This window comes from Dermacentor andersoni, chromosome 1 (assembly GCF_023375885.2).
Source record: "Dermacentor andersoni chromosome 1, qqDerAnde1_hic_scaffold, whole genome shotgun sequence".
Taxonomy (NCBI): domain Eukaryota; kingdom Metazoa; phylum Arthropoda; class Arachnida; order Ixodida; family Ixodidae; genus Dermacentor; species Dermacentor andersoni.
In genome coordinates this window covers 66,528,660-66,672,838 of record NC_092814.1, presented here as the reverse complement: position 1 = coordinate 66,672,838, position 144,179 = coordinate 66,528,660, and the positions used below count along the sequence as shown (strand labels likewise).

The window sequence follows — 144,179 nt, the reverse complement described above, 5'->3', positions numbered from 1 at the left end:
TCAAGTGAGAGAACGCTATTCGCTCACACGCGGCGCCACAGCGGAAGTAAGCCTGCCTACCCGAGAACAACACATCCTGCTGAGTCGCGAAGAACACAAACACAGGAAGCGTTGGCGATCGAGGCAGGCAAGAACGCTATCGCTTTCTCTATTGTGGCCAACACCAGGCTCAGTTCTCGCAAGTGAACCGATTAGCCTATCTGTGGGTGGGGCAGCGCGGCTGCTGCATTTTGCGAGCCACTTTCAACCGCAGTTCCACAGAGCCATTAGTTCCACGTATTTCGGGCCTCAACCGCATAATTTATGGCGACCATCCATAGTCAATCTCAAAGGAGTTGGAATGAGCTGCTCACAGTAACACCGGCGCCACGTTTAAAGGCGTTTCCGCATGGCATCTGGGCCGCGATAATAGGATAACTAGTCTATTAAAGCGAACTCTCCCGGAACTCGTTGACTGTGGTGGCTGCTACTGCTGTGTGGTCGAATAGCTCAAAACGGGATAGCACACCTTATACAAACGGCCATCTGTACTATACCCCTACAGATGTACCGGTGGCCGGCTCTGTTCTCTACGGAATAGGGCTGTGAAACAAACGCAACTTAACTGTCCTTTATAACATATATATCCCTTATACGCCTTCAAGGGACAACAGAGTAAATATCACATGGGACGGCCGGAAATGCACAGAACTATGGGAAATTGACAAGCGAGGTTTCCCTCTGTGTCCATGGTTGTTCACGCTTTATGCTAAGGACATAAAAATGCGACTGGAAAACGGTGAATTATGTTTTGATTTAGCGTACATCCCTAATGGGCAAAGGGTGCAACAGAGAGCCCCTGGGCTGATGTATGCAGACGACACAGTGCTGTTAATGGACAATGCTGGAGATTGCAATGGCAGAGTTAGCCAATACGTGTAGCAATGAAGCGACATATCCAGGCCTTCATTTTTGCAAATATAAATCGGGAATAATTCATATTTTATGAAAAGACGAGTAACAACGTTGTATCCCTCCAACAGTAAATTATCCTAACAGTCAAGCAATACAAATACCTCGGTGTATACATATACGACGGAAATACGTATACTCAAACAAAAACAAAGATAATCTGGGCCGCTATAATGCAGCAACAATGGAACGTAGAGGCCGTTGTGGCTACAGTAAATATGAGGGGGTGCTAAGAATTTGACAAGTAATGGTGCGAGCGCTAACGTTCGCGAATGCAATTCTGTGCTTAAAATCGGAAATCTTGCCGGGAGTAGAAGCTCGAGTAGAAGCTCGGGAGTAGAGCACGATTGGCATTGGAGTCCCACGGTAAAACCACAAATGAGGCAGTGCAGGGTGACATGGGTTGAGCCTCTTTTGAAGACAGAGAATCGCAGAGCAAAATTAGTTTTCAAGAAAGGCTCAGGAACACGGAGTAGAAGAAATGGGCGGCTAAAGTGCACAAATGTGTGTATCTCAAGAGCGTGGACATCGAATGGAGGTAGAGGCCAAGAAAGTTGGCAACCAAGTAGAGGGTAATTGAAAGTGTAACTAGACAACCAGGAGTCATCAAATGATGATTATTATTTTTTTGAAACCATATATAAGCTTGACAGGAAAGGGAAAGGGAGGAGCAGGCTGGCAACTGCCACTGGAAGGGGCACAACGCCGGCCTATCCTTCAGAAAGGAGGAGAAAGAAACATAGAAATGGAATATAGGAAGAAGGGAAGGAAAGAGGAAAGAAAGAGCAAGATTGCAAATCTAAATGAATAATACTATTTTTAGCTCGACGAAACGCAAGACACGAGAGAAGGCACACAGGACACAGTGCTGTGTTCTGTGTGCCTTCTCTCGTGTCGTGCGTTTCTTTGCGCTAAAAATAATAACATGCAATACCAACTAGCGCCCAGTCTGTTTTCTAAAAGAATAAAACAGACACAGTACACGCCGCGCACAGTAGGGCCGGTCACGCTACTAAAGAATGTTATGATAGAAGCACTAGTGTCTGAGGTCTTGTCGCTTGAAAAATAGAAATAAGCTACAAGCGTGAACCTGGATTAGTTACGTCTAGGAAAGTAAGGAGAGTGCGATGGAGCCTGATCGCGTCAAGACGCACAACCACTGGCAACCACTGGGATACGAAAATTCGTCGAGCGTCGTAGACTGCAGGTCAAGGAGATGATAGCCCCTCACCAGCGACGTGCGCCAAAAGTAAGTGCAAAAACTTGCAGGGAGGTAAATTGCATGCAATGGATGGAAACAACAAAAGATCATGGAGATTCGCAAATACGACAAGAAAGGAATCAGGAGAAAAAATTGGTACGATAAGACAACGGGCAATGCCTCGCTATTTGAGGCCTGAACTGGCTCCCTGAGGACATAAACATACCGGAGCAAATATTCGCAGCAGGATGAGGCATGCGCCTGCTGCAGCAAAAGTCTGGGGACGACTAAGCACATAGGAGTGTAATTACAATGTATTCACCCGGCAATCGTTGTGAGCGCCTACCTTCCAGAAGCGCTCAGATTTAAAGCGGATGGAAATATTAACTGTGCAACGCTTGAGATAGGCAATAGAGGTTTAGAATAATGGCAAAAAAAAAGAAAAAGAGAACAGTAAAGAGATCGATAGAGTCGGGATCGTTACAGGCAAATGAAACTGTACAATATACAGGTAGAGGTTTTAATGAAGAGAGAGAAGACCAAGGAGAAATATAGGTAATGTGCTAGACTGCGATAGTTGTAGTGAAACGTGACTAGCTCAAGCAGCCTAGGTGGTTATTTGTCTCCACCTCGTTTCGAAGGATATGACATCATTGTCGCCGCCACCACCTTGGCTGACGGTTTGCGAGGGGCGTCCGTCGCTGAGCCGAAGTCCGCAGCGTGTCATTTAAATATTGAGATGCGCCATTTCGTCTTGCCGGTTCGCCGCAGTTTCGCACAGACCGATTCTCACAGTGTGTGAGATCTGCATGATGTTTTCATGCAGTCAGCGCGGCGGCCTGCCTACATTATCACCGGGATCGGTCGTGAACGGCGGATAATAAGAAAGGAATAGAATCGAGCTAAAGTTATCCGTGCATTACAGACCGGCCCTCTTGGTGGCCAGAGCGTAGCAGATTGTGGATATGATTATTTCGGTCGTTTGTGCTTACAATGTGATTTCACAATGTGGGCATATTGTCTACCGTAAAATGAACTCATCGCATGCGCGACACCAAGAGGTACGATGCCAGGATGACGCGGTAGAAAATGTGGTTACACCTTGCTATTTTCTGCAACACCGCTGCTGGCGGCACGGCTGAGTTCACCCGCGAAGCCAGACGCTGACGAGTTTCCATCACAACAAAGAAAACGGCGAGAAGTGCAGTTTACTAGTCGACCCACTGTCAGGAACACACATATGTTGCCTCGAAGACTTTTGTTACCACACAAATGGAGCAACCTGCATGTTGCTTGCGCTTGAAAACAAAAGCTGCCGCTGGATGGTCTCTGAAGACCCATATTGGATAATCTTGCTGGTGTCTTGATTTATTTAGCGTCCGGTGCACATGGCTGGTCATGCCAGTTAGGAATCTAGCATGCTTGTGGATTAAGGTATCCAGTACGTGTTTGGTGTTTAGAGCGTAGGGTTGCCACCTGGCCGGTTTTCCACAGGCACAGTTGGTTTTTCTCTCAAGGTCCCGGCTACCGGTTCGACCCCCACAGCGGCACGTCATGTGCCGGTTTTAAAGTTCTCGCTAAATCGGCACATGTATAACAAGCGTTCTGTAGGGCGTTAATACATAGTAAACGGCTTAATTATCGCGAGCGGGTTCATTTGAATACAGATTAATCAAGCAGAAAGTATCGTACGGAATTGTAGGGTGGTACCGGCATCTTCTCGTAACCGTTTCGTATTTATTCTTCGGTTTGTTTAATCTACCCGAGGTACGGTTGGACGTAGCAGTGTATTGTGTGTAAACGCAAGGGAAGGTGTTCCGCGCATATGTGCAAAATATACGATGACTGGATAGATTCTATGAACGTCGCTTTTGAAACGGGGCAGTGGGTTGTGCCGCCAACTTGTCATTACTTTCCCTAATGCCCTACCTATCTTTAGAAGAAGAAAAAAAACAACAACAACAATGAATTCACCTCTGTGAAGATTACCACCACCTGACCACTCGCTTGGCTTCAACTTTCCGAGCTTTCTTCGTGTCCCCTTGAGACCACACATGTGCGCATACCGAACAACGAACGAAAAGCCAGCAAGGAAGGGCAGCTGGCTCGCAGGGGAAACGGCAGGATTTTTCTCTTGGGCTCAGAAGGGGGGGGGGGGGGGGAGGGGGGAGGCGTGGGAGTGGTTGCACAGCATGATTCTCCATTGTCGTAGGGGGTACAACCCTCCTACCGTCGTGGTAGGAAGGGGACAATGCTGCGGGCAGGAGGAAATATTGAGGGTTCGACCGCACCCCCTCCCCTTCCACCGTCCTCGCCAACCGTTATGGCCACCCCTGCTGTCACGGCCACTAGGCAGAAAACAATCTTCACTTTTAAGCCCACCGTATGACGGGTTTCTCTCGTTGCTTGAAAACGTGCACGCGTTGCAGGCAGCGAGCAGGTAACGCTTACTCTGCATGCAGCGCGTAAATTAGCCCACCCGAGCGAGTGCCGAGCCGTCCTACTCATCACCGGGCCACACCGTTTGTTAGCGAATTTCACTAGGCGAGCGCTTTCCGTGGCATATGGGCTCCCGGCGGATGTTTTGTGCCAGCTGAGAGTTGAGGAGTGCGACGGCGGCGACGGCGCAAGAGCGGCTGGGTGCCGGACGTACAACTCACTCTCAGAGGCAGCAAGGTGTGTCGCCTGCGCGCGTTTGCGGCGCCCCCGGGCCACCAAAGCGCTGGCGTCACACTTACGCGCCCACACAAAGCGGTCTGGTATATGCGGCGCGAATTTTGAAGCCTGAGACCGAGGCCTTGGCTGAGAGCGCGCATATAACGAGAAGCCATTGCGAAGCGGCAGGAGCACAACTAGCGGCGTTAGCAGCGCTGTTGGTCCGAGAGCATCAGTAGAGCTGAGGGAAGACGAGGATCAAGCATTCGATAAAACAAGCAGCGCAGCTTACGAAGATCCAGAATGCAAGCTGCATTCTTGATCTTCTGGATGCTGCGCTGCAGACTGCATGTTGGTGCAGAGGCAACAGCATATCTCAAAAAGCTATTAGAAACATTTGGTTCATGTGAGCACTTTCTATTTAAGGAGTGATTAAGCTTCCTCTTTGATATATTGTCAGGATGTTAATTTGGCACTGCGGCTTTACAGTGATGCTGTATGCACACAGTAACAAACGTGGAGAACGGGCATGCGTACGTTCTGGAGGTCTGGGAAACGCCGAGACGTCAGTCCGAGATCTCCGTACACACCATGCTTCTACGCTATCACCTAGCCCCTACATATTATCATGTAATAGCACATGTCGAGCTACAAAGGAATAGCGAACAGATAAATTTAATGTTTTTTTTTTGCGCATTAGAATGGCTGCGATGCAAATGCTACCGTTTTGAGAGCGATGCTGAGGTGATAAATTCAATACCTTGCTGAGGCGGAAGCGCCCGTACGTAGTGAATCGACAAGTACCGTGAAGCTGACATTTCAAGGCTCAGTTTTTTTCAGTACAAGGTTGTCTAAACGGTGCCGCAACGTCACGTCTCCCAGTTTCACCCTTTTTCCCTTCGCCTTTCCCCATTGTCTTTGATGCATCTATATCATATATAGTAGTAGCTATGTGTAGACGCAGCTGATGCTTTATTATTATGCAATAAAATTTGCACCGTGCAAATGTTCTACATCAGGTGCAAGAGCTATGACGAAGCATTTTGCCAAGACCACATATATGAATGATAATAGTTTCAAAGAACTTGCTCGTTGAACAAAGAAATAGCTACACAGTAGATGTCACACGAAATTGCAATATATCTCTCAGGTCTACGTATACAGAGCTGTGTATTCATGCTACTTCGATGGTTAGCAAAGAACACGCGCGGCTACACGGTGAACCTGGCTTGAGGATGAGTAGTGGGCGGCTACTTATAATACGTATGTGATCCAGTGCAAATGCTTAACATGCCACACCATAGCAACAGAGCCCACACGTTCACCAATACCTTATAGTGGTACGGAAGTGCTTGCATCAACGCTCACTTGCACTGGCGCGGTATTTCTATGTGCTCCGTACTCGACACTGCCCTGTGCAGGACGAGTGCAACCGCATGCGCTGTCGAACGGCCTTTCCAGTGCACGCACCGCAGCAGCCGAAGGCGCCTCACCTGGGTGCATGGTGGTGGCTGAGTCCTGCGCCGGGGCGGCCACTCGGAGACCAGGCGTGCGGCGCGGCGCGCATGCTGCGTGTGCGACCGCGCCAAGCCGGGCTGCACTGCGTCCACGGTATCCCCGGCGTGACGCGTGCACTAGCCTAGGCGTGACGTCAGCGGATACGGGGGCGGCAACGATCCATGCCTGGTTTGCTTTCGGCAGCTCCGTTGTCAAAATTCCCGCACGCAGCGTGATGGCTTCCTCAGTCCTTCACCCGCTTTCGCTTCCGGCTCGTCCGCCGCGGCGCCGCTGCTGCGGCGCGCGCACCTCCCTGGCGGCGGACAGACGACGGCGAGTAATGCGACGCTTGTCATTGAACGGGCCCACCTCGAAGTTCGCGGCCGCGCAGTCGGTGATGGTGCGCAGCAGCGCCGCTTCTAATGACAGCCCTGGGCCAGACGGTTCGGGGAAACCGCGGGCACTGACGTGGCCGGCCGTGGCCCCACTCGGGGCCAGCCGGCGCCGCCGCGGGACCCTCCGTGCCCTGGCGTCATTAGCGGGGCGCATTCTCCGCATTCTCGGCCGCAATCGGCACGGAAGGGTGCATCGACAGCTGGGCTGGTTTCGGCCACTCCTTGGTCAACCTCCGCCCCGGGGGGGACCACTGTCCGGTTACGCCCCGAAGGTCACTGAGACCCTTGCAAGAGCGCATCACTCTGCCCAGAACAGAAGTGTCCAGAGACGACAGTGCGCAAAAGATAGCGGTCTCGACAGTATTACTTGTCACCTGATAGTCGATCCTCCTGCAATATTTAATCCTATTTTATCGTTGTTGCTATGACCAGGTAGCTCTTAAGCAGGTTGCTCGCGCATAAATTGATGGCTTCCTAGAGCCGCATATATACTCTTGAAACTTTGGGCTGTAGTGGAACTCATGTCTGCCACGTTATCACCTCTGGGACCATCTTTCAAGTGGAAACTTCATGCATGTTTTTAATCGCTTCTCATCGGTACAAATAATCCTGAGCGCAAACATACTAGGCGACCTCCGTGGAGTGAGCTGAGAATTGCGGAGAACAGCGCATATGGCGTGGAGTGGAAACAGTACATATAGAGGCATTTTTTCTAACTCTCTCTTTTAACATTTATGTCTAATAATGAACTAAATTCAAAGTTCTGTCATGACGTTCTTGCTTCAAAACCTAAGTTGTAATTGGAGCAATGCGATTCTGCTGTTTCTTTCTCTGTGTACTTCGTTGTATCGTTTATTCACAGCTCTTTTTAAGACGTTTCAAGGAAAGACGACACGATCAAACACTGGCTGTCTCAGTGCGAAACTTTGTACAACGAGTGTCCTTTGATAAACCCTTTGCACAACCAGTGTTCTTTAATAACGGGCACTTCCGCATGCGGGACATAAGCTTTGCACTGACTGTAATTATTTAGAAAAAGCACTTATGCTTCTAAGGTTATCGCTGATGGCTAATGAAAGTTTGTGAAAAATTAAATTCCGAAAGTACGGTCGTTACTTAGTGCTCACATAAGTAAACAAGAGCCAAATTAATAAACTAAGGAACTTGTGCGCACTTCAGCTCACCACATGGGATATGCTCTCGTGCCTAGCCTAAAGCACACGATGTTAACTGTTAGTGCTAGAATGCTCTGGTTGGCAAGCTTAATTGAAAAATCGAATTTTAAATTTGGCAGAAGAATACAACGTACTAAATCATTGCGATGAACTCTGTGCGAAGTTCTTAGATGCCGAGTTAACATTTCTGTGACAGATAACAATTATGTTGCCCTTTCTCTCTAGTATGGCGAACTGTTTCAGCAAGCTATAAATTTACAGAAAGAAAATGAGAATAGTGAGACGGCCCATGATTGCGACGTTGTGGCTATTGTAATTGTAGTAGCAGCTTCTTTCGGCAATTTTCAGGAAAATGAGCAAATCAAGAAGTGACTCCCATCGAGAACGTCTTCGTAATTACCGAAGACGTCCTCGGGTGCAGCGACAGGCGCAGTCCCCTGCGCGAATCCCCACCCTTCCTCATCTCTCTACTCAATAACAATAATCACGCCACCACCGGCATCGTTTTTCTGCCCTTCCTCGCGGCGAGTCCTTTAAAGTACCGTTAACCACTGGCATTGACGATTTGCGAGGAGTCAGAATGTTCAAACCCAACCAGCCCATCATCTAGAGAAGCTATAGCGTTGTGGGGAGGTCGCAAACTAAACGGTTGTCCCCGTCGGCTGGCTCATTGATGAAAAAAAGACTCTCGTACAACAAGGCCGGAATAGTTTCCCGGAATCTGCCCGCGGGGTGCCATTTTGCCGGCAGTGCATTCTTGAGCTCGTTCTACCGGTCTGCATTGTCTTGAAGCCTGGAGGGAGCAGACGCACAAAATGGTTCGCCTGTGCGGGGAAAGCCCTGATAATGGTTCCTCGACGGTGTGTCAGACACTTGGGCCCGCGTTTTCGGGGACGACAAAATGCTTGTTATGACCACAGGACGCGCACATTTCGATAAACGGTGGCTGGCTAGATCGTTCGGAAACGCCAGGCCTAACTGATGCCGTTACAAGAATGAGTGTGGATAAAGGAACATTCCACATTCCAAGGCTGACTCTAATTGCGCAGTCCACTCCATGAAGCCGCATTGTTTTGTTTTTGTCTTTTGGGTATTACAATGCGAAATTTAGCTCTTTCTGAGTTTAATATCATGATGCGGAAAGTTTCTGAGCTCACTCACAAGCAGTTCATTGCTTTCAAGTTCACTGTGGTTGTCTACAGACAACGACAGGGAAGGGTTCTTTTTAAACGACTTGATAATAGAGCTGGCAAACATTTCTTTGTATTCGTTTATTTTACAATACTGCCTGCAGCTACGCTTCCCAAGCCAGATAGACTACACAGCACATTTGTAAGCCCTCATCAAACATTTAAACAATAATGCACTATATAACACACGAAAGCATAAACTTTTGCTCAACGTTGTTAGCAAAATTTATTAGGTTTCTCCTAGCTAGGTATGGGAGGGTGCCCAACAGGGCTACAGTTTAGCAGTGAGGACCACTTTGGTAGAGCAAACAAAAGTTCATCACATTCGAGACCTATGTTACAGTGACAGATCTGACAAAAGTACTAACTTCCTATTCTGCCATCGTGCAGCTACTATGACTGAAGCTGAAGCAACTGCAACATATCGAAAACAGGCAAGGCAGTTTTGTGAATCTAATAACATACATCTTGCTGCTAGGCGTTAGATACACACAACTCTTGCGATAATTTTAAATGATAAGGATACCCCACAATAGCCGCGTCCTCGTGAACTGTGCGAACCAGGGTACGATATCGCTTAAGCTTAACACTTGAGGGAGAACGCTTTACCTACCATCGCAGTTTGTTAAAAGCTTTCGCGCATACTTTATTTATGTGCAAATTCTAGTTAAATTTATGGCTGATTATCAAGCCCAAATAGGTGTCATAAGAAACTGACCGATTATGCTGACTTCTAATGCAGTAGGCATAAAGAAGGGGGGCTTTGTTGATATTGCCATAATACGGTTTTAATAAAATTTTGCTACATTGCCTTAAGAGCTCAATAGTGCGCAAGAGTTTACAGAGCTTTTGGTTTAATGGCAATCGAGATTATAGTTATCAACGGAGTAAACTATGCCGTCATTAGCGAACAATGCACCGTTACGCAGTCATTGACGGTACTGACAATGCCGTTTGCTAGTATATAATCAAAAAGCAGTTATCCTCCAAAACACGTAGCCTTGTGGGGCAGAAAACACTTGTATACAATTTGACCTTATACCTACCATTTGAACGAACCGCGTGTGATTATTCAGGTAAGCTTGAATGCAGTCGATGAGTGAGTCAGAAAAACTATTTTGTTTGTTGTTGTTTATTAACGGTGACAATATGGGAAGTTTGACTACTGATGAGCCCGCTATCCCAAAATCATAACTAACATACACGCATATCGAAAACTACACCAGGGAAGAAATACACAGAAAAATAAAATAAATAGTCAAAACCTTTCACAAACGCACAGAGTGAAACTCACTAGGCTCACTCTGTAAGTATACAAAGGTCATGAGCAAAAACTGTAAATCTCTACATGCATAACACAAAGTCACCGTGTGACCTGTGACTATTAAGCACAATCACTCTGCTTATGATTAAATACATCAGTTAATAGCAGAGCGTACAAGAAGCCTGTGGCGTGATGAAAGCCCACCAAAGCACGCGAAATACCAAATGGTGCGACAAAGCCATCATGGCGTTATTGCGAGGCATAACTTATGTCATTATTTGCACTATCCACAAGAATCCAATGAGGTCACTGTACGCAAGAAAATGACGCAGGGCTTTTACAGACTCTTATTGTTTAGAGGGACCGGACCATGGGGACAGAGCAATTTTTTTACAGAAAAGGAACGTCTATCTAAGGCATCCAGACAATGTCGAAAGCGTCTCCTGATGTTGGTCGAATTGTAGACCTTCAATGAGGATATGTTCTACAGAGGCTTCTGAGGTGTCACAATGTTGATAGTCTGAAACAGGCCTTTTCCGTATGCGACATAAAATATGAGCTACATACGCGAAACCGAGTCGTAAATGATGCAAGGGCGTGTCTAAAGCCCGCGTTATCTTGCTGTTTGGTGAAAAGCGTAATAAAGGCTCAATAGTGTGCAAGTATGATGATTTTCTCCACTCATCGAGCCACAGGGTTCTTGATAATCGGTGTTTCAGTTCCCGAATCGCTGTTTTGGCGTCAGGTACAGCGAATGGTAAAGGTGCGAGTTCAGTCAAATTATGCTATGCAGCAGCCATTTTGTCTGCTACTTCATTTCCCGTTATTCCAATCTGGCTTGGGATACATTATAAACGGATCTGATGACCAGAATAAGAAGCAAGTGTCATTACTTAAATTCGTAGCAAAGGGAGGAGTGGTCACCATGTAAATAGCATTGTAACAGTGTCTCCAGGGTTGCTTTGGAGGTGGAGCAGATTACCCAATTTAAACTGCGTGTATTTCTGGCCACAAATGCTGCAGCTTATGAAACTCCAAATAGTTCTGCTGATGTAGATGACGTTTTGTGAAAGAGATATGATAACTTTGCTTACTTCACAAGTAAAATGCAGCAATCGAACTCACATCTGTTGTTGATGCTTCTGCGAAGACAAACATGCCGTTTTCCTGATGTCGACTCATAAGTAGCAGAGAAAAAACTTTGGCCGCCAATGGATCAGTCGAACATTTCTTATCTATTATGGGAACGCTCAGTATTACTGAAGGCACCGTCGGCCTTCAGGGAGAATGGTTAATGTCGGGCCGTATGGTGTGGCATTCTTGGGGAAATGAACTCTGTAGCACTTGCACCACATCACAGATACTGCCACTCCTTTGCATAAGCTTGCTCCTTAGTTGATGATTTTCGTGCCGCAATGAAAGACGGAGCAAATGACGCCACGTTTCTTGTGCACGAAGAGCCTGGATGGTGGCTCCCTTGCTATGACAAGATTGCTCAGCATCGAACCACGCACGCCCAGGCTTATTCTTAGACTTCTCGCTGTTATGTTTTTAATGTGCGCTTAATTTACTGGGATACTGCATGAGAGACAAGGAGTAGGCAAAAGCTCAGCCAATAAGTGAAACGTGTAGTTTCATCAGAGATTCGCCTCCCCTCCTAATGCCGCTTACCCATCTAAGCACGTTAAAAGTGCATCTAACACGCTCCTCAAAAGACGGTACGTGAAAATTCCACGAAAGTGATCTATCAAGTATTGCTCCTAGAAAACGATTGTTCCAAACAACCGGAACAGAGATCTGATCGATGGTGAGGGGGACATTATCAACCCATTTTCTTGTGAAGGACAAAACAGCAAACTTCTCATCCGGAAGATCCATGCCATTCTCTCTTGGGAATCGTGTCGTAATGTCGATACGTTCGAGTATTCCTTGTACTTCAGCACAGGTCACGTCCGATGCTGCGAGACAAATGTCTGCACAAGTAGAAATGTTAACGCTTGAAGGCAGTGGTAGGTTGGTAGGTTAGAACACAACTACGTTGAAAAGTATCGGGCTTAAGAACACTTCCTTGCGGTACGCCATATTTTAGTTCATAATGCATCCTGAGTACATTGTTTGTCTTCATAAATAATTTGCCTCTTCAAATTTAAATGGGACAAAACTAGTAGTTGTCATTAATTTAATTGCAGAAATAATGAGGGAAAGGGAAGAAATGCTCGAAAAGGACAGCTTGTCGCAGGTAAGAGCCGAACCAACATCTTCTGCGTTATCCGTGCGATGCTCTGCCATTGAGCTACCGTGGCTCCCGCCCTCCCGTACACATTCAGGGATATTATTGTATGTATCCAGTACATAGTCCTCAAAGCGCTAGCCAGCGCCGCCCTCGTCCATGGCATCGGATCCGGAACATGTTTTCAACCACAGGCGTCACGTAGCAGCTACAGAGACTAATCAAATGGCTAGCACATGTACAAAATGGAATTGTTATTCGTCTATATGCGCGACGTTATAAAAACGTTTTACTTGTTGCTCCGAACCGCTGTCACTGCAGGACGCGGCGTCGAAGCGAAAGATCTGCGATCCCGCTGCTATATCGTTGCAACCAATGTTCGACTAGCATAGCGCGCAGGCGCCCGCGAATTCAAAGTTGCAAACGATGTTAATGCATAAAAGAAAGAAAAAAAAAAGACGGAAAGAAAGTAATAATAAACAATACGGCTGTCAACGCAACCTGCCATCTCTCGCCTCACACGACTACACGACCAAGCCGCCGTTGCTACGGCAACACGGCTGGGTCCAGCGCGGAATGTCATGAGGAAGTTCGCGATCGGATATCTGATTCCGAACATACGCGGGACGTCCATCAAACATTGTTGTTTGTATTCGGACATTCTGACTTTAAGCGGATGTCTATCGGACACTTCGGGCTATCTGGTAAATTATGCAGATCTCACACACTGTGGGATTTGATGTTATGTGAAGCATTTTGCAGATAAATCTCTATTAGGCATTGTTTGAGGTTCTTCAAAGCGTTACCAGATAGACCAATATGTCCAAGGCGAGCATATGTCACTCAAGCCTGTGTTACGACGGCAGCAAGGCGGCGACGACGACTACAACAGTATATGACGACTAACACCCCTCGATAATTTGAAAGTAACGACACTCTCCTCCTCGCCGCTCTTTCTTCCTCGATTCTCCTCGCCCGCCGGCAACGCACGGCACGCTTTTTCTTCAAGGCTCCCGCGGGCGCACCACAGCATTCTATGGAGGCGCGTTGTTTTGGGCCAGTTGCGCGCCCCAGTGGTGTTTAAAATTTTGAGAAATGCTCATAACAGCATCGGTAATGCTGAAGGCAACGTTTATGAAGAGGGTGGTTTTTTTCTTCAAGCCGTATGAACGGGGCATACCGATGTAAAAGGAGCTTTGAGGGGACTTCTATACTCCAGATAATTTTTCTGCCACATGATGAGATGTTTTACTTTGTGCGTCTGATCTAGTATTGCTTGTGGCATATCCCTTTGTGTGGGGCTTATTAGGCTAATGCCTTAGATCTCTGTTTCAAGGTCGCGTTTTGAGCTGCAGAAAACGTCACGTGACCGAACGAAGGCCGAAAGCAAACTAAAGCATGTGCAGCCGTGTATAAGAGATGATTACTTATCAGAAAAGTTAAATATTGATTGATTGGTGATTGGATTAAGATGAGGCAAGGCATATTAACGAGAATTAAGGTGTATTAGTTAGAATTAAGGGGGATTAAAGCCGCTGAGAGTGGATTAGGGTGAATGAAGGTGGATTAAGGTGCATTAGGTAGGAATATGTTATATTAGGGTGGATTGAAGTGAATGAAGAAGGATTAGGGTAGATTAAGGAGGACAAAGGTGCATAAAGAAGGATTAGGGTGGATTAATGTCGATGAAGGTGGATTAGGGTGGATGAAGGTTGATTAAGGTGCATTAAGGAGTATTGTGGTCGCCTAGGGTGGATAAAAGTGAATGAAGGAGGATTAGGGTGGATTAAAGTCGATAAAGGTGGATTAGGGTGGAAGAAAGTGAATGAAGGACGATTAGGGTGGATTAAGGAGAATTAAGGTGCATTAAGGAGGATTAGGGTGGATAGGTGTTGATGAAGGTGGAATATGGTGATTTAAGATGGATTAAGGTACATTAAGAAGGATTAAGACCGATTAGGGTGAACTATGGATTAGTGGGGATTAAGGTTTATTACAGTAGGCTGTATAACCTTCTTCCACCTTAATCCACCCTAATCGGTATTAATACTCCTTCATCAACCCCAATTCACCTTAATCCACCCTAATACTTCTTAATGGTCCTTCAACCACCTTAATCGCCTTTATACACCTTAATCCACCTTCATTCTGCTTAATACACTCTAATACACTTCCATCAACCCTAATCCACCCTAATCGGTCTTAATCCTATTTTATCAACGTCAATTCACCTTAATCTACCCTAACTGACCTTAATCCTCATTCAGCCACCTTAAGCCTCCCTAATCCTTGTTCATGCACCCTAATCCATCATAATCAGTTTTAATACTCCTTCATCAACCCTAATTCACCTTAATCCACCCTAATCCGCCTTAATACCCTCTAATCCTCCTTAATCCTCCCTAATGCACCTTAATTAAATCACTAATGAATCAATAATTAACTTGGCTAGTAATTTGCGTATACAGGGGTGGACATGCCTTAGGTCGCCTCTGGCCTTCCTTGGGTCACGTCATGCTTTCTGTTCCACGTTCGCTACGCCGAGCTAAAGCGCCCAGCTCAGAAAAATGGCGCGAACGAAAAAGAAAAACACAAGCAAAACGCAAGATCCGCGCGTTTCCAAGGGCAACGCTAGGGAGACCAATCGTCGCGAAGAAAAACGGGGGCAAAGGTGGTTGTCGCGGAGGGGGGACGCGCAAGGCGCGAGGAGGAGGCGAGGAGGTCGAGCGGCGGCGACAGAGTTCAATGAGTGGCGGTACTTCCAAATTATCAAGGGACTTTAAAGGGACACTAAAGCGAAACAATAAGTCAGTTTAGACTAATGAAGCATTGTTTGAGAAACCTGCTGGCAATCATTTCAAAAGAATAGTTTGATTATTACATGAGTTAATGAAGGTCCATGTATCAGTATTTGAATTTCGCGCCGAAACCCCAGCGCCGGTACGTCAGCGTGACGTCAGGGATTCCAAAGCATTTTTTCGCATTTGGGCCGCGTTGGCGGAATAAAGGTTCCCGAAACTTGCCATGTTCAATATTTGGTTCCTTTAGAACACAATGTAGTCACTCTGTACCGCTATATATAATTAGTAGGCCCTAGAAGATGCCATCAAAATCCAAGACGTCACAGCCCCCAGGTGCGGGAACTTAAGTAGGTGTCGCCACCCGTATTTCGTTCTTGTGCTTTTTCTGGCTTACCAAACGTCTTATCGTTGTAAGAGTGGTGTTTTTGGTGTTGCAGAACGGTAATTTACTGATGCAGAAGAAATCATATTTCACTTTAGTGTCCCTTTAATGACGACTATCTCCAGCGAGGCAACGATACATGGACCGTTGCGTCTTGGGCGCACCTTGAAGGCGGTATAATGTCACATAGTGTGTGAAATCGCTCGCTGCGATGGGGGAAGCATAGGAGGAGCTGGCACGCTCCCACTTTCATCGCTCTTTGCAGAGTCCTTACCTTGTTCTCGAGTTTCATTGTCAATCTCCAAGTTTCTGCCCCATATGTTAGCACCGGTAGACTGCATTAATTGTACGCCTTTTTTTCGATGATAGTGGTAAGCTTCCAGTCAGGGTCTTATTATGCAACCAGAGCATTGAGGTAAGCTTCCAGTCGTTCACATATAGTGCGGATATTGTCTCCAGATTCAAAGCACGCAATATCATCTGCATAAGGACAAGTAGTTATTTCTTGATGACGAGGAATTGTGCTAACTAACACCAACACCGGAGAAAGAACTTATCCTTGCGGTACTCCTCTCGTTTGTTTGTATAAGAAGAAAAGCCGCTTTTGTAGCAACAAAACTTTCTTTTCCCGAGAAATGTGTAAACCCTATATATTCAGCAAAACCATAGCAGTTCAAGCGGTCTATCCAAACAGCATGTTCCACGGTATCATATGCTTTAGCAATACGGGATATTCAGAATGCATAGTGGTCTGGCAACACTAGCCGCGTCCGTCTTCTTCTCTGGGGAATAATCAGGGGTAGCACACTCTCAATATCTCCCGATAAGAGGCACCGTAATAAGCGCAATTTCAGCCTACAAACTTTCTTCCGCACTTATCGAAGCGTTTTTATTACATGGTAAAGAGTGCAATATTATTATTCCTAATTATACATTGTACTTTTTAGTACTAACTCTATTTTTCAGCCATCGTAAACGCAAGATAATTTAAAGCATCATCTACCTCCCACGTGATCTTGGGTCTGGATTCAAAATTTTTACCGTTATGTTCAGGTGCACGGCAGATACAGATTCATTGGTTCGTTCACTTAAGCTGGTTGCTTATTTTGGGCTAAAACCAATTTATTGCACTTAGATATCTCGCGTTATTTAACTTGGGGTAAAGTGACGTGTTTGCGAGCGGAGATGTAAGTCCGAAAGCTAGCTTTTGGACGTGAGCCATGCGGAACACATCTGCATCGAAACGGGTCTGCATCGAACACGTCTGCATCGAACACGTCTGCATCGAAACATAGCTGCCTGAATCGTTATGTAATATTCACCTAGTTAACTTACTGGCAGAGACGAGCTAACGAACTAGAACCTGCATTACATATCAGCAGTCATGACCCTCCGTTGCTGTTTCCGAAATAAATCTTCAGTTCCGAGTCAGCGTCAGCATTCGTCGTCTTGTAATTCTTGACCCTTTTTTTGCGCTGTTTGTTCACATTACGGACACTCCTTACGACGACAGTGGGTCTGAGAAACGCTGCACACTCGCAGAAGGCCGTCATTATGCACACACAATCAAGGAAACAAAAAAAAGGAGAGAGCGAGAGAGGGGGGGGGGGGGATAGGAACGAGCGTCAGATTTTTCATCTTGTAGCCGTGGCCATGGGCGACTGAGTAGCTTTGTTTTTTGTTCGTGTCCGCCGGCAGCTTCTTTGGTCCCCAAAATCAAAGGACCCTTTGGTGAACTGAAGTGAAATTGCTGAATTTGACGCACTAAACAGTATACCACGCATGGTGCGCGACTAATTGCTGACCTCCTTGTCTGTGTTCTTGTGCCTTGTATGTTACTGTCCTACCCCAACAGAGCTTGTACCAAGCACATCTCACGGGGTCGCTCTGCAGCCAGCTGTGGCTCAAGAAGTGTTCAGAGCTGGTATGCGGCGAATTGCTCCCCCTCGGTGTGTTTGCATGCTTTGGATTAAGTCCTGGGAATTCAACTGCCCTCGCGAGTCGTTCAACGACTCGCGGTTTTCGATTTGCTTTCCTTAATCCGCTTCCTGGCCTTGTCAAATTGTTCAAGTGATGGCTTCAAGTATAACATTTTTTTCCCTTTGAATGCAAGATTTTTCAATCCCTATTCTTATTCAAGATCCTTCTTCTTCCTCATCCAAACATAAAGGTGAACCGATTCTTTGCTCATCCTTAATAGCAGTCACTGCCTAGTGGCATAGTAACATATCTGTAGCAGTATTTTCTAGTGTGCGCGGCCACGTGCAGTTTCTCTTCTGAAATAGCTGATGCAGAATCGGATGTGTCTTGCATTATCCTTTGCACCGTGTGCTATGTGGCATTTAACTTTTTTTAAGGTTTGTGGCGCTCAGTGGTTGCAGAACAGTGGACAGTGGATTTTTTGCTTTGAAATGCAAGCTTTCTCATTCCATATTTGATTCCTGATTCCTGTGGTATCGTTTAGGATCGCTCTTCTTGGTCGATAGCCTGGGTTTTTACGCGAGCTACGCTGAAGCAAATGATTGAAGAGTCTGGTTTCGCTGCTGTTGCCCTTTGTCATCGTCGTCGCGTTATGTTTCTCGGATTTGGCGGCCGGGTCAGTAGCACTGGGAAACAGTCTTTCGAGACAAGCATCTGCTCCTGCAGTCCCTACAGCGACACAGATTCTGTTTATACGCATGGTAACTGGTGCTACCTGTTCGTCCTTTCCTGTTGCAGACGTGGGCAAACTGTGCTTGTCGATCACTGTCGGTGCAAACAGGTCGGACACGCCGCCCAATCTGTTTGCGCCGCTGGTTTTCGCTCATGACCTGACCGCCATGTGCAACGACGAAGGTGAACCGTTTACGAGCTCGTGTTAAGGCTTTCAGCGCATCTCGACATACAAATTTTATTTCTGCCCTTGTAAGAGGAGGTGCACGGCCTGCCTTCTGCCAATAAAGTCGCACGTCCTGTCCGCTCAATTGTGGCTTGTTTGTATGGGTGTCAAGAGGCTGTTTGGTGTCCTGGCGATTAAAACGCACCAGCTACGCGGTGCGTTCCAAGCCAGCAGGGTGAGCGCGGCAAGTACCAGCGTACGTTACCGGTAAAAAGCGGCCATATTGTGTTTTGCTTTGAAGAAACGAACTAATTCCGCTTTTTGTTTTATCAGCGCCATCTGTCGTAGTACTGCTACTTATTTTCGTACCACTGCTAAAGGTGCAGTATTATAGGTGTTCTGTGGTGCAGCTTACCTTCGCTAAGCTTGTTCTTTATTCTATGACGTAGTTGCCAAACGCCTGCATGTGCGGATTGGCGAGCGCTGCCGTGTGGATACTCAAGCCTCTAAAATGCAGCAGTCGCCTTGGTCGTCCAACCTTTAATGAAGAATCAACTTCACTGTACCTCCACGTATCAGCGAAACTTCCCCCCTGGTTTTTGCACCCTTGGATATCCGTCCGGACGGCATTACCAAGAGGCGTACTGCTTTGAATCCAAAACCTTCGCCGGGCCTCTTTTCGCGGCGATGTGCGTTTAGTATCTGAGCTAAGTACCTTATAAACAATTGCTCATACGCTCTCTAATTTGCCACTGGAGCCTCTAAATCAACCTTACAATGCATTACCATCCCCCAGATTCGTTGCGTCCGCAAAACATCGCCTTTTATATGAAAAGTTTTTGCTGCAAATCGAAGCTCCTTGGTACTGTGTACTGTTCGTCAAACCTTATAAAGCTTCATACACGCAATTAATAAGCACTGTGGTTTCTCCGTTCGCGTTGAGTTTTCGCTTCGAGCGTGTGAACTGAAATGGTGCGAGTCAGGTCGATCATGCACGTCCGGTGAAAGTGAAGGACAAACGTGACCTGCGAGTTGACGGTCGCACTTAACTTGTTCAGTGCGCTGTTTTCTGCCATTCGCCGCTGCCAGTATCAAATTTTCGCACTGTTACGGTTCACTGTGTGCGGCTATGAATGGAACGAATGCCAAGCGCCTGAGACTCGACGTGCCTCATCGTCACGCTCGTCAACGTGGAAATACTTGTCCGTCGTGCGTGTGCGACGGGATCATGCACTAGTGCAACTCCTACACTCATTTGTCCTACGTTCAACCCCTCTACGCCAGGGAGTGATTTCTCTCCGAATTCCTGCGTGTAGGTTGGCCAGCGTGTTGACCCGACGTAACCTACGCTCCGCGACTCTACACCAATGAGTGGTTTTTCTCCGTATTCCTCTGTGTGGGCTGACCAATGCGCTGACAAGGCCCTCTACCAGGGAGCAAGAGAGAATGAGCTTGCCTGGGTGGTGTAGCGTATAAGAAGGCCAGCGAGACGCCACAAACACATCTTCTTTGCCCTTACGTGCAGGAGCCCGCACGCCAAACGTTTCTGTATATTTATGTCCTGGAGCGCACTGCTCACCCATAACAATGTATTAAACTTCGGGTATTTGTTTTTACATCACCTCGTTTTCTCTGCCGAACCCTCTCCGACGGTCAATCTGGTTCTAGCTCCAAGCAGACGCTGTTGAAGGCCGCCGAAACCCCGTCCCTGTAACAACTGCTGCCAGCTCGTAACAACTGGTGGCAGCCATAACAACACAAAGGCGTTGCGCGTGTTCTCTCTCACTCGCGTTCCGCACTGCCTTTGTGCTGTAGGCGGTCGTAATTATTCAGCTATTTACACGCACTCCGGCTTCAAGAACATCACAATAACATGAGAAACCCGGCATATGCGCGGTAGGGCGCACTATATAGGGTGTCCCAGGTAACGCTATAGCCAAGCTGTTCGGGGTAAATAAAAGAAAAGATTAGAAAAGCACGGTCCTGACGACCATGCTCTGATGACCGAACACTTTGCTAACATTAGCTGGGACACACGGTATAGCACGGCGTCTCACTACCAATTTAAACGAAACTGATAAAGCACGTCGCAGTAAACAGACAGACAAGGGGGAACGAGATGGAAAATGTCGTCTGCATCGGCCACTGTTTCACATGCTTAATTTAGTTTATTCGCTGATTTTTTGTTTATCGCCGAAGAAAACAAATCTAGCCCCGAACCCTTTGCTTCGCATATAACAGTGAACAGCAGTGGTCGAACAACACAAAATTTCGGTGAAAGCAGCAGCTATGTGTGTAGCTATGCTGTCGAGCGAGCACTTTCGTTTTGCTGTGCCCTAGATGAGATGGCGGATGTCACTTTGCCAATAACTCCAGCGAAGCCGTTACCGCCGTTCCAGTGGCAGCTCAGAGAAAGTGACATGTCGTTTTTAGAAATGACAAGACACGCTCCAGAGGCACATATTCGAATGCATTTCTTAGAACTGCAATAGAAATACTTGTGCCCGGAATCTTACACCGAAATATCTAAGTCTCATACCGCCACCTCTTATGCAGTAGTGGGTCCATTATTCTGGGAATCTGAAGTACCGCATCCAGAAACAAGTATCTTTATGGCTAAGGCCTATTCACTATTGTCGGCAATGAAACATATCAAGAAATTAAGACTTCAAAAAATAATTATATTGACAGACTCACTAAGCGTCGTGAAAGCCTGGATGTCACTGTGTAAAGGCAAAAATTCTGAACTCAATGTGTTTATTCAGTTATACGTCTAACCAGCAAGATATAGGTCTAACCAGCATGTCATACTGGGTGCCTGGAGACAGAAGCATCGAGGGTAATATGCTAGCAGACCAAATTGTCACATCCATAGACACGAAAGCTATCGACTCCTCCTTAGCTGTCCCTGCCTTAGACGCGAAGCCATACTTGCGCAAAAAAAAAGAAAAAAAAAAACTCAGAATCTACTGGCTTAGACGCTTAGACCCTTAGACGCTTAGACGCTTAGACGCTTAGACGCTTAGAGCTTAGACGCTTAGACCCTTAGTAAGCTCCGCATAATTGAGCCGCACTTAGGGAATTGGTATCCCTAGCAAAGTCACGATGAAGCGCTGTCCTATTCTGTCGTCTCTGGATACGGCACATGTATGTGTTGTGTGTTAAGTGATCGGGGAGTGATAGTCCGCGAAACCAGTGGTGTACATGAAGGAAGCGGTGCGGCGAAGACAACTTAGCATGGAGAACGAATGGACGAGCGCAAGAAGACAACGACGAAGAAGCCACGTGTGCAAAATCTAACGCGCCATCGGAACAAAATACAAAGAGGAAAGCGACCATTAAGGACCACACACGATGGTTGATGTAGGGGAAAAGGAAAGAAGAAGAGGAGAGAGGTTTCTCCGCTCTCGCAAGGCCGTTCCAGTTCCCATAAATATTGACTCAGTTGTTCTGTCACCAAAATAATTGTTAGAATCTTTAGATAAAATTCCTAAAGGTTCAGAGCAGCGCTTTACAACTCAGCTGCAGGTAAACTTCGTACGGCCTCTGTCAGGGGATGGTTTCTTGGAGGTCACAATGGAAGAGCTTCAGCCCATTGTTCAACTGCTCCCTGGCACAGCTCTGGGTCCAGGTGGCATTACATCAGGCATGTTGAAAATATTGTTTGACCTCTCCCCGCAAGATCTCTCAAATATAGTTAATTACTCTCTCATCATCATGATCATTATCACCTCTATGTCCATTGTAGGGGCCCTATAACGTAAAACTATTCCAGGCTGTTTTTATTCCACTCTCCTGGCGTCAAACGTCCACGACCGCCCGTGCAAGCATCAGGTGGCGACCCGCAGCGTTGTTGGACCGCCCAATTAAACACTCTCCTCGTTCATAGGAGGTCACTTTTGTTTGTTTTCAGAGCGAATAGCATCCGCTACCTTGAGAAGTATTTCTTATCTAATTGGCTGACAAGAGGCTAGGAGCACACAGAAGTGGAGAAAGGTTTGGTGGGGCCAAGCTAGCGCTGCGAAAGTAGATAACTGGATGAGAAGGGTTGTTGGTGCCAGCGTCTGCGATTGGTCCGCTTTCCTGTGATTAGCTTGCAGTGGCTGGTCGAAAATCAGGACGGCGTACAACAGGAACGTTAAGAATGCCGCTAAAGCAAATCCTCAGCGAAGAAATGTTGGAAGAGCAATGTCATAAACGTGCCTAAATGCCTCGACCAAGTTACACGGCCACGAAAAAGTTATTATAAACAAATAAGTCCATTCTCCCCGGCAGCTCCGAGTAGCCGGTGCCAGAACGATCGGTGGGCAGACATCCTCTATTCCTTTCGGAACGGGACAGCCTCCTGCTATTCAGGAAACAAAAATCAATTTGTTCCGGCCTATTAATGCATCTTTAGTACGTACACGCCACTTTGACGTGCTCAGTTTCCGTGATTTTGTGATGTCGCGTTAGGCTGGCGTAGTGGGCACAACCCGAAAATTTTTACCAGTAGTGGAGGATTATGGCGAAAAAGGTGTAGAATAGGCAAAAATTATTACAGCGGAGCTGTATACGGCTAGGTTCTGCTCAAAAATGTGTCCGCGGGAAAGAGCCGGGGAGAATGGAAATAAAATGTATAGTCGTCCAACTGTTTCCGCGTGATGTTATCAGTCGCGGCGGTCGCTCTAAAGGTTATCATCTTATCGACCATGTTATGATGCATGACTTTAAGGGACATATATAAAACGTGGGATGGCGGCGCTCCTTCGCTCCCGTTGGATGGTCGAAAAGTATGATGTAAAACGAAAAGTAACATTAACGAAAAGTACTTAAAGTCAACCTAGCGCGCCCCTACGGCAAGTGGATTGTATCATTCCGGCTGCAACGGTTTGCTATTGAGTGCTACACGAACGTCAATGTGCCGACCGCGCGTCACCGGTCGTGTATAAATTGACCTTTTGGCAATAACGTGTCTAACGTAGCAGTACAACCGATCGCGGTGTACCACAGCGACCACAAAGCTATGATTACTGTGGTAATGAATGAGACAAAATACAGACAATAACAACCACGAAGTTACGTGTATGTGTCTTTATTCAATCAATACAGCAATAACCATACAAATCAATATAGTTATCACAATACAGCTTCGCTGGTTATCCTTCTTCACAGAGTGGAAGGGGGCTAAATTTGTTTTCTTTTGTTTCGTCGAATCATGCATAATCAGTGTGTACACGTCATATCAGATGGGAAGTTTAGGCGGTTTTCGGGACGTCGCGTGACAGAGAGAGAGAGAGGGGGGGGGGGTGAAGTGGAGGTGGCCCGAAACATTTTTGACCAATCGGGGATGGCGGATTGCAGAAATGGAAAAGAAACAGTTGGGAATAGCTTTGTTATACTGCCCAGGACGGATGCCTATCCCAGCAACCTCTAATTATGCTTGGCTTGCGTCAGTCAACAGATACGCCTGCAAATTTTGTAATTTTGGAATCTGATCATTCCATCTAATCATGCCGTGCCAGCTGCCCATTTTGATATTTTAACCTACCACTGCTTATATTGTCTACGCTTCATATTGTCACGTTGTAGGGACGGTGACGAACACAGTAGCAATAGCTGTGAATCACGAAGCTAACCTATTATTGGGCGAACCTGTGCCCACAAAAGCAAGTGACACTCAAGGCACAATAATAGCAGCGAGCACAGTCGTCGATCGTCGACACCTGATCTGCAGGTCAAGCGCGTCGGCTTTTATAACCGACTCGTCGAAAGTTCCAGCGCAATCACTGGTGCTCGCATACCTTCCAGAAAGTGTAACGCTACTTCGTCGCGCATACAATCTGATCACTCAAGCTTCGGCGAGAACGTAGACAACAGATAGAATCAACGATTACATTTGAGTAAGTTCCAAATCATGCAGGCGCGTCTTGCGCTGAACGATAAATTTCTTAGCGGGTGAGATATTGTCCCTGGAAAAAGGACAAACAAGTATACGTGTGAATATGATCTGCTCAGCTCAAATTCTTCACAGTAATGGAACATTTTACGGTGTGTTGACAAACATTCTGGGCAGTTTCGCCCAAGGTGCGATGCTTTATCCGGGGCCCGTATCAAGCGCAAGTCCGCAAAACTGCTGTTTGTGACCGTTTCTGTTTTCCCCGGTTTCTTTTCGTGCTTCGAGAGGGGTACTTAAAACATTGCACCGCCACAGTTTATCAAACCCCCCACCTTCCTGTTTAGGTTTTGCCCTACTGTAGTCTCCTTCCTCTCATTTATCTTTACCGCCTGCGAAAAGCTTTCTACGTGACCCGATGATAATGCAATCGATTATTTATTTTAAGGCGAAAGCCTTTCTAGGCTCATGGGGAAGTTTGTGTCAGCAAACCTGACCGTCGAAGGGTTCGGCGAAGCATCATTACGCCATATGAAGACAAATTAAAGACAAATTAAAGAATGAAAAATGATTGATAGTGACAGTTACTGAATGATAACGTTATGATGGAGATTAGTAGATGTTAATAATAACTAGTAATGACTAATAATGACTACTAATGACTCTGAAATGACCAATATGTCTAACGGCGGCTTGTAATGACCACAATTGATTATAAATGACTAGAAATGTCTAGTAATTAGTCATGACTAAAATGTCTACTAATGACTACGAAATGACCAATTTGTTTAACGACGACTTTTAATGACCGCAATTGAATAGAAATGACTAAAATGCTTACTAGTGAGCAGCAATGACTAATAATGACTGAAATGACAACTGATGACTATGATATGACCAACATGTCTAACGACGGCTTATAATCACCACAATTGAATACAAATAACTAAAAATGCTTACTAGTGAGCAGTAATGACTAATAATGACTGGAATGACTTGTAATGACGATTGATGACTATGATACGACCAAGATGTCCAACGACCGCTTGTAATGACCACAATTGATTACAAATGACCAAAAATGCTTAGTAGTGAGCAGTAATGGCTAGTAATGACTGAAATGACTTGTAATGACTAGTAATGACTACGAAATGACCAATATGTCTAACGACAACTTGTAACGACTACAATTCATTAGGAATTACTAAAATTCCTTAGTAATGAGCAGTAATAACTAATAATGACTGAAATGACTTGTAATGACTACTAATAACTATAATCTGACCGACATGTCTAACTACGGCTTCGAAAGACCACAATTGATTACAAATGACTAAGAATGCTTATTAGTGAGCAGTAATAACTAAAAGAAAGAAGAGAAAGAGGAGGCGCAATGAGAAAGAGGCGAATGATAAGAGGAGGAAGATTAGGCTTTCGCCGTTCCCCTCTTAAGAGAGATCTTAAGCGACCCTGTAAGGCTTTCGCCGTTCACCTCTTAAGAGAGATCTTAAGCGACCCTGTAACTTTTTAATTGTGAGGTTAGATGGATCGATCTTTATATTAATCCTGCAGCTCTCGTCGGTTGTATTCAACACCGTACATCACTCTGAGGCACACAGATACCCGTAATAACTGTTGTTGCAGAAGTAGACGCCCCCTTCTGTAAACAAAACTTGCTCGCTGTTCAACAGAGTCGCTGCCCCTATCTGCTGCGAAGTCACGTCAGTAACGTTCGTGAGAAGCGCTCAGGCGGCCGGCCAGCCGAGGCTCCGCGGTGTACCGGCACGCGCCGGAAACTGGCGCGGCGTTCGGTGTCAGTGTTGCAGTTGCCGACGGCAGCTGCCTGTGCACGAACTCTCCGCCCAGCGCACACAGCGTCGGAAAAGAAAACGGGACGAAGCTCGAAAGATAGTGCGTCGGTACGTGCTATCGATTGTAACATGCGCGGCAGAATTCGAACCCACACATCAAAATATGCCTTGGCAGCGGCCATGGTCAAGGCGTATCGCGGATGCTTTAAACTGTCGCAGTGGCGCGACTACTATTCGGAATTGCAGTTAACCACGCTACTAGACAGTTTTAGTTTGGCGTAAAATGCATGCGTTATCGTTAGCCTGCGGGACACGCTAACGCTAACGCGAGCATTCCACGCTATACTAAAACTGCCTACTATTTCGCTACTCCCCCCCGTGCCGCTTGTCGCCAACTCTTGAAATATCGCTTGCATAATTGGAAATTTGGACCACGCGCTTCAGCGTTCATGCTAATTTTTTCACCGGCAAATTGAAGGTTATTTGCGGCAAAATATCATTAGCATATAGAATATTTCTGGATGTTTCTAATGGTTTCTACAAAGTGTGTCACAAATTTCTACTCTATAAACTTGAACTGCGTTAAAAGCGATGCTTTGTTTGCTAGCCCTACTGGACTTTATTGACCGCTGCTGCTGCTGGCGGCTCCTTTTGTCTTGCCGAATAGCTCACCCACAAGACTACTAGTATAACTAATTGGCTTGTATAGGATAGTATATGATAGGATGGGATAGAATAGGATAGTTTATTTTGATAGATTAAAAAGGTACAATGTACCATACATTGCATGGTCATTGAAATCTGCTAATATGCTTCTGTCAAGGAATGAAGTTAAAAGCGACTAAATGACGCCTGACTGGACTTCATCCCACCAATTTGGATACAGCAGCCAACAGCACGCGGGTATTCTACATATATACATATTATACATAAGCATATATTCATACACGTATACATATACATAAACACACACACACACACACACACATACATATATATATATATATATATACACGCATGCACAAACATACACATATGATATATAGACAATAAATATACAGAAATTGCTAAAAATAGCACACGCCGAAATTTCCTGAGTTTCAAATAACTTTCAATATATAAACATTTCATCGAACTGTTTGATATGTACTATGAAAGACATACAACGGACGTTTGCTGTTAGAGAATAAGCAAGTGCGACAAGTACAGGATGAGTTGTAGTGTTTAAATAAGGAAAATATTTTTGGTGCGTTTATTTTTGTATGAATGAATGGATTTATGACTCTATGCTGTTTCAGTTATCTCTGGGAGTAAGTTCAAGAGTTCTACTGCTTGATAGTGATAAACAGCATTCCATGTGTAGTTATAGTTCTTGTCTGTATGTATAACGTGAGTGCCTAAATTTGTAACCACACTCTAGACGTCTCTATATACCTATAGCAATATGTGTTATTTCCATACATATGTGCCGGTGCCTGTTTCTGAGGCTGAATTCACAGATTTTCTTGCGTAAATGCCCTTTTCTATTGGCCGGCCACCTTCTTTAAGGATATGTCCCGCAAGAGTAGGGCCTGGCATTGGCCCTTACGAACAATTCAGTCGTAAGCGTACCCGCACTCCCATGGCCATCGCACGGTGGTGGTCTCCTCGTCTTGGCGGGCAGACACGTAGTCGCCTCCAAACACGATGCAGAATGTGAACAGCTTGATAGCGCTGCAGTTAATCAGTTTGTTTTGTGCGAAAAACTCGCCTGTTATGGATTCCGTGGTTCTTTCTTGCCACTTGTCCGGAATTATCTTTCTGACCGTTCTAAGTCGTATCGCTCGGATCTGTAAAGAATGGCACTGCCTTACAGAGCGAAGTACCGAAAGGCTCGGTATTATCACCGTTGCTGTTCAATCTCTTCGTCAATCACCTTGCAGCATCCTCAACACATTCAGAAGTTTATCACTACACTGACGACACGCTGCTAGTCTCGATTCGTACTGACTGATTCCTTGCATTTTCTCGACTAGTGAATTGTTTTAATGGTTCGGAGATCATCTATCACAATTTTATCCAGCGAAGTCTTCGCAAGCTGGTACCACCAGAAGGTTTTATTATTTTTCACACTTCAGCGTGTTCTCCTTGTGCTTTCACGCCTCCGTTTATATATATATATATATATATATATATATATATATATATATATATATATATATATTATTTAACAGACGTAGACCCCCCCCCCCCTCCCACCGCTTCTCAGGGTACGAAGGCGTGAAAGCTCACGGGGAAAACGCTGAAGTGTGAAAAATAACATATATATATATATATATATATATATATATATATATATATATATATATATATATAGGGGCAGCAATTTACCTTGGCATTCCAACATAATGTGTTTCAATGCAACTCGGAGGTGTTTCTTGCATCTTGCATAACCTGAAAACATTTTTACCGTATTTTATTACAAAGCAGCTCACGCATGCTTTGGGTTACTGCATTCTTGGATGCAGTATGTGCTGTTCTTTAACTGCTCTTCTACATGGAAAAGGCGTATCAATATTATTCTAAATATGTATTCCAAAGTGTTAATTACGATACAAGCATAGATCAAGTGGAAGGCCTGTTTAAAGTATCTGGCTTGCCTTCGTTTGATGTGCTAGCTGTTTATACAAATTGCCGTGCTAAATACTTTTGCAAACAGAATACGAAACAGTAACTATAACAGGCATACCGCTAAGACGGATGCTCCTATCGTTGATGCTATGTGGTAAGAAGAGCGCGCACCCACTAAAGCTATTCCATACCTTTCTATTCCAATTATGCAACCAGCCCTCCACGATTGCTGAAAAAATTTTCAGGCCACCCCACTTCGCCTATCACGCGGCGTCACGAAATCCGCGAAAACACCCTGCCTGATATCAAGTGCACACTGATAATGCACGATTAGACTGCACGAGAGAAAAATAATTATTTCTGATTCGACGCCTTTTTCGCTGTTAGCCCTCTTCTATATATCAAACATTTTTGGGCGGCGCCCACTTCGCCTGCCTGTCACGCGACGTCACAAAGCCGCCAAAGCTCACGCGGCAAAATGACGTATACGCTTTAAAGACGCATTAATATGCCGAACAAACCTTCTTTTTCCTGAATAGCCGAAGAATGCCCCGTTTTGAAAGAAATAGCGGATGGCTGCCCGCCGATCGCTCTGGCATTGGTTAATCGGAGGTGCCAGGGCGAATGGATTTAGTTACGTATAATAAAAGCTTTTGCGGCCCAGATAACGTTATCGATTCCTTTCCGCATGTATACAACATCGCTCTGCCAACTCTTCTTTGCTGAGCATCCGTTTTAGCGGCATTTTTAAGCTTCCATTGCACGCTGCCACGGTTTTCGACCAGCCAACGCAAGCTGAGGGGAAACGGACGAATAGCAGGCGTTGGCACCGCCCTCCTCATCCGGTTATCTACTTTCACTGTGCTAGCTCAGTCCGATCGAAACCTTCCCCAGTTGAGCGTGCTCTTTGCCTTTTAACGCGACAGCGTTAAGGAGCTCGTGTCGCAGAAAAGCCGGTGTCGTCGGTGTCGGCGTCAGCGGCGTTGGCCGTGAGCGATAAATCCCAGAAGGCGCTTCATAAATAAAAAACGGCTTGCAAGATGGGCTGGTGGGAATCGAACCAGGGTCTCCGGAGTGTGAGACGGAGACGCTACCACTCATCCACGAGTTTTTTTTTTTTTTGTCTTTATACTCAGCCACGAGTTCGTTCCTTCAAAGCGGGACAAAATCGCCTCTAGTGAATGCGGTGTTGCCTTAGAAACGTGCCGTAGAAAGTTATACTGCGGTGTATATCGGTAATTATGACCATGTAACTTACAGAAGTCGCAGTTTCACGAGTAGCGAAGTACGTTTCCGCTGCATTTCTTCTGCGCTCTGCGCACACGCAGAGCCATCTTGCGGCAAACACAGAAGACCCCTTCCTCGCAATGTACGGCGCTGCCCCGACACGTGCGCGCCACTCGCCCCATGATCGCGTCCGCCTTCATGGCGCGTCGGGGCCCGGCTATCTGTGCCGATCGCGACGTTTGGCTGGCGTAGCGCGTTTGAGTAGGCGGTGCGAACGGGGTGCGATAACGCTATCGCGTTACACTCTTGAAGGCGAAGCTTAAGCGTCCTCCAATTTTTGTCAGCCAAATAGATAAGAAAAGCTGCTCACTGTAGGCATTGCTATTCGCTTTGAAAGGCAAAAAAATAGCGCACTCCTATAAATAAGGAGCGCGTTTGATTGGGCTTTTGAAACAATGCTGCGGATTACCGCACGATGTTTGCGTTGGTGGTTACGTAAATTTGACGTCAGGAGATTGGAATAAAAACATATTGGAACAGTTTTACGTCATAGGGCCCTTGTTTACTTAAAACATGTTACTTAGTGCCGACACATCGCTGCTGGGGTCTGTGACCATGTATAAAAGCCTCCTTGTGGCGTTGGTGATCCCGTGCTGCTTTATATACGTTGTGTTGAAGTAAAAGGTTGCTGTAATTAATGATGATGATTATTAGTATTAGTACTTGTGGCATAAAACAACAAATTCATCATCATTATTATTATTAATAGTGGTAGTATTTTTTTATTTACCTCTGAACGAGACTTCACGAAACCTTCACGTTACACATATTCCAACATGTGCGTTGTTTCTCCATAACTGCTCTTATTCAGATAGCAATTATATGGACACTCTAGGCGCATTTCCGCCGTCGTCGTGATGTTCTGTATAAAGTCCAAGTGCAATAACCCTGTGGCCGCGCGCCGTATGCTGTGGGTGCCAGTGAAAGCGTGCAAGCGTGAGCCCAGAAGGAAGGATGGTGGCTCGATCTCGCGCGGGCAAGGCAGTAGAGGGGGCGGGGAAAGGGGGGGGCGTTTTACTCCTACGGCGGCTCTGTATGAGGCGGCTGATCGCGGCCGCGCGGGCCCTATCTTGAAAGCGATCTGATGTCGGCACAAAGTCTATATAGGCAGGCGCGCCGAGGGGTGATGGCGTCGTGCGCGCTGCGTTCTCGCCGCTTAGTTCGCGTTGAGCGAGAGGCAGCACGAAGGGCAATTCTCTCGCCGCTGTTGCCGTTCTTCCCCACGTCAACACTTTCCCAGCGAGTGTCCGCGGTCATCGCGGGAGATGTGCTCATATTTGCCTCTGTGCGCGTGACGCCATGCTCGTTAATTTAGTTAGTAAATGAATGTTTACAAGTTTACACGGCCTGTAAAACTAGTATCCTTACTTCGTATAGCTGTCTAATAATTTTCTATCGCAATCAATGTTTCGCCTTTCCGGCGATACTGTGACATTTTACGCGATAGTGTTAAGTGCCCCGTGACGCAGACAATCCGGTGTCAGCGTCAGGCGCCGGCGTTCCTGTGAGCTAAAATTCCCGTATATATTTACGTATACGTATATGCCACTACTTGCTACATGACATATATGACACCATTCTATCACTAGCATTTGCTGGACATAGTTACTAGCGCGAACAAGACTGCGGAAAAAAAGGTGGGACAGGACAGAGCGCTAGACTTCAACTGGCAAGCTTCATTCAGATGCTCAAATAAATGCGCCGACAGACGCATAAGCGAATGTGCCATGTAGGAGACAACCAAATGCACAACGAAGCCAATAAGCGCCACGGCGATAGAGTAACATAGTAAACGACAAGAGTGAACACTCGAGCCGTTTCGCGGCCGAGCTATGGATATTCGCCAATCCCGCTAGGTGGCAGAGCACATCAAGAAAAATGTGGCTGTGGCTGCGGCGTGGCTAGCAGCTTGACAAGCGGCACGACCCAACATGTGCGAAGTCCAGTTACAGTGTACTAGTCCAGTCAGGCTCTGTCGCCGGGCTCGCGGCGTCGTTATTCTGTAAAATGCGCCCGAAGATCGTTGTTGGGCTCTTATGCCAGCGTCTGACACTACTGCTTCTCTTCGCTGTTTCATGGCAAGGCCACGGGAAGTTTTTTTGCAGGTTGTTAAAGACTTGGGGCCCTATAACGTAAAACTATTCCAATGTGTTTCTATTCCAATCTCCTGACGTCAAATTTGCGTAACCACCGACGCAAGCACCGGGCGGTGACCCACAGGGTTGTCTGTACAGACCAATCAAACACTCTCCTCGTCCATAGGAGGTCACTTTTGTTTGCTTGAAAAACTAATAACATTGCCTACACTGAGCGGCTTGTCGTATCTAATTAACTGACAAGAGGCTAGGAGAACGCTCAAGTGGAGAGGGATCCACTGGGGCAGAGCCAGTGCACTGAAAATCGATAACCGGATGAAGAGGGTGGTGCCGGCGTCTGCGATTGGTCGGCTTTCCCTTACTTAGCTTGCGGTGGCTGGTCGAAAATTGCGGCGGCATGCAACGGAAGCTTAAGAATGACGCTAAAACTGACCCTCAGCAAAGAAGAGTTGGCAGAATGAGGTGGTAAACGTGCCGAAAGTGCTCGAAAACGTTACACGGCCACGCAAGAAGCTTTATTATACGCAAATACACCCATGCTCTCCGGCAGGTGCGAGTAGCCAGCGTCTCAGCGATCGGCGGCAGCCATCTTTTATTCCTTTCGGAACGGGGCAGCCTGCGGCTATTCCGAAGAAAATTCAGTTTTGTTCGGCATATTAATGCATCTTTATCGCGTTACGTCACTTTGACGCGTTGGGTTTGGGCGGTTTTGTGACGTCGCGTGACAGGCAGGTGAAGCGGGTGCAGCCCGAAAAATTTTTACCAATAGCCGAGGGCTAATGGCGAAAAGGGGTCGAATCAGAAATCAGAAATTCTTTTTTCAGTCAAATCATGCATAATCAGTGTGTACACATCATATCAGATGGGGAGCTATCGCGGTTTTCGTGACGTCGCCTGACAGACAGGTGAAGTGGGGGGGGGGGGGGGGGTCGAAAAAAGTTTTTGACCAATCGTGGAGGGCTGATAGCAGAATTGGAATAGAAATGTTTGGAATAGTTTTACGTTATAGCGCCCTTGTTCTCGTGATATTTCGTTATCTCACTGTCAGCCGCATGAACGAGTGACGGAGCAGGACATGGCGGCCTTGACGCCATAAGCAACTGCTACCCATTTGCAACGTTGAATTTCATTTTGCATCCTTTTTTTATCATGCGCAGCAATGAGTGGTGATGCCAGCGATAACAGCGATGCGGCAGCGTCGAAGCTGCAAGGCACGTTCGAAACGATGACGAAGTTAGAAAATAAAATAAAATGGTTCACTAAGAAATGCGGCTTATGAACACATGTCGTTCGGTACAGAGAGCTTTATGTTGATTTGTTCAAGAAGGTTATGCGCAGCGGCTTCTGAAAAGGCATGGGGTGCCAGTTTTGCAAAAGAAATGCGGCTATTTCCAAAGCTGTACACGTGCAATATTTGCAATATGGCAATAATGCGCGTTCTCTGAACCTCTATTGAGAGAACCTCTCGCTCAAGCGTTGTGAGCTGTTTTACGTTGGGCTGAACATACGTGTTTTCATGTTCTAATTTTGCATGGAGTCCTTACCGTAGCAAGTTTCTTGTGTCTTAGCATTTATAACTGTGGTTCCTTGACCTATGATCAGAAAAATATGTATTACACGAAGGAACATAGCATCACCATTCAAAAACTTTGAAGGCTCCAGTATTGTTTGCCTTCTGTCTGTCATTCTACGTATTGCAGGAATCTCGACTATTCATTCCTCAAGATGCACTCTATAACCAAAGGACATCATGCATATTCAAGGACAAATTTCCAAGTATCAGAAGACGATTGCTAGGCTTAGAATACAGCAGGTGAAGACCCCCAACTCAGTCGAAGTGCTTAATTGACTGAGATGCCAGTATCTTGCAGCTGCTTAATGAGCGACTCACTGAATTACACATTCGAGATGCGGTTGTTTGTGCGTGCCCAATCATTTTTGTAGCCATGTTATTTTGTTACAAATCCATTCACATAATTCTGCTACTTTAAGTCACCCTCCTTCGTAGAAGTACAAGAAGAATCGTGATATTTATTCCTTCTAAAACAATCCCATTCTGAGTAAATTTAGTGCTGGCTTGTCCGTGTAGATTTTTTTTTTCATTCTATGTATAGTTGCAACACGTCTTCAGTCTGTTGTTACGCTTGTGTAAAGTTTATTGCGATCGCGCCATTAATTTCCGGCAATTCTACATTACTTGCATTTCGCACTGACTTCCCGTTTTCATGATCCCCCCCCCCCCCCCCCCCCCCCCCCAATCCCGCTCCCATGTGTAGGGCAGCAAACCGGTTACGCTAAACTGGTTAACCACCCTGTCTTTTCTTCTCCACTTTTTCCTTCCTTCCTTCCTTCCTTCCCGTTTTCATGTGTCTGCCACTTTTCTCACACTCTTGCTGGAATGAATCGTTGTCTGCTATTTCCGTGTTCTTGGCTGTCCAGCAAGCTGATTGAAGGAACATGGCACATTTATTTACGATACTCCTTTTGGTGTGAGTTATTAGAACTGCAATATCGCAAACAATGAAGTTCTACCTTGTCATTAAGAGTTGGCATGATTGTTGCGCTAAGTTACAGCTTCAAACATAACGAATATGAATTTGAATAAAACTAACAAAGTGATACACCTTTGTGCGCTCGTCGTCGCAACATATAAACAGCGGCACAAGCGCCTGCATCAAATCACTCGATTTATGCAACGTAATTGTTTTCGCCGATTCCGCTAGGTGCGCTGAGAGCCAGAGTCGGCCGCCTACGGACGCGTCCACTCTACGTTGTCTATATTACTCTATGCCACGGCTTCGTAGCGCATTTGGTTGTCTCCTACGTGACGAATACAGGTTCTGTACGTTATTTAAGGAGTGGCTGAAAGGGTTTCACGTTGTATTCGTTTTAGGTAACCAAGTTTGCTAGATGCTTTTGCTGTAACATGTCTTATATGCGCTTTCCAGGACAAGTTTGTTGGAACATTGATACCGAGATATTTGTACAAGAGGGTGACAGGGAGAGCACTATTATTAAGCGAGTAACTCTAAGCAGGGTTTGTTTGCTTTCGCTGGATGGTCATTAATTTGAATTTTTCTGTATTTAGTGACGTTTGCCATAGCGTGCACCAGTTTGTAATTTCATATAGACCTTTTTGAAACGCAAAGTGATCGTCGGGTGCCTTAATTTTGCGATAAATTACACAATCGTCGGCAAGTAATCTGATTGTTGATGTAATTTTGGACGGGATATCATTGATGTAGATGAGAAACGATAGTGGACCCAGCACGCTACTTTGAGGTACATCAGATGTCGCATCGGCTATGGAAAGTTAATGATTGTCAGTAAACGTAAACTGTTTGCAGGATATGAGAAAGTTCCTTATACACGATATTGTAAGGCTGTCTAAATATAATGACGATAGTTGGGCTCTCAATCTAGAGTGGGGACGCTATCAGACGCGTTGAAAAAGTCAATGAAGATGCTATCGCTCTGGAATCCATTGTCTACGTATGTGAATAGCTCATTAGTGCATTCGATGAGTTGAGTCTCACAAGAAAGTTCTTTCCTAAAACCATGTTGCTCTGGATAGAAAAAAATTGTTAGACTCTAAGTGCTGCCCAAAATTACATGCTATGACATGCTCTAGTAGTTTACATGGAATGTTTGTTAATGATATGGATCGGTAATTACTTTTCTCGCCAGATTTAAAGATCAGAATAATTTTCCCGACTTTCCGATCACATGGTAGATCCCCTGTTGATAAGGACTGCCCAAAAATGCGTGAAAGGATGGGGGCTGAATATGTGGCTGTATGCTTAAAATTTTTATTGTTATTACCGTCAACGCTGGCTGAAGTTCCTTTAGGTTCTTTATTAGAAATGAGATGCCGAAGGCGTCAATCTTTTTCGGTGCCATATGCCCGTAGTTTACGTCTGCAATTGCAGGAATAATACGTGAGCATTACTACATAAGCAATAATTACGTGAGCCATGCTTCAAAATTCTCAGTTCCGTTAGCTTATCATGCCTACGAACAACCGAGCCCCACGAGGAAGTGACCAACCATGACATGGCATTCAGAATTATACCTCCACGTATGCATAGGTGAAGGGAATGTTTTATTTGAATACGAAACACAGAATAACAATACAAAAGAGTATAGTTTTCTTACATGAAGTCATTTTTTATTGTGATAAACAAGCTGTAGCAGTGACATTGCTCCCAATACAGATAATTCTGGCAAGTGGTAGCAGATATATGTCACATGTCTTTGTTGCAAACATTCCAGCCCTATTAGTGGGTGCATTATGTAAGCTTTAGATCGCTGTATGTCGGTCTGGCTGCGCAAGCACCAGACCAGCTTAAAAATGTTTCTAAGCAAATATAAATGAATGTAGTATGAGCTTATTAATGTTAAAAAAAACTCGTTCTGGAACAAAAAAAATCATAAACGAAGGCATTTAGTACAAAAAATAAACTAAACGAAATGAATACAGTACCTAAGCTAGTTTTGAACATCGCGTGTGAACATCTAGGTAAAAAAATATAATAAAAGCAATTGAGTATTCTCCAGAAATAGGCGCTCCGGTATCGTCTTGTAATAATTTTCGGTCTGAGTGTTTTCGAGGGGAAATCACTGTCCAGAATTTCTATGGGTTATTTTTTATCACGGGCTGGAGGTCATGTGAAACGAATGTGTGCTTAGTGCTACGAATGTTACTGCAAGATTCTTTTTCGGATTCTTTATGTTTTAACCATGCCACTGGGGTTGCCGCTTAGCAGTTTTGAACAGGCGTTTCTTTTTATGTTTAATGACCGTAGCGTCCTGTGATACTATGGTTTTGAACAATTTACCCGGAAGTAAATTAGCAGAGTTTTCAATGAGGCTGGTTGATTCATCTTTAGAATAAAAACAGGAACAGCGCAACACAGGCCGAGCGAGTAAACAGGACAGAGCGCTCTGTCCTGTTTACTCGCTCGTCCTGTGTTGCGCTGTTCCTGTTTTTATTCTAAATTAGCAGAATATGAGCGTATGTAAGCTGCATGAGTGTTTGCTTAAAGACCTTCCAGTTTTCCTCAACAGGTCTGGAAGAAAGTAGCGTATGTGCGAGCTGTAGAAGTTCCCTAAACCTATGCTGATTGCAGTGAAATCAGCCTTCTTATAATTAAATATGCGCTTAGGTGTTGGAGTGCGTTTGTATAAGGGTAGTTCCAATGTAAGGTTAACGAGTAGACGAACACTAAAGCCAGACATCAAAGAAACTGATGGAATTGTTTCTCGAATGGATGTGAAAACGAGGTCTAGAATATTATTACTACGGGTGGGTTTACGAATCATTTGCACTAGAGAAAAGTCTTAAGTAAGCTCGACGAAATCGTTGGCGTGTTGGCAGGGTGACGTTAGGTTAGCCCAGTCAATTTCGGGGTAATTAATATAGCCAAATTAGCTTTCGGAAATTTCGAAGTAATTTCGCTAGCATTCGCATACAGATAAGACGTGAACGTATCTGTGCTGTCTGGTGGTGGATAACGTTTTCCAAATACGTTGTTAGAATGCGAGGATGGTACGCAGACCCAAGCTATTTCAAGTGAGCTTGAAATTTCGATTGGCAGTAATGTTCTTCTTGAGGGCTATAAGTCCCCCCCTCCCCCCCGGCCCTTTTTTTCCCCATCTCCATCTTTACGATGGATGCTGTAGTCAACTGATGGTCGTACGACTTCGTCATCACTGATCTCGGAATGAAGCCACGTTTCTGTGAGTTTTAGAATATCACAATTGCTGTTTTCCAGATGCGAGCGAACTTCGATAGGATTTGGGTGTATACAGTCCATATTCGTAAAAGATTTCGAAAACTGCGCTATAACATTATGGACACTTGAAACTGAGGTGGATGACAATCTGGGGCGCTATAACGTAAAACTATTCCAAGCTTTTCTATTCCAATTTTGCAATCAGCCCTCCGCGATTGGTCAAAAGCCTTTTGGACCACCCCCCTTTCACCTGTCTGTCACACGACGTCACGAAAACCGCGATAGCTCCCCATCTGATACAACGTGTACACGCGGATTATGCATGATTTGACCGAACGAAAGAAAAATAGTTATTTCTGATTCGACGCATCTTCGCCATTAGCCCTCGCCCATTGGTCGAAAGTTTTCAGGCTGCGTCCACTTCACCTGCCTCTCACGCGACGTCACAAAACCGCAAAAACTCACCGCGTCAAAGTGACGTTAACGCGATAAAGATGCATTAATATGCCGAACAAAACTGAATTTTCTTCTGAATAGCCGCAGGCTTCCCCGTTCCGAAAGGAATAAAAGATGGCTGCCGCCGATCACTCAGGCACTGGCTACTCGCACCTGTCGAAGAGCATGGGTTTATTTGCGTGTAATAAAACTTTCTGCGTGGCCATGTAACATTTTCGAGCACTTTCGGTCCGTTTACGACCTCGTTCTACCAACTCTTCTTTGCTGAGGATCTGTTTCAGTGTCATTCTTATGCTTCCGTTGCATGTCGCCGCGATTGTCGACGAGCCGCCGCAAGCTAAGTAAGGGAAAGCGGACCAATCGCACACGCCGGCACCACCCTCTTCATCCGGTTATCGATTTTCAGTGCAGTGGCTCGGCCCTATCGAATCCCCCTCCACTTGAGCGTGCTCCTCGCCTCTTGTTAGCCAATTAGATAAGACAAGCCGCTCAGTGTAGGCAATGTTATTTGTTTTTCCAGCAAACAAAAGTGACCTCCTATGAACGAGGAGAGCGTTTGATTGGTCTGTTCAGAGAACCCGGTGGGTGACCGCCCGATGCTTGCGTCGGCGGTTACGCAGATTTGACGTCAGGAGATTGGAATAAAAACATATTGGAATAGTTTTACGTTATAGGGCCCCTGGTCAGACTGCCGGCCTTTGAAACTGTTATCTAGATGATTGAATCCGCAGTTTATCGATGGCACAGTTTTGGACTTCGCAAATTCGATTAACTTCTTTCTGGCTATACATGTTTGCAATGAAAAGTCATGAACAACGAAATTTGTATTTTTTAACTTATAACCTTTTTCAATTACTCCTTGCCTGTCCTTGCAGAAGGTGAATATTGTAATAACCGGTCTGCATTTCCCCACTTAATATTTGCCAAGGCGATCCGCACGCTCAACTTGCAAAGGTTCATTTGTAACGCCAAGCTCTTCTGAACATAAATCAATGTCTTCGACTTCTGATGCTGCCCATGTTTCATTGCAATCGTCGGTGATGCCAAAAAAAAAAGTGCAGATTAGATCGCCTTAGTCGATTTTCGGTATCAGCACATCTAAATTCAATACTCTTAAGTTGCTGAGATACCGAATTAATAGCTTCAGGCGGGCGGACTGTTAATGCATCTTGTTTCTTTTTTCCAAAGGTGACATGCCAACCTCAAGAACACGTATTCTTGAAGATAACTGTTGCAGTTCCACAATGACAGATCCGTGCAAGTGCTTTGCGTGCAAATCGCTACGCATATCTGCCTGTCCACATTCAATTCTTGTTCCAGTTTCGAAAACAGCAGTTAGCATTTATTCGGTAGAAGGTGCTAGATTTGTCTCAACATCGCCAGATAGAAGAAAAGCCATCATCTTAACGCACGTTGCTAAAAAAACTGCTACAACAGTTAGAGAGCTCAGTGGGCAAGAAACATTTGACGTAACACCCACTAAGCTTAAGCTTCTTCAGTATAAGCTATTTAGTCGAATGCCCAGTATATCAGCTTCAGACTCGTGTCAAGGAAATCTAACACATTTACTCAAAATTATCTAGAATAATTAATATTAACACTAAGGGTGTCTTGTGGTTTGTTCGTTAAGCGTGGATTTTTTTATAGTTTTCTATGTTCACCAATGTAGCGGGTGTTTGAGTGACAAATGTCTCTAATGATTAAAAATAGGGGCTTCAAGACACGGTGATAGTTTTCTCTGGCCGATAACCACAGCAGGGTTGGACAAAAAATATATGAAAGATTATTTAATAACCTTACTAACTGAGAATTGCTAATGAACCATTTATTTATTAGTGTTAAGCCAGCGGAGGCAAGTGGCCGTTTGTTAGGAATGGCGAGGTCATTCAAAGTCAGCTTATGAAATGGATACAAAGCCACCATTTAGAACACGCTGGCAGATTAATCATTTTGTTACAGTCCATTCATTAGAACTGGTGCATCTACAGCGTTTATAGGCATGTAGTCGATCTTAATTTTTTTTCTGAATTTTTTTTAATCTTTATTGTCATGCCCCAATTAACTAGCTATGGGTCTAACCAGGGTGCGAGAATTTTGCGACTCGTTCTGAAGGAATAAGTACGTGTGTGAACAAATTAATTAGTCAGTTATTAATTATTGTTAGCGAGGGAACACGGCCTTCCAGATATACCACGCGTCGTCTAGAAGTGATGCACAAGAGCGGTGCGTTGTACTCAGCTTTCGCAAAATAATTCATAAGAATCTGCATGCGTACTTACATTTAAGCTGAGGAATATAGGCCATTGTACGTTCTCTCTTATTGCTTTATCTCGCGAGCTGTTATTTGAACACGTGGTAAGGAAGATACCATGTTGGCACAGTATGCACTACACCAATATTTATTAGATAAGCTGCATTTTAAAGAAAATCATAGTATCTATACAGACCGTTGCGAACGTATTTCCTATATAATGAAGCATTTTTTTTTAATCCGGATGGCTAAAAATCAGGCATTTAAAAAAGAAAATCGAGTTTTCAATTTACAATCTCAGAAATAAAAAACCGTCATCACATTTTTGACATCTAAACTGGACAAATTTGAGGTAGTATACCCAGCCACTTTTTATATACCACGAATTTGTGTAAGACTTTGGTGGAACTCGTATGAACAATGTAATAATTTCACATGGACTGTAAAATTATGACCCATATTTTCCCGGTTTTGGCGATCTCAGAGCTATAGTTTACAGAATCATGGTATCTGTTTTTGCAGCATACTTACGGAGCCGTAAACATTATTCCTTTCCCTTCCCCTAGTGCAGGGTAGCAAACCGGAGGTTGTAGCTCTGGTTAACCTCCCTGCCTTTCCCTCATTTGCGTCTCTCCCTCTGAAGTCTGTGGACATTCTGCTTCAGAAGGCGGTATAATTTAGCTTTCTCTTGTGATTGGAAGAAATTCAAATTAGTTCAACACACGTCTAACAAGAGCATTCTTAAGTTTCGGGTGTATTTCGAGGGAGATCGAGGTTTGCCCCGAGCTAGGACTTCCTCTCAACGTTCGTGTAGTGCACGGGGCAGCTGTCCTGCGTTCATCGTTGAATCCCTTCGTATACTCAGTCCTGCTACGTGCTTCGTTGTGCGCTACGGTCGGCGCTGCTGTATTCGTGAAGGCGGAGCCGGTTGGACAAAAGGCATACGGGGCGTAAAGAGCGTTCTGCAGTGGCGGCTCGTGTATGCCTGTTCGACGTCACTACAGATTGTGAAGGGCGCGTTACGGAGCAGCAGAAAGGAGAAACTTCCCGGAATTCGGGCAGCCGCGCAAGACCGGCACAACACCTGCAATGCCACGTAAACAAATAATGATGCGCATCAGCTGTGATTTGAGCAACGACATGTGACGACATTCACCGTCCTATGCTTGGAGTGGAGTGGGCCTTCGTGGGACGAGGTGTTCTTGGTTCACGCTTTATGCGAAGCAAATATTTCGATTCCTCGTTGCTGCAAGATTTCTTGGATATTACAGTGCGTCACGCTATCATTCATTGCCATCTTTGGTATGCAGTCGGCAGGGTTCTTGACTGCGAGCAGTAATGTTCTGACTTTCAGGTTAACGTCCAGTACTTTAACCTCTGGTCAAACACATCACTGATCGATAGTACTGATCGGTAGTCATTATAAACCTTAAGAAGCGTCCACCATCATTGGGCACTGCGTGAATGAAGATTACCTGTTCATTACATGACATTTTATTCCCACGTTGTGCAAGCTGTCTTCATCATACGTGTGCTCGTACGGAGGTTCTTTGGCTCTTAGCATGCGTTGCATAGCCTCTGTAAAACAAACATTAGATCTGCTTGTGTCCGTGCGCGATGGCACGATTTCTTTTCTGAAAAGTAAAAATCAAGCAGACGGAAACATGTCGCTTCCAACCTGTCCATCTCTCTCCCCCACTTGGACCGAGCCACCTTCTCTCGACATTGACAGTCCGAAAAATACAGCGCTACTTGTAGACCACCCTCAGGTAATGAGTATCGCACAAATATTGTTTTATGCGGTTTATTTGTTTCATAAAGAACAAAACATGGCGATGGAACCATGGCAACTGGCTGAATACATACAGGTACAAAGAGTACAAATACAACACCGACGGCTTCGATGTACTAGTAGCTTTCGGACTACTGGTAGGCGCCACGTCAAATGGTTTTTTTTTTTAATGATGGGGCTTTACATATGAGAGCAACACGTAGCCTCTGAGCGGGCAAAATGGAAGGGCTCCTTCCATTCTTTGATGAGTGCACGATAACCTGGTGTTGCACGACAAAAAATGACCACTAGTTTTCCTCTCTCTCAATATGTTTGCAAAGGTACAGGCTAAGGGGCTCAATACATTTTACAGCACAGAAAGGACGCGCAGCACTTTTACTGTGACGTGGCTTTCGGATACATGGTGCATATTTCCACAAGGATACATGGGTTCGTCGAGGCTTCTCTAAGCGAAATAATATACAGCACATGAAACTAAAGAACGTTCAAACACACAGGACATTGATCACTCATCAAGTTGCCGAAAGACATCACGCATTACACCAGCTTCCACACTACGCAGGATGCGACTCCTTAGTGCGTAGCCGTTCGCCAGTCTCAGACGCGAGGCTGGGATGCGTAATAAAATTTCACGCACAGTCATTCTTTTTTATTGTAGCACAAAGTCAAGCCAGCTCGCGAATGCGCAAACTCCATCATGCTTGCGCTAAGCCTGTGCGAAAAACACGGTGCATACTGGTGAAACGATGACAGAGTAATACTACGAAAAGATGAAAAATAAAACACAACAAACAACGACAAAATGTGAAACGTAAAACAATACAGATGCCCCCGTACTGAAGTATACATACGTATCTCCAATAAAGACGAACTCTGTCCTGAGCCCCGCTAGGAATTGCTGTAGAGCATGCAATGTGTACAGTACAGTGTGAAGCATCCATAAATGCTATAGCTGCACCAGGTGAAACGCATAAGAAGTTCTCCTTGCACGCGTGTTCTGGGCACTGAAGAAAATAGAAGATCTCAAATGGCACCCTGAGTAAAACATTTTCGTAGGTCTCCTACGTTCGATCAAAAGAGCAGTGTATGGCATAGCTACTCGCAACTTTCAATAATGCAATTTTTCAGCAATAAAGCGCGCACAAAACTTTTGTTTAAAAAAAGAAACGCATGACGTAAGTATTTGCAACGGGATATATTATGCTTATTTGTACTTAAACGCTGGCTGCATCCACTTTCGTTTAATATTTATTTTGCGTCTGTGTTCGTCATATAAAAGCAGAATTGCTGTGCAGCATGTTCTGTTTATGCAAAACATCAACTATCACTGCAGTTGTGTATGTGCGAGAGGTATTCTTGAGAAGTCTGCAACAGTGCCATGAAAAAAAAAATGAGAAAGCAGAAATTCAAGGCATCGCCGTGCAGCGACATTCTCTATGCGAAGTAAAAATAAAATTACGCCTCTAGCGCAACTATTGCCGGCTAAATTGACCATTTTGCTTCACCGTGTCGACTTCCTTTCTTGCTGTTTGTACTACACATCACGTCGTAAGTTTGGTCTCTTTTCAATACGTCGTTACTACAGTGTCGATGAGCACTGTGTTCAGAACTAGAAGTGCTCATCTTCATTTGACGATTAAATAATAGGCCGTTTTGCGTTTAAATGTCAGAGTTCCCAGACTAACGTAGGGAACAGCCGGAATGAGGGAAGTCGACTGGTCCCCAAAGCGATACAACTTTCGGAAGTCGCTTTGCGTGAACTGCAACCGATAGGGTTTAAACGCGCGTATCATATAAAATATTCATTACCAAAGGTTGATTGTGCCCAAATATTTGAAAACGAGCGATCAAACTTTTTTTTTTTTGTTTTTTCCCAAATCGTATCTTAATGTTATACACACGGGACACTCTCTACATCAGTAGCTTCCATAATGTCTAATGATGAAGCACCTAGCGCGCTGAGAAGAGCTCCTTACCGCAATTACGGGTTCAGATACATAGGGGTTTCTTTACATAAGTGAAGTTTGTTGTTGTCTTGCGTCAAAGTTAGCACCCAAGACGGCGCAGTCGGTCGTCAACCGCTCTCACGCTCGAAATTACTTTTTGAACTCGACTCTTATGTAGTGCCGCCGACACGCGACGTGTTCCTCACTATCAAGTCGACGAGAGCAGTTATACGGACTCGTTGGTAGGCGATTTTCTCATTTGTTGTAGCGCGATCACAACGAAAAGCACATGAAACAACACAGAGCACACTATGCAGCCTGCATGGCCACTACCCCTAAAGAGGCTCTCAGTTGGCAAACTGCGGCGATAGCCTGTCGACGAACTGCATTTACACCGGCCAGTCCAAGCTTTCAGCGGTACTGAATGCACACCAAAGGGAAATTCGGCATTGATCTAGATAAAAGTGCCTAGTTGCGCGGCCTTCCAAAATTTGGCGGGCGTAATATGCCGAAGCATGAGCATACCAGTGCCACGGTGTTGTGCACGAATACGTTGCGCTTCTCCATTCCCATACAGTATCACGTCTCTCCGGGCGGATTACAGAACCCTGTTTCCTTTACGTTTAGTGTGCAAAGTGCAGAAAATAAAACTAAGCCCGTGTTCACGACACACTTGCTCTCCGGCCGGCGTTCGGGCACCTGCCACTATAGTACGTAATAATAACCATCGGCGAGATAACTCGACGACGGCCGCGTCAATGGGCAGTCGCTGACGGCGTTAACGAAATAAGTTTTGTGAATACGAGCCCTGGGCTGGTATAACGTAAGAATTCATCTCGCTCGATCGTATTCCCTTGTTGTCATCTACCCTTCATAGCCGGCCGATCCTGGCAATAAGGTGGGCGGAGCACCGCTCGCACCAATGACGAAATGCGAAAAGGAATAGCGTTTTAATGGCATCCTTACATTAACCCAGCCCTTTCCTGAACGGAACCACTGAGTGGATCCTGCCCTAACGACTCGTGTAATTGTAGGGCACCGAACTTGCAACTCTGTCTCGTGCCACAGGGACTGCCCGTGGAAACGTGGCCCTGCCTCGGCCATTCCGTCGTGGCCACTGTGCCTTTTGCTAGACGACCTGCACGCTGCCCAGCTGCTGCTGCTTCCCGTTGCCAGGTTCTGTGAGCACGTCACCCCAGTAAAAGTTAGCGGGTCCCTTTCCGCAATGTATGCGGTACCGCCAGCGTCCAGCCTCGCCGTCGTAGTACCAGTAAACGTTGCTCACGAGGCACGTAGCGCTGAGCACCAGCGTGGACAGCGGAATGCATATCCACAGCGCCACCTCGAAGTGCTTGCTGTACGGGTTCTCGAACGAGTAGGAAAACAACACCAATGGCACAATCAGTATCCAGGCGATGAGCACGGGTATGAAGATGAAGATGGTCGCCAGCTCCGTGTTGCGCTGCCTTCGGCGCCGCTCCATCTCCACTTGGGCCGAGCCGGCGGCGCTCTCGTCGGACGGCACTTCGGCCGCCACCGTTGCGCTGCAAATGTTGGGGCGAACGACATCAGAATACCTCGGTGCGCGCAAGATGACTGCAAACGCTGTGTAAGGCCGCGCCTGTGTGCTCTATTGGGGCAGACAGGCGCGGCCAACTGCTAACTAGGGAGATGACCCAACAATAAGAGACAGGGTCGGTGCATGCGCCTAAACATTGCCAAGGAACGTCGGAACCTGAGAGAGCCGTGGTTAGAGAGGGGGAATGTGAATTAGGCAATTCAACCAACGCTAGCAAAGAGAGTACGCCCAACTCCACCAGTGCCGCGCTACTTTGCTCATTACCTTTATGTAAGAACGGTACGGAGCACTTGCGAACAGTCTGAGCTGCAGTCACATAACGATAGGACAATGAGGCTTCGTAATATATACGCATAACATCGTCCTGGGCTCTAACTCATGATAACATGGCGTAGGAGAGTGAGAACATGTGAGGTCCTTGCGCAGTGTCTGTGGGTATTTCTTCTGTAAATACAGTTTAATCAGTTCGCCGAAGTTCCCTCAACGTCTCCTGTCATGTACTTAGAGCCAAATCAGTCATCACTGAGTGGTTTAGAGTCAATCGCGTTAATATATTGAGATTACAGTTGGTATGTCTCCGGACTGTGGAATAATGCAGTACGGGAAACTGGGGAAACTGTTAAGAGGAAGCTTAACAGAGGAGGAGCAGCTTAAGCAGAGGAGGAGGCCCAACTCCGACACGGCCTATTCAAGTACATGTAAAACGCAAAAACGTTTTTCTGAGATAACCCCTGGACCGATTTTAATGAAATGTGTTTCATTTGAGAGAGAAAGTCAAATTCTAGCGACTGTTGGAAGCTGAATTGCGATTTTGGGCCGGAATATTGTTGCAAAAATATTCAAAAATTCGAAAGTTTGACAAATATAGAAGCACGAGGTTTACCAATTCATAGCTCTGCATCAAGAACAGATATCGCGGTTCTGTGAACGGCATTCATTAGATCAATGAAAGCGGACAAATTCTATATGTCATTTTACATCTTACGGGAATTTCTTACGTTGGTTACAAGGGTTCTGCAAGAGCTGTATTTTCATGTTACTAAATTTTTTGAGATTCTAGTGTAACATATCAATTTTGTCAGCTTTAGATATACTATTAGATACAATTCCCAGAATTGTATTATCGTTTTTCGTTGCTGAGTTAGGTAGTTGTAAACTTGATAGTATCGTTTTTTGAACATTTTCAATTTTTGCCAATTTTTTCGAAAAAATTGACGGCCTAAATCGAAAATTCTAAACCAACAGTCACTAGATCTTAAATGTTTCTTTCAAATGCAACAAATCTCGTAAAATTTGGTGCTGTGGTTGCCGATAAAAATGAATTCTCCTTTTACATGTATTTAGATAGGAGCACCCGAGCTAAAGCTTCCTCTTAACTCCAACAGCAATGCATGTCACGGTACACTCTTAGGCAAAGTTACACCCTTTAGGGTGTATCTCTGCCACACAACAATAATCGTCATCTACCTTGCTTGCATTTCCTTTCTTGAAAACGCCGCGCCCGCTACTTTCTTTTCGGGAATGCTATGTCATGCTGATAACGCGCATGCCGTTCGTTAGTGGAAAGTACCGGGCTCGCCGCGTTAAAATATCCAATGTGACGCAGCTGACTGCGTTGAAAAGAGGGACACCAGTCTTATTATTTGCCAGCCAAGAGCAAGGACGCCGCTGTTATCAGCTACGCCCTGCTTACAGGTTGCTTCTCCCAAACCTCGGTGCACTTTTTCGGTTTTATTGCGATAGTAACTATATGGACACTTCAGGCGCATTTCTGCCGTCGGCGTCGCCGTAAGGTTTCGTATAAAGTCCAATATCGTCGCCGCGCGCAGTAAGCTGTAAGCGCGAGTGAAAGCGTGCGAGGGTGAGCCGGCGATCGCGCCGAATCTCGCGCACGCTACGGAGGAAAGCTGGGAGGAAGCGCGCCGCCTTCCGTTGTGCGCAAGGCTTCATGGGAAGGGGGGGGAGGGCGCGTTCTCCTCCGGGTGGACCGGGCGGTCACGCGCGCCCGGCCTGGCCGCTGTGTCTTGAAAGCCATCTGCGACGGGTAGTGAGCCCATGCTGCGCTGTGCTTTTTGGCGACTTGGTTCGCGTTGATGCGAGCGACAGCACGAAGGTCAGTTCGTGCTGCCGCGTTTCGTCACTGCAGCGTTTTGACCGCGAGTTTCCGCTGTCATCGAGTGAGCTGTGTTCATGTTTGCTTGAGCACACGTGACACCATGCTTGTTAATTTAGTTATTCTGTCTATGTTTACAAGTTTATACGGACGATTATACTTCGTATAGCTGTCCACTAATTTGCTATCGCATTCGATGCTTCGCTTTTCGGGCGAAATTTGCGACTTTTTTTACTTCCAAGCGGTTTTTTTACTCCAGAAATTTCGGTTATTTTCGGTCGATACATTATTGCAGATGAATTTAGACCGACTTGTCTTGGTAAATAATTTTTCGCGTTAAGCTTACCGCTTCGTTTCTTTTTTTTTATTTTTGGTGAAAATTGTTCACTTACTGCGACACTGCGCTTCCATACAACACACAATATAACAGACATTTCGAAAAGCAGTGTGGCAAGGGCACAACGTCATACGGCGATAAGACTACGCAGGAATTAAGGAGAATGTATTTTATCGAACGCGAATAGACTGACACCTTGTAGAATTATGTGGGTGCAAAGCTCCAAGTTACTAGGTAGGTGCTATTCTGCATTACCATCGGTGACACAGGCACATAAGTCGGAAATGAGAAGTAAGTGATGATTGCTGAGACGGCAGGCTCACGCGGGACACCTAGACATCCCCAGGCTGCTTGTATCTGTGCGCAAGTAGGCTCACAGCGACACGCTCATCGCCTTCTTGTAAAGACGCTTTCACTGACCCTTTATTAAAATCTAGTTTTGGAAAAAACTTCGTCGTACTTTTTGTTATTTCTTTTCTTTAGCTTAAACCGACAGTGCTTAACTCTAGCTATACGGAATCAGCTACGTCATCTGGGGTATTCATCCTTGTGTCGAGACTCTCGCCTGGGAATGAAAAATTGGTGTACTAAGTGCCAAATTTAATTATGAATATCTCGGAATGCAAGCGTTCTTGAAGTATCCAACAAAATGGAGCAAGCAGCCAGCAGCTTATTCTTATCTTTTTTTCGGGGGGGGGAGGGGAGGGGGGTGAGGAGGCTTCGTTTCAGTCGTATTTTCCGTCACCGCCCTAAACCGGTGCTCAATATTTCAGGAAAGAGCGTGACGACGTGGCGTCTCGCTCGTAACAGCCGCCAATAACTGCGGCGTCACCTTCGCACTTTTTCGCGGACACAAAGTCAGTCATAGAGCAGCGTTGATTCTTTGAGATCCCTTTTGTGGAGAGAGCTGCTTGACCAGCGTGTTTCGCGTTCTGTTTCGCGTTTTGTGCCGCAACGTTGAAACCTGGACGAAGTAACTGCGGAAAATGTAGCGAGTTGTAAGTTGTTGAATATGATGTTATCGAGTTCAAGGCATACTTTCGCACTCGCGCGTACGAAATTACGAAAGTAATAAAAAATTAGGCAAAATTGTTTGACTAATTAGCTAATTAATGATTAAAAAATTCACCAGCGTGCGCAAGGCGACTTCTAAAAAAAAAACACGGTTGTTCCCATCGTCGTATCTCGTAGCCCTCTGTTTTAAATAGCTTTGTCCGCGTTAGCTGGGACGCATGGTATATGGTCCCGCCGGCAAAGTTCCGAGTTATAACTCAGAACTTTATATCAAATGAGAGCTCACAATACGTGTGTACGGCAGTAACTCGATTGTACGCGAATGATTCAATTTTCGAGATCTCTCGTACTCGCCAATCCAGTATGATGACCCGGCATGTGCAAAGAGAAAATTTATTTTTGTGCGTGAGCTCACGAAAATGAAGTCTAATACAGAACGATCAGTTATTCCCGCAAAATGAGTTTTGAGCACTACCCTTGTTTGCAGAGTCAAACAATTCTACGTAATTTCAGCGATAACAATCCCACCGCGATGGTTGGAGCAATACAAGTTTTTGAATAATAATAATAATAATAATAATAATAATAATAATAATTAATGCGACCTAACTATCTGTTAAAATTTCACGAATAAATCTCAATCTACCGATGAATCGCAACAACATCTCAGCTGAGAGATGGAAACCAGCAGCGAAAAATGATTTCACAGTTTTGCCGCGTGAAATTTAGCTATTTATGTAATATCAATAATGAAAAAGATGGCCCCATGCGGACAATACCTCTAAAGCATGCAACCTAAAATCAAACGTGACAGTTGTGGAAAGCGTGAATAGTCTTCATAATATTATTTTTTATTATTATCTTTTTCATAATGGCTTGAACAAGGAACGTCTCAACCAAGCAACCGTCACGCACATACAGGCCGAAATTGAAGACATGGAGTTAAAGGCTGTTGCGCTTCGTGATCGTTTATATGAGCACGGCACTGGAGAAATGTGAAGGAAAGCAAAAGACAAGTGATCGATGGGAACCGAACCCACAACCTCTACGCGTCTCGTGTGAAGGTTATGGATTTCAGAATTACAGATAGTCGGACTTGTTGGTTTGGCATTATGATATCGTAGCGTCGAGGCACACAAACAGGCAGCAACGTGAACGACGCCTGGAGCGCTATAATGCGTCGTCTTTATTTATTTCTGTCCGTGTGTCTCTGCGCTGAGACTTATCTTTATCATCACTTAAAAAAAAAAGTGTTCACGTAACAGCACCAGGTGGTTAAATGAGGATGCACTCCCCTGAGTGAAAGTATGACGTACCAAGGATCCCGCCAGAATACCGATCTTTTTCTCCGCCTGTGAATGTAACTCGAGATGGACTGCAGTTAAAACTTGGCTTTGCCAATTTACGAGTGCGCCCGCCAATTTCAGTTTGTTTATCATAATTAAGAATACCTTACGTTTCTTCGGCAAGTCTGTGGTCCGTACACTTGTTTCCCAGGGATGTACATAGTGTGTGGCTTTTTTGTTCTGTGTAAGTACTGGCTTTCAGGTGCTATATTGACAGCCTGGATTGCAAAGGGTGACAGCAGAGGAGAAGAAAACGCGTGACCAGCGGCGTGCTTTTTTTTAAACACCGCTGGTCACGCAGTGTCTAAAACAATTTTTTTTTTACAACTTTTCTTACACTTCGATTGTTGCCCGAACTCTCGTGGGCAAGAAGAGGGCAGAGCACGTTGATGCCACCGCGTGGAGGGATCAAGACAGCCCGAACACAAGATATCCAGCGAACTACACATGCACACACGACACAAGGTCACGGCTGTGGGGCAAACATTTCCGCGGCAGAAAGGCCCGAGCGACAGGGTTTACTCACGGAGCGGTAACCGTGGCCAGCGAGCTCTCCGCCACCTGGGACTCCGGGGACGGCATGTTGCGGCCGGCAGGAGCCGCGGCGGCGTCCTCCTGCGGCAGACCGTAGCTGCGGATCTCCTTGCCGAAGCTCGTGTAGATGCCCGAGTCGGCCGAGTCCGAGGGCACCCGGCGCACCTCGAACACCTCGGCGCCCTTCTTGCGGCCGGCCTTCTTGGGTCCCGAGAGCACCAGGCGGCCCTTGCGGCTCCGGGGCACCCGAAGGAAATCCCTCGGCAGCGACGCGTACGGTGAGCCACGGCCGACGGCGCAGCGGCTGCCGTTCTGCGTACGAACGAAGGATGCGCAGGGATCAGCTGGAAGAAGGAAAGCTTCCCGACCCGACGATTAGGCCGGCCGCATCACAGAGTGACGGCCGGCACCCGTTCCTCCTGCGGACACTGGCGAGGAACTGTGCGAGCGGCAGCCGGCCGCCGCGGCTTCAAACGAAGCGCGCAGCGCCTGCAGGGGCATGCGTAACCGTGCCTTCGCCTCCTCCTCGGGCTCCGCACTCTCCGCGAAAGCCCAGCCAAGGCCGGCGGAAGGGTCAGACGAGGAAAAAAAAAAAAAGAGAACCGTAGCTGAACATTCGAATTATTAGTGGCCGCCTTTTTTCCTCGATTTCGTCTTTTTTTTTTTTTTTTTCCTCTTGTCGTGTTGTCATCTACTTGCTACAAGCGTTGACCAAATCGAAAGCGCCTGACACGAGAAAGGCGTTGCTTCGAAAAGGAAGCGGGCGTGGAATGATCGGCTTCGCTACGACTTTTATTACTGGGCGACGCTGACATTCAGGCCTTTTAGTGGTCCGCGACAAGATCAGCTGCCGCTGTATGATCCTCTTAGTTTAAGGGGTGGTTGACGTGCACTGTATAGAAAATGTTGCCGCCAACATTTTCGTAGTAAAAGAGAGCTACAGAAAGAAAGAGAGAGAGAGACAAGAATAAACAGAAAAAGAAGCTGTGTGTATAAGGAAGCCATCAGCGCGCATGCATTTCTCAAGACAAGGTTGTCATTATCTTCATTGCTTTCTTTGTATGCCAGAATTTGTGGAGCCATGCATAATAAACGACACAGATCTTGCAACATGCGGCAATCCAGGACGTGCAGCGAGCACCGGGAAAAAATATATTCCCAGAAGAACTCATATTACAGGCGGATGCTTTCTTTCACCGTTTTTTTTAACAAGACACGACTGCAGTGTAGGAGAACGAGACGTGTAAAAGCAATTTAAAGAGGTAACTGCCCCACTCAGAAAAGAAGACAGCTGATATATGAAGTAGAAAAATCTGCTCTAATATGAGCTTGTGACTATCCTTGAGACAATGTGCGTGGGTCTCTTAAATATTGTCTTAAGGGTATATTCCGAGAAATAATTATTATGAATTATTAAACGACCGTACTGCTAAAGCCAGAGTGCATAATAGTCGTGACATGCGATGTTTTCGACCCCCGATATGCGGGCTGCGAAAGGCACGTTTCCAAGCCCCCGCTCCCCCTGCCCCGTACCCGCCACCTTCCCTTCCTCCGAACGCACTCTAAATTCATTTCTACCGCATGGTTGTGTTCGACACGCATAACAGAAGCTTTATGCCGAGCATCTTAGGTATGCACGTTGAAGTGTGGCCTCCATAACTGCGATTAAAACTAAGCTCCGTGTACAGTGCCAAAAGAAAGCGCATACTTCATTCTATGCTGCAGCCCCTGCGAAAGCATTTTCTCGCCATACGCGGGCAATTTTTTTGTACGCCAAAAAGAATCCGCCACAACTGCTCCCATAGTGGCACCAGTGGGATGCAGTGGCTGCACGGGGTAGTGTGGCAGCGAAATCTGAGCGAAACGCAAAGGCAAGACTTCGTACAAACGGGCCCGCCTAATCGCCGATGAACGGAGCGTTCTCTCACCGCACACCGCGATTGCAGGCGCGGCCACCAAGAGCGCGGCGGCTCTCACCTCGTCGTCCGAGCAGCGGCTGGCGTCCGCGGTGACGAGGATTTCGGGCGGCTCGTCGTCGCCAGCGTCGGCCACCGTCGGCACGAAGCCCGTGGAGCGGACCGAGGCGTCCCGGTTCATGCACAGGCGCGTGATCTGGCAGCCCCCGTCTGTGTGATCGTCGGCCCTGGACTTGAACGAGTAGCGGCCCGCGAAGGCGTCCTTGGAGCGCGCTTCCTTGCCGCTGCCCGCGCCGCCCTCAGAGCCGTTGTCGAAGCTCGAGAGACTCGTCGAGTCGCAAGACTCGTAGCAGGATGGCACGGCTGACTTGTCTTCCGCGACGGCAGCGGCGGCTGCCGCCTTCAGGACGTCCCTGACAGCGCCTAGCTGACCGCACGGAATCACGTCCAGCCACTCGGGCGCGCCGCCGGCTAGCGCCGCCAGCGGACCCTCGGCCGGCCGCTTCTTCTCGCGGCGCGACGGCGGCAGCGACCGGTGACCCACGTCCATGCTCGCTGGTCGGCGCAAACCTGCCCGCTCACCGTGTGCGAATGCTGGACACATTGAAAGCAAAACGGAAACGTCAACAAAGCTGCCACCGTCGTCGACGAAAAGCGGATGTTTAATTACCGATGCGCGCTTCCCTCTAATTCAACTTGCCTTTCACCAAGAATTGATACCGCCGTCGAAAAGTTTCGGTTGTTAAATCGGACAATGAGTAGTAAAGGACACTCACGGCAGTCCAAGATCGCTGTTCGGCCACACTCTGTGGTTCAAGGCGCATAGCTTCTCAGCGTAGCACATTCCTCCACAGAGATGCGATTCAATGCTCGGCCTTTCGCAAGGTGCAGTGTTTTTGTGTGCCTAACAGACGCCTGGAGCCAAAAAGTGGCTGGCTGTAGTTTCCCACGCGACGAAATAGGCATGTGTGAGCGAATGTCGCGCTACACAGGTTGCGAGAAACAACGCGGAAGAAGGTCGGAACGAGGCACGAAAACGATGTACGCGTCTCGTTCCACGTTCATTCCGTGTTGTTACCTGTGTGACGAGAACTAGCCGTTTTACAAGCCTTATTAAATGCGTATAGTTATCTAAACTATACCGGTGATCTGCGAATTGATTCATAACACGCAGCTGCAGATATTTTCCCAGTTGTACGTGGTCGCATGCAGGGACATGTTTACTGTAAGTGGTGCACAGCTCCAAATGAAACATGCACCATTAGGTCAGGAATGGTCAGGATTTGTAATGCAAGCGACATGCAAGACCCCGCATAAATCTACTCCACCGGATGTCATTTCGTCGTCAACTGAGTCTGCTGAAATTCTTTCTAAGCAATAGGTCAATTTTTTTTTTCATTTTCAGAACTTGAACTCTGCAGTTTGTCCTGATCCCTTAAGATACTACAAAGACGCGCGTAAAACGTCTCAGTCATCACTTTACTATACGGCTGGCTTCCAGCATAGACTAGCACAACTGAACGCATGCCTAACCCCGTAAACACGGATTTCTTTGTATGTAAACAACATGTGAGCTTAACAAGTCAGAAAGAAAAAAGGAAAAGAAAACATGGAAACCGAAGAAGAATAGAACAAGCAGCTGACACGCGGCCGACTGTAGGCATCTGCACTCGAAGGAAATGTGCACGTAGCTTTAGCACCTCTGTTTTCGTCAGCACTTGCGTACTTGCGCATATTTGGGGTGAACGGCGTTTCCGTTACTGACATCTGTCACCATGGCAGGATGACAAAGACTACTACATCGACGTGACGTCTTGTTAAACGAAAGTGACATCGCGTTTAGGAATGACAAGCAACGTACGGATCAACGCTAACGTGCAGCGCCTCCCTCCAACCCCCTCCCCCATTTCCCCGCTCCCATAGTTATCGGAATTTCACATATTAAGAGCGCCAAGAAAGATGGGAACCGAGGGATTTGATAAATAAGATTATATTACTTTTAAGTCTCATGTGTATTTAATTATGCAGTTTAAGTACAACGCAGTTTCCCCTACGTTTTTCTTGGCTCCAGTGTATGTTGACTTTATATAGTTTTCTCTATAAACAGGGGCTTCAAAAATCCATCACAAAATATCAAAAGGCAGCAACTGGATGAGTAAATAGGCTGGTCTCGTTGAAACGATAAGAAAAGCTTAGCGCGCTCTGAAAATACATCGAATTTACAAGCGCACAGACTTGAGGAATTACGTTTCTGTGCACGTAACGAAAACATTTCACCTGCCGCTTATTAGTCATCAAGCAGTGGGGCATTCAAGTCACGAATACAGCACTATTGGTCTTATTTTTCAATTTTTTATTTTCTTTCTTTTGATCTCTTTTCTTTCCTTATTCTAACTTTGACTAGCACAAAATCATTCGCACTCAATCATGGCAGTGGTTCCTATCCGCGCAGCCGGTTTTGAAAAGGGCACTTAATCTCAGCTGAATCTTATTATGGGTATGGGGCATACGAATATGCAGCGTTCGTATTCTTAGAATAACGCATCGAATGCTAGGGTAATCTTCGAATCACTATTCGAGAAAAACAGGCAGCGTTTTTGCTTTTCCAGGGTATCTGGATTGTCTCGCAGACGTTATTAGAATTCATATTAACTAGGAGTTCGGCTTTCCTTTTGAGCAACAGTGCAAGGCGTCCGTGACCGACGTTGAGCAGTAAGTATTCCAAGTAATCCGACTGGAACACCTTCAACCACTTGGCGTCACTCAAGGTTATGAGGAAGCCTCCGAAGCCTATGCAAAGCGCATCGGAAGGAAGCCTATCCAAAGCAAGGAATCCCAGACTGCTTAGATGGTAAGTAATTTGAGATCCAAAATAATTGTCTTTGACAATAACTCGATTTGAACAAATAGTCATGGTGCCGATTCGAATACCTTTTAGCCAAATATTTCCCGAATAATCGTTGGCAGAGCAATAGGTTATGATATGTCTGCTACTTGGCTGTGAATACGCAATAGTGGAAGGTTCGCGAATTCTTTCGTGCACCCGAAGTTTGGCACACGAGTATTTCCGTGCGCCACTGCTATCGCTATCCCCTCAACAGAAAGTCGCTACCACAGAGCAGCTGCGAATAGCTTTTTGAACCAAAATTATTATTCCGTTGAAGCTGCAAACAAGGTGACGAAAGAGCTTTTTTTGCTTAGCTTCTTTTTTTCACGGCGAACATGCAGTCAGGCAGGTATAAAACGACATTATTACAATTGCCTTCGATACGCAAAAACGTGGGCCAATTTTTCCCCCGCTTGTTGATCAGAGGCCAAGTTGCTGTTATAGCTGACAGGACAGAGAAAAATGTATAATTCCACAAGAAAAAGATTGCCGGACTACTTCGCTCATGATCATTCACTTGCGGCGAATGAAAACACGAGTGACGCATGGATTGTTGTGTGAACAATTCAAAGAAGTGTAAGAAATGTATTGTACTAGGCAAAATGACTAGCATGCAATTTACAACCGTGTTTGTACCATTTGTGTTCGATTTGGTTTAATAAAATCATTCTGCGCATAGCCCTTTAATATCGCGGAACATTACGCGAGAGAGCGTAGCGCAAATACAACTGAATACGGGACGGGATCTTACACACGACGAAAGTACGCGCATGTCCTGCCTATTTTTTTGTCTTTTGTCATGTGGAGCGCTTCCCACATACAAATGAATCTCCAGCGGAATAGTGCTCCCATCAGGGTAATTTCAGTGTCTCTACTGCTGTCTTTCGTGGTGCTTTACTTTATATACCGAATTGTACATCGGTGGGTGTGGCCGCGGTCCTAGCACTTTTTTGTTTAACAATTGCGGACGAAATGGGAGTGTAGGTTACAATAAAGCCGGCTATTCCAATTGCTTTCGGAAAATGTTTCATAGTCCCTTCATTTTAACGTGGCCCAGAGAGCAGCGAACTGGAGACCCGTCTGCTTGACCGAACGAATTTCCCTGATTTGCTTTCCCACTTCTGCGGCTGAGCGAAAAACAACGAAATGCAGCAGATCCAACGCGTTGGAATCTATATATAGCGAAGGTTCGTGTGAGTGCATAAACAGCCGAAACACGAGTACACGCACACACGCACGGCCACGCACGCACAAGCGCGGGCGCACACAAATTACAGCGAGCCTTTTGTTAAGCGGAGTAGCTGACTACTAGCGTGTATGACGAAAGGCTTGAACGCATCATGCATGGTTTCAGAGGCAGCATGCGCATACGTACGCAGGTTGCACAATTCGAATCTATTCTATCCACAAGAAGCGGTCACTTCCTCATTACCGTGCAGCCGCGGATGCGCGAAGGCGAGCTTTCTGGTTCTTTTTTTTTTCTTTCCCCCCGCAAGGCCGGCGCCGCCGCGGTAGCGCGGAGGCGAGCGCCATCTGGTGGTTGTGTAAGGAACGCAACGGTGCGCGAGGTGCGCGTACTCCGCTGTGATTGGTTGGTCTATTCGGCAAGAGAACAGCTAGGCGCCACAGCACCCACCATTACGAAACCCAGCGAGGTTCGCGAAGGAAAGCTTCGCTTTGAAAAAACTATGCCGGTGGAATATAACCATCGTTTTGGATCGACTCTATTCAGCCTCACCATCCATTGTTACGCACTGGACCATCGTGGTTATGACGTAACCGGTGCGCCGATCGGGGCACTGACAAAGCGCGGGAAGGAATAGAATTGCCATAGGAGTCATTACGTGATCCTGACTGTGCTCCAGAGGGTTGTGCCGTTTGCGTTCAACATATGGAACAGCGCAGACAAAGGAGCAAGACAGGAAAACGAGACGCATGCGCTGTATCCCGTTTGTGTATCTTTTGTCGCATTCTGCGCTGTTGGCCGTGTCGGACATAAGGGAAGACCAACTGAGCCCGTAATCACAAAGCAGTTCTTCCCCTATAGCTGTTCCACGAGCCAGCGCCGGCCTTATTCAAAGCGCCGGCCTTATCATTCAGTTACAAAGGCACGCCTTATTGCAGACAGTTCTTACTAACGCAAAGTTTACTGAGCTGGTCCCCTAATTAGCCTACAAGCCGGAGATATAGGCTGCAGCCATTGTCGCTTGCTGAAAAACAACCTCGGAACGGTTGCCAATGTCATGGCCGCTTGGTTACAATCACACGAGCGATGAAAGGAGAGACGGGTGGTACGAGAACTATCAACATGCGCCCACTCCCAGGAAACGATGTCCCACAATATCCGTAGTGTCATACGAAACGTTTAACGCAAGATGAGGAGGAGGAAAGCGAAAAGTAGAAGGCAGGGAGGTTAACCACAATAACGTCCGGTTGGCTACCCTACACCGGGGGAATGGGAAAGAGGAAAACGCAAGATGAATAGACTGTGATAAGCAGATAGGTAGAGAACAGCTTCATGTGTACCAAATAACTGAAATAGAAGAAAAAAGAAACTGCAGAGCAAGACAACACCGAGGAAGCATATAAGTCCCGTGCAACTTTGTATTGCATTTCTCTCTCTCTCTCCGTCCCCTCCCCCCCCCTCAAGATTATTGTAGTACAAATAACCCGGGGCGAAAGAAGAAACGCCGAGACCATAGTCTCGCCCCGCCCCCTCCTTCCCTACCTCGCATGGTACAATTACTGAGTGCATTAATAACAGTGCTGTCTTGGCCTCCAAAGAGGCACAAACTTATCCATTGGAATCTACAACGCTCTATAACGTATTCCCCCGCCACAGCAACCGCCAAGCGGCGCGTGTAGTGCGTATACGCACACTCTGCGCGCCTGTTCACGATCGCTTGCAGCGTCAAGCCGAGTTCGAGAACGCAAGGTTGCTCCAAACCATTCAGCTGTCAGGCATCAGAGACAAAGCGGTCTCTCCAAAAGGATATCCTCCGTGTGACGGTCGGCAGGACCTTGGAATAGCTTGCTCGCCTCGTTTTGTGCTCTTTTTCGAGCTCACTGTCCACGTGGGCCTCATGACCATTGACAGGCGTTGAAAGGGAAAGATCACGCTGAGCGTCGGCTTTGTACGAGGAAGCGTCCAACAGTGCGAGCCGTTCGCTTTCTCGGTCACTACTGGATGTGAAAAAAAAAAAGAATAAGAAAAACTAAAGAAAACGGTCGATACCTTTAGATCCCTTAAAACAATAATTGCTGGCATTCTTGAAATTAAAAAAAAATGTAAAAAAGTTAAGCGAATGTAGGACGATTTGCGGCTGTGCACTTCGAGGGTAAAATAAAAAAAGAATACGAAGTATGCTGCGTGTAGCGTTCTATATGTATATAATAAGTAGTGGATATCTACCAATCATTATTCAACTTTATGACCAGAATGGCAATGCGAGGTTTGTAGTTTAGAAAAACGCCGCCGCAGCCCGCCGCTGGCATGCCACAGAGGCGGCTTGCTTTTAACTCAGGGAAAAAAAGCTACGCGAATTTCAACGCGCCGCAGGCAACTGAAAGTGGTATTTTTGAATGTGCTCTGCAATCTTTGTTTAACATTGAGGCCATCAAGTTAATAATTCGGAAGTTAATTAATTATGACTAATAAATACCTTACTAATAAAAAACAAATATACCAGAGGCTTTTTCAGGAGGCCGCTAACAACATACACTTGGTTCCAGCCGCGTAGAAGTCTTCGCTTTCATATAAAACTTGCTCCGCGTCAGCTACGACAGCCACTATATTGGAACATTTGTAAACCCCCCTCCCCCTGGCTAAACATATAAAATAAATTTCGAAAACGATGCTCATTTGCAATTTATAAGCACGGTTCTAGTTCACTATAAATGCGTCCTTGGAATTTTTCCATCGCGTCATTAATAGCGTCGCACCTTGCGACATTGGCTTAGCTGAATGTTTATAAAAACCCGTTTACAAAAAATGCTAACAGCCGCGCTAGTGCTATTTGCTGGGTCGGAGAGGAATTACAGAAAACACGAAAAAAAGAAATGTAGCCTTGATACGCACGGCTTCTATTGGCCGCCCTCTGAAAGTCTACGCTCGCACTCCGCTTGCACCCGCAGCAGAGATCGCGCGGCGCGCCTGAAGCGTTCCCAGCTGCAAACATACATATGTGGCCTTCGGTGGCAGTGTGCTCTTCGCCGCAACAGTTCCTTTAATCGGTAGAAAGCCTCCACGAGCAACGCCACCTAAATTCCCCTCCCTCATGCTTTGACGAGGACTGAACAACAATCCTTGTTGGAAAAGTACTCCGTTTTCCTCCTAGTATGTCGCAGCTTGCTTCCCCTGCACTAAAACAGCAGCAATCGTTCCACCGGTTATGCTGCAGAAGTTGCAAGAAAAGTATCCGCGACGGGAAAATAATGTCTGCGCATTGGGAGTGTAGCGCATGTTTACGTTAGGAGCAGGCTCTGTCCACACGTTTCGTAAGAGAGACGACGTTAAGCTGTCTTATGATTAACACACCTACCGGGCACATAGTGAATGCCTCGAGAAAACGCGCCGTTTTTTTTTCTTTCTTACGCATCTCACTGTATTTGCAATATATGTATTTCATAGACCCTTTCACTGCTTCCGGTTTTGCTCATTGACATAGCACGCTAAATTTAGCGAGAAAGAGAGGCATTGGCTGCGATATTGACTAGCAAGAGTGCGTTAAAATCTAATCCCGCAGATTTTCAGCACTTTTCCTCTGTACATAGGAACAATTTTACAAGTGAATGTTGCCCTAAGTGACACGAAAATTTTTTATGTATTTGTCTTGAGGCATAATGCGCATGTCATTTATCTGAAAACTTAGAAATAGCCTTTCCACCAGTAAAACAACTTAAAAACGCGCTTTGTTTTCCGGCGCAGTCGACTGATAAGGCCCGTGGCCGGAAGTTTCTTGACGGCGCACTCTCGCTGCAGTTATCGCGCGAGTGAAACCGTCTATAGTGAAGCCCTGGATTGCCTCAAACATTTTGTCGCTGGTCCCTTTTGATATTAAAAAGAGCGAGAAAGATGTTGCCATCGTTGTGGACGTTGTACACACTTATTCTCACAGGAGTCGCGTCGCTCTGCTCGCCACCTCCCACCGCACTGTGTTGCATAAACATCTCGTGATGCAACACACCAATGTTCGAAGCGAGTGCCCGTTGCTGCATGGGGAGGCTGAACGATACTGACCAATCGCGAAAGGAGTACAAAGTAGTGGTGCCCCACTCCGCCAAAAGCCCACAGTGCTAGGACCAGTATATATCCTATACATGCATTCATATCCTACTTCAATAGGTGTGGGCTTGCCAGCCGGGACAACGCGTCCGCGTTTGCATTAAGTTTGCTCCTTGTGTGTATAAGCGTAACATTAAACTTACGCCCTACCAGTGCCCAACGCATCAGTCTAGCACTCTGAGGGGATGTCAAAATAAGGAAATTTAGTGGGGTTATGGTCCGTGACCACCGTGACATTTGCACAAAAGATCCACTTCTCGAGACACTGTGATCCCCATATAACAGCATAAGCTTCTTGTTCAACTGTTGCTGAGTTGGTCTGGGCTGGTGTTGGGCTCTTGCTGGGAAAACCCACCGGCATTTCCCGGCCATTCTCATCGATTTGGGCGAGGCATGCTCCTAAAGCTACATCGAATGTATCTGTTACCAGAATGCAGTCCTTGCTTATGTCAGGCGCGCTAAGTGTCGTCGCCCTTGGCAGCTGTTCCTAGCTGCCTAGCTGTTCGAAGGTTTTCTCCGCGACGACGCTCCACGGTGTATATGTGCGGCGGAACACGGCGTCCTGTCAAATCGGTTAGTGGTAGCACTAACGTAGTGTACCCGAGCACGCAGTCGCGGTAACAATTACACATCCCAAGGAAGCTCCGTATTTACCGTTTGTCCTGAGGCCGCGAAATATTTTGAACCGTAGCAACCCTTCCAAGGTCGGGCGCGTTTAAGCCGGACCCTATAACATTACCAAGGTACTTGACATCTTGCTGTTCAAACTTGAATTTTTCAGCATTTACGGTTAGTCTGGCCTGAGCTATAGTCTGTAGCACCTGCCTTAAATGGCCCATGTGAACTTCCCAAGCGCTTGAGTACACTACCACATCATCAATATACGAGCATGCATATTCTCGATGCTGCTCCAGAACTTTATTCATGAGGCACTGAAAAGTGGCAGCCAAGTTTTGCAGACCGCAAGGCATCACCTGCCGCGCGTACTGCCCCTCATGTATGACGAAGGCTTTGCACTTCTTTGCATCCTCGTCTAGAGGTACCTGTCAAGGCCCACGTAACCTATCGATTACCGTGACGTAATTGGCTGCCGCTACCTAGTAAGGCGGCTCGTTTGCTTGGCCCATGGGAACGCATCGGGCTCAGTGATCGCGCTCAAGTGTCTGTAATCAACGCACAGTCGTATGCCTCCATCCTTTTTCGCCATGCATACCGCAGGGTGCGCGAAGTTACTCCCTGTGGAGTATATGAGCCCCAAGTGCAAGAGCTCCTGAACCTGGCGTTTACCCCCTCCCCTTAAGGTGAGAGGCACAAAATACTTATATGCTGGTTTGGGCTCACTCCCTGCCTTTAGGCGCATACTGGGGACGCCTGCGTTACACCTGCCTGGTGTATTTCGAAACACTTGCGATTACCTACTTACTTGCTCTCTTAGCTCTTGTCTCTGTGCGTATGTTAAGTGATCTCTTCCAGCTTATAAGTTGTTGCTTCGCGGCGTGCTCCTCGACATCGCTGGAACATACCCAAACGGTTTCATCGGTTTCAATTATGAATACCCCAGAACTTACCCTAGTACGTACTCACGCAACTTATTCCCATGACTGCTTCGCCGGCTGCCATCATTTAGCTCGATTAGATATGTGGGTGGCCTCTTGCGGCCGACCACATTATCTTTATGGTACAGTAGCCCTTCAATTACATTCGTTCAATGGGTATGTGCATGTGCCTGTCCCCACGCTTCTTCTAGTATGGGGCCAGCTACCTGGCTAAGCCTAAAACGCTCACGTTCGCCGAAATTTTCGTCCCACTCCGGCTCATTCGTTTGGTGTACCTCATAATCGATGCACACTGCCTCAACTTTCGTGTTAACCTGTATTGGTCCATCCTGCCTTTTAGCCTTCGGTAGTACCTCCTCCACGATGGGGCGTTCATGAACAACGGGCGCATCTACCCCATTTGCAAGTTTATCAGTAACAGCGCACAATGTCCCCAGTTCGTTTTCTTCACAGCCAATATATCCGGGTTTCCCTAACATTCTGAGCGGAACGTAGGCTAAATCGGCCACTGCCTGCTCACCAAATGATCCCGTCAGTTTTCTATTAGTTCCCGTCGGTTCATACCCCGGAACAAGACTTTCTGATGATACTAACCGCTGCCCTAGAATCAATGCTGCCTTGAAACTCTGATTTGCCGCACACGAGGTTTATTGTCTCGACAGCGTGGAATATAGGCGCTCTCACCGCGTGTTTCTGGGCCACCATCCCCACACCGAGCACACCGTCATTGTCCCAGTTATCCGTCCACACAAGATTTGCTCTACCTGCTGGTGCCGTTGGGCAGTCTCGCGCAAAATGCACCACGAAACTACAAACAAAGCACTGCCGGATATTTGTATTGACTGTCTTGGTTACCACTAGTAAAGTCTTGCGTGCATCAGGAAATGGTTTCGGCTTTTCTCCTTCTCTACCTCGCCCGAGTTGGCCATTCCTCTCGGGCTTCCTTCGACGCTTTTCGTCAGTTTGGCGGAAGCATCGGTTTACTCGGTGTCTCGTTCTAGATGACTAATGAGCGGGCTTCCGAACCTAGAGCGTCGCGAAGCTTGTCTGTTACCATCGAGTTTCTTAATTGCTCAACGCTGCAAGCCTTGTAGCCATTAAGGTAATGAATCAGGTGATTTTCAAGTCCTACTGTAAAATGTTACCGTGTCTCACTGCTGCGTTTCTTCGATTGAGTAAACAGGTGGCGATACTCAGCAGAAGATAATCGAAGCCCTTTAAGCACGGTTACTTTCACAGCATTATAATCCTTTTTTTCGTCTGCACTCAGACGGATGAAAAAAACCCTGGCTCTCTACTCAATCGAGGCAACACCAGCAGTGCCCTCCACTCGCGCGGCACTTCGTAACAATCAAGTGTCGCCGAAACATCATCAAACCATGATGGAACGAGCGACTCCTGAGTAGGCATGAGCAACAACAGTCTTTCAGAAGGCTCGTGTACTTTAACCTACTGTCCTCACTCCCGCCTGCCTCTATGCTCTGGGCATTTTCGGCGGCCCTAACACTGTTCTCATTTCTAAGCCCATTCCATGGCTAGTTCCATTTTTGTAATTCGAAGCTGCATTTGCAACATTGCCATATGGTTAGAGCCTGACCCTCCCGCGAACTCTTCTGCGACCCTAGTCGTCTCGACGTTCAAACCCACATCCATCTGCCCACCACTCTGGTCAGGTTCCATTCCGCTAACCCCGCCACTACGCAAGTTATACCCACTGGTCATAACAAGCTGCGGACCAATAGCCGAAATAGCCGAATGAGACATCCACCTGCACTCCTCGTGGTTTCAGCGGTAGTGGATTTAGCGTCTTGGATTCACGCCCCAGCTGAGCTCGTCACCAGTCAGTCATTGTCTACTCTTCCACCAAGGTGGCTGTTTCCTCCTAACTTCTCAGCAGGACATCCTGTCGACTGCGCCAGTGATGTTGGCAAGCCCCTTTCTCCGGTGCTGACCGTTACTGAGAATGTCGTTGATGAGAGGAGACACCGACTGGAATACATGTGGTTCGTTTATTGGACGAGGCGCACACAGCGCGTTCCGAAATCCGTCTGCCCAGACCCTCCCCTTAAGCCTGCTTAAAACCCCCGCTGCATGGGCTCCTCTTCAGTTCATTCACGGCTGGCTCGACCAAGAGTCACGGTCCCACGGTCAAGGCACGGTACATGAACGCCTCGATGTAGGATCACCATAGTCGTCGGGTCATGACGCTCAGCAAAGTCGCAGTCCGCGGCGCCCACTCTTAAGTCCTAAATCGGGGCCCCGCCGCTGGTCGAGTGAACGATAGCTACCACCGCTGCCCGTGTCGCCCGCGGTGATTCGCGCCCGCCGCACAGATGTACGAGGCGCTGACGGAGACGTTCTGGCCAACACTGCTGCGTGAGTTCGAGAGTGTGCTTCCAGGAACACCACGCCGGAGCAAGCTGCGACTTGTGCGGCATTCCGCCTGCAGCTTAGTTTCGTTTATAGGAGTCACCAACGTCTATGTCTGTGCCGCTGTATTAGCGTATTCTCACAGGCATCGCGTCACTCTGCCTGACACCATCTCAGCCGGCCGAGTGGTTGTATTAACTAATGTACAATAATACGTCAGTTGTGTAGGATTGCGGCGGGTAACATCATTGAATAATGGCAGTCTTTTCATTTCCTTTACTATGAAGAGGATGTAAATAGGCCTAAGATAAGGAAGTTTCTCACACCAAGTTCCACGTGCGTAAATGATGCACTTTCTTAGAACGCGCAAAGGTTTAAAACGTGAAATTTTCATGCATTCGAGAACGGCACTAGTATTACAATGTGCAGCATTCACAGTGCTGAACATGACACACACGACACCGTCATCTTTTATCGTATCGTACTATCGGGTGATGCGAGCAGCCACACCAAGCTACAAAGCACTTTTGGTAGCTTGAACGGGGTTCGGGCTGTTGACGCAATTGAATATGCTGGGAAATTGTTCACGTACCGGAGAGGGCCGCACTGCGCACTTCGTTCTTTCTGTACTAAGCACTGTTTTGCTCGTGCTTCTTGTTTCATTGAAATGAAAGTAAAAGAAAGATTTAGTTATCCAATACTAGGGACGGCTGCTCCTTTTCACATAATAGCAACAATAATAAAATATGTCGTAAGGCAAGTACAAACAGCGTCATATGTTCGAAAAATCTAGAGCAGAGTTTGCTGAAAAGACTAAATGAAGTTTGCATACGTCGTAGACACACACACATGAACATACAGAGAAAGAAAGCCTAGTTGAAGTTGCAGTAAAAGACGTTGTGGGGCTAGTTGGTGCATAGCCTTCAAAAGGTGAAGCGCCAACAGTGATGGCACACTAAGAAGGAGCAAAGACAGGAGAAGTCGCTCCTGTCTTTGTTCCACTAAGAAGGAACAAAGACAGCGCCTTGTCCTGTCTTTGTGCCTTAGTGTGCCGTCACTGTCGGCGCTTCATCTTTTGAAAGTCAAGTTGCACTACGTACTTATAAATTTAATAGTTTCTGTTTCTGTAGGATCTTATAAAGTACTGTGCATGTTATTGCTGTCAGGTGACCCTGTTTTTGTGCCACCATGACGGCACTAAGTCTGCTACTCGTGTTCGCGGCCCGAGGAGCCAAGTAAGACTTTATGTGCACCCGTCTTAAAGCATCGTAATTCTTGTCACTTCCTCTCGTTTCCTTCCCCAGTCCTTTCCCCTTACCCTTTGTTGCAGACCAGAGCTCGTGGCATTAAGCTGACCTTTGTTGACTTTATTCTGAATGTACCCCCTCTTTCTCTCTCTCTCTCGATCTCTCTCTCTGCGTGGCAGTCTGACTCAATAATGGCATTGGCTTTCATGTAAGCTCTGTCGCTACTGCTTCACCGATGAGATAGGCCGGCCCGCTTTCGGCCATTTGCCGGTTGGCCGATTTCTGCTGACTTTCCGCAAAGGCGCGATTTACTCCGTTGTCGACAAAAACACGCCGTTTGTTTGAGGGTAGCCAAGGTCTTCCTACAAGGAAAGCATGCAGTTCCCGTTTCGACGCACATCTTAAATGGAAACGAACGCATGACTACGCGTCGGCAGCCCCCGCACACAGTACAAAAAGCACAAACGTGGACGTTAGTGTCCTATCTCTTTGCAGTTAAATTACGAGGGATAAGCTGCATTTACACATGTACCAATGCAAGATCAGGGTTCTGAATCGCTACTATCACCAAAGACTCGAAGGCCACGCGAGGCGCCACAGCCGAGGACGCCAACGTTGTTAAGATTGCCACGATGTTCTCCAGTACGCAAGTACGTGTGAGCCGATGACAGTTTGATGCTTATAATTGTGCGCATACGCGAAATAAGGAATGCATTATAAACTTTGAATGCTAGAATAATCAAGACGATGACATATCAGAAGAGTAAAGAAGATTTTATGGTTTGGGGACGCAGCAGTGCGTGTGATTGACACTGTTGTTCCTAGAGTGAGGATACCGTACTGCGCTTAAAGTTCCTTGCTGTGTCCTTGTCCCCTCCAACTGAGACAGCGCTGGCATACTTTCGAGTATTTGCTGGTTCTAGCTGCTCACAAATAGATGTTATGTAGTCGTCCAAGTTATCAGGCTGAAATGCAACAACAGAACTGAGGATTCGGCTCCATCATCTATGCCAGCTCGTAAGCACACACTGCTATCTGCCCTCAGCGTCGCCATGACTGATCAGTTTGGTCCTATTTGCAAGAAAAAGAAAACACAGACACACACACAACAGAATCTCCTCCGTGTATAGATTATTAAAAGACACATCACATCCAGGGCTCTTGCATTTTATCTTCTCCGAAGTGGCGAATATATCAGCGTACACCCGTCTTGGTGACTCCACAGTTCATCTACTAGCACAAGGTCCCGGGCTCTATTCCCAGCCGCTAGAATTGCTTTTCGATTGAGGCGGAAGGCAATTTTCGCGTATTTAGATTTTGGTGCACGTTTCATGATTCCAAATGACAAAATAGATCCCTAGTTCCACATTACAATGTATCTCATTCAAGGTGTGACATCAGGAAGTAAAAATCCCGTCAATTGATACATTTGTAATTCGGGTCACGTAAAATCTTTCCGGATAACTCATTGTTATTGCCTGCACTTCTCTGCAGGGTGCTATATATGCAACCAAGTGTTGGTGTCTTTTTACACTGCATCGTAGGTTATCTCAAATTTTTATTTCCTACACACAACTATGCCACAGGAATAATCTCGCCGGAAGCTCTAAGAATTTGAACCAACTTTCGTGAAGATCGACATGTTTACATTATATGGGCACCCGCACACTCTTTCCTTCCCGGGAAGGAAACAGCGCACAACCTGGATCGAGAACTGACGGACCGAGCAGGTGACTCGCAAATACTGGGAACGGAGAGAGACCGGATAACCAGCTTTAACGAGATCACCAAACACTATAAATTTGGAAGGACCCGCTTCTCCCCGGCACACTCCTAGCTAAGCAGGCGGCATGCGACGGCATGGTGCCTCTTACAAACAGATGCATAGCCGAACCCGGTGGCCTACCACCGCTACTAGCCGGCACTTTACACGGATAGATGTACTTTCTGTCAAGGAAGGGCGGACCTACAGCATATGGTTTGGGCTTCTCCTCGGGTACCTACACAGAATAAAACACATGAGACCAAAGAGCAGTGGGAGACCGCGTTGCTCAGCTCTGCACCGGAAGACCAACTAAGGCAATACAGCAGGCCGAAGATGCCGCCAGGGCCCAAGGGCGCGAGGCAGTCACCTACGTAGAAAGGCCTATGTCTCATTAATCTGCTGTACTAAAATAAAGTTTATTCCTCCTCCACCTACACACACTGTACGAGGCGCGATATCGACATTCACATACGACATCTGGCTAGAACATTTGCCCTGAGATCTAAGCGCTGAGTGAAGCGCGCCTACAGTACTCTCCGCAGGTCGCTTTAACTTCGGAGCTCGGAGCCAAGTACTATAGCAGCAGAGGAGAAGCAAGGGCAATGCGACGACAAAGCTTTATTCTTTTCGTATTTTTTTTATTTAGAGATAATAATGCTTTCAGAAGTCCTGCTACGAACCTGGTTGGTCGATATCTACACAACTGTTGCATTAGAACTGTTATGCTTGTCAATTGTATTGTTTTTGTTGTCGCTGCTTTTGTATTGCATTTATTACATTGTAGCCACTTCCCTCTCTAATGTCCTGGGGCATTGAGGGTAAATGAATGAATGAATGAATGATATCGCGTTATTCGCTCACATTTAGTGCACATGAGAGCGCGCGATACTGGCGTCGTCGTCTTTTTCTCAGAAGCAGTGCGATTTTCGGCAATGAAGCTGAGCTATGCGACTTCTTTCAGCGCATTTGAAGCAAACGGCCTGTCTCGTACGGTAGCGCGTTCAGTCGAAACTGCTGGACCTACGGTCGGTTCCTAGAGCGCAAAGTTATTCTTTTTTTTTTTCCATCTAGACTTCGGCTAATGTTGGTTTCCTTCAACACGGTGCACCCATTCGATCCAAGATTAAACAGCATTGCAGCTATCGCTGTGACAATAATAAAAAAATACCGACCCCTTCAGCACAGGTTCCCCTTTCTGAGCAAAAACTACAATTCATTAACCCAAAACTGCTGCATGAGTAATGTTCTGGACACACGCCACGACTTCTTGCACACGTGCACCCCCCCCCCCCCCCCCCCCCCGTCAGTCCCCGCACTTCTGCCGACCTAAGATTATATACCACTTGATGTCTTGATGAAAATAAATGATCACGTAAATAAATGGTCTGTTGTGATACCTAAGAAAGAAAAAAAGCGCATTGCCTCCGAAGCCTCCGAAGACTCCGATGTCCTGCCCCGTTTATATACAGATAATTCTATGACTTTCAGCATGCGCATGCATGGATGCTTCTGCATAGCAGAGTGCAGGCCTGAATGCTTGGACGCCTTTGCGGCCCTCTAGGCGCTTCCTGCGTGTCAAGTTACGTCACTCTTTCCATCGGTATTTTCGCTTGACGACGCAGTTTGCCAACAACGAGCCTTGCGGAGCTAACAGGCAGAAACATTTCTAGAAACGTTTGCTTAGTCACGCATCCCATATACACTGAGGCGCGCCTTCGAAATTATGAACGATTGCACTAAATAAATAAAAAAAAACAAGGATGATAATTGCGCGTTCTGCCATCATTTACATGCGAGTTATTATATATCCATAACCGTATTTATCAGGGGTGGGGGAGGCAAGAAGGGCAACTTTGTCATTTGTTCCCCACACTTCTCTCCCTCCTTTCTTTTTTTTTCTGAAAGTGGGCACTGTCGACTGCACACTGTCAAATCCAACAAAACAACAGCTGAGGCCAAGTTTTCCATGAGACCAGCGTCCACGTAAGCGATGCTTTTTTTTTTATTACGCATCCCCTCCTCGCTCAGCGAGGATTGTTAATTCTGTGGCCTTGCAACGACGCGCCGTAGCAGATGCGTCGGCGTGTGGTCAGTCGCACTAATTACGGGCTACGGTTCTCCGCTGCACGATTCGCCTGCGCCTTGCACGCCTGCATTGCAGAGGAGGCAGCCGCTGGACAGTCGAACAGTTTTCCCTTTCGCCGCTTAATCCCATTCAAGTTCCTTGAGGCCCGTCTAACCATCCTTGAATAAAAATAAAAAAAAGAACAGCCTTGCTTTTTATACTACACCGGCTCCTACTGGTTCGTCATATGCGATTGATAATCAGGGGCCGTATAACGTAAAACTATTCCAATATGTTTTTATTCCAATCTTCTGACGTCAAATTTGCGTAAGCACCGACGCAAGCACCGGGCTGTTACCCGCAGGGCTGTCTTAAAGGACCAATCAAATGGTCTCCTCGTTTACAGGAGGTCACTTTTGTTTGCTTTGCAAACGAATAACATTGCCTCCACTGAGCGGCTTGTCTTATCTCATTGGCTGACAAGAGGCGAAGAGCACGCTCGAGTGGAGGTGGATTCGATGGGGCCGAGCCACTGCACTGAAAATCGATAACCCGATGAAGAGGGTGGTACCGGCGTCTGCGATTGGTCCACTTTCCCTTACTAGCTTGCGGTGGCTCGTCGAAAATCGCGGCGGCACGCAACGGAAGGTTAAGATTGCAGCTAATACGGATCCTCGTCAAAGAAGAATTGGCAAAGCGAGGTCGTAAACGTGCCGACAGTGCTTGAAAACGTTACAGGGCCACGCAAAAAGTTTTATCGTACGCAAATAAACCCATGCTCTCCGGCAGGTGCGAGATAGCCGGTGCCTGAGCGATCGGCGGCAGCCATCTTTTATTCCTTTCGGAATGGGGCAGCCTGCGGCTATTCAGAAGAAAATTCAGTTTTGTTCGGCATATTAATGCATCTTTCACGCGTACACGTCACTTTGAAGGGTCGAGTTTTCGCGGTTTTGTGACGTCGCGCAACAGGCAGGTGAAGTGGGTGCAGCCCGGAAATTTTGACCAATTGCAGAGGGCTAACAGTGAAAAGGCGTCGAATCAGAAATAACTATTTTTCTTTTGTTCGGTCAATTCATGCATAATCAGTGTGTACACGTCATATGAGATGGGGAGCTATCGCGGTTTTCGTGACGTCGCGTGACAGACAGGGGAAGTAGGGGTGGTCTAAAACGTGCTTGACCAATAGCGGAGGGCTGATTGCAGAAATGGAATAGAAAAGTTTTGAATAGTTTTACGTTATAGCGCCCCAGATCTGTTAATGATGAAGGTAGCTATCGCTGACGCATTTTTCACTCGCTTTTATTGCAATGGCGATCGGTAAATATATATATATATATATATATATATATATATATATATATATATATATATATATATATATATATATATGTGTGTGTGTGTGTGTGTGTGTGTGTGTGTGTGTGTGTGTGTGTGTGTGTGTGTGTAAAGAGAGCGAGAGAGAGGAAAATAAAGAAATGGGGGGGCAGTCAGAGGGTTTGGAGAAACACACTTGTAACTTGAAAACTTGAAAACCAGTTGGTACGCTGCTATATGATCATAAAGAGGTACGTACAATGCTGTCGAGTGTTCGTCCTCCGAAGGTAAGATATATCCAACTGTTGCGTATTTCATGAAAGGGTCGCTATATATATATATATATATATATATATATATATATATATATATATATATATATATATATAAATGCCGTAGAACAATCGAGCATATATTATGCTTACTATGCGTAATCAATTGTGACTTCCGGACTGCTGACCACAGTTCACGAAATCGTGGGTGTCGAGAGAGCGAACAGAATCATCTTGTGTGCGGAGGAGGCGGATGTTGTGGCGCGTGCACCCTGCCGAGGCGGCGTCTCTGCACCTCAGCCGCAGTTTGGTGCGGCACAATAGCAGAAAGGCTGCTCGCAGCGCTGCACGTCTACGGAGCAGCCGATCATCATGAAGCGGGAGCTGCGAGCCAGAAGCCCTTCCGCGTTTATTCTTCTTTCTTGACATTCTACTGCGTTTAATCGCATCTCCCCTCCACGTTTTCCTTATGTTGACTGCACAACAGCCTCGCAGTCTTTGGTGCATCCATTTGCTTACACTCAACTGAGATCAGTTGACATAATGAGCTTCCCGTTGCGACGCGACGAGCTCTGTCCCCGCCAAGTGAGCGAGCGTAGGTGGCTCTCATTTAGACACGCGCCTTCTCGCGGCTGTCCCTACGACTCAAGGTCCAGCGAAACGCCGGCCGCGATCGTTGCTGGCGTCGCACAAGTAGCTTGTTGCGTGGTGCGACGCACACGGCGTCTTCCTCTTTCCTGGTACACGATTTGGCGTGATTTCTCTTTATTTGTTCCATCAGCACGCGGCGCGGAAGGGGGAGCCTCCTGCGGAGGATTCCATTTTCCTGGGCGGCAGCGGCGCGGCATCGGCGTTTTGTCGCGCACGATCGGCGTCCGAGGGGAGAGGGAAGACGTTCTGTACAGCGTGCCGGCGTGCGTGACCCGCAAGCCACAGGCGCTCAGTGTTCCGCCGGAGCCCTGGAGCTCCGCTTTGTGTCCTCAACGGAGCTGTATGTTCTCACGATGCAGAAGGGAGGGAAAAGAAAAATGCCAGGCCGAGAGGGAAAGCGGGCCAGCTGGCCACCGAAAATAGCCATGCCGCTACCGGCGTGGCGCATCGTGGCATGGCTACGACAGGAAATTGTGAGGAAACGCGCGGCCTCGGCGTCTGCAGGACGCCGCGCGCGCGGCCAGACATGCTGCGTGGGCAGTTTACATGGCGCTCTCTGGCAGTGCCACTATACTTTCGGGGCCGAAGAACAGCGACGAGGAAACAAAAGACGAGGAGGGAGCGGACCACTCGCGCGCACGTGTGCGTGCGTGCTCGCGGCCGCGAATGCCGCCAGCCGCCGAACAGGAAAGGAACGCTTCTATATGACCCAGATCGCGGAGAGGCCTGCAAACCCCGGCCTCTCGCTTTCGGGCGGCTCCTGAAGACGCAAGGAGGACACTGGGGCCCAAAGGCTTCGGCCCTGCCCGCGCCGCGACTGCCACGCCGCCGCAGCGCGAGTCGCGAATCGGGGCCGCAGGCGCGCTGCTTGCCGGACTCTCTCGCCGCCGTCGGGACGCTTCGTCGCGACGCCGCCACCACGCCGAGAGCTGCGGATCGCACGAGTACAGGTGTGAAACGCTCCACTTTGCGCGCATCCATCAGCGGATCGTCCACGAGATAAAGACACTGACCATAAAAGTTCGAGGGAAGCGGCGAAGAGCTTAAAAGGTCTCGCAGTGCCGCCACGAGCTTGTGAATTGATATCCGATGTGTCGAAAGTGACGGTGAGCGTGGACATCAGGCACGTACCCAGGATTTTTTTTCGGGGGGGGCCCACCACCTCCATCATCATCATCATCATCATCATCATCATCATCATCATCATCAGCCTGTTTTATGTGCACTGCAGGACGAAGGCCTCTCCCTGCGATCTCCAATTACCCCTGTCCTGCGCCAACTGATTCCAACTAGCGCCCGCGAATTTCCTAATTTCATCGCTCGACCTAGTGTTTTGTCGTTCTCGATTGCGTTTCCTTTCTTTTCGAACCCATTCTGTAACCCTAATTGTCCAACGGTTATCTAACCGGCACATTACATGACCTGCCCAGCTACATTTTTTCCTCTTGATTTCAATTTGAATATCGTCTATACCAGTTCGCTCTCTGATCCAAACCGCTATCTTTCTCTCTCTTAACGTTGTGCCTAGCAATCTTCGTTCGATCGCTCTTTGCGCTGTCCTTAACTTGCTCTCAAGTCTCTGCCCCATATGTCAGCACTGGCAAAATGCACTGATTGCACACCTTACTTTTTAATAATAATGGTAAGTTTCCAGTCAGGAGCTCACAATGTCTGCCGTATGCGATCCAACCTATTTTTATTCTTCTGTGAATTTCCTTCTCATGATCAGGGTTCCCTGTGATTGATTGACCTAGGTAAACGTACTCCTTCACAGTCTCTAGTGGCCGACTGGCGATCCTGATCTCTTGTTCCTTTGCCCGGATATTTATCATTATCTTCATCTTCTGCATATTAATATTCAACCCCACTCTTACACTCTCTCTGTTAAGGTCTCCAATCATTTGTTGTAACTCGTCTGCATTGTTGTTGAATAGAACAATGTCATCTGCAAACCGAAGGTTGCTGCCGTCGATCTTTATTCCTAAGCCTTCCCAGTTTAATAGCTTGAATTCTTCTAAGCACGCAGTGAATAGCTTTGGAGAAATTGTGTTTCCCTGTCTGACCCCGTTCTCTATAGGTATCTCCCCTGCTTTTCTTGTATAGAATTAAGGTAGCTGTAGAACCTCTGTAGATATTCTTCCGCGAAGGACGAGTCAGTAAGACGAGAAACTATTTACAGATTATATTTACAACAACGGTTGCAGCGCTGACTGGTTAGATTCACAGCGCGAGCCCAGGTCGTTCTTCCTCCTCTTTTCTGGAGTGATGGCGCCCACGCGCATCGTTCAAACAAACAAATACCACACGCATGTAGCAATACTTTCCAAGCTTTTTACGTAAGCGTCCTGTATTCCTTGATTACGTAGTGCCTCTATGACTGCTGGTATCTCTACTGAATCAAATGCATTTTCGTAATCTATGTAAGCCACATAGAGAGGCTTATTGTACTCTGCAGATTTCGCGATAACCTGATTGATGACATGGATGTGATCCATTGTAAAGTATCTCTTCCTGAAGCCACCCTGTTCCCTTGGTTGATAAAATCCAGTGTTGCCCTTATTTTATTGGATATTATTTTGGTAAATATTTTATATAATACTGGGAGCTAGCTAATGGTCCTATAATTTTTCAATTCTTTAATGTCTCCTTTTTTGTGGATTAGTATGTCTGCATTCTTCCAGGTTTCTGGGACCCTTGCAGTCGATAGACACTTCGTATAAAGAGCCGCCAGTTTTCCAAGCATTATGTCTCCTCCATCTTTGATTGAATCGACTGTTATTCCACCTTTTCCTCCTGCTCTTCATCGTTTCATGTCTTGCAGGGCCCTTCTGACCTCATGGCTAGTTATAGGAGAGTTTCTCTATCCTGGTCATTACTGTTTCTAAGTGAGGTATCAGGCACGTACCCAGGGGGGGGCCCGGGGGGGCCCGGGCCCCCCCCCGAAATCAAGTGGCATACCCCCCCCCCCCCTCCCCACCCACGCCACCACTCCTCACACATTCCTAAAGCGCCGCCAGATCAATGTTGATACTTATCAATGTTGATACTCATCGGTCAGCATTATGCTGCCTTTTTCACTCCTTTTAGATGGCAGTAGTTGTCGGCATCTCTTGTAATGTGAAGGACAGTTTTCTCATAGATTCCGCACCGGCGCGATTAACTCGAGATGCGTTCAGTTGTCACCATCTATTCAACCGTCACGCGCATAGCTGTTGCTTTTGTTAGTTCAACCTTCTCTGTTTAGGCTGATCCTGGGACCAGGAGAGGGATACGGCTGTTACTCAGCTGGTCTGTACTCTCATGGAACGAGTTGCGGCCGGAGAAAACGCCAATTGCGTTTAACTTTTTCATTTGCTTCATTATTTCCTCGAGTTACGGCTCGCCGCGACGCTGGCAGATGCCCGGAACCATATACACGTGATATGGGTTAGATAAGGTGGGAAATAAAATAATGTGCAAGAGCGTCCATCGTGAAACCCTGCAATAACCCTTAAACCCATAAGCAAGATGACTGTCGCCCATTACCTCGTCTGTTTTTCCCTAATTGTATAGCACTTTTCGTGCGAAATTGGCAACTGGAAACAAAAAATCGCAAGGAGTTGAGAAATTAAGCGATCTACTAAGGGAGAGAGCCAAGGCAACAACCAAACTGCAAGCAAAAGCGAATAATAAGAAAGTTAACCGTTGTTTATGAGAATATTTATGCATCAACAACTTTTTATTTAAAAAGGAAGTAGAGAAAAGGCCGCCAGAAGTGGAAAACAATTACTTGTTTTGAATGACGCTTCCACAGTTATCGGTCGAACCGCCTCACGCAGCCACTTCTCTGCTGTGCTTATGTGGGTGTTTTTCTAACCTATGGCGGTGAGCGCAGTACGTCTAGAATCGCAGAGTCCTGCGCTCTACGCGGGTGTATGGGACTGGCGGCCGCACAGCGTTACGCAATTCGCGGAACTGTCAAAACTGATCAACAAGGCGAAAATAACTGATATTCGAAACTATAACATGAGAAAGATTGAAGAAGCCGTAAAAAATGAACGCAGCCTGAAATCAGTAAAAAAGAAACCTGGCATAGGACAAACCATGATGTATGCACTAAAAGATAAGAAGGATAATATCATCAGCAATCTCGAAGATATAGTAAAAGCAGCGGAAATATTCTAAGCTGACCTGTATACAGTACCCAGAGGAGTCACGATACCTCACTTAGAAACAGTAATGACCAGGATAGAGAAACTCTCCTATAACTAGCCATGAGGTCAGAAGGGCCCTGCAAGACATGAAACGATGAAGAGCAGGAGGAAAAGGTGGAATAACAGTCGATTCAATCAAAGATGGAGGAGACATAATGCTTGGAAAACTGGCGGCTCTTTATACGAAGTGTCTATCGACTGCAAGGGTCCCAGAAACCTGGAAGAATGCAGACATACTAATCCACAAAAAAGGAGACATTAAAGAATTGAAAAATTATAGGACCATTAGCTAGCTCCCAGTATTATATAAAATATTTACCAAAATAATATCCAATAAAATAAGGGCAACACTGGATTTTATCAACCAAGGGAACAGGGTGGCTTCAGGAAGAGATACTTTACAATGGATCACATCCATGTCATCAATCAGGTTATCGCGAAATCTGCAGAGTACAATAAGCCTCTCTATGTGGCTTACATAGATTACGAAAATGCATTTGATTCAGTAGAGATACCAGCAGTCATAGAGGCACTACGTAATCAAGGAATACAGGACGCTTACGTAAAAAGCTTGGAAAGTATTGCTACATGCGTGTGGTATTTGTTTGTTTGAACGATGCGCGTGGGCGCCATCACTCCAGAAAAGAGGAGGAAGAACGACCTGGGCTCGCGCTGTGAATCTAACCAGTCAGCGCTGCAACCGTTGTTGTAAATATAATCTGTAAATAGTTTCTCGTCTTACTGACTCGTCCTTCGCGGAAGAATATCTACAGAGGTTCTACAGCTACCTTAATTCTATACAAGAAAAGCAGGGGAGATACCTATAGAGAACGGGGTCAGACAGGGAAACACAATTTCTCCAAAGCTATTCACTGCGTGCTTAGAAGAATTCAAGCTATTAAACTGGGAAGGCTTAGGAATAAAGATCGACGGCAGCAACCTTCGGTTTGCAGATGACATTGTTCTATTCAACAACAATGCAGACGAGTTACAACAAATGATTGGAGACCTTAACAGAGAGAGTGTAAGAGTGGGGTTGAATATTAATATGCAGAAGATGAAGATAATGATAAATATCCGGGCAAAGGAACAAGAGATCAGGATCGCCAGTCGGCCACTAGAGACTGTGAAGGAGTACGTTTACCTAGGTCAATCAATCACAGGGAACCCTGATCATGAGAAGGAAATTCACAGAAGAATAAAAATAGGTTGGATCGCATACGGCAGACATTGTGAGCTCCTGACTGGAAACTTACCATTATTATTAAAAAGTAAGGTGTGCAATCAGTGCATTTTGCCAGTGCTGACATATGGGGCAGAGACTTGAGAGCAAGTTAAGGACAGCGCAAAGAGCGATCGAACGAAGATTGCTAGGCACAACGTTAAGAGAGAGAAAGATAGCGGTTTGGATCAGAGAGCGAACTGGTATAGACGATATTCAAATTGAAATCAAGAGGAAAAAATGTAGCTGGGCAGGTCATGTAATGTGCCGGTTAGATAACCGTTGGACAATTAGGGTTACAGAATGGGTTCGAAAAGAAAGGAAACGCAATCGAGAACGACAAAACACTAGGTCGAGCGATGAAATTAGGAAATTCGCGGGCGCTAGTTGGAATCAGTTGGCGCAGGACAGGGGTAATTGGAGATCGCAGGGAGAGGCCTTCGTCCTGCAGTGCACATAAAACAGGCAGATGATGATGATGATGATGATGATGATGATGGAGGTGGTGGGCCCCCCCCGAAAAAAAATCCTGGGTACGTGCCTGTGAGGTATCGTGACTCCTCTGGGTACTGTATACAGGTCAGCTTAGAATATTTCCGCTGCTTTTACTATATCTTCGAGATTGCTGATGATATTATCCTTCTTATCTTTTAGTGCATACATCATGGTTTGTCCTATGCCAGGTTTCTTTTTTACTGATTTCAGGCTGCGTTCATTTTTTACGGCTTCTTCAATCTTTCTCATGTTATAGTTTCGAATATCAGTTATTTTCGCCTTGTTGATCAGTTTTGACAGTTCCGCGAATTGCGTAACGCTGTGCGGCCGCCAGTCCCATACACCCGCGTAGAGCGCAGGACTCTGCGATTCTAGACGTACTGCGCTCACCGCCATAGGTTAGAAAAACACCCACATAAGCACAGCAGAGAAGTGGCTGCGTGAGGCGGTTCGACCGATAACTGTGGAAGCGTCATTCAAAACAAGTAATTGTTTTCCACTTCTGGCGGCCTTTTCTCTACTTCCTTTTTAAATAAAAAGTTGTTGATGCATAAATATTCTCATAAACAACGGTTAACTTTCTTATTATTCGCTTTTGCTTGCAGTTTGGTTGTTGCCTTGGCTCTCTCCCTTAGTAGATCGCTTAATTTCTCAACTCCTTGCGATTTTTTGTTTCCAGTTGCCAATTTCGCACGAAAAGTGCTATACAATTAGGGAAAAACAGACGAGGTAATGGGCGACAGTCATCTTGCTTATGGGTTTAAGGGTTATTGCAGGGTTTCACGATGGACGCTCTTGCACATTATTTTATTTCCCACCTTATCTAACCCATATCACGTGTATATGGTTCCGGGCATCTGCCAGCGTCGCGGCGAGCCGTAACTCGAGGAAATAATGAAGCAAATGAAAAAGTTAAACGCAATTGGCGTTTTCTCCGGCCGCAACTCGTTCCATGAGAGTACAGACCAGCTGAGTAACAGCCGTATCCCTCTCCTGGTCCCAGGATCAGCCTAAACAGAGAAGGTTGAACTAACAAAAGCAACAGCTATGCGCGTGACGGTTGAATAGATGGTGACAACTGAACGCATCTCGAGTTAATCGCGCCGGTGCGGAATCTATGAGAAAACTGTCCTTCACATTACAAGAGATGCCGACAACTACTGCCATCTAAAAGGAGTGAAAAAGGCAGCATAATGCTGACCGATGAGTATCAACATTGATAAGTATCAACATTGATCTGGCGGCGCTTTAGGAATGTGTGAGGAGTGGTGGCGTGGGTGGGGAGGGGGGGGGGGGGTATGCCACTTGATTTCGGGGGGGGCCCGGGCCCCCCCGGGCCCCCCCCTGGGTACGTGCCTGGTGGACAATACACCTTATGTTGTACCGCATTTCTTCGTTCAAGGACATTCGCAGCATCGACGGTGCAGTGACTATAGTTATAACTTACAGTGCTGTTTTGGAACGTTATAGCGCACAAATAAATTCTTGAACTATTTCACATTAAGTGCGCCTACAATTCTCTACCGTGGTTTTCCTCAACATGATGACAGTCTAACTCTGATCTGTGCTTTACTACAACTATTATTATTATTATTATTATTATTATTATTATTATTATTATTATTATTATTATTATTATTATTGTTGTTGTTGTTGTTGTTGTTGTTGCTGTTGTTGTTGTTGTTGCTAGCAGTAGTACTAGTAGTAATGCTGATTATGTCGTGTGATGGATCTTAGAAGCTTCAACCTACTCACAAGCATGTTTGGTGCATCACACGCGCGCACGCACACGAACACACGCACGCACTCACTCACTCATGCAGGCACGCACGGCCTCTGACGGAACTACCCGTCACCATTTCCTTCGTGTCGCATGACGCCCTCAAAAGATAGCTCTATGACACCAACAAAACTACCCGTAATTGCTATTTCCTTCAAGCTCCTCGTTGTTACAGCACGTGAAAAGAAAGCTTCATGACACCTCAAAGGATACACATACCCACTGTTCGCGGCACGTTTCTCGAACTTGCGGTATTTGTGCATTCGAACAAAGAAGAAAAGGTCCCGTCTCCTTCCTTGTGTCGTGTGTGTTTTCGCGCCTAGACCCAAGATGAATTGTGACCAACTCGCCCAACAAGACGTCCTTTTAAAAGAAAAGGATGCTTCACGACATCCCTAAAGCTGGAACCGCGTGGCGCGATTTTTGGCGCGATTGATGCGCGGCGAAGGCGCTCCGGCGTCGTTTCGACGAACATGCAGTGCAAATGTCACGTCAAGCTATACGTCACGCTTTAGTTCCCTCAACGCCATTAGATGGTGCTGCCCTCCGCGCAACTTGTGCATCTTGGCGGAAAAGCTCGGCGGAACACCCAGCAAGCGCGGCGCGGCCTGCACGCTCCCGCCGTGCTCACGCGGGTGCTGTCGCGTGAGCGGTGGTGCGGACGTTCGCCGCGTGTCGTGCTTTCGCGAACGAAAAACGCACCGTGCGGTTCCAGCTTTAGACAACGCGTAAGCATTGTTCCCGGCAGGCCCCTTGGACTACCCGCATGTCCACGTGTGAAAATGAAGGGGGGGGGGGGGGGGGGGGGAGTCGCAGTTTTGCCCGAATGGCTAAGCATCGACTGCGGTAGCAAATTAGTTGACAGTTACACGAAGTAAGGATAATAGGCTTATCGGCCGTATAAACTTGGAGACATTCGCTTACTAACTGAATTAACAAGCATGGTGTCAGTGCGCACAGGAAACATGAACACATCACACTCGATGACCGCGGACACTCACTGTCTAAACGCTGGCGTGAGCAAGCGCGTCAGCAGCAGCGAACGAATTGACCTTCGTGCTGTCTATCGCTTCAACGCAAACAGCGGCGAGAAGACAGCACGCACAAAGGTAAGAACCATCTGCAGATCGCTTTCAATACACGGCGCCGCGCAAAGTATGCAGTTGCTAGCGAAGTAGAAGCCGCTCCCATCGCTCTCGCGCTGCCCCCTCCCCCACTTTCCTCCGTTTCGCGCGCGAGATTGAGCCGCGAGAACGGTGGAGTTTCTGCTCAACTCCACCGCCCCTCGCTCCCTCCTTCTCTCCCATCCTTCCACTGCCTTTCGCGCGACGGAAGACGGCGCGTTTACTCTCTGCCGTCCTCCATTGCGGGCGCTAGATCGCCGGATCGCCCCGCGTCCTTTCACTCGCACACATAGCTTACAGGGCGAGGCGTCGGTGGTATCGCCCGTGGGCTTTATATGGGATATCACGGCGACGGCAAAAATACGCCCGCAGTGTTCATATAATTGCTATCGCAATAAATCTTCATGAAGCCCTCAATACTACCCGAAACCATTGTTTGCCGCCGGCTCCTCAAACTCGCTGCATGTTCGCTCCCGCTGTGACAGGCATAGTACGCCCTTGCAACCGCTTCTTGCCCTTCATGCTGACACCTGTTTCCAACATTCTTTAAAGCAGTGACGCTTCTTTCCCTTTTGAGGATTGCTTTAATCATGGCACCTCACTATCAAAAGACTCCTATGCAAACACAACCTAAGTGCTGATTTTTCCTTCATGCTAAGAAAAGCGCCGGCCAGTGTGGAAACCCCACTGCGTTCTAAATGTGGCACGGATTTGACCGGAGACAGTGAGCCTCGACAAGACTTCCGGCTGGTCATGCAGGCATACTGTGGTGGTATAGTGCTGGCTTGGCTTTGTTGTGGGCAGTTTTTAACGCATGCTTGCCTTCAGACTTGTACGTAACGAATTGCATGAGATTGTGGCAAACTTTTCTTCTTCTGAACCTTCGTTGCTTTTAGACATGAGCGATTATTGGGGTACGGCTGAAGAGATGAGGAAAAGGAGCTAGGAACGATGGATTAGATCAAGTGAAGGGCCGTACAAATAAAACCCATCTGCTCTTAACTGTGCTTGGTGGCTTTCACGAACTCCTATTCATTCCGCATTGGAATGGCCGACAGCCCTATTTGTGACACCTGCGGCTGCAAGGAGACGATTGAGCACCTCCTTTGTGACTGTCCCCGTTGCAACGTGCCAAGAAAAGTGCTCGTGACCGCGCTCTAAAAACTAGACAATCACCCCTTTACAGAGGAAAAAGCTCTAGGACACTAGTCCAGACGGGCTTCGGCACTCAAGGCCTTAAGGCTTTGCTGAAGTTTTGAAGGACATGCGAATTGTGCGACCGCCTTTGAATGTTGTAGCGCGTAGTATCGCGTTACTGTGTGAATTTTCTGGTTTCCATTTTTTCCCTCTTCTTCTTCTTTATCCTTTTATTCCCTTTACCCCTTTCCCCAGCACAGGGTAGCCAGCCAGTACTTACACTGGCTACCCTCCCTGTCTTTCCTCCCCTTTGTCTCCTCCTCCTTGGTAGTTCCACAAGATTAATTGCTTTTAATTGATTACATTCTTGGCAGTTCTGCAATTGATCTGATTGATTCTTTACTCGGTATGATCACTGCAATTCAGTTATTTTTTCACTAAGCAATTACACGTAACCAATTACTTTATTCAAGAGAAAAGTCGTTACAACCGACGCAGATTTCAGCAGTTGAGTTTGGCGAGATATACAGCGTTAGCCGGTCATAGTCGTGCCATGCAGTAGCCTCGCGAATGCGCGTGTGCAGAGCGATAAACCCGCGTGTCAGTATTTGTCTCCTCATCTTAACGCTCCACCACACGTAGGTCGACGATTTGAACAGGCGCTCTCTGGCTCGACAGCGATGACCACTTACGTTGCTGCTAGGAAATCGCATAAGGACGATTTTTCAGCTTTTCATTGGCCTTACCGGGAGCGCCTTCTCCCGGTAGGGCCAATGCAATCGATTATGTAAAAGTGATCGACTACATTTTAGTAATTCCTCAGTTACATTCAAGGGGCAGTAATTGATCACTGTAATCAATTACGTTTTTCAATGAAGTACCTGTATTGCAATCGGTTATTGGATGCTCTGAATGACAATCCTTCTGTAGATGGATGCAATCTCGCGCGACGTTAATGACGCGGTTCTTGGTGACAATCCACGCCCGTCCTTCTCCTATATTCTCTTCGTTCTGCTTCATTCTGCGGAGGTGTTTTTGGGAAAACAAACGCTGCCGAAGCATGCCATAAAGTGCATATTCATTTTGCGCTGAACTTAGCCTGGCACTCTAAACTGCTCCACGCCCTCGTTTTTGGCGGGGCCGCTCCTATGAAGTCAACCGCACTTGCAGTAATACATTGGCTCAGAGCAGATGTGGGTAATTCCGAGCCGATCATGTGCTGAGTCTACTAACTACGAGGTCACTGGCGTTCGTATTGTTGTCGTTACCACCGTTATTATTATTTCTACTTATATGTAGTTGTTCTTGTTGTTGCGCTCATGACTTGTTGTTGCTCCCAAGAAACGTCATTTGCAAAGAACTGGGACGAACCAAGAAGTGGGCTGAAAAAACAGAAGTCGTGGTTCCGCCCCAAACGCGAAACATTAATAGCGATAGCAAAATATCAGACAACTACACGAAGCTTTTGCGAAAGAACAGCACTTGACAACTAGGCAAGGGAGACGACAGACACGAGCTCTTGTCCCGTCCTTAAGCACTCTTCGCAAAAGTATGCACCAACTGCCTCAAGTTAGCACACTGTTCAACAACGCGAAGCATGAGTCCTGGTTTTATCGGCCGCATAAATTGTAGTAAACCGTCGCTTACAATTAAATTAACAAGCATGGTGTCACACGCTCACCAACAAACATGAACATCTCTTACTCGGTGACCGCTAACACTTGCCGGCGTGGTGAAGAGCTCAAACAGAGGGACACGAGCTGCTGGCTCTCGCGTCTCCAAACCTTGAGGTTACGCGACATCCAGCACTAGATACGCGGGAAGACAGCGCACATGAGTGCACCATACATCTCGGCTCGCCTTATTTTCGCACCTGCTGCAGATTACCTCCAAGACAGAGCACACAGCCTGCCTACGCGCTCAGCCGCGCGGACCGCCGTGCGCAGTCGCGGCCGGGCTAGATAAGTATAGGTGCCCTAACCTCCCCCACCCACTCCTGCACGCCTTGCGCGCGCTTGATTACATGACCGCCAACATCGGGCGCGCGGTAGACGGCGTGCATCAAGCCCCCCCCACCACCATGCATTCTTCCGTGCTAAACCTCCCACGCTTGCCCTCGGACCCACAACATACGGCGTGCGAAGCGCGATTCGTTCTTATCGCATTTGGACTTTATGTGGAACATCACGGTGACGGCGACGGCGAAAATCCACCTGAAGTTTCTCTAATCGCAATAAAAAGCGTATATCTTCGTCTTCTGCTGCTTCTTCGCTGTCTTTCTGAAAACTCTAGACACACTTCATCACAATAAATACATCGATTCATTTTTTACCAAGTCTACGAAAGAATGGTTAAAAGTAAGAATGTAAAATAATGAAAAGCATTTTCCGTTCTATTCAAATGCAAGATCTCGGTTCTTGAATCCAGCCCGTACTTGGATCAAGTGGTAGATAAATTACGGCAAGACTGTTCTTCATGATATCAACTGCGACCGAACACTCCATTGGCACGTAGCTTACTGTCGTGGTCGTAGCACTGCAGTGCTATACCAAATAAGCCCATGGGCTTATGATCGATACCGTATCGGTGAAAAAAAATTCCTTTATCCTTCATTTTAGTTACGTTCCGTGATTCAAGTTCACATGTGGACCATTTGTTCTCTATATTACGGCGTGACTGATTACAATATTCGGACTATTTTGACAACGCCGCACGGCACCAATTAGAGTTCCATTTTCAATGATCATAACTTAAGGAGCGAGAACTGACCGAAAAGCAGGAAATCCCGCAACGGCTTCGCAAGACACCTGTTAATAATACAAGACACCTGTTAATAATATGGAGCTGTACTTTTTCCGTTGTTTTCCCCAGCCTGAACCGATTGTGCACATTTCTGCACTGTATACGGAGTTATGCTTCCAACTTTTCTGTACTAACAAAAAGGGAAAATAAAGTACGCCACTAGAATATAAATTATTATTGGTTGAAACTGCAACACTCCATCGTGATACTTTTTCCCTGGATACATTTCGTGCCACTGAACGCGATCGCTCATTAATTACTGACTTCGCGCTTCCAAGCACAGCATAGTAGAGTGCCTCCAAGTGACAGCCTGCTACTTGTCGCAAGGTAGCACGCTGCCTAATGAAGGGAGTTATGTAATCCGTAGCATATGTAAAGATGTTCATAACAAACCAGCGGTGTGAAAGCAGCGCTTTTATCATGTGTCCCGTATGTCAATAGTAATGTTTTCGGTAACATTCCACTGTGAAAGGGGGCTGCGTGAAGATGGATGGAACCGGTCGAGCAAAGTCATCAAGGGATTCCAACGCAATACAGCATTCCTTTTGCCGGAGTTTTTAACACCACCCTCTTTTTCCACTGAACACACAGAAGTGTTACTTGTTGAAAATTGTTTCTGTTCTTGAGAAACGCGATCGTGTGTGTGCGTGCGCGCACTACACACAGACATAAATACATCGCATTCATCAGTGCGGTTGTGTACAGCATTATTTTCTCCGCAAATAAAAGAACAAAAAAAAAACGCGCAAAATAGAAAAGGCGCCAGTTTGTGTCACGTGAGATGCAACTGTTGTTGTTACTTGCCCCAGCAAGGTGCATTTCTTGCAGTTGTCGTGACATTTCCCACTGATACAGAGGTTGTGTATTCTAATTTGCTGATGAATATATACAACAGGTGACAGAGGCATGCCACATAAACTGAGAAACAAGTGCACGCAAGGCCTTTACAGTTTATCATTCTTAAGAATTTGCCTTCAGTTTTTTATCACTTACCTGTTTGCTCCTTTAAAACCGCTCCACCTACTCGCACTTCGTCAATAGCCCCACTTTTTGACATATTCATTGGTTACCGTACAAATTAACTGACGTTTGAAAAGCAATGAACGCCGAAAAACATCCTCCCAACCTCCACTGCTGTATAGTTGCACCATAATGTAAATATTGTGCATGTCATAAATTTCGCGGTACCGTTGGTGCGGTCTTGTCACGCTACTTCGATATCACGGTAGCTTCATGCTGCAAGTATTTCTTTCTTCAAAACGGCAGCTTTTTATTCCTTATTTTGTTTGGCAGCAGATCACGGTGCCCTCGCAAGTTTTGTCTACACTATCTCATCTAAACAAATCTATCTCCGCAAAAGGTCATCGACGTACTGGCTCTATAATTCTGTTGTATCTATATAATATAATACATAGACTGCACATAATAACATGTGCAGCCTCCCATGTGATCCAGCTTTTATGCAGACCGTTAAGTATCCACATCAGCATGGTTTATTGCAATTTCGCCTCTGCTGAAACCTGTTCACCATTTTTTAGTGCCAACTATGTACGAGTCAGCGTAGTTCTTAGCAGAGCAGCTTTTGCTCGACGGCTGCTGCACCCAACTATTATATATATATATATATATATATATATATATATATATATATATATATATATATATTATAAACGAGGCTGACGCCGGTAAGAATTTCCTCCGCACTCTTCGCAAATAAATGAAAAAGGCATTTTTAGACAAAGTGAAACTGCGCCAGCATACATTCGGTGGAATGCCGCTTGAAGTTGCCGCCAACTCGCCTAAGCGTGATCCCAAATACTTGCACTTTGTGAGAGCGAGGCCACTCTGGTGTCGTAGTCGAGGGTGTCTAACGTGATAATTTCGAACCAAAGAGGACGCTAGTTCTAATCCCAACTGTACTAAAAACGCGTTTTCCCTTTCACGTTACGGCTGTAAAGGTACGGACAGCATGCGCGGAGGCGGACAGAGACGTACAGACACTGGCGTTTTTTTTTTTTTTTTTGTTTTGCTGGAGGACGAGGGGGGGGGTCGCGCCACGGGCTCTCTGGTGCTTACGCATGCTGCACCAGAGGTCTGAAGAAAACACTGCAGCATGTGACGCTATATTTTGCGCCTCCTATACGGTTGAAAAGCTCCTCAAGCCATCTTACACATGACATGTCAGTTTGCTCCTCTTTCCCTTTATGGCGAAAAGAACATAAGATGAACTTAACTCAACTCAAATTAAATTAAGTTAACCAACCATCTTTCCACAAGTTGCAAGCCCAAGGTCCTTTTTCTCTGTTCAATTAGAGATTGTGGGAAGCACATTGCGGGGCTCCCAGTTACCTAGACAGCGCTAAGCCGTGCTGCGCACGAGCACGTCAGTACGAAGCGCCACGCGCGAGGGCGGAACGTCAGCGAGCGATGGGAATCGCGCGTGTGCCGCACCAATTTCCGCGCACTATAAAGGCCGGCGCACGAATTAATGCAGTTGAAAATAGCAGCCGAGCTACAGCTGCGGGGGGTGTCCGTGCTTATTAGAAAGGAAAATAGACGCGCGGATCTCGGATGAGGATACGACCCGGCAGTCTTCACCGGCAGGAAGACCGCTCGTAATAAGGAACTACGGGGCGTCATGGGAGTTCGCTGACTCCCGTGGCGAGCGGACGAATACTTTCGCTGCCCGAATGGCCGGTAAACAACCAGCGTGTCGACGACAGCGGAGCAAACAAACGGACGAGACCGGAGGATGCAGGAAAGCTCGCGGAGGCTGACCCACAACTATATAGCGCCCCGTGAATACACGGAGACGTATGTCCGGCACTACACAAACAGGTTCTTGTTCCTTGGAAGCGCACGAAAGGAGTCCATGGGTGTTGTATTTTTATGTGGCGAGATAGACGTCTGAAATTCTTCCCACGTAAACAAAAGCCGCCCGTAAAAGTATATGCGTATGCGCATACGGTGCAGAATGCATGTTTAGGGCGTCATTATAAGGCTACATTTAGAGTGCACGTTCTGGAAGCAGGAATTTCTCACAACCATAGTACGTTAAAAAAAAAAAAAAAAAAACTCATGGAAGGTGACGGGATTCCGCAGCAAGATCAAGTTTGCTGCAAAAGTTCACAACTAAAAAAAAAAAGGAAACTAATTTTTTTTTTCATTTCGCGCTAAATTGTATAGGCGTAAGCATCACGACCCGTATTCACAAAATAATCTTACGCTAGAATTGTACGTAAGAATGAATTCCAGCCAATTCTGATGCTGAACATAATTTTAGCGAAGGCCACGGGCCAATGGTGAAGGAAGTTTACGAACGAGAAGCTTTGTGAATACAGCCATGTTTTATATTTATGCATCTCTAAAGTATACATTGACGGTGTTCATTACCGCCTTTTCCACTGCAAGAGCTTACATCACCGCCATCATTGCCCTCTTTTTTCTTGTCTAATAGCACCACAGTTTTGTCATCACCGTCTCCATCCCTATCACAAGTGTACAGAACCGAGTTTAATCACCAGCTCACAGTTTGATCTACATCGTCGGCGGTTACGCGATATGAAGACGAGGTTTTCATTCCCGGTTCGACCTACGGCGAAATATTTTTTTTTTCCACTTTGGCCTTCCTTTACTTTGCCAGCGTGGCCGGTAATACAGAGCCTTTAACTAGGCATTGCGAGATCGGTGAAATCAGTGAGGTGAGCGAAACTCTGCGAAAGCACGACCTAAATCTCTCTCTCTCTCTCTCTCTCTCTCTCTCTCTCTCTCTCTCTCTCTCTCTCTAAATGCATTCCATGCTCAATAGGATCGTGCTTATAGGGGTACAGCAGCCAGCCAGTGAGTCATGCGTATTACCGACCCAAGAACAACAACGACGAGCTGGTGCTAAAACGCCCGAGCATTTGCGGCGTCTTGGTACCCGTAGGTCTCGTCCCGACCCCGCTCCAAAACACACGCGGCAAGCCCCACACGCCGAGAATATGCCACGTCCCAGAAAGCTATCATCGCTCACCTGAGTAGCAGGTACTCCGTCGCCGTTGGGAAACCTCTTTTCTTCAAGCGCGCCTGGAAATAAAAGAGAGGCGCGGACGTCTGCTGCAGAGCCGCGAACGAACGGCGCCTGCGGTGAATGCGACCCGCTGCCACGCGGTGCGGTCGCTGACACGCGGCACACGACTGACAGACGTCATGGTCGGGCACAGCACCACGGCGAACCAGGGAGAAAGGAGGCAAGATTTAAAAGAAATGAACTAAAAAGAAAAGAAAGATACGCTAGGGGCGCAGTCGGTGGCGGCAACAGGGACGAGGTCGCCGATAATTCTGCATTACTCGGTGAGCGCTTGTGTGCTGGGGCAATCGGTTCATTATTTAGTGTGCGGAGAGGCGGCTCCTTCGGCTGCCGCAAATCGCCGCCTCGAGCACGACTCGATCTGGTAACCCGTCCTTGGCAGGTGGTTCGACGGATGCAGGCGCTCGGCTTCGCGGATTCCACAAAGACCGAAGGCCTCCCCGAACGATAGGCATGGGCTGAAGAGCTGGACCCCCTCCCGCCTCCTTCCCAGTCCTTCGCGCATGCAGCCACGGCTTCGCTAAAAAAGCAGTGCCAACATCGAGGGGCGGTAGCACCAAAAGCAGCGTTCGTGTACCGAGGAGAGTGATGCAGAGGAAAAGAGAGAAAGGGGGAAAGAGCATCATTCCTCTTCTTTTTTTTTTTTTTTTCTGGGCTCCTGTCGGGGAATCTTCAGTAACATAAGCAACATCATTTCTCTTCCGTTTCCTCTTTTTCGCACTGGGGGTGGAATGCGGGCCTTACAGCTACAGCACCAAGTATTACGCTGTCGCCAAGAGGAACTTTTCGCGCCATATAAATGCGCCTCCGGAACATGTATATGTATGCAATGCGGAGTCAGTAGCTCGTCCCCCGAACCCTCGCTTTCTTGGCTTCACCTGGCTGACCTCTCCAACCCAGAGCAGCTGGAAACGCTGGCGGTAAGAGCACTTCTTGTTTACGTATACATGTAGGCAAGACGGGGTCACGTAGAAAAAGAACAAAAAAATTAAAAGTTGCCTTCTGCAGTATTTTTATTATGCCGTTTTGGAGTCATATCCCCACGATTATTTATTTTTATCTCTTCTTTTTTCTATCAGAAGTGGTCTCCTATTGAAAAAGTCATTACTTCGTTGAGCTATTTTGAACCTGCTGCCCTCATGTATAAAACACGTGATTCTGCAGTTAATACCATAGGGAATAAACATTCGCTTATGGAGTGTTTTGGGATTGCACGCTATATCTTCAAGGCTAGCCGACTCCTTTCTTTTTTTTTAGGTTGTTCTGAAGCGGCGAGGAATCAATGACAATCAGTGGTGGACGGGTTATGGACGTACATGGACCCGATGCGCGTGGTGTAGCTGATAACGAGGTCGTGTGATGCATTAAATGGTCAAAGTCAATACCCTCCATGCACTTCGCATCGTTAGTGAGGAAAAAAAACAAGCCACCGCTTCGCACGCAATACCGAGAACTTTTTGTAGAATATAGAAAGAAAACGTGCCTGATGCAAGATCGCTGATAGCACACGGCGCCGAAAACTTAATTACCCATAAGACAGACTGCATTAAAGATAACGTTGAAGCGTGTTGAAATTATTTACGAACAGCGCTTTCCTGATTTCGCTGCAAGGTATTTCGCTGCAACAATAAAAATAACGTGCAACGGGCTACATGCTTTACGCCGTGTCTGTGGGTAAAGCAGTTTGATTTTTCTATTGTTGAACGCATCATCGAATTAAATGACCTTGTGCTTGACGCATTATCGAACCGCTATGGCTAGCACAGCAGAAAAAAAAACCGCTTGGTGTTGATCTTTCTTTACGAGTAACGTCAGCGCACACAAATAAGCTTATCACGGTTAATTATCAAAAGCCTGGCCAATAACCGCTGCCCTGTCGCGAAAGGTTGCACCACGTTGTGTATCATTATCAAGGTGTTATTGAAATGTAATTCTTGAAGCTGCTTTATAGTTGTCACCTTGTAGAGCGGACACAAGGGATTACTGAGAAGAACGCAACAAACGCATGTACTGAATCGGAAAATGTTCACAAGTTTCGTGATTTAGAATTCACGCGACGTACGAACGTTTCCAGATCCAAAATCTGGTGGTTGCGTAACTTCTCTTAGGTGCCAGAAAAAGAAGACGAAGAAAGCTTTCTGGTGGACTTTTGGACGGAGATTGAAGAAAGGCTTAATCAGGAAAGACGAATGATACGCGGAAGCGCCGCTTTCGGATTCGATTTACAGCACTCTCGAAGGAATTATCAAAAATAAGTACCTGAAAAAAAAAAACCACAAGCCTCAGGCAGGAAGGACCATTGTAAGGTAGGGTAATTAAAAAGCTGTGTAGAAAGTTTTTCGTCAACTTTCTTTAGGTGGAATATCTCACCACTTGCAGACTCAGCACGCTAATGTGGAAATATATAGAGGACTACCAGATAAGAAGCAGTTCGGAGTAGGATTCCTAATCTATAAGGACATAGCGGGCAACATTGACGATTTCTACAGTTTTAATGAGAGGGTAGCAGTAGCTGTAATAAGTCTGGATAGGAAGTATAGAATAAAAGTAGTACAAACCTACGCTCCAACCTCCAGTCACGACGATGAAGAAATACAACAGTTTTATGAAGATGTTGGATTAGTGACGCGAAAAGTGATAATGGAATTCAGTATACTGATGGAATTCAGTATACTGTAGTCATGGGCGACTTGAATGCAAAAGAGGGGGAAAAGTAAGCTGGTGAACAAGCAATTGGCAACTACGGCGTGGATTCTAGCCACACTCGAGGAGAGATGTTGATAGAATTCTCGGAAAGAAATAAGCTGCAAATAATGAACACCTTCTTCAGGAAGCGTTGGAACAAAAAGTGGACCTGGAAAAGCCTTAATGGTGAAACAAGCAATGAAATTGATTTCATACTTTCTGCCGATCCCAGCATAGTGCAGGATGTGAAAGTGTTAGGTAGGGTGAAGCACAGTGATCATAGGTTAGTGAGGGCTAGCATTCACCTAAATTTGAAGAGAGAAAGAGTAAAATTGGTCAAGAAGAAACAAGCCAACCTAGACGCAGTAAGGGTAAAAGCAGACCAAATCAGGTTGGCACTTGCAACAAAATTTGCAGCCTTAGAACACAGAGATGAAGATGACATAGAGGCAATGAACGAAACCGTAACTAGGCTGGCTTCAGAAGCAGCAATTGAAGTGCGAGGTAAGGCACCAAGGCAACCAGTAGGTAAGCTCTCCCAAGTAAAAAACGACATAATAAAGAAATGACAAAGAATGAAAGTGTCCAACTCAAGAGACCAGATAGAACTTGTGGAACTGTCAAAACTAATCAACAAGGAGAAAATAAGGGATATTCGAAATTATAACGTGGGAAAGACTGAGGAAACAGTAAAAAAAAATGGACGCAGCGTGAAATCAGTGCCAAGGAAACTTGGCATCGGGCAAACCAAGATGTATGCACTGAAAGATAAGCAGGGTAATATCATCAGCAATCTCGAAAATATAGTAAAAGCAGCGGAAGAAATATATGCTGACCTGTACAGTGCCCAAAGTAGCCACAATACCTCCATTCGAAGCAGTAATGAGCAGGTTGCAGAGGCTCCTTCTATTACTAGCGATGAAGTTAATAGGGCCTTGCAAGACATGAAATGGGGAAAAGCGACAGGAGAAGATGGACTACCAGTCGATTTAATCAAATATGGAGGAGACGTAATGGTTGAAAAACTGGCGGCCCTTTATACGAACTTTCTGTCGACTTCAAGGGTCCCAGAGAACTGGAAGAATGCCAACATTATACTAATCCACAAAAAGGGAGACGTTAAAGAATTGAAAAATTAAAGGTCCATTAGCTTACTTACAATATTATGTAAAATATTCACCAAGATAATCTCCAATAGAATAAGGGCAACACTGGAATTTAGTCAACCAAGGGAACAGACTGGTTTCAGGAAGGGATACTCTACAACGGATCACATCCATGTCATCAATCAGGTAATCGAATAATTCGCCAGAGTACAATCAGCCTCTCTATATGGCTTTCACAGATTACGAAAAGGTATTTCATTCAGTAGAGATACCAGCAGTCATAGAGGCATTACGTAATCAAAGCATACAGAACGCTTACGTAAATACCTTGGAAAATATCTACGGAGATTCCACAGCTAACGTAGCTCTCCACAAAAAAAGTAGGAAGATACCTATTAAGAGAGAGGCTAGAAAAAAGACACAATCTCTCCAATGCTATTTACTGCATGCTTGGAAGAAGTATTCAAGCTATTAAACTGGGAAGGCTTAGGAGTGAGGATCAACTGCGAATATCACAGCAACCTTCAATTTACAGATGGCATTGTCCTGTTCAGCAACACTGGGGGCGAGTTACAACAAATTATTGAGGACCTTAACCTTAACAGAGAGAGTATAGGAGTGGGGCTGAATATTAATATGCAGAAGACAAAGATAATGATCAATAGCCGGGAAAGGGAAGAAGAGTTCGGGATTGCCAGCAAGTCTCTAGAGTATTTGAAAGAGTACGTTTACTTAGCTTAATTACTCGCATAGCACCCGGATCATGAGAAGGAAATTTACAGAAGAATAAAAATAGGTTGGAGCGCATTCGGCAGACATTGTCAGATCCTGACTTGAAGCTCACCATTATCTTTCAAAAGAAAGGTGTACAATCAATGCATTGCACCGGCGCTGACATATGGGGCAGAAACTTGCAGACTGACAAAGAAGCTCGGAAACAAGTTAAGGAAGGTGCAAAGAGCGATGGAACGAAGAATGTTAGGCGTAACGTTAAGAGACAGGAAGAGAGCGATGTGGATCAGAGAGTAAACAGGGATAGCCGATATTCTAATTGACATTAAGAGAAAGACATGGAGCTGGGCAGGTCATGTAATGCGTAGGTTAGATAACCGGTGGACGATTAGGGTTACGGAATGGGTGCCAAGAGAAGGGAAGCGCAGTCGAGGAAGGCAGAAGACTAGGTGGGGGGATGAAATTACGAAATTCGCAGGCGCTAGCTGGAATCGGTTGGCGCAGGACAAGGGTAATTGGAGATCACACGGAGAGGCCTTCGTCGTGCAGTGGACGTAAAATGGACTGGTGATGATGATGATAACTTGTATTTTAGAAATCAATCAACAATTTGTGAAAGTGATGATACTTTGTATTTCTATTTTATCGCCCTTTTGTCCAGTTGCGCTCACTCTCACGGGGACGCAAGTCGTTTCGTAAATAAAAAATAAGGACGGGTAACATAAAAACTTCCCAATCGACATCGTTCCTTTTGCAAAGGATGGTTCCGAGCTCCGCCATCAGAAACAGGCTCGAGAAATGTCGAACTGCATGCCACCCATCCATCATGGACGCTGTGCGCTTTGGATCCATGCTTTAATGATCCCTTCATGTCTCCGTTCACATTTCCACCGGACACACCTGCGCATCGTCTCCACCTTGAAGATGGGGAACGCTTCGATGTTTATGCGCTGCATTCGCCTCGCAAATCACCGAAGCTACGCATGTGCCTATGAGGCAAATAATGTAGCCCGCATTTTTTTTTTAAACTAATACCCCTGTCACACTGGGAGTTTTAATGTCATTCGAACCGAATGGCATTAGCATCGAACGACATTATTCGGTTGCTACACAGCGATATTTAATGTCATTAGCACCGAATGACTTCGGCAATCGAATGAGTTCCAGAAACTCATTCGGCTTCGCACTAGGAGCGAATGTATACTCTCAACCCCAGAAACAAAGCAAAACAGGACACAGTATTTGCAAATTGAAAACCGTACTAGTATAGAAATAATAACGTTGGCGTGTTTTAATGGACTTGTTACTTTAAAGAGACAAAATCTGTGCGGCAGCTAGGCTGTCACAAAATGTTACTCTCCAGCTCAGCAGCGTCTGGCCGCCGCCCATGCCGCCGCCACTCTACTCGCCGGCCATAGAACGTCTAATCGCTTCCTCTGATTATTACGCCTTGCTCGTAATGCAAAGTACGCGTCAACTAATCGCTTCAACTCCTGCAACTTAGCCTCGTCGTCCAGCGTCGCCATGTCAGCCATTTTGTTTGTTTTCAATTTATCGGCTACTCAGGTGGCTAAGCCTTGTTCTGGCTTATAGTGGCCACATAGTCTGAAATAGAACAACTTTTGTTATACGCATTACTAAAATATTTTTTTTCAGTGAAGTGACTTCCCAAAAATATATTTAAGTATATGGATTGCTTATGCAAGCGCTTTATACTTACCTTGTTCTACTTTAGTTGCGACGTTTTTTTCGGAATGATCGTCATTGATATCGCCACCGAATGACATTAATTTTTCGAGTGTAGCACCTCCACGGGCGAATGACATTCGTTGCACCGAATGCCATTCGATTCGAATGACATTAAAACTCCCAGTGTGACAGGGGTATAAGCCTCTCACGAGGCGACCGAACTGCTCATTCCACACAAGCTAGCTCCTGTACCAATTCTCATGGTCTCTCCTGTACCAATTCTCAGGCCTGTAGCTACTACGTATGCATGACTCCGACAAAGTCCGGGCGCGTCGTCTTGTCAGGTAGCAATCCCGTCGTTGAGCACGTGCCAACGCTATAGCGGGTTGGCACGTGCTCAACGAGAAAGCATCATGGCGGTTTTGTCAGCCCAACTGCGAAGGGTCTGTTAACTCTACTGTTGCAGATGCAGCGCGCTTCAAGACGCATGCATGAACACAGAAGCAGACAAGCACCGGCGCTGGCCAGGAAGTGACTCGACCCGCTTGGAAAAATGCATGTGAATGCTGTCGGGTCGCCTGGGTCATCCCTACCGCTGATTCGGCCCGCCCAAGTCTAGTTCATGTAAACGAACGGTTTGTGGAACACTTTCGAAGCTCGCCTGCCAAGCTATGCTTAAAACTTGCCTTTAACGGCGTAATGGGCCCACGAGTTGAACAATCGAATTTGCAGGAGCCTGGGTGTTTGACGCGTCAAGTTTGTTTAACATGCGCAAGCATTCACTCATGTTTTGTTCACGCTTTGTGGAGTTTAACGTTGTTTGCTCCTTTGTTTGCTTAGAGATTGTGACGTAAGAGCGCATGTTTTCACGCGAGCGAGCCTGAGCCTTCTCTCTGCAAGTAGCGAGGGTTGAAAAGAAATAGAAGAAGAAGAAGAACGGGTTTCCATGTGGCGTGTCCTCGTCTTTCGCTGTCGTAACGCCAACAACGAAAGAAGCTATAGTGACGCCCTCCGCGCGTCAAGGGCAAGACTCAATGCCAAGCCGGCAGTAGAAAAATTAAAATAAAGCAGCCTCCGAAAACGGGGAGGAGTCTTTATTGTCGCAACAATATTCTTTAAGGGATCAATCAATGCTTTCTAAACAGAGAGTAAAAGAGGTAAACCCTTCTGACAGGCTGCTCACGTTTCACGTGTGTTATATAACGTCTGTACTGTAAGTAATATGTGTACAGCGTTACCTACATTAGGGTGGCGAAGCGAGCGGTTAATGGGAACAGAATCCCCATTCACAAAAAGCTCTTACACTAGAGTTTTTCGAAACAAAAATCCAATACGAAACAATCTTGTTACGTGAATCCCGAAAAGTGAAGTGGCGTCACATAAAGGTCAGGGTAGTACTCTACCACCTGAACATTCACGTTAAGCGCATTAAATAAAAAAATAATTAGTGAAAGGTTGTTAGCTAATCAGATGATCACTGCAATTGGTTCCACAAAAGTGCGATAAAATTCCGCTGCAAAGTCCAAATGCAACTTAAGCGCCACACTCTTTTAGAAAAAGCAACATTTGTGGTTGCTATACAAAAAATAAGCCAAGCCATTCTGCTGGTCGCACCGTGATGGCATCGCCGATGGCTGACCACTGTACATCGGCCAGCCAAAAGGAGGGGGGGGGGGGGGTGCAGCAATGCGGCGAAGAAATATGTAGAGGGACTGTTTAACGGTTTGGCATACTTAATGTATTCACAACAGCCACTATAAGCACAATTTACCCCGAAATTTTGCCTCCCATGCAGGGGATGTAGGAAGCCATGCCGGCTATAGTGTGCATAGAGAGGGCGAGCACAAGAGATAACCTATATCGAGAGGCTAAGCCAACGTGCAATTGTGGATAAAGGGAGATTCCAAAAATTAGCGGGTTCTCACCTTTGTTGACAGTCCAATAAGTAGGTGTTCTTGAAGTACACGCGTAACTTATCTCCCCCAGGCGCGTACGCGGCTATCTCGCATGTACATATAGACCGTACAGACCTGCGCGATGCTCTTGCATTTCCTCGCGCGAGACGCGTATGACAGGCGCGTAACGATTCCGGGAGAGGGGATAAAAACTTCATCGATTGAGCTGGTTCGCAGTCCACTTTATTGATTGAGCCTTCCAATCCAGAGCATCGAAGTCTAACAAGCACCGAGGTGCGTAAGCTGACACAGACACGTAACGAGGCGCGTACGTGTGGTAGGGCCTTAAGGATGTACAAATAAAGAAATTGTCAGCAGCCACCTTCTTTCACAGCGAACGGCACGAGGCACGCTGAATATCCGTGTTCATGACAATCTCGATGTCTCCGAAACAGTTACGCGAAGGCCATGACTTCCGAGTTTCAATTTCACCTACCCGCAATAGCCTTGTTATCGCGGTATAACGTAAGCATTCACCTCGTGTGGTAAACCGGCAGAGCCGCCTAGAGGAGGACGTGGAGCTGCGGCATCCAACAGGTTCTCCAGACAAGCGTTGACTTGCGACTGCCTAGAGTCGCGACTAACAAAAAAAAAAGACGAACCTGCTTCAATCTGCGGCGAAGGTCCATGAGCGGAAGCTCGTGCCTATATGTTAGCCAGGCTCAAGGCAACGCTTCGTGCGGCAGGAGAGAAAATGATTTGTGTTCGACCGACGCCACTTGCCGCAACAAGCGTCCACATCCACAAGTATATATGCGATTGGCAAGGCGACAAAGCATGGAAAGTCGGGTGCGTCGGAAGCTGCGTATACTGAGGCTTATTCAGTTCGGGAACCTTTCCTCAAATGGTTAAGCTACCGCACAATCCGGTTTATGTTCTTACGTTTCAGGCTCCATTGTAAATTTTGATGCTGCACTGGAAGCTCTGAAATGAGGTCTAGGGAGTATTTTACGGAAATTACTTTTTTCAAAACGGTTCATTATTGGAGGAGATAGATGAAATTGAATTGTTCTGTTTCTATATTGGGGGCCAGGAGGCGAGCTCGACTGCCAAAGAGACAGTCACCCGCAAGCGGCGTTCCTTCCCCGATTCCTTCCACAAGGGAGCCGAAACACTGCGTCATATTCAAGTGACGAGCCCCGCCTCCTTTTAATTTTACAGCGAAGCTGTCTATGGCTAGGATCCCGGGATTTCATCGTGGCGTAACGTCGACAGAAAACTATCATCATGTATGGCTCATACAACCAAATGAAATGGCTCACATTCCCGTAAGGCAGAGGCTACAAACACCCAGCAAAGTGAAGCGAACAGTGCATACATTCTTTGGAATTGCGCATACAACCGACAGAACAGCATACGTTTAAACAAAGAACAAGCTCAAAACACGCATCCGAACCACATAATTGATGATAAGGCGCCCCTGCGCTCCCATGCAATGCGAAGCACGTAGCGCCCCCCGCATACGTTTCCCGGTAAAGATTACTGTTGCGCAAGCTGCCACGGAGACGGCAGCTTGACTGGGGCATACGAAGCACGGAGGAGCATAACTACACTTTCGTACGTGAGAGAAGAGCCCGCCTAGCAACTGATTTGAGTTGCGACAGTGCTATGGGAAGGCCACCGATAGTTAGTACTCCTGAAGAGCAGCGTGCATACGAGGCGCGGCGAATTTCTCTTCTCTCCATGGTCCACTCTTTATAGGTGCACGAGGTAGCGGGGCAAGCCAAGTCTCCCGCCGTCTAGACGTCCTAGGCTAATAATTATTTAAAGTGCGTATCAATGTCTCCATGTGAATAATTTCAACCTATTTCGCAATGGGTAAACGTTCTAGTTGTCGTTTACAGCTTCGCCGTCAAACCACTTTCACAGGGTGAATTGGAGAGCATGTTGCAGCGAAGCTATCCATGGCTACCCTCCGGAGAAATCATGGCGGTGAACAGAAACTTAACTTAATTATGGGGTTTAACGTGCCAAAATTACTTTCTGATTATGAGGCACGCCGTAGTGGAGGACTCCGGAAATTTCGACCACCTGGGGTTCTTTAACGTGCACCTAAATCTAAGTACACGGGTGCTTTCGCATTTCGCCCCCATCGAAATGCGGCCGCCGTGGCCGGGATTCGATCCCGCGACCTCGTGCTCAGCAGCCTAACACCATAGCCACTGAGCAATCACGGCGGAACAGAAAACGCCTTGCGGAAAAGCCAGCTTTCTCGCAAATGCTCTGTAGCTCTCAACCTAGGTACATTGGAAAAATACTGAAATTGGCTGCTAGACGACTCTATAGTTACGCCAAGCTTCATTTGCTTCTCATAATTAATTATTTCACAGTGAAGTTTCAAACGTTACAAATTCCCACCTGCTATCCAAACATGGGCATCTACAGAGGGAGCATGGTTACGGACAATGGCTGTAACTCTTGTTTTATGAAACTATTTCGAAACAAGTTATATGACAATTAGCCGCGAAGGCGACTCTGACATTACGCCGACTTTCCTTTACTTTTCATAATTACGTAGTTCACAGTAAATTTGTAAATATTGTGGAATTCCAGTCTCCTGTCAATACATGGGCTTGTACGGGAGAGAGAGAGCCCCATGTTTGTCAGCTAGAATAAATATTTAGACCTTCCAAGTTTCATTCAGATAATTAACTAGGAAGCATGCTTACAAAATTACAAAATAACGTGTTTCGTTTTGTGCACCTCCTTGGACTGCGCCCCGGACAATGCCTATCGTCGCTCGCGTCGAGGCTCGATTTAACAGCCACCCGCGTCTAAACGGCGCTCCGTCGCAGCTCTTCGACAACAGTTGCGTCTTTAGAGCGGCGTCGTAAAAGCCCTTAGGTGGTGGCTCTGTGTATGTATGACGTAGTGCGTGACGTAGTGCGCGCCTGACATTTCTTTGTATTTCGCATAAACGACATATACATAATTATAAGTATACTTACACACCAACAAAACTCTACCAGCATTGGAGGGGTGGCAGAAAAGGCAGAGCCCATAGTTTTTTTTTGTAAGCGCATTTTCTGAGTGACCGGCATCAGAGCAGGCATTAGCTCTTAAGAACAGTTCGAGCATAAGAACTTTTGTTTTGGAATACGGGCCCTACAGGTGGCGCCGAATTTACAAAGGTTTCCTTTTATAAAAGCATTCCATCATTGGCCGGCCGCCTTCCCTATTCACCATGTTCCCTATCGCGATTGGCCGGCACCTGTCCTTAACGAACTTCAGTAAACGAATCCAAACAAGACAGCCGTTTACAGGGAGAAAGAGGCTTACGAAGTCTTCCGCGAATGTTTTTCACGAAGGACTTCATTGAGCAATGCTATCTTCGAGTTCGTTCAAATGGACAGCTTAATCTGTAAATATTCAAAATATGAAAGGTAGCTGAGCAGTTAGTGATTACATTATAATAGGTACTTGAAGCTGCCAGCAGACTACATGCATAGATCCTTTTCTACGGCAGGCTTACTCCAATAGTAGTAGTAATCAATTTTTGCGGCCGGAATTGAAAATTCGAGCAGATGAGTTCTCCCATTCCCGAACCCACTACTTCGATTCAAACCAAAAGTATACTGTTTGTACTCAAATATCGAAAACCACATTTTTTTGTCCTTTTCATACATTTTCTTTTTTCTTCTTTTTTAATCAACCGTTCTTCTTTTTACCATGGCTATACTTGAACTTTTTTTTTTTGTCTGTTATGGTTGTGCGCTTTTGAATGCTACAAGAATGGTGGTAAGAGATAGTAAACCTGTAAACGGAAGAAAGCCTCAAGAAGTCCAATTTGAAGTTCATATAGTAAATACAACGAAGGATTGAAGGGACTAACACGTGTGTGGGTTTTGGGGTCATGACGAGAAATGTATTGCTACAATCGCGGCGAACACTGCAGAATTCCTGGAAATAATCCGAGAGCTTTTGCTACTAAGCTTTTTCTAACGAGTAGCTTTGGTTTCTCGAAAGTAACCTCACCCTTCAGGCGGCATCCTCTGAATGATAAGTGCGCGAATATAGTAGTTGCTCTCGCGTTGACCGCACGATCTTGAACACAAAGTGATTTCTCTGCATATTTTCGTCTGGTCTCCGAGCCAAGAAAAGTTCGAGCCCAAATCGGTACGAGCCATGTTCTTTGGCAACAACAACAACAACAAATCGCGGCTCTTCGCGTACAGTGTACGTCAATGGGAGCTGTCAATCTTCTCACCTCATTGAGCTTTCTCTATCTGTATGGAGATGTCCCTCTTCTATCTATCGCACTACGTTCAACGATATCAGAAAGCACAAACACATTTTAAAATAAGCATCACATTAGGTTATTTAGATTGTGCTTCTGGACTCCGCCTTCTCATTGCTAATGTGCCAGCGCATTCTATGTCTATTAAGAAAAAAAGAATTGCAGTCAATATTTGTACGTTCTCGATTGCTTTGAGGAATACATTGTTGGTATGATCGATGCGACTTAAAATGCATTGACGTTGACGAAGAAATGCATAGCATATACAGAAGAAAAGTTATGAGTAAGCAGCCGAAGCATTTATTATTTTGCTCGCGAACCCCTTGCGTGTGTATCAAGCCTTCGGGGTTGGCTGCGTAAGCAGCCGGAAGTCAGCGCCGCTCGGACCAACTCTTTGTAGCGTTCCTTTCTTTCTGACCCGTCACGCGTGCATGGCTACAAGAATCGGGAACGGAGCTGGCAGATAGCCCGACGTGTACGCCACAGTTTCGTCGCACTGATGTGCTGGCGGCGCGAATCCCACTTCGCCATTCAGCGGTGCAGGGTATCCTGACGAAGCACTTATCTCTTCCATTTCTCTTTAAAAATCACTTCACACACACACACGACGAAGCCGTGCTCGGGTACGAGCCCGCGCACCGCTCGCTAGAAGGGGAACGCGCGCCTGCTGCCGATGACGGGCGGCGGCTCTTCCCCCGCCGTAGCGGCAGCCCTGACCGGAATAGGCGGAAGGCCGCGGCTCGCGGCGCTGGCGGATCGAAGGCAAACACACTCGGCACCCACGGTCACTCAACCGAGGGGCCCCAGCGCGGCCTTGGGAGTTGGGACGTCAGCGGATGAGGGCCGTTCACCCTCCGCACCAGCGCCGGGAGACGCGCGCGGCTGACCCCAGGCCTCCGCCGCTATAGATGGGAGGCTTCACTGGCCACGCGATTTTCATTGCTACGACCAGACATACCTACGGCGCTCGTAAACAACTTTGGGTGGCATGCGCGCCTATTTTTTTCTTTTTGCTTGCCCACTCGACGATGCTAGCTTAGCAACCGCGTAACCACCCGCGTCATTGACGTCATTACGGGCAGAAGGAGAAAATCGCCGATAGGGCAAAATATATCCCTTTCCATCGGCAAAGCCTCGTCCATCTTATTAAAAGTTCATGGAGGAGCAAGTGAATTCGAGCCCACGAATATGTTTGAGACAGCTTCATTCATAGGTCACTAACTTTCTGTTTGATATCGCAGAAAAAAAGCTGAGAGCCGGAGCAAGAGTTCCGCCCAAGGTGTGGCGACGGGTTTCGCACCGAGGCAACAGAACATCCCTGTCCCAGCGCCTAGAAAGATGCCGACGTTGAAGAGCAGCCCAAGTGAGAGCGATATCTGACCATGTTATTGAACCGTGCCTAGGTAACCGTCATGCCTTCATACAGACACTAAAATTGAACATCGGACGCTCACTATCCGTGAATTACAATCCTTCACGGAGAACTATTTGCTTACGTGCGAGTGAAAGAAAATTGGAAAAACTTTCAGCTAAAGAGAGAGGCAAAATTCGGCGATTACCTATATATTATAGGAAGAGAACGACGCACGGCCTGTGCGTGGCTTTCCTTCCTGCAGTGAACGGATTTGCATTCGAGTATAATCACGAAGTATCATCATTTCATTTGTACCACAAGATGCAAGCAGGTGTGCTTTTTTTAAAAAGATTCCCTTTATTGAATTGTGCCGGGTATACACAGTACAAACAAACAAACAAACAAACAAACAAACAAATAAATAAACCCTTTACAGCGCAAGAGTAAGAAGAATACTTCTCGAATTCCCTTACACCCGCCTATTTCAGTGTGGCAACTAAGGCGTCAGTGTCATCAAAGAGGTCGTCCGGATCTCCTATCGCTGAGGGAGCTGCAAGGACGGGGGCCACCAGGGCGGCGTAAAATCGATGACTGCAGAACAGAATTGATTCAAAAGCTTTGCCAACGATGAGTAAATAATGCAGCATTCACGACGTTTGCACCGCAGTAAGCGTGAATGTGTCAACAGTCGGCGTTCGTGAGGCTGGTTAAGTATTTCACGCGTTTTCTATAAAACGCTGCACGCATGTTTAGTCACCAGAAATTTCAAGGAAATCTTGAGAATTACAAGGGAAGCGGAGGAAGAAGGGGGCATAGTTGTTTTGTTTTTGCATGTTTTACACTGTGTGTGAAATAAGCTCTCTTAGATATTGGTGTCTTAGGAAAGAATATATATATATATATATATATATATATATATATATATATATATATATATATATATATATATATATATATATATATATATATATATATATACACAACCCATATTCAACTTCCTGCCGTAGATGCAATGCATATAACTGACAACCCATTCTCTTGGCGTTAAAGAAAATAACAAAAAAATATATTGTTTCGTGCTTTTATCACTTTCTATTGCTCTCTTTATTTCTTAGATGCGAAGAGTTGACTGAGCTATAATCGCCCGAAGGCATCATTAGGGCCGATTCACAATCAGCAAAAAGTTGGCCGACATTGCTCACAACCATGCGAGACGAGCGGCGGCCCTATCACCTTGGGCTACCAAGAAACGCTGGGAAACATACTCTCCCCAATCGCCTACCGCCTGTTGGCTAAAGGTTTCTTAAATATATATCACAATGAAAAACACGATGGGAACACGGCGGCACCAGTCGAAGCAAGTGCCGCTTGCTTTGCTGCGATTTCGCGGACTCCCAGACGCCGGCGATTCTCGGAAAGCACAAAGTACGCTAGAGGCATTCGCTTTGTCGTATCTTACGTTCACCACAAAATTTCTGCGATGAAATGTGCAATTAATGATGACTGCACCCATCGCGCCTCCGACCGTGCCTAAGTCTCCAGGTGCCTGCTAATGCGAATCGTAGTCATGGATACATGACAAAGAAGATGGCCGCTGCTGATGGCAGTGGCTATATGCAAAGCAGGCGCGGGAGAGGCGGCATCCCAGGTAGCGACGCGGGAAGCGTTTGGTATAGCTGGTAGCAGCAACACGCTGCACGACGAGAGCGTGGGAGGACTATGACGCGTCTTGTAGAGGCATAGGGCACGTTCTTTTTTTTTTAATATACTGCAGGCCCTTCACGGCCCGTGCAGGAGTGGTACAGAAATGCAAGGATGAAATGAAACGTAAAATAAAAAAAAATCATGGGGAAAAGTCAATACACTGGATGCGGTTAATAAAAGAGTCGATGTTATTGCAACACACAATATCGTTAGTTAACTTATTCCACTGGGAAATGGTCGACGGAAAAAGGGAATGTTTGTGAACATTAACACGACTTGGGGGAAGATAGATTGTTTTGGAATGGAGGAGCGTTTTGGAGGAGCGTTTTGGAGGATCTTGCAGGTAATGAGATCGTGTTATCCGGAAATGACCATGGTATAATTGATAGATGAATTTTAGTTGTGAAATTGCTCTTCTCTGCCAGATGGATTTTCTAGGTCTGCCCTAGCGAGCAGACCTGAGATACTGGACTGCCTTTTAAAACACGGGGAATGCGGGACATGGAAATTCAAGACGATGAGTAAAACGAGAACAAGGTGTTAACGAGAACACGAGCGTTGACTCCTGCTTTCACCTTGTTCTCGTTTTGCTCATCGTCTGGACTGCCTTTTGTAATACGAATATACAAACCTAATTGCTAATTTTTGTGTGCGTTCTATTTTATTGATAAGGCATTTTTGATGAGGGCTCCAGATTAAATCAGCGTATCCTAGACATAGGTTCTTGTTCTAGGTTCTATTCTATGTTATTGTTCCCGATGGCATATGTTTTTGCTGAGATGCGGCAAACTGTGGTAAGCTTTTCTTGCAGAAACGAGCCGCAAGGTTCCTAGAGGAAAGAAAATCACAAGGAAAAGACTAGCGCGATATTATGGTATGCGCCGAAATGAAGCTTGGAGTACAGACAACACTGAAGCAAAATGCGAGCAAAAAAGTGTCCGGCAATTACGATACTCGCTGATGCGCAATTTGAGCGCCGCTCGCTGAGTGTTTTCATTTCGCGATATATTGAGGCAAAGAATTTGAGACCGAAATCACCGCACCGACTGGCAATGGGCCAGTGCCGTCCCCACCTTCGCAGAAGGAGGGTAGTATGTGAACGCTGGCATGATGAGCGGCATCGGAGCCGGCTGTGGAAGAAGACGACGGCGAACGCGCGAGCAGAGGCACGAGCGCGTTCGCGCGGTTACGCCAAGGGACGCCGACGTTCAAGCCAGGAACGGGCGCCTAGGAGCTCCGCTCTAAAAAAAAAAAAACCACTCCTGGTTAAGCCACTCTGTCGCCTCCTTTTTGTTGTCGGAAGCCCTCACACCGAGCTACACTTTAACCAACTCGCTGGGAATCATGTTCTTCAATTATTAGAAAGAACGTTCCCAAGTGTGGATAGGCCTTCAAGTAAATTATTTTAAATACTTACAACATTGTTCTGCGGCAACATATACCCTCGCTAGCACGACGCGTTAAAGTTCGAATAAGACAAATACTCCACGAATATATGTAAAAAATTTTTTTTCATCATTATCATCATCATCATCATCATCATCATCATCATCAGCCTAGTTGCGCCCAATGCAGGGCAAAGGCCTCTCCCATACTTCTCCAGCTACCCCGGTCATGTACTAATTGTGGCCGTGTTGTCCCTGCAAACGTCTTAATGTCATCCGCCCACCTAACTTTCTGCCGCCCCCTACTACGCTTCCCTTCCCTTGGAATCCAGTCCGTAACCCTCAATGACCATCGGTTATCTTCCCTCCTCATTACATGTCCGGCCCATGCCCATTTCTTTTTCTTGATTTCAACTAAGATGTCATTTACCCGCGTTTGTTCCCTCACCCAATCTGCTCCTTTCTTATCCCTTAACGTTACACCTATCATTCTTCTTTCCATAGCTCGTTGCGTCGTCCTCAATTTCAGCAGAACCCTTTTCGTAAGCCTCCAGGTTTCTGCCCCGTAGGTGAGTACTGGTAAGACACAGCTGTTATACACTTTCCTCTTGAGGGATAGTGGCAACTTGCTGTTCATGATTTGAGAATGCCTGCCAAACGCACCCCAGCCCATTCTTATTCTTCTGGTTATTTCAGTCTCATGATCCGGGCCCGTGGTCACTACCTGCCCTAAGTAGATGTATTCCCTTACCACTTCCAGTGCCTCGCTACCTATCGTAAACTGCTGTTCTCTTCCGAGACTGTTAAACATTACTTTAGTTTTCTGTAGATTTATTTTCAGACCCACCCTTCTGCTTTACCTCTCCAGGTCAGTGAGCATGCATTGCAATCGGTCTCCTGAGTTACTAAGCAAGGCAATATCATCAGCGAAACGCAAGTTGCTAAGGTATTCTCCATCAACTTTTATACCCAATTCTTCCCACTCCAGGTCTCTGAATACCTCCTGTAAACATGCTGTGAATAGCATTGGAGATATCGTATCTCCCTGTCTGACGCCTTTCTTTATTGGGATTTTGTTGCTTTCTTTGTGGAGGATTACGGTGGCTGTGGAACCGCTATAGATATCTTCCAGTATCTTTACATATGGCTCATCTACACCCTGATTCCGTAGTGCCTTCATGACTGCTGAGGTTTCGACTGAATCAAATGCTTTTTCGTAATCAATGAAGGCTATATATAAGGGTTGGTTATATTCCGCACATTTCTCTATCACCTGATTGATAGTGTGAATATGGTCTATTGTTGAGTAGCCTTTACGGAATCCTGTCTGGTCCTTTGGTTGAAAGAAGTGTAAGGTATTCCTGATTCTATTTGCGATTACCTTAGTAAATATTTTGTAGGCAACGGACAGTAAGCTGATCGGTCTATAATTTTTCAAGTCTTTGGTGTCCCCTTTCTTATGGATTAGGATTATGTTAGCGTTCTTCCAAGATTCCGGTACGTTTGAGGTCATGAGGCATTGTGTATATAGGGCGGCCAATCTTTCTAGGACAGTGTTCCCACCATCCTTCAACAAATCTGCTGTTACCAGATCCTCCCCAGCTGCCTTCCCCCTTTGCATAGCTCCCAAGGCGTTCTTCACCTCTTCCGGTGTTACTTGTGGGATTTCAAGTTCCTCTAGCCTATTCTCTCTCACCTTATCGTCGTGGGTGTTACTGGTACTGTATAAATCTCTATAAAACTCTTCAGCCACTTGAACTATCTCATCCATATTAGTAACGATATTGCCGGCTTTGTCTCTTAACGCACACATCTGATTCTTGCCTATTCCTAGTTTCTTCTTCACTGCTTTTAGGCTTCCTCCGTTCCTGAGAGCCTGTTCAATTCTATCCATATTATAGTTCCTTATGTCCGCTGTCTTACGCTTGTTGATTAACTTAGAAAGTTCTGCCAGCTCTATTCTATCTGTAGGGTTAGAAGCTTTCATACATTGGCGTTTCTTGATCAGATCTTTCGTCTCCTGCGATAGCTTACTGGTTTCCTGTTTAACGGCGTTACCACCGACTTCTATTGCGCACTCCTTAATGATGTCCATAAGATTGTCGTTCATTGCTTCTACACTATGGTCCTCTTCCTGGGTTAAAGCTGAATACCTGTTCTGTAGCTTGATCCGGAATTCCTCTAGTTTCCCTCTTACCGCTAACTCATTGATTGGCTTCTTATGTACTAGTTTCTTCCGTTCCCTCCTCAAGTCAAGGCTAATTCGAGTTCTTACCATCCTATGGTCGCTGCAGCGCACCTTGCCGAGCACGTCTACATCTTGTATGATGCCAGGGTTCGCGCAGAGTATGAAGTCGATTTCATTTCGAGTCTCACCATTCGGGCTCCTCCACGTCCACTTTCGGCTAACCCGCTTGCGGAAAAAGGTATTCATTATCCGCATATTATTCTGTTCTGCAAACTCTACTAATAACTCTCCTCTGCTATTCCTAGAGCCTATGCCATATTCCCCCACTGACTTGTCTCCGGCCTGCTTCTTGCCTACCCTGGCATTGAAATCGCCCATAAGTATACTGTATTTTGTTTTGACTTTACCCATCGCCGATTCCACGTCTTCATAGAAGCTTTCGACTTCCTGGTCATCATGACTAGATGTAGGGGCGTAGACCTGTACAACCTTCATTTTGTACCTCTTATTAAGTTTCACAACAAGACATGCCACCCTCTCGTTAATGCTATAGAATTCCTGTATGTTACCAGCTATGTTCTTATTAATCAGGAATCCGACTCCTAGTTCTCGTCTCTCTGCTAAGCCCCGGTAGCACAGGACGTGCCCGCTTTTTAGCACTGTATATGCTTCTTTTGGCCTCCTAACTTCACTGAGCCCTATTATATCCCATTTACTGCCCTCTAATTCCTCCAATAGCACTGCTAGACTCGCCTCACTAGATAACGTTCTAGCGTTAAACGTTGCCAGGTTCATATTCCAATGGCGGCCTGTCCGGAGCCAGGGATTCTTAGCCTATTCTCTAAAAAAAATTTTTGCCTATTCTAAATCCATACGAGCTGCCGAGGCGGTTCAACGAACGTTCTAAGCGTCACAGCGTCTGCATAAGCATGGGAACAGAATGGGCTCGCTACAACAAGGTTGTCTATACTCAAGCGTATATGACCACATCGATGACGTGGATGCATGCAATCAGCGTATATGTATAAATGAGGCCGAACCGTTCATGAGCATGACCCTAAGTGTCCCTGACGCGCGTATACATGCAAACAAGGACTATCGTTTCCTCGAAGTCGTCTTCTGAGCGTGAGATTAAGATCTGACCGGGGCTGCATGGCGTAATGGCAGCAATGTGCTCTTACCGGTGCTTACGTTTCCATTGCAATGCACTCTCCTTATAGGCAGGTCTGCCCCGAGATCAATCGCCTAGATAGCGTTAGCCATTCGAAACCACCAACGCTCCGAGAAGCTCTCTCTTACACGCCTGAGGCCTGCAATGCCAGCACAACCCTTTCAGCGACCTTTGCCGGCAAGACCACATCAATGCGTGGGAGATTTTTGGTTATCTTATTGGTGCAACGTGTCGCTGCCGCTTAAATACGGCTACATATTCAGGTCACGCACTAGGCGGCAAACGCCAAGGCGGAAAACGCCTTGTGCTCGATGATTACAGCTCCCTATATACCGGTGCGCGACAGCACCGGGGCGCGGCACTGTTATCTGATGAAAGCGGGGTATTTACGTCCTTGGGTCGGTGCTAGCAAGCGTTTAGCCGCCCGTGCTAGTTTATGACATAGCTTCTGTGAGCGGCAGCTTAGTACGGCATCACAGTTAAATAAAGGAAAAGAATGGGAGCAATATAAACTTGATTTCGTCCTATGAGACAATGTTTTCTGAGGGCTTTCCACGAGGGCGCGTGCTCCGCCCGACTCGAACGATGTATGTGGACGCGATGCGTGCACAAAATACATAGATAAACGAATAAAAATATATAATAAATAATTAAACAAATAAATTATACAGCCGAGCCCGGGCATAGCGAACACCTTCATTACACAAAATGGTTTTGCTATACACCAGAAGTTCGTTTATAGTTCAAGTTTCCCTTGCGGCTACCGATACAGAACTCAACAAGGTGAAGAAGACAAGATTTATGTCCAAAAATGACGCCCACCACGTTTCGTGGCAGAAATTGTGGTTTGAGAACGAGAGAGAAAAAAGAGGAAATGGCGGAAAGGTGGATTAACTAGACTTTGTCCAGTTTACCAACCTACACATGGGGAGGAAGATGGCGCAGCGAAAGAGAGAGACAATACTTGAGTCTAGGTCTCATTTTCACATACACTAAGCCGAGTGTAGCTTATCTAATTTATAGTCGGCCACTCAAGTCTGTCGCCTTGAGGTGCTTCAGAGGAGCTCCACACGAGCTCTTCTTGGGTTTGAGCTCTGTTAAAGTAGTTTCCATCCGACAATGGTTAACCTGCAATTGGGCCAAGCTGTCAACGAGGTTGTGGGCAAAGTCCTGGCGTATACGAATCCATGATACGGTGTATAAGCGCGACTGAACGAGGACGTAGAAACAGATACACAGAGACAGCGCTTCAGTTTCAGCTATAGATTTTATTTTCTATTTTCTATTTATCTTATAGTTCATTCCGTTCATTGTAACCGAGCTGGGCAGAGCACCAGGTTGTTATAAACGGCTGGCTGACTTAGAAATTTCTTTGGAAACACTTTGGTTGTTGATAAACTGTTCGTAGTAACTGAAAGCTCTCTCTAAGTGGGATTGCTATATGGGGGCTTGACTAAATTAACTTAGCATATAGCGTGGACTCACTCCCGTTTACATCAATTAGATACGGTGCTTTTGAATACTATTGGAATTTATTGAGACTCAGAGGACTGTGAGGTAGGTTTAGTGTTATATAATCAAGGGCCAAGGTTCTTTTGACGAGCATACCTCGGCAGCACGTTACGGAAATTATTGAGGTCTTTTCAGGCCATATGGAATTACATGCTGGAAATTTGATAAAGTTGTCTTTAGCGGTCCAAAGCTATGCTGAAACCACGAGAGATACTGCATTGAGGCGATCTATCCGCATTAAGCTTTTACTGCCTGTAGGGTTATATGGCATGCAGCGAAATCTGAGTGCACAGGATTTTTGTATTACGCCCCCTTCAGCAACCGGGAGTCCGACCCGCGGCTTCGTCGTTAGTAGCAAAACGCCACAGCCATTGGCCACCGTGGCGGATGGTGGCTTTAATGCCTTTGTCAAAATTACGAACCACAGAGGTGTGAAGCAAGATCAGAAACCTACACCACGGATGTTAGAACTTTTGACAAAGCTGTCGAATTTCTCAGCATGCAAGGTAGGTATGTGACCCCTTTCTTCGGCTCATTGGCGTTTTTAGGGCGCTTAAGTACCTCCCCCCTCCCCCCCCCTCCAGTTTTTTTTATTTTTTTATTTGACATTCTCCAGGGCACTACATCTGCAGGATTGGAGTGACGCCTGACACCGGCGAAAGATGCTGAGAGCGAGTGGGGCTGTACTAATTCAAGTACAACCAAATTAGGAAGGCACACTAAGCTTGAACAAAGGAAATCCCTCACGAGAACAGGAATTGGCCTCCCTGGTGCAGTATTCGGCCACAACCTCCCTGATGACATCCACAATTAACCAATGCCTTGGTCAGGTGCTCCGCAGCTGCGGAGCACCTGACCAAGGCGGCAGTCAGACCTATAACGCAGCCGAGGGTGCTAAGAATCTCTGGGTCCCGACAGGCCGCCAATGGAAACTGACCCTTGCGACGTTTAGCACCCGAACCCTCTCGAGTGAGGCTAGCTTAGCAGGACTCTTTGAGGAACTGTCAGACATTGTTTGGGATTTTATCGGCCTTAGTGAGATGAGAAGAACTGGTGAGGCTTACACATTGCTAAATAACGGCCATGTCCTCTGCCATAGAGGTCTCCCTGATAAGAAGCAATACGGGGTAGGATTTCTAATCCATAAGGACATAGCGGGAAACATTGACGAATTCTACAGCATTAACGAGAGGGTAGCAGTAGTCGTAATCAAACTTAATAAGAGGTATAGAGTAAAGGTAGTACAAGCCTACGCTCCAACATCCAGTCACGACGATGAGGAACTAGATCAGTTTTGTGAAGATTTTGAATTAGCGATGAGAAAAGTGCAAACTCGGTATACAGTAGTAATGGGTGACTTCAATGCAAAAGTGGAAAAAAAGCAGGCGGGTGAACAGGCAATTGGCAACTACGGCGCTGATTCTAGAAACGCTAGAGGAGAGATGCTGGTAGAATTCGCAGAAAGGAATAAGTTGAGAATAATGAACCCCTTTTTCAAGAAACGTAACAACAGAAAGTGGATCTGGAAAAGCCCTAATGGTGAAACAAGGAATGAAATTAAATTTCATACTTTCTGCCGATCCCAGCAAAGTGCAGGATGTAGAAGTGATAGGTAGGGTAAATTGCAGTGGTCATAGGTTAGTGAGGGCTAGGATTCACCTCAATTTGAACAGAGAAAGAGTAAATTTGGTCAAGAAAAAAACAGGTCAACTTAGAGGCAGTAAGGGTAAAAGCAGACCAATCCAAGCTGGTAATTGCAATCAGATATGCAGCCTATATAGAGGTAATGAATGAAACTGTAACTGGGCTGGCTTCAAAAGCAGCAATCGAAGTGGAAGGTAACGCACCAAGGCAACCCATGAGTAAGCTCTCTCAAGTAACGAAGGACCTAATAAAGAAATTACAAAAAATGAAAATGTTCCACTCAAGAGATCAGATAGAATTCGCGAAACTGTCGAAACTAATCAACAAGGAGAAGGGATATTCAAAATTATATCGTGAGAAAGACTGAGGAAGCAGTAAAAAATGGACGCAGCGTGAAATTAGTCAGAAGGAAACTTGGCATGCAGTGAAAGATAAGCAGTGTAATATCATCAGCAATTTCGAAGGTATACTAAAAGCAGCGGAAGAATTCTATACTGACCTGTACAGTACCCAGAGGACTCAGGAGTACTCTATTCGAAAGAATAATGAACAGTATACAGAAACTCCTCCTATAACTAGCGATGAGGTCAAAAGGGCCTTGTAAGGCATGAAACAGGGAAAAGCGGCAGGAGAGGATGGAATAGCAGTCGATTTAATCAAAGATAGAGGAGGCATAATGCTAGGAAAACTGGCGGCTCTCTATACGAAGTGTCTATGGACTGCAAGCGTCCCAGAAAACTGGAAGAATGCCAACGTTATACCAATCCACAAAAAGGGAGACGTTAAAGTACTGAAAAATTATAGGCCCATTAGCTTACTCGCAGTATTATATAAAATATTTACCAAAAGAATCTCCAATAGAATAAGGCCAGTACTCGTCTTTAGTCAACCAAGGGAACAAGCTGGCTTCAGGATGGGATACTCTACAATGAATCCCATCCATGTCATTAATCAGGTTATCGAGAAATCCGCAGAGTACAGTAAGCCTCTCTATATGGCTTTCATAGATTACGAAAAATCATTTCATTCAGTAGAGATACCAGCAGTCATAGAGGAATTGCGTAATCAAGGAGTACAGACCGCTTACATAAATACCCTGGAAAATATCTACAGAGATTCCACAGCCACCTTAATTCTACACAAGAAAAGTAGGAAGATACCAATAAAGAAAGGGATCAGACAAGGAGACACAATCTCTCCAATGCTATTTACTGCGTGCTTGGAAGAAGTACTTAAGCTATTAAACTGGGAAGGTTTAGGAGTAAGGATCGACGGCGAATACCTCAACAACCTTCGGCTTGCCGATGACATTTTTCTATTCTGCAACACTGCGGACGAGTTACAACAAATGATTGAGGACCTTAACAGGGAGAGTGTAAGAGTGAGGTTGAAGATTAATATGCAGAAGACAAAGATAATGATAAATAACCGGGCAAGGGAACAAGAGTTCAAGATCGGAAGTCAGCCTCTAGAGTTTGTGAAGGGGTACATTTACCTGGGTCAATTGATCACAGGGAACCCTGACCGTGAGAAAGAAATTCACAGAATAATAAAGATGGTTTGGATCGTATACGGCAGACATTGTGAGTTCCTGACTGGGAGCTTACCGTTATCATTCAAAAGGAAGGTGTACAATCAGTGCATTTTACCGGTGCTGACATATGGGGCAGAGACTTGGAGACTGGCAAAGAAGCTTCAGAACAAGTTAAGGACCACGCAAGGAGCGATGGAAGGAAGAATTCTAGGCATAACTTGAAGACAGAAAGAGAGCGGTTTGGATCAGAGAGCAAACGTATATTGACCATAGTCTAATAGACATTCAGAGAAAAAATGGCGCTGGGCAGGTCATGTAATGCGCAGATTAGATAACCGTTGGACCATTAGGGTGACATAATGGGTACCAAGAGAAGGGAAGCGCAGTAGAGGGCGGCAGAAGACTAGGTGGTGCCATGAAATTAGGAAATTTGCGGGTGCTAGTTGAAATCGTTTGGCGCAGGACAGGGGTTATTGGAGATCGCAGGGAGAGGCCTTCGTCCGGCAGTGGACATGAAAGATGATGATGATGATGATGATGATGTTGTTGTTGATGATGATGATGATGATGATGATGATGATGATGATGATGATGCTGATGATGATGACGTACATATGCAATCGAGTGCACGCTGTAGCTATAACGGAATGATTTCTGTCATCGGGGTTGTTTATGAAGCTTGCTGATGGACTAGGCTATAGCCGAAACATGAAAAAGAAAAATCAAGACGACAATGCCAGCCATGTTATTTCTTGTACAACGGGATTGAGTTTCCGTCAACCTTACTTGCTTGCGATGAATAGAACGTCACACGTCACATGCAAGACCATCTGTCTACGAGAGTTATTTACTGTAAATGTAGCTGGAATAAAGCAGCATCGTCTGCAGGGGCTAATCGCGGACTGTTCTGAATCGAAAACATATCTTGTACGGTTCGCGACTATACATCTCACATGCAGTATAGCGTCCACAGAGGGGCAGCATGTGTGCGATAAGTCGAGTAACGTGCCTTTGGTTACATAATTTTTATCACGGCGCAATCCACTATCGCCGCTGGCTGCCTCGAAGAGCCAGGAGCGCCATGTGTGCCGCGGCAGCTGGTCACGCACACCTGGTGCGCCAGTATCCCGAGCGAGTTGCGATGGCAGATAGCACCCCGTGCGGTGTGGAGACTGGCCATTAAAATGGAGTCCTAAGTCTACATTTCAACCGTCGTTCTGCATAAACGTGATGAACAGTCGGCGACGAACTGAGCTCTGTGATGGGACCTTCGATCACGCACTGCTGCCGCGGTGAAGCGCTACACTTTCCGGGTGGTGAAAATAAAGCTTCTGAAGGGTAGATATTTGGGCATATTGGTAGTTCATGTTTAAGATAAGAACAGCACGAGAAACGGGCCCAAATGAAGAAACATATACAGCGATGTGGGCCTCTTTCTTCGTTTTTCCCTGTTTCCCGCGCTGTTCTTATTTTAAGCGGTAATAAAGCCGCGAAGAACGCATTCACTCCAGCCAAGAGTTAAAGTTTTTCGAACGCACCAACACAGACTGTAGCTGTTACTAAGTTTGCAAGCTCACTTTAATTCGGTCGTCGGCGCGCCTGTGTACACGCACAGATTGAAGCCTATATAGTGCAAGGCCTCGCGAAACAAGGCGTATAACCGAGAAGTTCAGTCCAGAACCCCTAGGATATTTCCTGTCATTCCTAAGCGAGACATACAAACCACGCTGATTCAATTTTCTTTAGCTGAGCTCTCGAGGTCACAGTATGCACGCGCAGACGTGGGGCCGGATTCACAAAGCTTTTCGGTTAATTGTCAGACCTGCCTGCCATACATAGTCGGCTCTTTCGTTATAACTTCGCTCCTTGTCAGTATTCTGGTACGCGTTACTACGAATGGTTCGTGCGCGTGAATAGCATTGTGCATTCGGGTTGAGCTGCGAACGGCACAACACTGTGGCGCTGAGAAGCATGCAGCCAGATATTTGGGCGGTCAGCACAAATCTCTGGCTTGTTCTCAGCACCGGAAAGTTAAATATTATTTCGCTTTGTTAAATCGAATGCCCCTCATATATTATATGTCCTTCCATTGCATGTACCGATCACACGCGTACATATAATGGACCGCTGGACTTTATTTGTGTTGCGTGAAAAATTGTATTCTTCTTCGATATGCAACATGCACCGGGTACCGGCATGCAAACAGAATCGGTCTACGAAGCGCACATTTAGAGGCGCAATGTCATTGGAAACCCGAAGTAAAGCGGGAAGAAGGAAATGTATCTTTGAAAGTAATGCAACCAGGCGACGCGTTTTAGAAAGATCATTAGAAAGACCCACTCCGGCTCGGTTCGTGTTGTCGGGCCAGACAATCGGAGGAAGGAGAAATGGCAGCGAAGACCTGGCGAAACCGTACGACGCCATCGGTTACGAGGCGTATTACCGTCGCACACGTAATGTTTACAGCAACGGCGGCAGTGACTCACGTCATTGTCTCCGGCGAGCGCCACGGCTCATTAGCATTTTGTTGCACGGGCTTATCAACAGGCTTGTTATGCAGAACGGGTACCTGCTACGCCGACGCGCCTCGATGAACGGCAAGACGCGACAACATGTTTTAGGGGAACGCGCGACAACCTGACGAAACAGTATACTCGCTCCGTATTCGTATATTGTTTTCGTTTTGAGTCACTTCTTTCTCGTTCTCCTCCGCGGCGCAAATCTCTCCGCGGTCTTCCGTCCGCGCGGCCCCATCCGGAGTCGGAAAGGACAAGGAGCCCCCGCTCAACGGCGACAACCTTGACTGTTTCTTTTTTTATCCTCGAATATGCACCCACCGCGCTATGGTGCGTTTGTGGTGGTGGGAGGCGTAGGCGCATTCGGGAGTGCATTCATGCGCCGTTGCCACTGGCGTGCACCGCATGCCTGGCCGCCAGCACGGGTGAGGTCTTCCCCGTGATGGCGTGGCGCATGCGCCCTTGCCTCTTCGTCGCGCCCGCAGCGTCATTAGGACCGCCGCGCTGATTAGTCTTTGTGGCACAAGGTCGCCCTCCGAGAATGCCGCCTGCAGCCTACAGCTGCGTACAGAAGATGCGTCTTTTGTTGTTGTTGTTTTTTTTTTGTTTTTTTAATTGTAGTTGCGCACGTATTTTTTTAGAAGTGAGGCACCGAAAAGACAACACAGAAATGCGCATTCACGGCTGGTGCTTAAACTGCTCGCTCGTCAGAATGTTGCGGCGAGAGAGCAACAGGCGAGCACTCCTCAAAGGCAAGCGCAAATACTACTCATCAAAAAAGTAAGCACGTGTAAAGCATCTCCGGAGAGCTGGCATATTAATTTTGCCAGTAAGGAAAGAGAGAAAGTGCCGCCAAGCACACAATGAGTGGAGGAGGCTTTTATGGTGAATGCGTGCCGGAATTTCAGCGGGCTTTTCTTTCTTCTGTTTTTTTTTTTTTGGTGACTGGAATTTCCATTCTTGATTATCATGTTTTGTGCGCCCCACTGAAACCACTTCTCGCTTCATCAGGAAACTCGCAAGAATGGATGTAGATTTGGAATTCCTGCGGCATTGTTTTGAAAGCAGTGCATCATTTAATGTAGCAGTTATTTTCTTACCTTACATCCGGGAAAAAAGCGACACCTAATTTCAGCGAATTACTATTATTCAAGGAGACAAGCATAATACGTAAGACGCTCATTGCCGCATGCAGGATAATGCTTGAAAGACGGCGTACAGCTGTCTGCAGCTTGCAGTACATCCAGTACATTGCAAGGTCGGCACGTACATGTAGTTAGAGTGAGCCCTGCTTCGTCGCTTTTACTAAATGAAGCGGAGAAAAAGTACCTGCTGTCACATTGCGCTCGGTGGGAAGTTTGTTTGTTTATTCTATAGTTTGGCAATAATTAAAACAGTGTCTTTCTTACCGAGTTACCGACACTTTTCAGTATCAGTTATCTGAATTTCTAGCCTTTTTCGTATGCCAATGCCAAAGTTCATCATCATCATCATCATCATCATCATCATCATCATCATCATATTTTTATGTTGTTATGTTGTTATAATGGGTGATAGAAATATTAATTTACTCGACGAAACATCAGCCATATGTATTCAATATACTAGTTTGTTCCATAGCTACGGATATGACTGTTTAATTGACGTCCCCACACGCGAAGTTTCTAACGGCACAGGCATCATGCATGCTCTTTCTAACCTGCTTAATTCACCAGAGGCAAAAGTTCTGCACATCGACATCACTGATCATTATCCCCTGCTCTTACGCTTCAATTCCAACGTACGACCTTGCCCACTTTCGCATACTAAAGATATTCTGGACAAAGTCGGCTTCATAACTGCTGTTGCTAATCCAAATCGGTCTGAAATTAAATCACTAAACGACCCACAGAAAGCCTTTTCCAAATTTTTTTCACTAATTATATCATACTTCCGAAAGTTCACCTCCGAAAGGAAATGCAAAAAAAAATGTGTCATTTTCTCACAATCCATGGCTCTCACAGCAGTTATTAGCAGAAATGCACAAATGGGATAAATTATATAGGAAAACTAAAAGGCGACCATTTAACATTAGTTTTGCCGGCCAGTTGCGACTGTGGCGGCAACTTTCCTGGAGCGTCGGCGCACACCTCTAGCCACGGCGTGACTAAGTCGACTTTGTGGGAACAACAATACGTGCGTCCTCGACTCTCTGTCGCTGCAGCCGAGTTTGACGAAGTCGCCATTGGGACTAAAACGGGCTCGGCGGACCAACTATTGTTACTGAGTCCGTGGGAACGTCTACTGAGACCCCTTCCCACGCGCCGACCAAGACGCCAAACAATGGGCAGCCGGCGGGCGCGCTGCAGCTCGGGGAATAAATGCCCCTACGGTGCCGTGTCGTCTCCCCTACGGTGCCTGGTCAACTCGCCTACGGTGCTTGGACGGCCGTTTCCGTCACCTGGGTATCGGGGGAGGACCGAGTGTTTAAAAACCGCTGTTGTGCGGCTGCTCAGGACACTCTCTCTCAAGCAGTCATGTTAGACTGATGTACTTTCTCAAGCAGTCATGTTAGGGTGATATAAATACTGTAAGTAAACCCATATTCCTCGTTCTCGATGAGAAGCAGTCCTTCCCTTCATCAACGTCCTCAGCGTGGATAAGTTGGACAACGGCATGTGCCAGCTACCTTCTAATTCATGCCCGACTCCAATCTTGACAACCGATCACGAGCGATGGCATTGAACCCCCAATCATAACAACATGAACTTACGTGCCCGATACAAAAGCTTGAGTAACACTCTTAACTGTAAAATAAAATCAGCTAAACGATTGTATTTCGAGCAAAGAATTTTACAGGCGGCTAATAACACCAAGAATAAATGGGAGATTGTCAACTCCTTTTTAAATAGACACACACGACTAAACCAGGTGTCCAGAATTTTAAAGGATGGAGTAGAGCTCGATTCCCTTACTGAAATAGCTGAGGCTTTTAGTAGTTTTTTCTTTCGTAACAATCCACCTACTGCACAGGTCATCAACATGAACTGTCTACCTCATTCATTCTTTTTATTTCCTACAACGCCAGAAGAAATAACTGCTGTTATAAATAATCTGAAAGTTACAAGCGCTGGAATTGATGAGGTCCACCCTGCTAACATTAAATTAATTGTGGATTTATTTCAGATATACTTTCATTTATTGTTAATTTATTATTAAAGATTGGTTTATTTCCTTCTGAACTTAAGCGTGGCAAAATCATTCCAGTTTTTAAGAAAGGCGATAGCTCATCATTAAAGAACTACAGACCTATTTGCATTCTACCATTCTTTGGGAAAGTTATTGAGAAACTAATTGAAACACGGCTAACGAAATACCTTTCTAAATTTAATAGCCTCTCTTCATGACAGTTTGGTTTTCGCCATGGATATTCCACTGAACTGGCACTCATTCATCTTACTGACCAACTAAAAAATTAATCGACGAGGGATTTCTCGCCGCCTCAGTTTTTATCGATCTAACGCAAGCATTTGATAGCATAAATCATAATATCCTTTTCTCTAAGCTCGAAGCAATTGGAATTTGTGGGCCTGCTCTGTCACTACTAAAAAGCTACTTATACAACAGAGTTCAAGGTGTTTCTATTTCCAATGCTTATTCTCGGCAGCGAATTACTAACATTGGTGTGCCCCAGGGATCTATCCTGGGGCCACTTCTGTTTTTGGTTTATATTGCCGATTTATCGAACTGTCTTTCTTCCACAGAATGCATTCTGTACGCAGATGACACCACTATATTCACCTTTCATAAAGATATCTCATCTCTCGTTAATAAGTTAAATGCTGACTTAGAAAATATCTTAAGGTGGTGTAATGTTAACATGTTATCTATTAATGCAACTAAGACCAAATTTGTTGTATTCTCTTCACATCAGCGAAACATACCATCCATTCCACCTATCACTTTTGGTCCTCACCGCCTTCCTCCAAGTTCATGTTCATCTTTCCTTGGTATTCTACTTGATTTGAAATATCACAATCATATTGCTCACATAAAAAAAGAAGATAGCTTATGGTATACGCACCTTAATTAAAACACGCCCTTACTTCACACGTACCACGTTACCCTCACTTTACCAATCTTTTGTCCTCTCTCACATTACTTCTGGCATAATATGTTGGGGAAACACATACCGAGCCATAAGAATAATTACTTACAGTCCACGCTTTTCTAATGCCACTTCCCTACTACACGAGAATAACATCGTCACCATTGCTGGACTCTCTAAATACAACCTAGGTATCTTTTTCTACAGATTTGTAAATAATGAGCTACCATCGATCCCATTTTCGCCATCTAACCTGATGATTCATAGCACCACCAGATATGCGTTCAATAACAATTTTCTTCTACCAAGAATCCGCACTAACTATGGTAAACAGACTGTAGAATTCACTTCCATATCAATATGCAACACTCTTCCTCTCATAATGAAAAACGCAAGATCTTTATGACAATTTAAAAGAGAACTAAAAATGCATTTTTTTATTTTCAGATTAACGACAAGGATTACTGTAGTCGGTCCTTGTTCGCTTTTTTTTTTTTTTTTTTTGTAAATAAACTGTTGATATTTTGTTCCCGCACAATTTTTCCTGCTACCATGAGATATGCTAAACATGTTATTATTTGTAATCGACTCTGTATTTTGTTCTGTAACCGTTCTTTTCTTATGGCTTGTATACTTCCTTATTATATGCTACTGTTGCTTTGAGATGTTAACTATAATAACTGTTTTTGTACAGGAGGTCCCGATACAGTCTTTGAATATGGGACCTCCTTCTGTATACTAAATACTTGTAATGTAACCCAACTTCTAATAATAAATTCTTATTCTAATTCTGATGTCCACTGCAGGACGAATTGAGTCCTCTCCTAGTGATCTCCAATTATCCCTGTCTTGCGCTAGCTGATTCTAACTTGCCCCTGCAAGTTTGTTAATTTCATCACCCCACCTAATTTTCAGCCGTCCTCGACAGTGCTTCCCTTTCCTTGGCACCCATTCTGTAACTCTAATTCTCCACACTACGCATTGCATGACCTGCCCAGCTCCATTTGTTTTCTCTTAATGTCAACGAGAATATCGGATAGCCCCGTCTGCTGTCTGATCCACATCGCTCTCTGCCATATGCACTCCAACCCCTTTTCATTCTTCTGTAAATTTTATTCTCATGGTCCGGTCGCCTGTGAGTAATTGACCTAGATCCCGGAATCAGTGCAGTTTAAAATTATGGGCCGATATGTGCTATTGGGTATGTGCCCAAGGAAGCCGTAATGTTTTGTATATGTATGGTAAAGTGAATGAATAAAGAAAATTTTACACTGACGGGATTTCAACACAGAACTTCTAGCACAGAAGCCCGCCATTTGGCCACCGACGCTTTCGCCCCATTGTCGCGTGCGTCAAAATCAGATCGTAGTTTTGGCTTGTAAGACCCCAGAAATTATTTAAAATTAATTAACACGTCATCATACGTCAAAATATTTGCCAATCCCGAAGATAGCGGAGTAAAAAACGAAAATTGAAGCACTCTGACGCTGCTCCTGCTTCCCTCACGCGAGGGCTGAAGCGAGGGAGTGCTGTTCGCAGCGACTCCGCCCCAGTCTCACCCGCAATTCGCTCTGGAAGACGTCGTCTTTGATCGACATCAACCAACTGGAGGTCAAACCGTCTCCCAGCTTTTCATTATTTCGCTATCCCCCTAAACCCTGCTTCCATGACGACGACATTAAAAGATGCACGATAACTTGATCCGGAAAGTCGGCCATGCGCTGCCGCTCGCATCGCACGCACTGGGGGGCCCCGATGCGCCAAGTGGGATTTAGGCGTACGAGGAGCGTCGGTCTGCGAGGGGAGCACAGCGCAGTGTTCTCCCGGAGTGCCACTTGCTCGCCAGAAGAACAGAGGCAGAGAGAGGGGACAGCCGTGTTACTGGGCGCGCAGTGGACGCGCGCATCCGTGGCAGAGCCATCTAGCCAGGTAGCAAGCACCCCCCTCCGCTAGCGTCGGGTGAACGGCCACATCGTGAAACCGTGACGAGAAAACGAAAGTGCGTGCCGGCGGTGCTAGTCGGTCATTCCCTTCACCCGCGCACCGACTCTTTGTCACCATTAATTCAAAAGCGCTCGAAGCGAAGAGGCCGGGTACTCACAGCCAACATACCTCACTTGTGTCCGCATTTTTCAGTTACGTAGAAAGCAATTCGCCATTCTGGCCGTGGACTTTGCGCTCTCAGGTCCAACCCTAGCTCCCCCTATGCACGGAAGTGCAAAAACTAAACAACTAAAATAAGAAATCGTGAAGTGCACAGAACGTCGCTGATGGCGTTTCTTGGGAATCCCACGAATTAACATGGCCTCAGTCCTAGTTCTCGCAGAGTGCCTGTCCACGTTTGGAGCTTATGGCGAATTACTGCTGAGAGCTAAAGGATGCTGCCGCTTTCCACTCGCTACTGTGCCCGATCGACCCTATAGCTGTGGCATCCAATGGTACCAACAGTACCGCTGTACCCTTGAAAACACGGGCTCTTTAGTTTTTTCTTCTTCTTCTACATCTTCTTCTTCTAAGTTTGCACGTAGAGACGACGTGGCAGTTTTATCAATATGCGCACATGAACCTATACATTTACTGCCTGTCATTTCACGTAACATATATAAATTAAATTTTGGTAGAGAAATGAGAGCTCCCTCATATATGGAGTAATGTTATCCTGTTCTCAACTGCGCAGCTTGTCCGAAACCGCATCTCGGTATAGCTATGACATACGGCGGCCAAGCATGAAGCCGTAAACCGAAGTTATCTGGGGTCGTATCTTTTTTTGTTCGTAAGTAGTCTTTGCCATTGGCTAGCTGTCATTCGCTAATCATATGTCCAGCATCAGCATTGGCTGGAATTTGCACTTACGAACAAGGGCCCTATAACGTAAAACTATTCCAAATTGTTTTTATTCCAATTTCATGACGTTAATTTGTGTAACCGCCGACGCAAGCATCAGGCGGTCACCCGCAGGGTTGTCTGAACAGACCAATCAAACGCTCTCCTCATTCATAGGAGGTCACTTTTGCTTGCTTCAAAAACAAATAACATTGCCTACACTGAGCAGCTTGTCTTATCTAATTGGCTGACAAGAGGCGAGGAGCACACTCAAGTGGAGAGGGGTTTGATGGGACCGAGCCACTGCACTGAAAATCGATAACCGGACGAAGAGGGTGGTGCCGGCGTCTGCGATTGGTCCGCTTTCCCTTATTTAACTCGCGGTGGTTGGTCGAAGATCGCGGCGGCATGCAACGGAAGCTTAGTAATGAAGCTAAAACGGATCCTGAGCAAAGAAGAATTGGCAGAACGAGGTCATAAACATGCCGAAAGTGCTCGAAAACGTTACGCGGCCATGCAAAAAGCTTTATTATACGCAAATAACCCCATGCTTTCCGGTAGGTGCGAGTAGCCAGTGCCTGGGCGATCGGCGGCAGCCATTTTTTATTCCTTTGAAAGGGGCAGCCTGCGGCTATTCAGAAGAAAACTCAGTTTTGTTCGGTATATTAATGCATCTTTAACGCATACACGTCACTTTGACGCGGTGAGTTTTTATGGTTTTGTGACGTCCCGTGACAAGCAAGTGAAGTGGGTGCAGCCCGAAAGCCTTTGACCAATAGCCGAGGGCTAATGGCGAAAAGGAGTCGAATCAGAAATAACTCTTTTATTTTTTGTTCGGTGCAATGATACATAATCAGTGTATGGGGAGCTGTCGCGGTTTTCGTGACGTCCCGTGACAGCCAGGCCAGGAGTGGTCCAAAAAAGTTCTTAACCAATCGCGTAGGGCTGATTGCAGAATTGGAATAGAAAAGTTAGGAACAGTTTTACGTTATAGCGCCACAAGTCTAGCATAAGAGTTCTTTGTGAATGCCTGGTTCATGGAGCCTTACTCACATAGGCGAAAATCTCTAATGCGATATCAGTCGCGTGTTAGTAGACGTCCTTTGCTTAACATAGCGCTAAACTCCCAACAAGCCTACGCAGTCGGGCACTAGTGGTGCGACTAGTGACAGCGTCATACATTACATCTACCTCTACAGAGAAAGCAATTTATAACAGAACAGTGTTGTACAAAATTTGAGATGAAATAATACTCCAGCAACAAAGTAGAATCGATGAGCAGCGAGCGAAACTGGGAGTGGTGAATTTCGCACGAAACGTCATGAGCAAGAAAATTAGCACCAAAAGCCCTGGATTGACGAGTGCGGATATCTCGCATTCCGCGTCTGCTTTTTATGTTCACAGCGTCCTCGTCAGCTACGCCGGCCACTGAGCCTTATTTTTGATAGCAATCAAGAAAACAAAAGCGACTGAACATAAAGAAAAAATTAATCAGAACCGCACGCTGAATAAAGCGACACCCCATACGAAGAAAGAATAGAAAGTGTAAGGATGGCGCAAGAAAGTTATTTCGCATAATACCCGATGCCTGTTACTAAATTGCCTATAAATCTTCGCATAGTGTTGCTGCATGCAGCTTATCCCCAAATGTGGCACGTTCTATGCTAATTTACTGCAGGCCTCATTTCTTTTCACGTACCAGCGATTTTCATTCAGCTCCTTTACAGCGTGTACTACAACACATCTCTCTTTTTCAGTTGTAAAGTTGCACATATATGCAACTAATATAAATATAAATAAACTAATACAAATAATTGCATATAAATATATGCAATTAATATGAACGTTCGGCCCTATTGGTATTCCATGACTCGCAGCGGCATAGCAAAGGCAAGAATCAACCTAGACACACAATACCGAGAAATGCGTGCATTTCTTGTCGATGCGTGTTATCACGCTCTGTGAGATAGGACTGTTTTGTTCTGCTCCAAACCGCATAACACGCCACACTGCGATATCTGCATGTTAAACGTGCCAGCAGCGATTTTCTCCGTTAAATATTGTTTGCACTTAGCGCAGGAATCGCTTTCGAAAGGAAACCCAATGTTACTCATAAATTCTTTTTTCTCCCCTTGCGTCATGGCAACGAGAATTTTGAAGCACTTAGAAGGGTGAATTTTTTTATGTTCAAGTGCGTAATTACGTACTTAAGAACAAAAAAAAAAGAGAGACAACTTCGCGCGACTAGCCCTTACCAACAAAAAAAATATACATGGAACCGTTCGAAAATTCGGATGTACTGTGCATCATTCTGGTACCTGCGCCATGAAAACATCTTCATGAGACGTAAGTCAGAATAACTCTGCTCGCTACTTGCTGCCCAAGTACAGCAGAAACAACAGCATAAGCGGCAAGACATGTCGACTCGGCATACCGTCACAACCCCATCGACGTGAAATGACCCGTTCGTGCCCCCTCTTATTTTTCACCTTGTCGATCATCATTCTCTGCACAACGACCTCATGTTCCCTCCTTATTACGTGTCATCTCAGCTGGCTCATTGTCCCGAGACTAGAATTACGTCATACAGGATTAACACATTCTTTCAACCATTTACGTCACGAACATTCTAAGGGTGAAATCGCCTTTCTCCAGCCATTGCTATCAGAATAATGAGATTTACGCGAAGAACGGCTGACTGTACTATCTTTGTTTATTCCCTTACTAATCTTCAGTCGCTATTTGTCAATACATTAAATACCTAGGTGTCCACATAGATAACAATTTATCATGGAATACTCATATTAATCGCACTCTTAATTTTCTGCGACGTAGCTTTGCTTTGGCTCCTGTTTCCTTAAAACTTCTTTATAAAAGTTTAGTCAGGTCGAAACTCGAGTACGCTTCTTCAATCTGGGATCCTCACTCCTCTACACTCGTAAACGCATTAGAAGCAATCCAAAATCGTTCAGTTCTTTGTTGCCAATTATTCTCGCACCACCAGTATTAGTTCAATAAAGATTTCTCTAGACTTTCCTTACCTTTCTATCAGAAGGAAGAACTATGTTTCTTCCATAAAATCTTCTTTACTAATCCTGAACTGAAACGCACATTGTTCTCGCCACCTTGTTGCCTTTCATCCCGCGTCGACCACAACTTCAAAGTTCAAGTGCCGTTCTGCCGGGCCAACATGTACTTCCATTCCGACGTGCCGATGACATCATCCGAATGGAATCACCTCCCTGCCTCCATCGCCAGCAACCATGAGCATGCATCATTCAAGACTGCCATTTTGAACATGTACAACCACTCCTCTCTGTAACGCCGCAATGGCATTGAGAGTGTTTAAATAAATAAATAGATAAATAAGTAAATAAGTAAATAAATAAATAAATGTTCATTACGAGCATTTCAAGTGTTTCTTAATTATCTAACTTGTAATAAGGGAGCCATTTTACTGTATGCACTTTGTTACTCGTTTGTTTTCATATGTTTCTTCTTGTACTGGCTTAACCCCTCTCATCTGTATACCCCCTGCAATGCCTTTGTTATGCTAAATAAGTGAATAATTTGCACTTTCATTGGCCGAAAAACAGCACAGGATGCCATGAGGCTGGTGAACAGCGAAAGCGCTTACACAGTATACTGATCAATATTAGATTAAATATCTCTGCAGTCAATATCCTATGTACGGGGCTAACAAAGACGCAAACAAACGGAGGTGTAACATTGGTGGTCTTCGAATAAACCACGCACTACAACTATATATTACAGGAAAAAATAAAAAAGATAACCCTAGTAAAAAGAAAAAAGCAAATAATAAGAAGTGTCATGACTCTGGCGGGCAGTTCCTTGCAGTTCTCTTGAACATGTTTTTAGTCTATAATTCCTTTCGCGCTCTTTGATGTGTTTATTATTATCTAGTAATTTCATTACTTGGAAATCAACGTTTGGCAGCTGAAGGCGCGGAATAAGCCTATTTCTTGAACGAGAACGGAAACAGGGTTTGCAGCCATCCAACAGAAGAACTTCAAAAGTATACAATTTTATTTTCTGCGCAGGAGGCTCATCTTCCCTTAAACATGACTCCTAAAACATGCATCAAGACTATGCATGTCCTAAAGGAGGGTTGCGGAAGACGATGACTGGCGCAGTGCCTGGCAGTCTTCTCCTTCGTTCTAAACAAATAATGCTTCTTGCGCTCTCTGATGAAGGTTCTTCACATCTAGCCATTTCCACAGTTCTTTTATTCTGAGATTTTCTTCTGTAGCGAGTGAATTAGGCACCACAAAAGCAGAAAAAAAAATATTGTAATTTACGCAGAGCGCCATTGCACAAGTGAGTGGAATGTTAGCTATACGGCATTCACGTAAAGGCGAAACAACGGGAACCAAAAAATTGAACTATTAAAGAACCCTGATTTAACATTACAGAACATCCATGCGTATTCAATTGTAACCTGATTATATGTCATTTATAGCAGGACTCCACAACCCCCCCAACTTGTGTAACTATTGAGAACCTGAACCTGATGCTCTTTTTTACTTTATTATTATTATTATTATTATTATTATTATTATTATTATTATTATTATTATTAGAATCAACCTTTCTATAGTATGTCGTTGTCAAAGGAAAAGAAGATGGTGGAAATCGACGACTTGAGGGCAGATGCGAGGTGATAGTATCAGGCCACATTAAAAAGGCAAATTACAATAACTAAAACAGCAGTGTCGACGTCTCACGTGACGTCAGGCATACGCATCCTGGTTATAGAACTGATTACTATCGCAGTTCTCGCTCTGCCTTGTCCCTTCCGGGTTTTCCTCTGCGCCTCCAGTCAAGATAAGCCGGTCGTTGCAGTCTGGTTTACATCCCTGGCCGTGAGTATAACGACGCCCTTCCGCCTTGGACGAAGTTCTATGCCTAATAGCGTGATAGTTAGATGAAGTTGTGCGAGAATAATGCGCTTCGTCCAGTCCTTGGTAGCTAACACCTCCGACCACTTCATCGCGATTCATGACGCAATTCCAGCCCTGTCTCTGCCGCATCATGCACAACGTATCCTATATGACGTACATACACGTACGCACACGCACACGTACGCACACAACCCACACGCGCACGCGCGAACTGTAAGTGTTGCTGAAATTAAATCCCACCTTTCAGAATCAACAGCCATGCACCTATTTGTTCTTTTTTCTCCCGAAAGCAAGAGCATAGAATCTTTCATTACGGTTTCAGAATACTCTCTACGCAATCACCCGTCATCAGCCACAGCGCAGGCCATCAACGTCTGATCATTAATCTAATACATAATTTCTATAGCGTGCTTTTTCGCCTCCAAAATGTGTAACCTGGTGCAAATGACAGCAGTGCAAGGTGTGACAAATTTGGGCGCCTCACAGAAATCGTGTGACGCCTGTCTGTAATTCCAAACCAAGCAAAAAAAAAAAAAAAAAGAAGAAGTCGCGGGAGGCGAAATGATGCCGCCCGTATATCTTGAAGCGTTTTCATGAGCGTGACGTCAACTGTTTGCATTGCCTTCCATTGAGAAGGTTTAGAACTACAGACTGTCACCGCGTGGAACCACTGGATCCTCCTCTCCGTGAACAGTGCAGCTCGTCTCGTGCCGCCGTTGTCGGTGAAAGTTATCCTGCATCATCACGGGTTTTGAAGAGCGTGGCGAAAAACGGTCTCCGAACAGAACGGCTCCGTGCAGGTCGTTTGGAGGCGGCCCGGCAGGAAAGCCGGAAAAGCGCTTGGCGACAGGCAATCGGCCGCCGCGGGGCTGACCGACATTTTCGGCGAAGGGGGCACAACGCCGGCGAGAGAGCCGCGTCCTCTCCGGCCGTGTTCACAGCATTCGGCATTACCATGCCGTAAATATCTGCCCGAGCAACGGCGGGACACTCCTCTGCTGCTGTCGCATGACGGGGAGAAAGGCTCGCAGCTTTTCGCCTTGTCACTCGCTCTTTTCTCTCTCTCTCTCTCTCTCTCTTACGATTGTAGCTATTATTGTTATTACCTTTGGGCCGTACTTCGCGTTCCATTTTGTATTCTCAAGCGAACCCGGAACTCACGTAACTCGTTCACTCGTGACTATGTAAAGCCTCCATGCGTTGGCATGTATATACAGCCGGTCAGACAGCAGAAAATGAAAAAGAAAGGAAAATGAGAGAAAAAGAAAGTGAAAGGCAAAACGAATGACAGATAGGCGGCAAGCAGATATATACGCACTCCCGTCAGTGAGTGTCGTAAGACGTGCAATCGTTACGCTGGACCGGTCCGAAGCCGCTTCTGGACATCTTTTCTTGGAAGGCGCGCGGCGGGCCGCGCGTCTCCTGAGCGATGCGCTGGGAGAGTGGGAGTGACGAGTGCGAGTGCGTTTGTCGATTCAAAGGTTCTTCTCAGTAGGGTGTCCGCGATCGTTATTGAGCGTGACATGGCAGGGCGTTAGAAAAGCGCTGGGTTTAAAATAACGCTCGTGCTCACCACACACCCACTCGTGTATATATATATATATATATTACTCAATCATTTGTCATATTCCACGCAAAGAGTTTCTGTTTAACGACTGAAAAAAACATAATAATGAAAGAACAGGACCCAAACGCACGACAATTAAGCAAATTTGGGCGTTATTTATCAGTGTTTCGCCACTCTTTGATAGAAATTCAGCGTTTGTCGTTATCGGAAAGCTCTAACCAGACGCAGATATTAGCACTAGCTGTATATGACAGAAAATGACACCCGACTTCGCCGGTCGTGAACACAGCATTCTTACTATAATATTCTTGCATTCCACAAAACCTATGTATATAGACTTTCCAGCAACCACAAAAATGCACAACGACTATCGATAATGACATGAGTTCTCAGAAGGCATGCAACAGAGGTACAATAAAAACAGAGACATACCGGTACTAATTGTTTCTCACTTCCCAAATGAAGTTTTTAAGAAAGTGCTTTAACGCACCTGCCGCTCTCGTACATAGCGCAGATGCGTACGCTGTCTCATTTGCGCTGTGAACGAGAAATGGGCCTCTTTAAATGGCTGCATAAATCGCATGGCACAAAGCGATTCCATCTACTGCACGTCGGACACGTGTGGGTCACCCCAGTGGTTATCGCTTTTTTTCACACGCACACACAAACTGCCGAACACTGTAGTTCCACTGCCTAACAAGACCTAGTTTCACCACTGAAGGGAGAAAACTTGCAGAACGTCGACGGTGGCAAGTGCGCGAACGCGAGATCCACGCCCTCGCTTTGCCTGACACAGACGAGGCTATTGCACCGGTGATATCCCTACCAGTAACGTTCACGAGTACCCAGCAAACCGGCGCTACGGTGCCGGCCCCGTTGACGCGGAGCACTTTCTCGCCGGGCTCCGCTTTCTCCGGAAGTGAAAGCGAGATATCTTACTAGGCATGTCCTCATTCGAAGTCGCTGGCAAAGCGCCGCACACCATAGGGCGATGCCTCGCTCTTGTCCCCGAAGGGCCATGGTGTTGCACTTGTACGAGAGAAAAACTCCGCGTTGCAATGTTAAGCAGCGAATCTGGCGGGATATAATGAGAACGACCGGGCACATCGGCGTACCTGTGGTCCATGTGATCCAGGACCGCTCTGCCGGGGAGTACTGCATCGGACGGGATACGTGTGAGCACGAGGAAACGCATTTAGGGGGCGGCTCTATTTTATATCCGTTAAACCTCTCCAAGGCTAAGGCTCAGCACGTGCGTCTAGTGGTCAGGCAAAATTGGTGAACTACAGAAGAAGAAGAAAAGGCATATAATCGGAAACGGGGTAAAAGCAAAGCAGAGGCCGTAGAGAGGCCTCGGAAGCAGTCATCGTCGACGAGACCGAGCAGTGCGGCGCCGCGAAAGAGTTGAGGCCATCGGCGCGGCCTCACCTTCTCACCTGTGCTCAGCGCAGGCCGCGTGGTTGACGCATGTCGTCCCGTGGGCCGGCAGACCCGACGGCGCGCGAGCGCTGATCTCTGACGTCGCGACTATCCTTGAGAGGTGAGCCCAGCGCGAGCGCGCTACCGTCGGCGTACGCGACGTTGGCCGCCAGCGCAGCGCGAATGGGCCGCCTGCCGAAAGCGAACCGGCGCGAAGGAGGAAGGCCCCTTTCCGGCTACGTCACGGGACCCCCTTCCCCTGCTGCTGCTGCTGGCGGGCCGGCTCCTTAAAGAGGCCACTTTTCCCCGGCTGCCCAAGAAAGCCAGCCTGCAGGGACGCCGCCGGAATCTGCGGCCCGCCGGCGCAGTACATTTTAGCCGGCCCCCGTGCTTTCTCCCCCCTCGGCTCAGCAGGAAAGCGGGCCTTTGTCCTGCAGGTCTTTCGGAGGGGGCGACGACACTCCCTTGTCTCCCCAACGACCACGGCTGGACCCCAGAAGCAGCTCCCGTGGACAAATACGCACAGCAACAAAAAGCGAAGCCAAGCAATAACCGGACGCCCCAACACTTGCTCGAGCTCGCGGAAAGTGGTCGCTTCCTCGAATGCACACACAAGCGCCTGTCTCGCGTTTCAAAAACGGTGACAAAGTGACCCGTGTTTTCCGATAAAGAGACAGGACGAGGCTCTTCACTCTTGCATTCCTGAGGTCGCAGTCCTGCCACCTTCCCGCGCGTTTCTGTCTCCTCTCCTTGCTTTCATTCGCTCTCTCAGACCAAGAGCTGGTCGCGCTTGCTGTCCATGCGTATTCAGAGCAAGCCTAATGACTTCATAGTTGCAGTTTTTCAAGGATTCACAGCGTCAACGTGAATGCGTCCTTATTCAAAATATGCGGAATTCAATTTGACATGAGGAAAGCACCTTCTCGTTTTATTCAATTGGCAATGACGCGTAGGTCTCACAGTGAGAATGACTGAAAGGACATAACAGTGAGCATATTACGAAACCAGCGGTAACCCCGAAGCAACAGGTACCTGCGGCTCAACGACGTTGACTTACCTGTCTGCTCTTTGTTGTTGACACGTCACACGCTACCAACCTGGCGCTGTAGCGACTAAACCTTCGCAGGCGGGTCCCAAGTTTCAACTGACTTCTTTTCAATATGCGAGGTGCGAGAAACCCATTCCTGTCTTGGAAGCATTGTGCAAGAAGAACAAAGCGCGACGTCCTCCCGTACACTTCCGCCCTTCAAGGTCGCGGACACACTATGCCGATATAAAAATTGAAGCAAATAACTGTTATTCTTTCTTGTAGCAGGTAATGCGTAAGAGTACTTTGGTTGCCGTAGAAGGCAAGTTTGGTGAAGGTGACAGCTGTCACCCGGTAAGGATGATAGCAAAAAAGTGAACGCTTGCCTTGCACATGAAGACACGCGTGAAGCGATAACACATAATGACAGTAGAAGTGTGATAGTAATTAAAGCATATTCCCTGCGCAAGACCTGTGCGTTCAAGGTTTATTCGTGTAGTTGAAATGAATGGCAGATCTTTTTTTCACCAATCTTTAAGGTCATTTTTCATAGATCGCTTTCGTCCACGAATGAGGATTTGCATTGGCGTTCAAAAGAACTGCACGCGCAGACTCCTGACAGTTTAACGCGATTTCATCACGGGACCTAGGAGCATCTTCAGCCATAAAACACAGTATAGCTCTGCACATAACGGTGAACTTTAAAAAACAGCATCTCCGCCAATAATTGGGTAATCCCCTTGCACGCTGCATGGCTTTCCCGCGGTTTATCAAAAGCCGTTCTAGGGGCAGCGCCCGGGAACACATATTCTATGGATCACTCACTATAGCCTTCGGCGGCTAGATGTGCATCGACGATGGCCGACGGCCTCGTTTCGCAAATCACTGCACACGATACCTATAAATTATGCATTACATTATACATATATATATATATATATATATATATATATATATATATATTTGATTTGCTGTCACTCCTTTTCTGCTAGGCTTGATGAGCGCGACAAATTAGTTTACTATGTCTTCTTTTTTCGCCGGTGTGATTCCCACTCGCTGTTTGTCAGTTTCTCTGCGAATACGAGTATGCACGTGTGAGCAACTGCATACCTGACATTGCATTGGTAAGAAACTGGAACAAAACTCGCTCAGTCAGATTAATTAAATAAATGCAGTATGCACAAGTATCGTGCCCCTTTGTACATATGTTTCTTCTTCTTCCACGCTTGTAATCCGGAGCGGCATATGTTAGGTCCTAGGCTAATTGCTGCACCTAACCATAGGTATCTCGCCTTTTGCGGTGGCCCATGCACGGCCAAGAACCATGATTTACTGGCTCTCACACGCCAATGCTTATAGCATGTTATACTATACAGCAAGAATATTTACTACAATGTTACGTTTGCCAGCGTTCAGTTTAGGACAAGGGGGTAAAAAAAGAACTGCTGTAATGCAAGTTGTCCATAGCTCTCAACCTTTCTTTCACTGCATGCGACAACATTGAAGAACTTGAAACACTAGGTTTGCTGTGTCCGTTCTTCCCGTTATGCCGCCATCGTCTGGCCATCGCCTCAATATTAGTTCCACCCTCACCATAGTCATCATCATCATCATCATCGTGATCAGCAGCAGCAGCCTATTTTATGACCACTACAGGATGGAGGCGTCTCCGAGCGATCTCCAATCACCTCTGTCTTGAGTTACACAGGGCGTTTCAGCGAACACTTTCAAAAATCTGTAAAAGTTGTCTGTGGCAGGTATCACAATTCTAGTTGATGAGTCAGTCTACTCGAAGCGGCGGACACTACTTGCGAAAAAAAATTGAAATGCAAAATCGACTCATTAATAAGAATCCACTAAGTAAATTTTTCACTAATTACATTGTGGCCCATATTGCAATTTACAAATTCTAAGCGTGGAGTTCGCAAGGCGGATCCACTTGGAACGACTTTTCAAGATGACACCAGTTTCGATATATAAATTCCCGAACTTTGCGGGGAAAGGCATTGGCGTTCCAGTTAATCTGTTAACAAAACGTCGTTTCATGCACTGGAACACACAACTGGAACGACAATGCATTTCTCCGCAAAGTTTGGGAATATTTATCTCGAAACTGGTGTCGTCCTGAGAATTTGTTCCAAGTGGATCCGCCTTGCGAAGTCCACTGCTAGAATTTGTAAATTGCAATATGGGCGATAATTAGCTAAAAAGTTAATTTGTGAATTCTTGTTAATGAGTCAATTTTGCATTTCAATTTTTTGTGCAAGTAGTGTCCGTCCCTTTGAGTATAGCGGCTCATAAACTAGAACTGAGCTATCTGCCACCGGCAACCCTTAAAAAGTGTTGAAAGTGTTCGCTGAGACACCCTGTATATGACTCTCATCCTATGCGCTGCAAGTTTCCTTTTCCTATAAACCACCTAGTCTACGTTTGCCTTCCTTAGAAACTCATCCTATTAATTTAGTAGACGACCGGTTATCTGCTCTACGCATTACATAAACTACCGAGCTCCATTTCCTCAATATATCTGCCGGAAAATCGCCTACACGTGTTGGTTCTCTGTCTCCCTTTCTCTTCATGTTACGCCTATTATTTTTCATTCCGTCGCTTATTGCGCGATCCTTAGCCGATTCTAAAGCTCACTTGTTATCCTTCATAGGTTAGAACTGGTAGAACATAATGAAGGTGCGCTTCTCTTTTCAAGGTTAGTGGTAATCACCGGTCGTCACTTGGGAAAGCCTGCCATACGGACTCCAACTCATTTTTATTCGTCCGGTAATTTCCTTCTCGTGATGCGGATCCCCCTGGTTACAACATCGCTTAAATAAAGGCATTCGTGGACAGCTTCTATAGATAGTTTTCACGTGACGTCACGGACTCGCCTCTCACCATGTTAACAGCCAAAGGTGGCGGCTACGTAGGCGTCTGTGCACCATGTATCTGCAGGTGCACAGTGTTTTGCTTTCTTACAGCGACTGTTCTTTTTCACCGGCTTATCGCTGTTGTCGCTTTGTCGTTGGGCGCAACACGAGCCAGTGGTGCAGTCATGCTGTCACATTTCTTGTTTACACCCCTATTCGCCATGCTAGTGCTTCAAGATTGCGGCCATGATGACGTCAATGCAAGCTATGGATAGAGACAAAAAGTGCCAATCGTGAACTCTTGTTCTCTTGCCAGGCTATATTAACATCACTTCAGACCCGCATTAACCCTCACCATATGGCATAGAAAAACTTTGCCCACCACTGGAAGGTCGAAGTCATGCCCCTCCGGCAGTGTGCAGCGGGCAGCTGAATCGTGTTAATCACTGAGCTGTCGCGCGCAACGTCGGCGTTTGCCAGTTTGTGCGAGCTTTAGCGCGCCGCGCAGACTCTGCGTGTGGTGGCGTCTGCGCATGTATTTCGGAGTCACCATATACTGTAGCAAACGAAGGCAACGTTTTGCGCGTCGCAAAGACGGAGTTGTGGAGAAGATGGCGGTGTCCACTGTGAGAGCATATACTATACCGCTGCATGCTGCCCAAACTTACTTTGTAGCCGGAGGAATTGCCCTAGCGCATATAATGTTCATCATCATCATCATCATCATCATCATCATCATCATCCTGGCTACGCCCACTGCAGGGCAAAGGCCTCTCCCATACTTCTCCAACTACCCCGGTCAAGTGCTAATTGTGGCCATGTTGTCCGTGCAAACTGCTTAATCTCATCCGCCCACCTAAATTTCTGCCGCCCCCTGCTACGCTTCCCTTCCCTTGGGATCCAGTCCGTAACCCTTAATGACCATCGGTTATCTTCCCTCCTCATTACATGTCCTGCCCATGCCCATTTCTTTGTCTTGATTTCAACTAAGATGTCATTAAATTGCGTCTGTTCCCTCACCCAATCTGCTCTTTTCTTATCCCTTAACGTTACATCCACAATTCTTATTTCCATAGCTCGTTGCGTCGTCCTCGATTTAAGCAGAACCGTTTTCGTAAGCCTCCAGGTTTCTGCATGCCCCGCACGTGAGTGCTGGTAAGACACAGCTGTTATACACTTTTCTTTTGAGGGATCATGGCAACCTGCTGTTCATGATCTGAGAATGCCTGCCAAACGCACCCCAGCCCATTCTTATTCTTCTGATTATTTCCGTCTCATGATCCGGATCCGCGGTCACTACCTGCCCTAAGTAGATGTATTCCCTTACCACTTCCAGTGCCTCGCTACCTATCGTAACCTGCTGTTCTCTCCCGAGACTGTTAAACATTGCTTTAGTTTTCCGCAGATTAATTTTGGACCCACTCTTCTGCTTTGCCTCTCCAGGTCAGTGAGCACGCATTGCAATTGGTCCCCTGAGTTACTAAGCAAGGCAATATCAGCAGTGAATCGCAAGTTACTGATGTATTCTCCATTAACTTTTATCCCCAATTCTTCCCAATCCAGGTCTCTGAATACCTCCTGTAAACACGCTGTGAATAGCATTGGAGAGATCGTATTTCCCTTCCTGAGGCCTTTCTTTATTGGGATTTTGTTGCTTTCCTTATGGAGGACTACGGTGGCTGCGGAGCCGCTATAGATATCTTTCAGTATTTTTACATACAGCTCGTCTACACCCTGATTCCGTAGTGCCTGTATGACTGCTGAGGTTCCGACTGAATCAAACGCTTTCTCGTAATCAATGAAAGCTATATATAAGGGTTGGTTATCTTCCGCACATTTCTCTATCACCTGATTGATAGTGTGAATATGGTCTATTGTTGAGTAGCCTTTACGCAATCCTGTCTGGTCCTTTGGTTGACAGACGTCTAAGGTGTTCCTGATTCTATTTGCGATTACCTTAGTAAATACTTTGTAGGCAACGGACAGTAAGCTGATAGGTCTATAATTTTTCAAGTCATTGGCGTCCCCTTTCTTATGGACTAAGATTATGTTGGCGTTTTTCCAAGATTCCGGTACGCTCGAGGTCATGAGGCATTGCGCATACAAGGTGGCCAGTTTTTCTAGAACAATCTGCCCACCATCCTTCAACAAATCTGCTGTTACCTGATCCTCCCCAGCTGCCTTCCCCCTTTGCATAGCTCCCAAGGCTTTCTTTACTTCTTCCGGCGTTACTTGCGGGATGTCAAATACCTCTAGACTATTCCCTCTTTCATTATCGTCGTGGGTGCCACTGGTACTGTATAAATCTCTATAGAACTCCTCAGCCACTTGAACTATCTCATCCATATTAGTAATGATATTGCCGGCTACAACGCATACATCTGATTCTTGCCTATTCCTAGTTTCTTCTTCACTGCTTTTAGGCTTCCTCCATTCCTGAGAGCATGTTCAATTTTATCCATATTATACTTCCTTATGTCAGCTGTCTTACGCTTCTTTATTAACTTGGAAAGTTCTGCCAGTTCTATTCTAGCTGTAGGGTTAGAAGCTTTCACACACCGTCGTTTCTTAATCAGATCCTTCGTCTCCTGCGATAGCTTACTGGTACCCCGTCTCACGAAGTTACCACCGACTTCTTTTGCACACTCCTTAATGATGCCCATAAGATTGTCGTTTGCTTCAACACATAAGGTCCTCTTCCTGAGTTAAAGCCGAATACCTGTTCTGTAGCTTGATCCCAAATTCCTCTATTTTTCCTCTTACCGCTAACTCATTGATCGGTTTCTTTTGTACCAGTTTGTGCCATTCCCTCCTCAAGTCTAGGCTAATTCGAGTTCTGACCATCCTATAGTTACTGCAGCGCACCTTGCCGAGCACGTCCACATCTTGTATGATGCCAGGGTTAGCGCAGAGTATGAAGTCTATTTCATTTCTAGTCTCGCCATTCGGGCTCCTACACGTCCACTCTCGTCTATCCCGCTTGCGGAAGAAAGTATTCATTATCCGCATATTATTCCGTTCCGCAAACTTTACTAATGACTATCCCCTGCTATTCCTAGACCCTATGCCATATTTCCCCACTGACTTGTCTCCAGCCTGCTTCTTGCCTACCCTGGCATTGAAGTCGCCTATCAGTATGGTGTATTTTGCTTTGACTTTACCCATCGCCGATTCGACGTCTTCATAGAAGTTTTCGACTGCCTGGTCATCATGACTAGATGTAGGGGCGTAGACCTGTGCGACCTTCAATTTGTACCTATTATTAAGTTCCACAACAAGACCTGCCACCCTCTCGTTAATGCTATAGAATTTCTGCATGTTACCAGCTATATCATTATTAATCAGGAATCTGACTCCTAGTTCTCGTCTCTCCGCTAAGGCCCGGTAGCACAGGACGTGCCCACTTTTAGCACTGTATATGCTTCTTTTGTCCTCCTAACCTCACTGAGCCCTATTATATCCCATTTACTGCCCGCTAATTCCTCCAATAGCACTGCTAGACTCGCCTCACTAGATGACGTTCTAGCGTTAAACGTTGCCAGGTTCAGATTCCAATGGCGGCCTGTCCGGACCCAGAGATTCTTAGCACCTTCTTCTGCGTCACAGGTCTCGCCGCCGCCGTGGTCAGTTGCTTCGCAGCTGCTGGGGACTGAGGGCCGGGGTTTGATTGTTGTATTTATATAGGAGGTGATATGATATTCATATAATATAGTATTCATATATTATTGACTGCTGATAAAGACGAGGACAGGGGCCCGTGTCGTCGTTTTGTGTTGTCTTCCCCTGTCCTCGTGTTTATTAGCGGTCGATGTATGATATCCCGTAAACACCAACTAGGCCAAACTACTCAAGTGCTTCTGAATTGCCCTAGGCTCGAGCTTGCTGGTTTCTTACAACTGCTATACAGCACACGACACGAGCACCGACAAATCGCATGGCAGGCGTAGTAAAATACGTCCAGAAGCTTCCAGTATGTCCAGAAGAATATTATTATATAATTTTTAACAAGACACCGTGAGAATAAAAGAAATAAAAGGGTTAGAAAATAGAGAGAGCCGGAACAGAAAAAAAAGAGGCACTTTGATAACCAAACCTCGCGTAGAGGCGAGGAGCAAGATCATACTAGATATTAACCGTCCAACATATTGTTAAATAACATTTCTAGAGCTTCTTTAGCAGGTATATTATAAGTCTAACGGGCGCTAACAAAAAAAAAGTTATGTCTAAATAAGACACGGCGCAAAACGAAGCAAAAAGACGATATAGCGATACACCCCGCAGAGAAAGTATTAAAAAATATATCGATCAAGTAGTCTGGTGAACATGGGAAAGCGAAACTTTGGCGTAACTGCTCTCCGGCGCACAGCAGTTTTATAATGTTCTTGACGCGTGAGGCGGAACGGCCGTCTTGCAGCTTACTTAAATTCCTTCAGGCCCACCTTCATGGGGGAGCGCAACCCCACTTTTGCGCAATGGTACGCCTGCAGGCCGATCACCCACAGAGGCCATCAAATATTCTCGAATGATGCTCCCTGTCGCGTTGCTGGCGATGCCATCGTGGATAGCGGCGCTGGTCTCAAATGGGCCAGATGTGTCGAAATCCTCGATTATAGGACGCACAGCGGGCTGCCCCTTACGCGTGTCTTTTCAAGAAAAACAAAAACAAATAAATAAAACCAGCTCTGCGAATCCGACTATGACAGTTTCCAACACCCTGGTTGCTTAGTGGCGTTGGCATTGTGCTACTAAGCCTGAGTTCACGGGATCAAATCTCGGCCGCGGCGGCCGCATTTCGATGAGCGCGAAATGCAAAAAAAAAAAAAAAAAAAACATCGTGTGCCGTGCAATGGGTGCACGTGAAAGAACCGTAGCTGGCCCAAATTATTCTGGAGCCTTTCACTACGGCGTGCCTCATAATCAGATCGTTGTTTTGGCACGTAAATCCCCAGAATTTAATATTGTCTGTGCCTGTACACCATAGAAATTATGCGTCGTGGAGCAAGCTTCTTAAAGGGACACTAAAGGTTACTATGAAGTCAAGCTAAATTGATAAAGCAATGCTCTAGAACGTCTAAGGCGTCAATATAATCGCGAACAGAGCTTTAGTAGCCGAGAAATTGAGGTAAATGCATGACACGATTTGCGACCCCCCAGCGACATTCCGGTACTAGCTCGATGACGAAGACAGTCTTCATCACAACTTATGTCGCTAGTACTCAACTACTCGTATTAAAAAGATCATTTCATTAGGTTATAAGACGGAAGAAAATGCTACTTGTCTACTTCTGTTCGATTCTAAGAAAAAATAACATTTTGACGTTACCCTTCAGGAGTGTGGGTGGTCGAAAGGTTTCGTTTTCACTCTGGGCCGCGCGCGCTTTGAAGTTTCAGTTGTTTCGTTATCGCCTCGTACTGCGCTGGTTCTGCTGGCTCACGAAACTTGCATTTGGAACAAGCAGCGAGAATGCCACGTCCATGTGATGTCGTGGGATGCGCGAATGGTTCGCGGAACTTGCCCAAGGGCAGTTGCAGCGGCGAATCCAACGTTACTTATCGCTGTGTGCCAACGAGTGAACCTCTCCGTTCGAAGTGGTTAAGTGCCGTACCTCTGCCACAGCGCGTTGGCAAAGAGCCGAAAAATCGCATAGTGTGCTCGCGGCACTTTCGTCCACAGGATTACGAGTTCAACGCCGACTTAATGAAGTCGTGTGGAGTGCCTTTCAAAGCAATGCTTTCCCGTAGCGCTGTTCCGTCGGTCTTGCCTGCATTCTCCGAAGCGCAAGAACAACTGCAGGTCGAAGACGGGGCTAAGTGCGGCATTTGGTTTTCACGAAGGAAAAGCTACAAATGTGCGTATATGTACAGCCATGACATACAGTTGCCGTCGTATACGTATAGTAGTACGCAACGACGCCGGCAGCGCGATCCCTCAGCAGCAGGTCACGTTCATCAGTGCTTAAATCGCTGAAGTCGAGCCTAGCATCGGGAGCCAATGTGTCGTTGTCAGGGTCGTCCATTGCAACGCGCGTCAAAGTTGGCGTCATAAAATAAAGAACCAGCTTATCGTCGCGCGCTTTCCCTTCCGCCAGCCACCATAGTTCCGCTTTCGCGCTACTGTCAGCTCTGTCTTGGCTCTGTTTCTGGGCGCGCGTTTGCGTTTTGAACAGAAAAGCCGTAGCGCCGTCTACGGGCGCCGTTTTACTCACCGACGGTGCAACGTCACTATGAGGCCATGACGTCGCCACTCCTCGATCGGAGGGCGGGCGATTTGAACTGCATGCGCAAGAGGTACGCGGACGCTTCAGAACGCATTTTCTCTTGAAATATGTCTCTTCTTCGCATGAAACAAGCGTTTCAAGGTTTCTGGGATGGTATTTCATCAGTCCACGTTGACTTAATATTAACCTTTAGTGTCCCTTTAAGAGCATCTTTCGTCAGCGAGGTGACAGCTGCGTCCCGCGTATTTTATTATTATTTACAGCGTACTGCAGACCCTAAATTGGTCCTAGCAGGAGGGGCAAAACAAAAAAGAGAATGGCAATAACAACTCCAAAAAGCACAGCAAAAAAGCATTGCAGTAAAGAGTATATAAACAACGACACTTATCAGAAACAGAAAACAATAACTCTGCAACTGTCAATAAGTAATTTTGTCAAAGGTATCAAAACTGGTTAGTAGATCAGTCGGGAGTAAATTCCATTGAGTTATTGTGCGTGGGAAGAAAGAGTATTTAAAAACATTGACTCTAGCGTTGTACGGTGTTAGGGATTCCGCGTGATGATTTCTTGTTAGGCGTGTTGTGGTGGACTTAATAAATGGACCAGGACTCACGGATAGTTTGTTATTTTTGATTAAGAAAAGTAACTTCAATCTTTGAATCTTTCTTCGTATTTCCAGTGTCTGTATGTTATTTTGTGCCATGAGAGTGGTGGGGGAGTCAGTAGAGCGGTATTTGTTAAAGATAAATCAAACAGATTTTCTCTGAATCATTTCCAACGCCTCAATGTTATGTTTTGTGTAAGGGTCCCAGACGGTGCATGCGTACTCGAGTTTAGGTCTGATGATTGAGGTGTAGGCTAAGAGCTTGGCGCTAGTAGGGGCAGCTTTTAACTTGTGCCTGAGGAGGCAAACTTTCTTAAAAGCTGACGTGCATATGTTTGATATATGTTTATGCCAACTAAGATTATTGGCTATAGTAACACCTAGGTAAGTGTATTCATTAACTTCCTTGAGCGGGTGAGATGGAAGGTTATATGAAAATGATAGGCTACTCTTCTTATTGGTAACTTTCATGAAGACTGTTTCGTCATTGTTAAGCCTCAGGTCCCATCGATTGCACCAAGAATGAATGTTCCGAAGGTTAGAATTAAGGATGACTTGATCTTCAGAAGACCTAATATCTTTAAACAATACACAGTCGTCGGCAAGAAGCCTAATCTGCACTGGTTCATTAATCATATCAACAATGTCATTTATGTATATTAGGAAGAGTAATGGTCCTAGCACACTTCCCTGCGGTACGCCAGAAGTGACTGGAAGGTGACTGGAAAAATGAGAATCAATACTGACGAACTGTGTGCGGTTAGAAATGTAAGCAGACACCCAGATCATTATGAAAGAAGGAAGCCCAGTAGATTCAAGCTTACATATTAGTTTGTCATGTCGAACAAGGTCAAACGCTTTCTTAAAATCTAGAAAAGTAACGTCAATCTGCCCGGACCCGTTTAGTGTATCAGCAAAGCCATGAACTACAGATGTTAGTTGGGTGACTGTTGAAAGTCCCTTCCTAAATCCGTGTTGAAATGGAGATAGAATGTCCCTGTCACTTAGAAAGGTAGTCATATAAGTGGCTACAATGTGCTCAAGAAGTTTACAAGACGAAGATGTAAGCGATATTGGACGAAAATTTGTAACAGATGATGCGGTACCTTTCTTATGTATTGGCACAATCCGCGCAACTCTCGAACCCGAAGGAACGCTGCTAGTTGATAGGCTTGCACGAAAAATTATGACAAGATATTTGGATATCATTTCACTATAACGCTGCAAGAACATATATGGAATCCCGTCAGGACCAGGAGAGACTTTTGTTTTCAAATTTAACAACATGGGTAACACGCCTGCAGAAGATACAATGCTAGGTTCGGGAGGACATGATGGAGCTGTTTGTCGTATTTGGGAGTTCGATTTCGAAAAAACACTGTAAAAATATGTATTAAAATGTTCAGCAATACTTGCTTTATCGGCGACAAGAACGTCATTGTGCATAATTTGGTCGATAGGCTTGTTTTTCTTGGACAAGTGTCTCCAAAACTTCTGCGGAGCGTTTTGAATAAAGCTCGGCAGCGTGTGTTCAAAGTAATGACGTTTTGATTGGCTCACAGCTTGACGCAGTGCAAGTCGTGCAGTTGCTATAGCGTTTCGGCAGACACGTGTACGCTTAGTTCGCTTTAGTTTTCGTTTTAAATGCAAGACCTTACGCGTGATCCAGGGATTTCTTTTGTGCATTTTCTTTATTCTATTGGAAATAAAATGTTTTATGCAGTACGTGCAGATTTCTTTAAACTT

General features: G+C 46.1%; 2 protein-coding genes across 2 annotated transcripts in view; both read right to left on the bottom strand.

The window, feature by feature from the left end:
- LOC126545427 (uncharacterized) overlaps nt 1-6,638 on the bottom strand; it is a 22,321-nt gene extending 15,683 nt beyond the window's left edge. Inside the window, exon 1 of the mRNA XM_050193303.3 lies at nt 6,301-6,638. Within this exon, the coding sequence (XP_050049260.1) occupies nt 6,301-6,310 (10 nt within the window). The 5' untranslated portion in view covers nt 6,311-6,638. The remainder of the gene's footprint in view (nt 1-6,300) is intronic.
- A 35,830-nt stretch (nt 6,639-42,468) lies between these two features.
- On the bottom strand, nt 42,469-131,915 carry LOC126545421 (uncharacterized). The gene is made up of 4 exons (XM_050193294.3): nt 131,741-131,915; nt 53,319-53,851; nt 51,334-51,653; nt 42,469-45,962 (listed from the first exon to the last, which is right to left on the bottom strand). Exons 2-4 carry the CDS (start codon nt 53,805-53,807, stop codon nt 45,548-45,550), a joined length of 1,224 nt encoding a protein of 407 aa, XP_050049251.2. The 5' UTR covers nt 53,808-53,851; nt 131,741-131,915; the 3' UTR covers nt 42,469-45,547.
- Nucleotides 131,916-144,179: the final 12,264 nt, after the last annotated feature.

Excerpts from the sequence above, each read along its gene's own strand:
- LOC126545421 (XM_050193294.3), bottom strand. The coding sequence starts at position 53,807 with ATGGACGTGGGTCACCGGTCGCTGCCGCCGTCGCGCCGCGAGAAGAAG. Across the intron at positions 51,654-53,318 it reads GCCGCTGCTCGGACGACGAG|AACGGCAGCCGCTGCGCCGT; the intron begins GTGAGAGCCGCC and ends GTTCGTACGCAG. Across the intron at positions 45,963-51,333 it reads CTGGCCACGGTTACCGCTCC|CGCAACGGTGGCGGCCGAAG; the intron begins GTGAGTAAACCC and ends CAACATTTGCAG.